This window comes from Lutra lutra, chromosome 2, assembly GCF_902655055.1.
Source record: "Lutra lutra chromosome 2, mLutLut1.2, whole genome shotgun sequence".
Taxonomy (NCBI): Eukaryota; Metazoa; Chordata; class Mammalia; order Carnivora; family Mustelidae; genus Lutra; species Lutra lutra.
In genome coordinates, this window is record NC_062279.1 from 192833318 (window position 1) to 192959018 (window position 125701).

The 125701-nt window shown below is 34.5% G+C and overlaps 1 long non-coding RNA gene across 1 annotated transcript; it reads left to right on the forward strand.

Moving 5' to 3' along the window:
• Positions 1-54811: 54811 nt before the first annotated feature.
• Positions 54812-114578, forward strand: LOC125094374 (uncharacterized). The gene is made up of 3 exons (XR_007125488.1): positions 54812-54921; positions 96619-96717; positions 114252-114578. It is a non-coding gene; the product is annotated as an uncharacterized LOC125094374 (long non-coding RNA).
• Positions 114579-125701: the final 11123 nt, after the last annotated feature.

Below are 125701 nucleotides of genomic sequence, written 5' to 3' on the forward strand. Positions count from 1 at the left end.
CTTGAATGCTAAGTGCAGTTTTATTTATTTTTTTTTTAAAGATTTTATTTATTTATTTGACAGAGAGATCACAAGCAGGCAGAGAGGCAGGCAGAGAGAGAGGAGGAAGCAGGCTCCCTGCTGAGCAGAGAGCCCGATGTGGGGCTCGATCGGACTCTGAGATCATGACCTGAGCCGAAGGCAGCGGCTTAACCCACTGAGCCACCCAGGCGCCCCAGTGCAGTTTTATTTTTATTTGTAGTTTTTTTTTTAATAGAAAATTAATTTTTAAAGTGATCTTAAGATAGAAAGTTTCTAGGTAGGCATCTATCTTCATCATTTAATTTGAGAAGTCTATTGATAAGCAAGTAATTTACTTAGAAAATCTTATGTGTGGAGGTAAATATATATTTGACATTTATGGACAATGTAGATGAATACATTAAAATTAACACCATATACAAATGCTAAGCAATGTTAATGAGCTCTGACTAGAAAGACAATACTAAAATTAAACTGTCAGAAATCTTGTGGTTTATCATACAAAAATTGCATTTATGATTTTTATAGGAATATTTCTCTTCATGTTATACTGTTAGAAGAGCCTAATGATTGGCATTAATTTTTTAATGCTTATATTTGGATCTACTCTATGATTACCTTTAGTTGAAGAGAAAAAGTGGCTTTAAAACAGCAGTATTCATCTATTCATTCATTCATCCAAAAAGTATTTACTGTGTGCCTACGTCATTTCAGTCACAGTTCTATATATTGTAGATACAGCTGGGATCAACATAGAAGGGAAGAAACGGGGAGAACTGAGAAAGACTGATATGCCAGATAAGTGAAGAGATATTTAAAAAGAAACTGATAAATATTCAAGTGGTGTTGAGAGGCTTGCTGAAATGGGCACCAAAGACTGTGGGGACTTAATATAAGGAGGTTATCAGTGACCTGACAGTATCAACGTTGTGGGAACAAGCAGTGGTAAGTGATGACTGGAGAAAGTTCAAGAGAGAATTGAAGAACAGGAAGTAGAAACAATGGGTCTTGAAATTCCTTTGAAGATATCATTTGAGATCAGATTTCAACAGATGTAATTTGGGGTGCAGGGGACACAAACATTCAGTCCATAACAGTGAGATGGGTAAGAAAGGGACAGGTCTGCAGGAGGACGTGAGATCAAGGGAGAGTTGTTTGTTTGGTTTTAAAATGAGAAAGGTCAAGCATGATTTATCTTCAAGCTATGATCCAGATATGAAGGCAAAGCAATGATAAGATAGAAATCTCAAAATTATAGGAGCAATGTCCTTGAGTTTGCTCTTAGGATCCCGGACATACCTGGGGGTGATTGCTGATTGCATCTGGAGGAGAGATAGAGTATATATAGGCACTTATTGGTTCATTGACCGATTTGGTGTTTGGCATGAAGAAGAAGATCTCCAATTTGGGTGTGGTGTGTGTGTGTGTGTGAAATAAAAATAATGGCATCATTCAAGGGTATATGAAGTAATGAATAAGTGATTGATTAAATGCTAAATTAGGGATAGGTGTCAAAAATAATGCAATAATCTCAGAATTATACAATTTAAACACTATAAGGTGAGCTATATATAAAGTGATGATAAATACAAAGCAAGAAAATTATCAACTGAATTCAAATGTAAGGCTTCTATAAACATAATAGAATACTTTCTTATGTAGATTTCAAACCAACTTAAAGTTCAAAAGACTAGTTATTAATCTATGATGGGAAACGATAATCACAATGTTCACAATGCTGATTGACCCTGACACATTGCAAGATTCTCAAGAGCTTTCTGAGTCAATAAGGATAGTTTCTGTACAATTTAACTGTTGTGTATTTTATTACATTTTTTTAAATTTGCTAACTCTAGGACTATCAATTCTCTGCTATTCAAGGATGCAGAAAGTTCCCTCTGGGAGTTATAGTATCAGAAATAAGGCTTGATCATTCCAATAATTTTAGGTTTCTCTCAGGAAAAGGTGAAGCTCAAATAAGGCAAGGATTCGATTCATTCAGTTTGCATTATAATTAGAAATCACATTTGAAAAAACATTATCCTTTGAAAAAAAGAATTTTGTCAATTAAAAATAAAAGAGGTACAAAAAAAGTAAGAAAAAAATACTCTGAGCCTTCACAAGAAGACAATTTTATCAACATACTTTTGTAAAAGGAGGTTGGAATGTATTGGGTAATCTTGCTCCTATGTTAATTTCTGTTTAATTAGCATAATGTTTGGTAGGACTTGTTTGTAATTCTCAATGTGTTCCCCATACCAGTGACCATTGAGTTTATCTTAGCTATCTTAAATTTTCCACTGCTGACAAAGAAAGATCTTCTTGACAATGACCTTGCAGAAGACTCAAACCTTTGAGCATATAGAAGCTGGGTGATTTACAGTAAAATGATCATTAATGAAGAATACAAAAATAGAAAAGCATAACTCAAGATTAGACACATATAATTTTATGAAAGATTGTAATGCTTATGTTATGTAAGGTCTTTTAGAGTATGGTACATTGGAGTGAATACCAAACAGCATTTGAATATTAATTCTGCCACTCACTAACTCTGTGACCTTGAATGAATCATTTAATCTCTCTTAAAATACGTCCCATCATATTAAAAAATAATGATATCTACCTCATAATATGCATATAGATAATAAATGAAATTTTGTCTCTTGTGTAACTGTGTCTGACATGCATTAGTTTCTTTCATTTTTTTTTCCACCAAGGTAGAATTTACATGCAGTGAAACATAAATCTTAATATACAATTCAGTATATTTTCATAAACCACATAAACTACAGCCATTCACCCAAATTAAATATAAACTATTCCCATTACTCCAGAAACACTCACCCACCTACATGTGCAAACATCATTTTATTAATTTGTACACCATAGATTTTTTACATTTTTGCCTCATATATGTCAAGGTTCTGCTATTAGATGAGGTTTATTTAAGATAGTTTTGTTCCTTTGGGAAATTGGACACTTTATTGACATTAATGTCCTTCTTTATCCCTAATAATATTCCTTATTTAAATTCTAGTTTATTTCATATAATATACGCACTCTTTCTTTTGATTAATGTTTGCATGGTATATATCTTTCTATCCTTTACTTTTAACCAACTGGGTCCTTCTATTTAAAGCAAATACCAGGCATGGGCAGTCTTGGATTTCAATAGAAACCTGACGTGCTTATCGAGCATCTAAATCTCCTGATTTCTGTGGTCTCTTACACTGTTAGCAACCTATTGCTTTCGTGCTGGCTCCTGAAAGTCTCCCCATGAATGCACAGTTTCTGGATGTTTTATATATAGGTTCTGGGGTTTCCCCGCTGTTTCCTACTCTGTGTCCTTTTTTCATTTTTTTTTCTTTAAATTCCAGCAGTCTGGCAGCCCCAACTTTGTCTTGTGACACCTCAACCTAATAAGTCTATGGCTTTTTTCCCAAAGTTTTAGCTACTCCTTGACTTTCAGATGTGGACTGCCCTAGGGGGAAGATCTGTATAAACATGGATTTAATCCAATGCAGTTTTTTTTTTTTTTTTTCTTGCAAGAGTCAAATTATCTCCAGGTTCTGTCTGATTTTGGTCACTCTGGAGTGCCTTTTATCCTTTGTCCAGAGGCCACTCTTGTTCTCTGTGCAAAAGCAGTCCAGTAACGGCTATTCCACCAATACCAGTCTTTCTTTTTTTATAATAGTTAGTAGTATCTGTAATTGTCATTAACATTGACTGACACATGCCGAAGTTTTGAAGATTGGATTTATAAACTCATATACAGAAAAACATTTTTTTAAAAAATAAGGTGTTGACTGATATGCATTGAGATATTTTAGATTATATTAAATACCATACATAGTTTAAGATAAATAAACTCTTCCTTGGGTAAAGTTAAGTTTATTAACACAAAGTTCCTCAGGCAAATGCACCATTAGGAGATTTATAACTGGGTTGATTTCTCTTCTAGTATTCATTTGTAAAATACATTTCCAACTATAATTATTTAAATAATGTTATCAGTTACAACATGAAGTAAACTTTTAGAACTCATAAAATGTGAGATAGATATTGTCTCATACATAATCTGAGCAAAATAAAATAGAAACCTTCGAGAAAGGAGAATTTCAAAGTTAGAATTGTGAGGGAATTTTGAAGTGGACTATATTTGTTAGCATGAAAAAGTTTTTTATAGTCATTAGGGAACTAATTCAAATGACTTTTGAATTTGATTTTCTTATTTATTTATTTATTTATTTATTTTTGCCTAAATAACTGAGTCCTAGAATTTTAGACTAAAGTTACTATTATCTTCTGAATATTCCAAGTTTTTCATTTTAGCACTTCCTGATATTTCTTTATTCCTATGCTCAAGGAAATCCTTCCATGTCTACTAGTACTAGGCACATGTAATCTCAGATTGCATTTGCTGGTCATCCATAACACATCTTTATTTTATTTTATTTTATTTTTTTTCACTGTGAGCTGAGCAAATTGATCTAAATTCCCAACCTCACTGGCAGGATCAACTATGTATTTTATATATATATATATTTCCCAACCTCACTGGCAGGATCAACTATGTATTTTATATATATATATATATATATACACATACATACACACACACACACACACACACACATATACATATATATAATTTTATAAAGTAAAGTTGCAAGACTTAGAAACTATACCTTGATGGTTTGCTGTTGAATGACTTGTTCTAATCTTGGATGTCATGTCTATAGCACTGCACTATTATATCAATGGTCACCTCCAGCCAAACTTGGAAATATGAGAACCTCATAGCAAGCAGTGTTTACCCTACATTGCTGTGAAGTCACTCTTTACCCAAAGCTTCTACTATGGCACCCCAAGTTGCAGGAATAAAATACGATTCTTCCATCATTTTCCTCCAATGTTATGTCTACTTTCCCGTTTTGACAGCCAAAAGCCCCACTAAAGATTTAAAAGGCAGAATTTCAAACGATTTAAGAGGAAGTGTGTCCCCCTTTCCTTTTTCTAGGCAGTTTTTATTGTACACTTGGGCTTTGGTATTTTTTCTGTTAAATGCCTGGCACACATTTCTTCGAGCTGTACTCTGCCACATGCTGTCATTTGACTCTTCTATACTAAGAAGAAAAGATTTCCTGACTCTCTCTGGTATAATATTAACCTTTTATTAGTTAAATACTCACATGTCTGAGTATAGCAGCCAAAGTTTATTGCTATTATATTTTCAGATCACACACGTATTTAATTTTTACATCAAATAGTTAAAACTGGAGCAGAAAAAAGAAGATACTGGGATGTTTTCTGAGTTAGTGTTGGACTGGCTGTGATTTCTTGAAAGAAGGCAAAGAATTTGAATATTGGGTACATTGCATTTTTGTTGTTGTTTTTCATATTGAAATTTATTGAGAAAAACTAACATAGAATTAAGTCTGGATTATTATTCAACAAACATACATTTCAGGGCTACTAGATGCCAGAAACTCTAGTAGGTACTGAATAAAAAATAGATGAGAACATATTTTGAGCATCCTTACAAATAAGAATTTCTAATATAATTAGGAGTTGAGTCATAGGATCAGAAAAAAATCCTTTACTATTATTCTGACTAGACACATCCAATCCCTTTGTTCCTGAAGGATCTTTCCCAGAGCATTGAAGATTACAAAGTACAGAACACCCTCCCATCAACTTTTGAGCCTTTCAGCTTGTCAAAGGATATGCTTGTTGGTCTGTAAGAGAGTTTGTTCTTGGATTTTATATCTTGGAATATCATATTTTTAAATTTACCTTACCCATTTTTCTCTAAGTTAGTTTTTCTAATGTCTCATAAAGCTGCTGCTCCCCTCCCCCTCTCCGCCCCCTTCTTCTCTTCTTCCTCTTCCTCCTCTTCTTCTTCTTCTTCTTCTTCTTCTTCTTCTTCTTCTTCTTCTTCTTCTTCTTCTTCTTCTTCTTCTTCTTCTTCTTCTTCTTCTTCTTTACATTTATAACCCAGGGAGTCATAATGTGAGAGATATAGTGAATAGAATATGCCTGAAATTGGGGGAACTTAAGTTATTTCATTGCTCCCTTGAAACTGGCTCTTCAGTAAGCTATTGGGGAACAGCAAATTCCTCAATGAAATCCTGAAACTTTGAATCAGAACAAAAAGAAATAGTTTTTTTTTTTTTTTAAAAGAAAAGTAAAAAGAAAGCAAAAAACACTGTGTTGCAAAATTTCAAACCAAAATAAAACAGAAAACCAAACAGGTTAAAATGTCACTATGACCAAACTAAGTGGACAAAAAATAAGCTTAATCCTCAGAAAACATCAGAACTATTTTTCTTAATATATGTCAAAAACAATTTCTTTTCTTTCAGAACAAATATATTAGCTATGCAACCCATTACTTTAACAATTTGAAAGCAGCTCACGATAGATAAGGAGATGGAAATGGGGGGATAATCTCATCCAGAATGAATCTACAGTGTAACTCTTCTAATTTCACATAATACTTCATGGAAAGACACACCAGAAGAATCATAATCATATCACTGCCCCTTTACTTTGGCCTGTACTTTACATAAACCTCAACAAATTGATTTTTCTACCATCAGAGCAAGGCTTATAACAGATAATTTTATGGTTTAGGTTTTATTAATGTTCTTCTTAAAATAAGAATTAAACAAGAGCTGTCTAGAATTGGGATGTGCACAACAAGGTTTTTAGGAAATAAATGTTGATTTTATCTCTGTATCTTCATCAGTTAAAAAAAAAAAAGAAAGAAAGAAAGAAAGAAAGAAAGAAAAAAGAAAGCATCCACAAGAGACAGAAAGGTTTTGACTTGAGCAATGATACTCAACACTTTTGCATTAAGGACTCTTTCATAATCTTAAAAAACTCTGTGTACCCCAAAAAGCTTTTGTTTACATGAGTTATATCCACCAACATATTGTGTTGGAAATTAAAACCAAATTTTAAACTATGAATAATAGTAAGTTCGTTATGATAGCATAAAATTATACTTTAAATAAAATAACTGCAACTTTCAAAATAAAAACATAATTACTGATAAGATTATTTAAACATATATCTGCAAATCCCTTTGATGTCTAGCATAGAAAAGATACAAGAAAATTTTTTTGGTCTCTGAATTCAACCCTCTGCAATATGTTATTTTGGTTGCAGAACATGAAGAAAATCTGAGTTTATACAGATATGTAGTTGGAAAGGGGAAACATATTTAAATAGCCTTTTTAGATATTTTGGAATTTTCTTCTTTGATTCTACACCAAAAGTCAGCATGTGGTAATTTCTTTAAGGTCAGTTGCTATATGGTACATGAAACAGTATCAATGAACTTTTTGTACATTGTTAAAGCCCACTGTCTATTTTGCATTTTGATTGCCTCATTTCCAAGTGGATTATTTTTAACATCCATCACACGTTGTTACTAGACAAATATTTGTTCACCAAATTATGAAAGTCTTCTAAATGTTGGCACATTTCATTGTATGAATCAAATATCAAAATGTCACCTCCATTAATACTACCTCTCTACTTTTCAGGAAATTCTTTACCTATTGGGAACTTTTAGGCTCATGGGAGTTGGTAGACTCAGATTCAACCTTTTCCCAGATTCAACCTTTTGCTTAAAGTCTTGGCAAACTACCTGTTACTTCTTTCCTTGACATGGCAGGTTCACTTTATCTATTTTCAAGAAAATGTCTGCCAAAACCCAAGTCTGAATAGCTGTAGTTTATGTGTCAGTTATCCTTTCAAAAAACTGTGTTTCATGAAAAACTGTGCTAACTTTGGGCTCAAAAACATAAGCACACATATGTTCATACAGGTTTCCTGTGAGACAACCATTGTACTTTATTATATAATAGCAAGTGTGTATTTCTCATATTTTGCACAGAGTTAAAAAGATGTATACTCAAGGGTTGAGATTTCATAAAATAAATATATTTACTTGTTCATCAAGGATATTCTTAGTTAAAATTTGCATTTTCTTTCACCACTACTGCATGGTATTAAAGGCATAGCTACTCATACAGTTTTGAGTCATTGTTTTGATTTGTGCTAAGATCCCACCAGATTTACCCACTTTTGCTTTTCCACAGCATTGTTATGTCAACACATTGAAATGAAAAGTAATGTCTTAGTATTATTACGTATTGTTATTACTACTTTTGATCTTACCCACTCTCTGAAAAAAATCTCAGAAATTCCTAGGAGTCCTGAACCACACTCTAGGAACCACTGGACTAGAACAGGAAAATAGAAAAATAGATGGTGAATCATCTTTTTATTCTGAAACCCAGTGTTGAAGGCTTTGAGAATAACTGGGACATATAAGGTTAAAAGGCATGTGGTTTGGATGATTTGCTATCTTACCCAATAAAGGACTACGTGCCCTCCCTAATACCCACTGCCAGGCTCACCTCTTCCCCCACATCCACCCCTCCAAAACCATTTCTAAAAAATCCTAGAGGTAGAAATGTCAACAGGAAGTGAACCTGCTTCCTCCAGCCTGAACTCTTTCTGAAATATTTTTTTCATGAATCTTCCTCAGTAAGAATTACTCTGATGCTACATACAGACTCAGTGAACCTGTATCCATAGAAACAAAGAGCTGCTTCTCCCCTTAGGAGCTCTCTCAGAGAACTTGGGAGTTCCCTGAAGTTACTCTTTCTGACAGTTAACTATCTAGAAATTCTAAATGCAAATACCTTAGCCAGGTTCTATATGAAAGGTGTAAAGTGGCATAATAGACAGTGACAGAAATTGAACTCTCTATGTACCTTAGTGTTGTTTTATTATTAGAACAGTGATCACCCTTGCCAGAATGCACAGGAAATCTGGTTTATGCCTTCTTATGGGATAACTATTAAGAGCACTCCTTTTCATTCTCAAAGGTGTCCCAGAGTGTATGATTAACTATGAGTTCACCTTAGCTATATATAAGAGACCCCTGGAATTAGTTCCTACAGAACTAGGTCTTTAGAATCTTCTTTTCCCCATCATATAGGAAGTTAATTTCAGTAGAATTTATGATAGACCAACTGTCATAACCACAAATAATATCAGAGGCATAATTTCTGAATTATATGACACAGAAAAACATTTCTTTTAATTTTGAGTAGTTTTCCCAATAAATTAAACCTGCATAATTTTCAATAGGAAGAACATACAAAACTAATCAGAAAAATTTTAGAGAAGAGAAAGTGATAAAGTGGACATATATATTGAATCATCAGAACACAGCAATATAGGTCAGCTGTTACTATAAAAATACTGTGAAAACAAACTACCCCAATATTCATTGGCTTACAAGAACGTGAGCTTTGTGGCTCATCAGGTTAGGTCAGCTGTAATCTGGGTATCTACTGGGTTTGTTTACTGGTTAAAGATTGGATCAAACAGCTCCACATGTTTCTTATTTGACCTTTTGACCAGTGGTTACCTGAGGCATGTTCTTCTCATGAGTTATGGCAGGAGTCCAAGAACCAAGCCAAATCAAGCAAGTATCCTTTAGTCTTCCACTTGTAACACAGTCACAAAACTTCATTGGCCAAGCAAGTTATGTGGGAAGGTCTTACCTCACTGATGCAAGAATGTCTGTATAATCTACTATGAGATGGTACTACAAAATTACATGGCAAGGTCTGTGGAGATATACTCTTAGTATAGGAAGTTGAAAATCCAGAATTCCCCCCTTCACACCAAAATTAATGAGGAGAATTGAGGAGTATAGTTATTTGACTGTATCATAAGAATTGAGGCTTGCAATCTCTGAAAGGACATGACACGAAGGGCTGAAGAAAAGTATTCCTAACCCTTTCTTATGGACCAAATTGTGTTCCCCAAAAAGATATGTTGAAATCCTAATCCCTAGTACCTGAGAATGTGATCTTATTGGGAAATTGGGTCTTTGTAAATACAATCAAGTTAAGATGAAGTCATCAGTGTAGGCCCTAATCCCATGTAACTGGTGTCCTTACAAGAAGTGGAAATTCCACGTGGAGACAAAGAAAAAAAGGAGAGAATACCATGTGGCATAAAGGCAGAGATTGAAATGCTCTAGGGGAAAGCCAAGGAATATGAAGGATTGTTGCAAATCACCAGAAGCTAGGAAGAGGCAAGTAAGGATTCTTCCCTACAGGCTTCAGAGGGAACTTAATCTTAACAACAGTTTGATTTAGTACTTCAAGTCTCCAGAAATGTGAGACAATAAATTTCTGTTGTGTTAAGCACCCCCCTCCCCCAATTTGCGGTCCTTAATTACAATATTCCTGGGAAACTGATGTACCTTGTAAAAATCAGCTGCCCTGACATAGCCTGATGGGGCTAAATATATTATGCAGGCCTAGAGAGAGTATCTGTATAAGGTTGCTCAGGTAAAATAAAGAAAGAACAAATCTGGACCCCAAAGAACTTGGAGTGAGTCAGAGATAAGCAACAATGGATTAAGATGACTAGCACAGAAAAAGATTACTTGAATGATAGGGCTGTCTTAAACTAAAAAGATCTCCTTGACCCTAAATGCAGCAGGGTAGTATTGGTAACTGAATTAACTAGAATTTGTGACAGAGTAGCAAAAGTGTTAAGTAGAATTCATGTCTGTGATATAGCAATCTTACATCAAATTCCAGTGGAGTCTGATGACAATAATTATAAAAAGTGCTACAGGATACATTAATAAAAACTTTCCAAGGCGTGTCTTCCCCTTCCATCTCTCAGTAGTTGCCAGTTTACCAAAGGGACTATGAATAGCTTACATCTCTTCATGTAGATCTTTTTAGAGTTAGGTTTTATTTTTGTTTTTTGTGTTTGACAGATGTTTTCTTCTTTACAGTTTGTATTTATCTTGATAATGGGTACAAGAGATAACTTTTACATTCATATTATTCCTGTTGATTTGCATGAAGACTCATTGGAAATTTAATATTTAATTTTTAGGTGTAGAGATCATTCTATACATTTATGCTACTTTGTGAATGATGGGTCTGTGGTCTGTGATACTATCACTTACCAAATTTCTCTCAAAGAATATGATTTAAAACATGATTTCCCCAGGAGACATCTTTTAGAAATGATATCCTAATGTAAGAAAGAAACACTAAGAAAAATGTATGCATAAGGATAACAGTATTTTCATGCTGCCACTTTGGTTCAGTGTTGGAAGACTCATAGAGATTTCCAATCAAGATGCAAAGGTGTTTCATGTTTAATGTTCACATTTAAATTAATAAAATACTAAAGAAGAATAAATTTTTCATTTTTCTGTTATTCCTATTATCAGCACAGGTTAATAGTAACATAACTAGAATATTAAAGTTCAAAGGAAAGAAGAGTAGCAGACATATGGTGTTTAGAAAAGGCACATTATTATTTTTTTTTCTAAAAACCAGATGTCAGTTAGGAACAGCTCAAAGATAGTTCTTTTCTGTGGAGACTTTTTTTCTCTTAAATTAAACCCACTTAGCTTCTAACTTAGGGGGAAAAATGACCTGAGATTGACAGAAAACTTTCATTGCATTATCTCATTTGGTCCTTGCAAAAACCTTGAAGAAAGAGAAAGATAATATTTCTAATTTTGAAGAATAAATTAAGGTATGAAAAGTCTGGGATACTTTGTAGGGTAGGCAGCTAGCGATAGGACTGGTATTAGAATTCATGTTTTATTCACTTACTTTTTATCCATTTATTCAATGGAGATATTCAATATGGACTATCATGTTCCTACACCTTTGTAAGACTTCTACTTTAGATTAAGATTGATATTTTCTTTAAGAGAGTGGATTGAAATACATAGAATTGTTAGAATTGGAGGCTATTGCTTTTTTCTTCTTTTTAAAGATTTTATGAACATATAATGTATTATTTGCTTCAGGTGTACAGGTCTGTGAATCATCCGTCTTACACAACTTACAGCACTCACTATAGCACATACCCTCCCCAATGTCCATAACCCAGCCACCCTATCCTTCCCTCTACCCCCAGCAACGCTCAGTTTTTTCATGAGATTTAGAGTCTCTTATGGTTTGTCTCTCCCCACCCCAGTCCCATCTTGTTTCATTTTTCCCTCCCTTCCCCAATGGCCCCCTGCCTCTCAAATTCCTCATATCAGAGAGATGATATGATAATTGTCTTTGATTGACTTATTTTGTTCAGAATAATACCCTCTAGTTCTATCCATGTCATTGCCAATAGCAAGATTTCTGGTTTTTGATGGCTGCATAATATTCCATTGCATAAATATACCACATCTTCTTTATCCATTCATCTGTTGATGGACATCTAGGCTCTTTCCATAGTTTGGCTATTGTGGACATTGCTGCTATAAACATTGGGGTGTGTGTGCCCCTTTAGATCACTACATTTGTATCTTTGGAGTAAATACTCAGTAGTGAGATTGCTGGGTCATAGGGTAGCTCATTTTCAACTTTTTGAGGAACCTCCATACTGTTTTTGAGAGTGGCTGCATCAGCTTGCGTTCCCACCAACAGTGTAGGAGGTTTCCACTTTCTCCACATCCTCACCAACACCAGTCATTTCCTGACTTGTTAATTCTTACTGGTGTGAGGTGGTATCTCATTGTGGTTTTGATTTGTATTTTCCTGATCCTGAGTGATGTTGAGCACTTTTTCATGTGTCTGTTGGCCATCTGGATGTCTTCTTTGCAGAAATGTCTGTTCATGTCTTCTGCCCATTTCTTGACTGGATTATTTGTTCTTTGGGTGTTGAGTTTGATAAGTTCTTTATAGATTTTGGATACTAGCCCTTTATCTGATATGTCGTTTGCAAATATCTTCTCCCATTGTGTCAGTTGTCTTTTGGTTTTGTTGACTGATTCCTTTGCTGTGCAAAAGCTTTTTTGATCTTGATGAAGTCACAATAGTTCTTTTTTGCCCTCGCTTCCCTTGCTTTTGGCAAAATTTCTAGGAAGAAATTGCTGTGGCTGAGGTTAAAGAGGTTGCTCCCTTTGTTCTCCTCAAGGATTTTGATGGATTCCTTTCTCACATTGAGGTCTTCCAGCCATGTTGAGTCTATTTTTGTGTGTGGTGTAAGAAAATGGTCCAGTTTCCTTCTTTTGCATGTGGCTGTTCAATTTCCCCAACACCATTTGTTGAAGAGACTTTTTTCCATTGGACATTCTTTCCTGCTTTGTCAAAGATTAGTTGACGATAAAGTTGAGGGTCTATTTCTGTCCTCTCTATTCTGTTCCATTGATCTATGTGTCTGTTTTTGTGTCAGTACCATACTGTCTTGATGATTACAGGTCTGTAATAGAGGTTGAAGTCTGGAATTGTGATGACACCAACTTCGCTTTTTCTTTTTCAATTTTTCTCTGGCTATTTGGGGTCTTTCTGGTTCCATACAAATTTTAGGATTATTTGTTCCATTTCTTTGAAAAAAGGTTATGGTATTTTGATAGGGATTGTATTAAGTGTGTAGATTGTTCTAGGTAACATAGACATTTTCACAATATTTGTTCTTTCAATCCAGGAGCATGGAAAGTTTTTCCATTTCTTTGCATCTTCCTCAATTTCTTTCATGAGTTATTCTATTATTTTCTGAGTACAGATTCTTTGCCTCTTTGGTTAGATTTATTCTTAGGTATCCTATAGTTTTTGGTGTAATTTTAAATGGAATTGACTCCTTAATTTCTCTTTCTTCTGTCTTGTTGTGGGTGTATAGAAATGCAACTGATTTCTGTGCATTGATTTTATATCCTCACACTTTACTGAACTCCTGTATGAGTTCTAGCAGTTCTGGAGTGGAATCTTTTGGGTTTTCCACATAAAGTATCATATCATCTGCAAAGAGGGAGAGTTTGACTTCTTTGCCAACTTGGATGCCTTTTATATCTTTTTGCTGTCTGATTGATGAAGCTAGGACTTCTAGCACTATGTTTAATAGCAGTGATGATGGTAGATAGCCCTGCCATGTTCCTGACCTTCAGGGAAACGATCTCAGTTTTCCTCCATTGAGAATGATATTTGCTATGGGTTTTTCATAGATGGCTTTGATGGTATTAAGGTACGTACTTTCCATTCCTACACTGTGAAGAGTTTTGATCAAGAAAGGATACTGTACTTTGTCAAATGATTTTTCAGCATCTATTGAGTGTCATATGGTTCTTGTTCTTTCTCTTATTAGTGTTTTGTATCACATTGATTGATTTGTGGATGTTGGACCAAACTTGCGGCCCAGGAATAAAGCCCACTTGGTCATGGGAAAAGTCATTTTAAAGTACTGTTGGATCCCACTGGCCAGTATTTTGGTGAGAATTTTTTGCATCCATGTTCATTAAGGATACTGGTCTATAATTCTCTTGTTTTGATGGGGGTCTTTGACTGGTTTTTGGATTAAGATAATGCTGGCCTCATAAAATGAGTTTGGAAGTTTTCTGTTTTTTCCATTTTTTGGAACAGTTTCAAGAGAATAGGTATTAATTCTTCTTTAAATGTTTGGTAGAATTCCCCTGGGAAGCTGTCTGGGCCTGGGCTTTTGTTTTTTGGGAGATTTTTGATGACTGCTTCAATCTCCTAACTGATTATGGGTCTGTTCAGGTTTTCTATTTCTTCCTGGTTCAGTTGTGGTAGTTTATATGTCTCTAGGAATGCATCCATTTCTTCCAGATTGTCAAATTTGCTGGTGTATAGTTGCTCAAAATATGTTCTTATAATTCTTTGTATTTCTTTGGTGTTGGTTGTGATCTCTCCTCTTTCATTCATGATTTTATTAATTGGGGTCCTTTCTCTTTTCTATTTGATAAGTCTGGCCAGGGGTTTTCAATATTATCAATTCTTTCACAAAACCAGCTCCTAGTTTTGTTTATTTGTTTTACTGTTCTTTTGGTTTTTATTTCATTGATTTCTCTCTGATCTTCATGATTTCTCTTCTCTGCTGGGTTTAGGCTTTCTGTGCTGTTCTTTCTCCAGCTCCTTTAGGTGTAGGGTTAGGTTGTGTACTTGAGATCTTTCTTGTTTCTTGAAAAAGGCTTGTATTGCTATATACTTGCCTCTCAGGACCACCTTTGCTGCATCCCAAAGATTTTGAACAGTTGTGTTTTCATTTTCATTTGTTTCCATGAATTTTTTCAATTCATCTTTAATTTCCTGGTTGACCCATTCATTCTTTAGTACGATGCTCTTTAGCCTCCCTGTATTTGAGTTCTTTCCAACTTTCCTCTTCTATCGGATTCTAGTTTCAAAGTCTGAAAATGGGCAGGGAAGGATCCCAATCTTTTGGTACCAGTTGAGACCTGATTTGTGACCCAGAATGTGATCTATTCTGGAGAATGTTCCATGTACACTAGAGAGGAATGTGTATTCTGATGCTTTGGGATGGAATGTTCTAAATATATCTGTGAAGTCCATCTGGTCCAGTGTGTCATTTAAAGCCTTTATTTCCTTGTTGATCTTTTGCTTGGATGATCTGTCCATTTCAGTGAGGGGGTTGTTAAAGTCCCCTACTATTATGGTATTATTGTCGATGTGTTTCTTTGATTTTGTTGTTAATTGGTTTATGTAGTTGGCTGCTCCCATGTTAGGGGCAGAGATATTTAAAATTATTAGATATTCTTGTTGGCCAGACCCTTTAAGTATGATATAATGTCCTTTCTCATCTCTTATTATAGTCTTTGGCTTAAAATCTAATTTATCTGATATAGGGATTGCCATTCCAGATTTCTTTTGATGTCCATTTTCATGGTAAATGGTTTTCCACCACCTCACTTTAAATCTGGAGGTATCTTTGGGTTTAAAATGAGTTTCTTATAGACAGCATATCTATGCAGTCTTTTTTTTTTTTTAATCCATTCTGATACCCTTTGTCTTTTGATTGGGACATTTAGCCCATTTAAATTCAGGGTAACTATTGAAAGATATGATTTTGGTGCCATTGTATTGCCTATAAGGTAACTGTTAGTGTATATTGTTTCTGTTCCTTTGTGGTCTGTTACTTTTAGTCTCTCTCTTTGCTTAGAGGACCCCTTTCAATATTTCCTGTAGGGCTGGTTTGTTGTTTGCAAATTCTTTTAAATTTTGTTTGTCCTGGAAGCTTTTTATCTCTCCATTTTCAATGACAGCCTAGCTGGATATAGTATTCCTCACTGCATATTTTTCTCACTTAGTGCTTTGAATGTATCTTGTCAGTCCTTGCTGGCCTGCCAGGTCTCTGTGGATGGGTATGCTGCCAGTGTAATATTTCTACCATTGTATACTATATACCTCTTTCCCAAGCTGCTTTCAGGATTTTTTCTTTGTCGCTGAGACTTGTAAGTTTTATTATTAGATGATGGGGTGTAGACCTACTTTTATTGATTTTGAGGGTGGTTCACTGTGTGAAAGCTATTGTTCTTCATTAAAAATAATCTCCAGGTAGAGCACATTGAGAGTGAGAGAGCAGAAACCAGTGTAGAATCTCAGAACCCATGTAGAATAGAATGTCTCCTGTCAGTTCCTTTATGTTTGGGTTACCAAAACTACTAGGTTAAGAAAAAAACAAAAATTCAATGCCTTGTTTCATTTTCTAATCTCTTTCTGTTTTTCTCTCTCTGTTTCTGTGGATACTTGTGTTTCAGTAGTTTAAAAAGAAGAAGAAAAAAAAACACCCTGTAAGAATACTCTTATATCTCTCTTACCCTCTCTGTTTCTTCATCCATATTGTGAATTTTGTCTTTTTTTGATCTGTCTTCTTATTCCCTTATAATTTTTTGTCTATGTTTAATCTAATGTTTAAGTTATTTTACTTTTCAGTTTTTATGATTTAATTTCTAATTCCCTGTTCAAATTGTTAATAACATCTTTTAATTCTATGAATATATTCACATATTTTAGAATACTGTCTAATAAATTCATTATCTGAGTCATCTGTGGGACTGTTTTTATTGTCTGTTTTATCATTTTATGTGTTTGAAAGTTTGATTAATTAAAAACCAGTAATTATATATAAAAATTGGAGAAATATTTGAGGCCAAGAATAATTACATTCTTCTACTAAAGATATATGCTCACATCTGAGAAGTAAGTAGCCGGGGAAATATAATCACTATTTTCTAATTTCAATGACTGGGATCATTTGAAGCTTGTCTCTTATGTCTAGATTAGTCTCTAGAAGGAACTATATCCATTTTTTCTCACTCTTTTGTGTCTATACCTATTGAGGATGTGTATGTGGTGGGTAATTAGAAGCCCCTGCAGATCATTAAATCCCACATCAAATTTACTGCCAGCCTTTTTACCCCATCCAAATAGCTACTCTAACTCTTGAAGCTATCCTTTCTATAATCCAAATAAGCCCCTAGGGGGTAGGTAGTGAAAAATGCTAGGTTGTCCTCTGCACTTTGTTATTCTTCTGAATCTTGACCCTATAATTTTTCACTTAAAAAAATACTCCTTAAAACTTTCAAGAAAATAAATTTTCTTTTGTTCATATTTTCCAATTGTCTCATTAAGAGTGTTGTACAACTTACCTATTCTGCCTTACTGAAGTAAAATCTTATTGTTTTAAATCTGACTTTATCAATGACTCACAATGTTTTATGAGTGCAATTCATACCAAATACCAGTATTACACTGGTAAATATTCATCCGAAATACTTACTATTTTGGGCACTAATGCATTATAGCTTTTGGTTACAGAAACAATACAATTTAAAAAGGATTTTATTTATTTATTTGACAGAGAGTGAGGGAGAGAGTACAAGCAAGGGGAGCATCAGGCAGAGGGAGAGGGAGAGGCAGGCTTCCCCAATGAACAGAAAGCCTGATGTAGGATTTGATCTCAGGGCCCTGGGATCATGACTTCAGCCAAAGGCAGATGTTTAACCAACTGGGCTACCCAGCACTCTAAAAACAATGGAATTTGATGACAGATTGGGTGTATTTGTGGGACTTTGGTAAAGGTGATAAAAATGTATTATGGGACAGTGGACAATTAACATGTACCTTTGGTTGACTACATTGTTTCCTATATCAAGAATAGCCTTGGGGCGCCTGGGGGCTCAGTGTGTTGGGCCTCTGCCTTCAGCTCAGGTCATGATCTCAGGATCCTGGGATCGAGCCCCGCATTGGGCTCTCTGCTAAGCATGGAGCCTGCTTCCCCCTCTCTCGTCTACTTGTGGTCTCTGTCTGTCAAATAAATAAATAAAATCTTAAAAAAAAAAAGAATAGCCTTCACCTTTTGTGTCTTATGAACTTCAAGTTTTATCTCACCTAATACTTACTTAAATGAGTCCTCAAACATATTGTGCAGAAATTGTCACTTCATTATTTATTCCACAATACTTTGTTTTAAACTCTTCTTTTATTTTGAAGCATTTATCTCACTCTCTTATAATTAGATAACAAATTATCTTAAGACAAGGAAATATATCTTATTTATCTTTATGTTCAAATCATTGCTTACCAAAGCTCTGTTCTTAAGTTTGCTAAATGAAAAAAAGGAGTGATGAATGGATATATGTATAAGAAGACAGAGATGGTGTGCTGATTGCTTTAATCTCCTAATCAGACTTCTAAAATAAAAATAATATATACATTTTGCTCTGAATGTCTATGGGTTTTTTTGTTTGTTTAACAAAAATTGCTGTCATCTTCTTTTGGTTACACATATAAATAATAAACGTTTTGTTCAATAGTTTTTTGAGAGAGGCTTTGTTCTCAATTATGTGTCACATTAGAAGTGTTTTTTTTTTTTCAGCATCTCACAGAGTAACCAGAGATTTGTAATTCTTGCTCTTGTTTTGATAAGAAATCCTAGTAATAAAAAAAAGTCTCACACAAGAAAAATGGTAAATCAAACAATAATATATACACACGCTAATATATATTTTTGTGTAGTTGATAAATCACATTTTGACATCAGACAGATATGGGTTCATATTTTAGCTTTGCAAATTTGTTTTTAAAATTCTTACATTTGAGTGTATTTGGCATAAAATGTTATATTAATTTCAGACATGCATTATAGGATATTACTTTCTATGCTCACTACAAGTATAGCTACCGTCTGTCACCATAGAATGCTACTACAATACTCTCAAGTTTATTTCTTATGCTGTGTCTTTTAGTTCCATGACCTATTCATTCCATAACTGGAAGCCTGTATCTCTTAGTCCCCTTCACCCCTTTTACTCATTCCCCTAACTCTTTTCCCTCTGGCAACCCCCAGCTTGTTCTCTGTATTTGTAGGTCTGATTCTGCTTTCTGCATGTTTGTTTGTTTTGTCTTTAGATTCTTTTTATAAGTGAAATCATATAGTATTTGTCTCTCTTAGTTTGACTTGTTTCACTTAGTGGAATACCCTCTAGGTCTGTCCAAGTCATCAAAGATGGCAAGATCTCATCTTTTTTTATGGCTATGTAACATTACATTATATATACACATACAACACATTTTCCTTATCGATCCACCTGTCAGTAGTCATTTAGCATTATTGCATATAGTACTGCAATAAACGTAGAAATGTTTGTACCTTTTTTTTTTTCCCATTGGGTGTATATTTAGTGGAACTATTGGATCATGTGGTATTTATATTTTTATTTTTATTTTTTTTTAAATTTAATTTTTTTTTATTTTTTCAGCATAACAGTATTCATTATTTTTGCACCACACCCAGTGCTCCATGCAATCCGTGCCCTCTACAATACCCACCACCTGGTGCCCCCAACCTCCCACCCCCCACCCCTTCAAAATTCTCAGATCGTTTTTCAGAGTCCATAGTCTCTCATGCTTCACCTCCCCTTCCAATTTCCCTCAACTCCCTTCTCCTCTCCATCTCCCCTTGTCCTCCATGTTATTTGTTATGCTCCACAAATAAGTGAAACCATATGATAATTGACTCTCTCTGCTTGACTTATTTCACTCAGCATAATCTCTTCCAGTCCCGTCCATGTTGCTACAAAACTTGGGTATTCATCCTTTCTTTTTTCTTTTTCTTTTTTTTTTTTTTTACAGCTTTATAAACATATATTTTTATCCCCAGGGGTACAGGTCTGCGAATCGCCAGGTTTACACACTTCACAGCACTCACCATAGCACATACCCTCCCCAATATACATAACCCCACCCCCCTCTCCCAACCCCCTCCCCCCATCAACCCTCAGTTTGTTTTGTGAGATTAAGAGTCACTTATGGTTTGTCTCCCTCCCAATCCCATCTTGTTTCATTTACTCTATTTTTTAGGGAATACTTCATACTGTTTTTTACAGTGGCTATACAAATTTACATTCCCATCAAAACGTTGTGAATTCCTTTGATGAAGTTGTTAAACTGTGTGTATCTACTTTTTCTTAGCTGCAAAAAATGCATTAATAATAGTTCCTATCACATATGGGTGCTGTAAGGAATAAAGTCAATACATGGGTAACATTCTTAGTAGAGGTCCTGACATGATGTACATGTCAGTAGTTAAAAGTTTAGCTTGCTTAATTTCCAAGTCTATTTCTTCTTAATAAACTCCCAGCTTGGGATGCCTGGGTGGCTCAGTGGGTTAAAGTCTCTGCCTTCAGCTCAGGTCATGATCCCAGGGTCCTGGAATCAAGCCCCACATCGGGATCTCTGCTCAGTCGGGGGGTCTTCTTCCCCCACTTTCTCTGCCTGCCTCTCTGCCTACTTGGGATCTCTGTCTGTCAAATAAATAAATAAAATCTTTAAAAAAAAAAAAAAACCCTCCCAGCCTGTGTTTGAAAATTCAGTGAAATATGTGAAAGGCTGACTGCTGTCTTGTCTTTATTATACTCTCAATTTACACTGATAATTAGCCAAGATCATGACATTCTTCAGTCTACTACAGCAAAATACTATGGTTAGAAAGTGTTTGTGTATCAAATTATATCAGCTCCTTATTTAAGCAAGATTATCAAAAGTTCTTCCAAGTTTGCAGTTTGAAAGCTATTATGGGATCAGAATAAATGCAAAAGTCTTATAAAATATCAGATTTCAACTCAAGTGTTATAAAATGAAGTATTACTTTATTCTTCCTTTCATGTATTTTTTACAATTTTTTACAGATTTTTATTTGTTTTGTGATAAGCACTATTCACACAAATATAAAGCAGCACCCTTGCATTCAATGGACCCCATTTTCTTTTAATGTATATTATAAACATATTGATAAACTTTTAGAAAAAAAAGTGTATCCATATGCTATTACTAGCATGAGCATGAAATTATCTCATTCTGTATTAAAAATATGTTTTTGAGTATCCTAAATCTGTGGTTTTTGAAATATCACTTGATCTTTTTAACTAGTACCAGAAAGTGCAGTTTGATGGCAACTACTGAAAAAAAGAAAACTTATTTAATTTGGAAGATGGCATCCAATCTTAAAAGGAGAACAATAGAAGCCACCCCTTTGGTCAATTTACTAAATTAACTGTTGACACATTTTATGGCTGACTCACCCTAGCAATAACATTCAAAGGCACTACTAGTCAAAATCATACATTTGATAGAAAAAGTCAGAGTAGACAACGGACAACATCTACTCTAAAAATATTACTGGTTAAATCTTATCTTCCATGCTTTGTGGTGCAGAAATCCAGAAATTCAATTATGTATTGGACATTTAAATAGGCCTAAATATTTTCCTATCTTTAGGGGGAAAAAAGCAAAAAAAAAAAAACCAAAACAAACAAAAAAAAAACCTTACCTTGTCAGTGGGTAACCTTTTAGAGATAGATTGGTCCCTATTTTGGGAAAGAATGTAAGTTATATTTTTCAGTTGTATAGCAAATTTTGCCTTGACCTGGTATGCAAATTATATTGATCTTTTTCAATTGGTTGTACATAATATATACATTCTCAAAGCTTCCCAAATAGTATAATGTGAATCGTCATTCATCTTCTCTCAAAACCTAACATTGTAATTGATGCTCATGAATAGATATGTGTAACCAAGAAATAGGGTTGCAAGACAGAGTTTATTAAAAATAAGATAAAAGATAAAAACTTTACAAGCACAAATGTGTAATTCAAACAAATGAAGCTATCTATGTATGGAAAGAAAGAGGAAAGCCATAGAGACATATTTAATATGTCTTAATATAGACATATTTAAATATTTTAAATTAAAACTTTTAATGGCAAAAAAATGATTTATAAGAAACAGAATGCAAAGTTATAACTAATAAAATCACTGTGTAAATATAATGGGAATTTATTCTAATAATGAGAAATAAATTGACCTAAGAGGAAAATAGATAATTGATAAAGATATAATTCACAATAAGTGAAATACATTTTACCAGTAAAATATATAACATTTTGTTCAATCTCCCAAAATGTCAAGGAAATGAAAATTAAATTAATAATGTAATATAGTTTTAACCAATAAAGCTAGGGGATAAAAGAGTAATATCCATGGCTGATGATGCTGTGTGTAGGGTTAAGTATGTTAGTTAGTGACAGTCCTATTCCCTGGCTTTGGTCCTTTAGCTCTGTCATGAAAGAATTCAGTCAATACTTGAAGCAAGCAAGCATAGAATAGTGGTCCTAGAGAAAGTATACTCTCCAAGTGGGAAAGTAGGCAGGCCCAGAGGCTATAAATGAGGGCTTGGGTTGGAAGTAAGGTGTCAGTGTTGTCTTGTTTTTTATACTTGCATGGTTTATGGGTCATAGCTAGGTGGTCTCTGACTGTGGTTGCATCCAACCATTTAAGACTACTCCTACCATCAAGACAGTGAGTTTTGTCTCTATACGGTCCTTCTTGGAAATGTCATGGCAACCATCCCTCCCATCCCACTTCAAAGGGGAGTCAAAACCTCAGAGTAAATGTATTATAATAAAGCTACCCGTTACTGCAGGGCCAGGTTTTTAGGGAAGGTCCAAGAGTGTTCTCTGGGATTTTCCATGGCTGTTTGCTTTGGGGAGGTGGTTGGAGATTTCCATCTTTTTCAACAGTTGGGCAGTCTCATTGCCTGCTCATATTTAGCTAACTGCCTACTCTATCAAGTACTTCCATACACCTCCACTGGGAGAGTAAATTGCTATAACCTTTCTGGAAAACAATTTTCCAGGATTAAGATTCTAGATCTGATGACAAGATTTTGTCATTCCTCCCATATCCCCAATGGTAAAGGTAGGCAGATTAAAAGTCTTTATATAGTTATTTATTTGTGCCATAGACTCTGGAATTTTTAGCAGCTTTATCCAATTTCAATGGTCTATGCTATAAATATTTCTTTAAAATATTTTATTTATTTATTTAACAGAAAGGGAATATAGTGAGAGAAGGAACACAAGCAGGGAGAGTGGGAGATGGAGAAGTGGGCTTCCTGCTCAGCAGGAAGCCCAATGCAGGGCTTGATCACAGGACCCTGAGATCATGACCTGAGCTGAAAGCAGACACTTAATGACTGAGCCACCCAGGTGCCTCTAAAAAATATATATATTTTTTTTAATTTTAAATATATATCCATTTTTACCCAGAAATTTTTCCTGGTGGATGCAATTTCTAAAAATACTCATTAATTTTAAGGATGCATGATATATATCTATGTTTATAAATTCATATTCTAACACACATATATACAAAAATACTTTTTGCAAATTGTTAATGGAAGCAAAAATAAGAAAATGTGTATGTTATATGATGTCTGTCAATTGAGAATTTACATATGTGTGTGTATATATGTGTGTATATTTAGAAATAATACAACACTTGTAGGAACGTCATGGATCAATTAAAAATATTGAATTTCTCTGTATTTAATTTATATACAGATTATGCTAACATCCACATTAAATTATGTATGTATACACATACATGTTAGTACATAAAAATTAGTCTATTATCTATGTATGTTATTGGCTATCTCTCTTTTTATCAGGTGGATATACTTTTTTTTTTTTAAAGACTTTATTTATTTATTTGACAGAGAGAGATCACAAGTAGGCAGAGAGGCAGGCAGAGAGAGAGGAGGAAGCAGGCTCCTCGCTGTGCAGAGAGCCCGGTTCGGGGCTCAATCCCAGGACCCTGAGATCATGACCTGAGCCGAAGGTAGAGGCTTAACCCACTGAGCCACCCAGGCGCCCCAAAGGTGGAGATACCTTTAAATATACCTTTTATGTCTTGCATATCATTTTTAAGTATTACATGCATTTGTAACTTTAAATTATATATTTATATAACTTATAGGAAAAATATGTAGTATAACTTGGAAGAATTAGATTTTTATTAGGTACACACACATGTGAGATTGACAGTGACTTTTGGGAATGGACTGAAGTTGTTTCAGGAAAAATATTATTAATCTTCACTGTATGTCTATAAACAGTACTTTAAACAATAAAAATGTATTGTTGTATAGTTTTAAAGAAGTAAAGAAAAAAAAGGGAAATGAAAATTATATCTTTAAATTTTTTTTTTTAAAGATTTTATTTATTTATTTGTCAGAGAGAGGGAGATCACAAGTAGGCAGAGAGGCAGGCAGAGACAGAGGGAAAAGCAGGTTCCCTGCCGAGCAAGGAACCCAATATGGGACTTGATCCCAGCATGCTGGGACCATGACCTGAGCCGAAGGCAGCCGCTTAACCAACTGAGCCACCCAGGTGTCCCTATCTTTAAATTTTTAATAGGTGTTTCAGTAGGTGAGCTCCACCATAGATTTATCTCAGGTCCTACATTAAGGTCCGCAGAGTTCAAAGGCTTCCATAGTCGTTACATAGATTTTCAATTATATCTAGAGACATAAGAGATACTGAACATGAACAAATTTATTTGCACGCTTTGACCAGGACACATTTCTTCAACTTAGAAATAGTCAAGCATGAGCTTAACTAGAGGCTCAAGGCTGCTGCAGCTTAAGGAGAGAGGATGATGCCAGATCAGAAAAGTTCAGCCAAAAACTTCAGTTAACCTCTTTATTCCATGTTAACAAAACACACTTAAGTCAGGGATTCAAGGCAGCAACTATAAACTGCAGATCAGTTAATAATAATAATAATAATACCAACATTTATTTAGTGCTTATCATGCACTGAGGACTGCATTAAGAACTTTTCAATAATTAAACCATTTAAACTTTAGATGACCTTACAATGGAAGTACTAAATCTAATCTATTTTTGAATGTGAATATATTGAGGGAAAGAATTTAGATGACTGCTCCAGGTCCCACAGCAAGTACGTGTGGCTGAAATTCAGTCAGTGTGAATACTGGCTTTATTTCCTATGCACAGCAACTATGTTTCAGTGTTCTATTCAGTATATTTAGATGGAGATTTTATTTTATTCATAAGTTTCCATACTGTGAAATATTGGTTTGAATTTTTCTTTCAGATTATTTTTTTCTAAAATGTACTTCAGAAATTACAATTAAAGTATGCATTGATATTTAAAACCATCAAAACATTAAAGAAATCTTTTGGTTTGCTTTTCTATCATTTTAAATGTAGTAATACAGTTATAGTAAGTAAATTTACCAATAGACAATGGAAATATTAATAATGTGAATAATGCTTCATAAGATAAAATTATTACAAATAATTCTGTATATCTTAATATTTTCTTTCCAGTGTATCTAAAGTGTCTGTATGGACTTTTATTTTCAACTGTTTAGTGTCTTCTGAACTATGATTACTTGGTTTTCATTGCAACCATTATATAATGGCTTTATTTTAATTACATAATTAAAAAATAATAGGCAGAAGTAAAACCTTTTGGTACTGTTTCTGTGCTCTTATCCAACTACTCGTCTGGAAAAAAAAGGAATATCTAATGCTTAAATATATATAATTGGATGAAAAAATTAACTCTCATTAAATTCATACTAATTATCTACTTCATATTTATTTTTCTTTTCCTTGCAGAAAGAATACTATTATTATATTTGTTGCTTTTTCTTGTTTTAGTACATTTCTGCACTATGTATTTTTACTGATCCCCATCTTCCAATAAAATATGCGTTCCATATTAACCTCAGCATAAACAAATTGTAGCTCTTTAAAGAACTTGTAACTGAATACATTATCCTCCCCAACAGATTTTTGGTACCCTGTTAACAGACAAGAGCAACCTTTCCCTTTTTATATAGAAAAGATAGAACATCTTCCCAGCTAATTCAATTGCATATGGGTGGATTGACTAAAATTAAGTCATTCTGGTTTATTTTTATGTAAAGTTAGTTGATACAAAGTAGAATCTGGTAATTGAAGCATAATTTTGGATTAAGTTCTGGTTCTTCATATCTAAATGGGTTTCATATATCATACTCTTTTTAAAACATAGAAAAATATAAAAATGGCCACTTTATGTGATACAAGACCAAAGGTTGAGAGGTCAACATTAAATGATCATAACTAGATTATAGCCAATCCTTCAAAATGTAAAATTATAGCCTCAGGTTTATGAACAGTTTTCAAATAGTCTTTCTTATAAGTTTTGCATATGTATAACTGTTAGCCTTTGCACAATCTTCCTTCATATTCAAATGGGAAAAACATCTTCACAGCTGTATTTTTAAATACCTTAAATGCAGATTATAGGCAATCTAATTTAATCTTGAAATATTTTTGGTTAGACTTTGAGACTGAAATTTTATATCACTTTTTTTAAAAGAAACTATGATAAAAAGATATGTTGCTTAAGTAAGTTAGAGCTGAGTAATATTATTATTAAATTCACTTCATATGCTAAATAATTTTTTAAGAAAGAAAGATATAGGTCTAAGATGTTTTTGCTGCAATTAGTATGATAAAAACCCTTGTGTCCTTGGAGTATAAATCTATTATAAAAGACCTTACCTTTCAATGATATTTTTTGCCTTTTAAAATTATAGTCTTAAATTTAATATAATAACATATTTAACAATGAAATAAAAATAGATAAGAACTTTTGGACATTTTCCTTGTCCACAATGATATTATTTCATCTAGCTATCATTTTACATAAATACTCATACTAATGTTTTTCAAGAAAAAATTTTGAAATAACAGTTTGAAAGAAGAATTATTGATAAAGATCTCTTGATCATTCTGTAGTTATTTCTTCAGAGTAGTCTCTGTTGATTAAAGGATACATCATATTTAATTTTGTAGTGTTTATAAAGGAAACCATTGACTCTAAATAAACTATTCTGCCATTCTAAAAACAAAATAATGTCATAGAAAAAAACAAGGATAAAATGGAAATATTATTTTACTTGTTACTTACGCTCAAAAAGTAAGTTTTTAGTCATTAATTTAATTGACTTGTTTTAGGTAAATTAAAAATAAATTTACTTGTATTCTTTTACTTGTAATAATTTATTTTCCAAATTGTTTAGAAATTGGGTAGATCTATGTCTTATGCTATGGGGATATCAGAATGGGACTTTAGTAGAGTTTTTATTATATGTTTTTCCGTTTTTAAGTACTAAATTATGTGACCCAATTTGTTTTTAGAGAGAGAAACCAAAGCAAGAACTGGAAGTTGGGGGGAAATGAGAAGACCCTGATAGAAGGTCAGCAGAAAGCCTGAAATGAAGCAGTACAGTTGTAAACATAAGGAGGAATCAATTTAATACCATTTTTGAGCTCTACAACTTTTTTTTCTTATAAGTGAGATCAGGAAAGAAGAAGAAAATGAGTGAGTCCAGAATTCTAATATGAAGACTATACAGATAGTGATATTAATAACCAAGTTTCAAAATATAATCAGGACCAAGTGTAAGAATTATTAGGTTTATTTTATTTTTTTTTAAAGATTTTATTTATTTATTTGACAGAGAGAGATCACAAGTAGATGGAGAGGCAGGCAGAGAGAGAGAGAGGGAAGCAGGATCTCTGCTGAGCAGAGAACCCGATGTGGGACTCGATCCCAGGACCCTGAGATCATGACCTGAGCCAAAGGCAGCAGCTTAACCCACTGAGCCACCCAGGCGCCCGAATTATTAGGTTTATAAAGTACTGATGGAAATATATATTAACTGTATTTTTTTTTTAAGATTTTATTTATTTATTTGACAGAGAGAGATCACAAGTAGACAGAGAGGCAGGCAGAGAGAGAGAGAGGGAAGCAGGCTCCCTGCCGAGCAGAGAGCCCGATGCGGGACTCGATCCCAGGACCCTGAGATCATGACCTGAGCCGAAGGCAGCGGCTTAACCCACTGAGCCACCCAGGCGCCCCTATTAACTGTATTTTAACAATAGGATGGAGTCATTAAAAGTTTCTTTCTTTCTTTCTTTCTTTTTGGCATTCTTACTTTTATTTTTTTAATTTAATTTAATTTTATTTTATTTTTTCAGTGTTCCAAGATTGTTTATGCACCATGCAATGTGTGACCTCCTTAATATCTGCCACCAGGCTCACCCATCCCCCCGTCCTCCTCCCCTCCAAAACCCTCGGTTTGTTTTTTGGAGTCCACAGTCTCTTGTGGTTCATCTCCCCCCACCCCCCAGTTTCCCCCAATTCAATTTTCCTTTCCTTCTCCTAATGTCCTCCATGTTATTTCTTCTGCTCCACAAGTAAGTGAAACCATATGATAATTGACTTTCTCTGTTTGACTTATTTCACTCAACATAATCTCCTCCAGTCCTGTCTATGTTGACACAAAAGTTGGGTATTCATCCTTTCTGATGGAGGCATAATACTCCATTGTATATATGGATTGTATCTTCATCCATTCATCCATTGAAGGGCATCTTGGCTCTTTCCACAGTTTGGTGACTGTGGCCTTTGCTGCTATGAACATTGGGGTACAGATGGCACTTCTGTTCACTACATCTGTATCTTTGGGGTAAATACCCAGTAGTGCAATTGCAGGGTCATAGGGTAGCCCTATTTTTTTAATTTTTTGAGGCATCTCCACGTTGTTTAATAATATTGTTTTCCTACTGCTTTCTGTTTTTTGTTTTGTCTTATTTTGTTTGTTTGTTCATGCAGGCTAAGTTTATAAGTACTTCCATTTCTGTTTGAGAACTTTCCTCTTCTCTATCAGATATATATCATAGGCAGTAACTGGAGGTTGTCATTTGATCCAGCCTAGATCAAAACAATACTCCCATAATGAACTCTGAAGTTTGAATGTCAAACAGGCAGGCAAAATGTTAAGGGTTTTTAGCATTCTGTATTATGGGTTATTCTTTCTGGCACTTGCGCTACATTGGTTCCTGAGGATCTACTTCATTGTCAGTTGCTAAAGGTGTGAATTACCAAAATTATTCCAAAAATTGTGTTCAACATGTAAAAACCTGCTTCTTTTTTTTTTAATTAATTTTTTATTTTTTCAGCATAACAGTATTCATTATTTTTGCACCACACCCAGTGCTCCATGCAATCCGTGCCCTCTACAATACCCACCACCTGGTGCCCCCAACCTCCCACCCCCCACCCCTTCAAAATTCTCAGATCTTTTTTCAGAGTCCATAGTTTTTCATGCTTCACCTCCCCTTCCAATTTCCCTCAACTCCCTTCTCCTCTCCATCTCCCCTTGACCTCCATGCTATTTGTTATGCTCCACAAATAAGTGAAACCATATGATAATTGACTCTTTCTGCTTGACTTATTTCACTCAGCATAATCTCTTCCAGTCCCGTCCATGTTGCTACAAAACTTGGGTATTCATCCTTTCTTTTTTCCTTTTCTTTTTTTTTTTTTTTACAGCTTTATAAACATATATTTTTATCCCCAGGGGTACAGGTCTGTGAATCGCCAGGTTTACACACTTCACAGCACTCACCATAGCACATACCCTCCCCAATATCCATAACCCCACCCCCCTCTCCCAACCCCCTCCCCCCATCAACCCTCAGTTTGTTTTGTGAGATTAAGAGTCACTTATGTAAAAACCTGCTTCTTTTATTGCATCCCAGATAACTCTAATTGATACAGTTTGTTTTCAAGCATCGTACTCAAGATCAGGTACTTACATGAATGTCAGGTGTAACTCACCAAAGGAATTCTAGCACTGGACTGTGGAGCTCTGAGGGATGTGGCAATGTGGCACTATAGGTCCATTTAGAGAAATATAGGAGAATTTAAATATTGCTTTAAAACTGTTGGATATTTTCAACATTATTTTAAGCTATGAAATATTGTTAACACTTGAAAGAGTACAAATAATTATATTATGGTAATAGTTTGACTGTCTGTAGAACCATTATATAATCATTCAAATTTAAACTGTGGGGAGATAATCTTCTATGGGTTTCTCATTTGTGCACATCTTATAGGAGTGGTATTGACAGGCTTTGTGTTGGCCTGTCTTTCAAAGCATGTTTTTATAACAAAAATTCTTGAAAGACTTCATTCTTTATCTCCATTTACTGTTTGTATTCTTAGCATTTCCATTTGATTCTTTCATATAGTTTCCATTTTTTTTCTTCAAATTATCTCTCTAGTGTTACATATTGTTCACATAATAAACATAGTTACTTCAAGTTTTCTCTGAAATAATTCCAGCATCTGTGGCATATATGGATCTGGTACTGGTAATAGATTTGTCTCTTAAGGTTTTTTTTTTTTTTTCTTGCCCTTTCACAGTTCTCATACATTTTTGTTGAAAACTAGATAGACATCATTTGTGAGACAATAAGAAGTGAAGTACATCTACGTTCTCCCTGGAAATGTTTTTCTTCTGTTTTGCCTCTAGTACAAGATGTGAGACAAACTAATTTGAAGTTGGGTTATATTTGAGGTTTCTTGTTTCTGTAGTTATCCCAAATGCAATCCTGGCTTTAAATTCCTTTAATGAGACCTTGTGTTAAGTGTGAGAAATGGTTTGCCAGGAGATTTTGTTTTCTAATGACAGATTGCTCTCCTTTCAGCTTTAAATTTTCTCATTGTGCTATGTCTCAGAGAAAATATGTGTCTCACAAATTATTTTTTCCTCAACACTTGCTAAAAGAGGGAGAACTTGTGAGGCATTCTCTGTTGTTCTAATGAAGCCTCTTTGTGAGATAGTCTGTATGTTAGAGTCTTGGGTGTGTGGCTTAGTGATTTTTATTCTCTCCGGGCAGAGTTCTGAACCTAGTATAAAACTCTTCCTCTCCAACAGAGGAAGGAGTTTTTTTTCTCTCCTCTTCCACAGATGCAATTGTATTTCGCTCATACACCATCATCAACAGTGTTTATCACCCCTCCTTCCACATATTAAGGCTTCTATTTTATGGAGGAGTTAGGGGAGAAGTGTCCAAATGAGTTTCTTACTGTTTTTGCCAGTGCACTTTGATATTATAAACATCAGAACATTTCCTTGCATGCCCTTTGTTCACATTTTTACCTAATGATTATTGAAAAAGTAGAAAATTGACAATTTGATAATGTTTATGATGAAAAGAGTAGACATAATTGTATCCAAAAGGACAGCAGAGTGATATTGTTCCCTTTCAGGAGATAAATTCAATATCCCTTGTCTTTATTTCTCATTATTGTTTTTCATCCACAGGCACTCCTTCAGGGTCTGTTAAATCTTTGGTTTTACTCTTTACACATCACATTTGTTATTTAGTTCTTTAATTTTTTTTCTCCTTATTCTGTCCTCTCCTCTGTCATCATTTAATATGTCATCTTTCTCTTCTCATAATTCTAAGACAATTATGAATATTATGGTATTTTGAGTGAAAATAAGAATTGCTTCATCCACATTTTGTTAATAAATCAGCGAATTCTAACAGGATTCTTTCAAATCTGATTCATTTTTTCACCCATTAATACTGATGGCTTATTTATGTTACTATCATAGCTATTGAAGATATTGATATTAAAATGAGAAAGATTCTTGTCATTTCATCTGTCTTTGAGTGAGATAGAGTCTTTGAGTGAGACAATGGAACCTAAAAATATTTTAAAAGTGTAATACATATGTAACGTGAAAAATGCTTCCATTCTATAGACAATAGTTAGTGTACCTGAGTGACCTGTAAATCTCCCATAAATAATGCTGCAGCTTGTCAGATGTCTGAAGTACACAGACTGCTGACCTATGAATTATTATCAAATAGCTAACAGTTCTATCACATGTTTTCTCCTCTGCCCAATAGAAAAACTCATATCTACCTTAAAAACTTCACAAGATATTATGAGGACAACATGAAATTATATATCCATAATAATAGAAAACAAAAAATCCTACAAAATAGTCAGCAACTATTTTATAGTCTTTGAATTCAGTTTATAAAATATTTGGTATAGTGTCATTTGCACTTTTTGATGTTGATGATGAAAAATACACCGTAGGGTAGCCAGTTGGAAGGGGGAACATCGCTATTTTAGAGCTATTCAGATGCAATGGGGTCTGTTCAATATCTTGTTTTCCACTACTGAAGCTGAGCCAAATGCCAAGATCTTTCTGGAAGTCAATGGGAGTTCTGAACACAAGCCAGAGCAAGATGAGAAAAATGAAACAAAATAAAAAACTGGCCTGAACTCAACTGTTTACAAAAATGAAAATAAAACTTTCTGATATGTTTCCCTAATGGAAGATAATTATATATTATATTTTAGATGGTTTTCAAAGTACCATACTCATTCATTAGTCAGTGTACTTTATACCCTTTGAATAAGATTGAAGTATTGAAGGACTTATCTTTTGAGTTCAATTAACTTTCATATGGGTAATCCAGGTACCATTGAGTGAGTTACCTTACGGCCTTTCATGGAACTTAAAGGTGAAGGTAGAGGAGCATTAATAAAAGAAGCACATGATCCACATTTAAATTTCCTTTTACAATGGTAAAATATTTTCCCTGATAGATATTAAGGAAAAAATTATCTCTTTCCATCGAGCATTCCCTTCCCCATCCTCATTTTAGCTTGTGAAACCTTGAAATCTTCATATAAATTTTTGAAAAAGGACCTAAATTCTATAGAACCAAACCTTAATTTCAACAATCTTAGTGTTTAACATTATTATAAAATAGAAATAATATAGGGAAGAAGATAATTTCAGTTTTCACCTTATTAATATCATAGAACTATTTGAGAACTATTTCACACTTATTATATACCTACTTTTCAGGAAGGCATCATATACAAAACTGAGACCTTGATTGACTTATTCTAGTTATTCTTTAGTATGAGAGTCATTCTATCACTATTCATGAGCTGCAGGACTAAAGATACTGTGAGGCTATCTTGTCTTTGGATCCTCCCAGGAGCATGCAAATGTTGGCTACAACCCCTGGCTAACATTCAGGCAAGACACAGAGAGCTGAAGAAGCATGGCACACTCTGGGGCAAAAAGTCTAGATTAAAAAAACCCGATCACATGGAAAATTAAATAAAAGAGACTGGAAATTTTAATATAATAGAAGAGGAAAAGAATAATATTGAGAAAACTTTTAAGAACTACATAGGATAGAAAATATTTCTCTTTATTTTATAATTGATGAGAGATATAGATAATATATTTGAGAAATCCAAAGCTAAGGTTGTGAAAACTTCAGTTTTAACTGTATCTTAATTTCTAAAGCAATTGTTATTAATGTGATAGAAAGTTTGCATTTTATATTTACTATTAATGAATAAGTGAGGTATAAGTGAAAAGAAAGATAATTCTCAAGTCTTATCTTGGTATTTTTCTTATGAAACTAACATATACTCACTATTAAAAAAATGGATAAAATTTAAAAAGTAGCATTCACCCTAGTTGCCTTACCTAGAGAAACCTATAATTAACATTTTAGTATGTTTATCTTTTGCTAGTTCTAAGCATTTTTTACATAGTTGCATATGCATTGTATGTGTCCATTTCTATCCTGTTTTTTACACTTAATAGATTTTGCTCTTAGATCTTAAGATTCTTTGATATACTTTTGTTGATACCAAGTGCCTACAAAACAAAAGCTTTATATTTTCTAGGGTACTTCTAATTTGAAAAAAATTATTTAGATTTTGATTTCATTTTGTATTAACAACCCCTTAAAATAAAGAAGGCAGGAATTATATCTTACTTTTCAGAACTGAGACCTAGGGAATCCGACTACTACAATGGTTGGAACCTGCCTCCTGAATCTTTGTGGTGTGCTTTTTCCTCAGCATTATGAGACATTTCACTAGTACTTTAACTATTAAAGATTTCTGGATGGGATCCAGATGGAACATACCTCATCTCAAAAAATATATATAATGCCAGAGTTTCAAGTATGGATTCATACATTTGAATAGAAATAGTATAATGAGAAGGGAATGGATTTTGGCTTCACATACAATTATTTGTTTCCAGAGTCTATAAATCCTGAGTGTATTTCGGTCTGTTTTAAAAACACTGATCAAATACTAATAAAATGTTTTGAACAGCAGCAGCCAAAAAATTATTGACAGTTTTTTAGTGTTGACGTCTTTCCAAGCAATTTACTCTCCTTGGCAGAACTCAGGAGGCAGTTCTATTCTTTGGTGACTAGCTAATGTTTTAAACTAACATCTCAACCTTTTTCTTAACCCAAATGAAAATGAAAACAACTGCAATTTTGAAAAGGGGACAAAGTGTGGAAGAGTTAATTACACTTTGGACAGAAAGCTCATAAAATGGTTGTTTCAAAGAAAATAAGCAGGGGTGCCTGGGTGGCACAGTTGGTTAAGAGTCTGCTTTCAGCACAGGTCATGATCTCCGGATCCAGCCCGTATCAGGCGTCCAGCTCAGTGGGGAGCCTGCTTCTCTCTCTCCCTGTGGCTACTGCTCTGCCTACTTGCGCTCTTGTGCTCTCTCTCTGTGTGTCAAATAAAAGTAAAAAAAAAAAAAAAAAAAAGGGAAAGAAAAGAAGCAGGTTATCCACATTTAGCACACACAGATATAGCTGATAGGAACTTCAAGCGCTGAAAAAAAACCTGAGACTTATGCAAAATGTTTTTGTATTATTTTAAAGTGATTAGTTGATAACATAATTGCAATGTGCTAAAATTATTGATAATCCTTTTTTTAAGGAAATCTTAGTGATTTGGTTGTTAAGATAATTCAGTTAAATTTATTACTGCTTTGTTTGACATATGATATGATATCAATGATAGCCTGTCCTGCTTATTCTAGACCATAGAGATACAAGAGTTTTAGCACAGAGTTGCATTAAGAAACAAGAATTTCTTATTTCAAAGGGAACAACCAGTGTCAGGATTATGGGGGAAACATACAATTTTCAGTTTACTAAGTTACATAGGGTTACGTTTATGTTCTTTTCAGAGAGATATTATAATATCTAATATACGTCTAATTCCCAATGAATACTGAGTGAATGAATGCATGTTTTGATGAGTCAATTCTGTATTACAAGAATTTCTGGGATTCTGAATTGGTAGTGCTTGCTGTTGCTTACTGTCTTCATCAGGCATTTTTGTTTGATGTTTAGGGAAGAAACTAATGTTGGAGAGTAACCTATATGTATCAGGAGAAATTCTTTTGGTAAGGAAATAGGAGAGGAAGTTAGAGTCAGAAAGGGGAAATGATAAATGTGTTGTCAGTAAAAGAATAACTACTGTGAAAGCATGTAGACAAATGGCTAGACTAATCCACTTACTATGTTTATATTGTTCTGTTTCTCAAAATTAGTGTGGTTTACTGAAATTTATCTATGCACTAAGCCCTTGACACAACTCAGGGAGTGATTTTTTTTTCTTAATTTGTCTAAAAACTATGCTATCATTTTTTACAGTAGGGATCTCTATGTCTAAATAAAATTTATAGGTGTTGAATGCCAAAGATTTCTTTCAAGATATTGTTAAAATATGGATACAGTGTGTAGTGTTGAGAGAGAGAGAGAGAAAAAAAAAATATTGTTCTTTCCTTGAATTTGAGTTGACTCTGGTTCTTGTTGGTGGTGACACTGACTGTTCCAAACATGCAAACCAACAACACTGAGTGTAAAAGATCAAGTGAGAATCAACCTTCCTGTCCATGATGTATTTTAATATAATAGTCCTTGAAAAAATTTTTGGTGTATGAATGCCATATTAGCTTTTTAAAAAATTGCCAGCTTTATTAGCTTTTCCAGTAATAATGTTTCCTAGAATGGCTCTATGTGAAGCAGTTTATAGAATTTTATCAAGCCAAAGGGGCTTATCACCTACAAGACTGGAAAGAGCAGATTATAATATATGATTCCAATTGAAGCATGCCACCTAGTAGATGGTTCTATTTCTTAGAATACAGGTATCCTTCATACTACTCAAAATTTTTGTATTTGTTGTATAACATAAATATTTTTCTAACATCTTAAGTAATTCTTAGCCATAATTTTGAGATAACCCAACAATAAATTGTCCCATTTTATTCTGTAAAGCTCTAGAAGTTAATTTAATTATTGTATATTTCAAAACAAAATGTAATATTGGTAGATAAGAAGAGGAATGAAAAGCTGAGTAACAGAAAACAAGGTAGTGTTGCTCTAAGAATCATTGCTTTTATTTCGTATTCTGGACATTTTTGAAATTTGGAACTAATCAAAGGGAGATGCAGCATTTTCAAGAAAAATGGTATTCTTGTGTTCAAATTCTAGCTCCACCACTAACTACATAAAATTTTGGGTAAGTTACTTTACTCTGTGTGTTGGTGATACAGAATAAAGTAACTTACTTAAGTAAACAGTAATTGCCCAATTTATACTATTTTTCTCTTTGTTTTCTGTGAATATTAAATGAGGTAATTTATATGAAGAAATAACTAAAATGTTTGACCTGGAGTAAGAAATGAATAAATACATTATAGCAACCATTATTGTTGAGGGTGGAAGGGAAGGGTATTCATTAGAAAACTTCCTAAAGTAGATTTCTTCTTGGAGAATATTTGATGTAGAACAAGGCTGTCCTATTGGAAGACCAAGGCTCTTATGGTTATATTTCTGCAAGACCATGCCATACTGTGCAAGGTAGAAGCAATAACCAATGTCAAAAATACATCATCAATTTTTTTCTCTCTTGATGCAAGAAATTTGAATCAAGCCCCACATCATTGTACTTCATAGGAATATATGTGTATGGCAGTCTTGTTAGTGGCTACAAAGTTTAATGAGAAGCCTAATGTAGTTCTAAAAGACACATTGTTGGTTTTGTTGTTGTTGTTGTTGTTGTTGAGCCACCTGGATGGCTCAGTTGGTTAAGCCTCTGCCTTTGGCCCAGGTTGTGATCTCAGGATCCTGAGATGGAGCCCCATGGCAGGCTCTCTGCTCAGCAGGGAGCCTGCTTCCCTCCCCCTCCCCCCATTCCGCCTCTCTGCCTCCTTGTGATCTCTCTCTCTCTCTGTCAAATAAACAAATAAAATCTTAAAAAAAAAAAATAAAAGACACATTGTTTTGACTCATACTTGAATTTGGGAGAGTACTGAAGCTGAAGGAATAAATGATATTTTAGCCTTTGCATCACTGTCCTTTACTGAGAGAGAAAACATAAACTACAGCTGTTATTTCACTGTAATTCAGTAGACTGAGTAAACAAAATGGCTCTGGAATTGTTCTAGATATTGGGACAATACCTATCCTGAAGAAAATTGGAATCAAGTGAGGGAGTCTGAGAGCTAAACACATTACTAACACATATTATAAAATATCAATTCAGTTTGTCTTTAGATAATCTAAGAAGAATGGTCATTATTTTTTTAAGTCTTAGTACTTCATTGGAAAACATTTGATATGCCTTAGTCAAAGGGTGTTCATTTCTCTAGTTATCAAAATGAATGACTGGCCAAATGTAAATTTGATGAACAGTAACTCTCTTCCATGTATAAAACACTATGTTAAGCAAAATTCTTTCCTCTGAACACCTTAGAGTCTGTTGAGGAAGGAGACAAAAATGTAACACTTGCATTTGTTACACAGCAGAATATTTTAAGTGCTATAATACAGATTAATGTGCTATAGCAGTAGGTGGAAGGTGATTTCTTTTTTTGATAGTAGATTAGATTATGCTTCTTTGGATGTAGGATTTTTAACTGTGCCTCGAAGGAAAAGTAGGAGTTCAACTCCTCATAAGAGATCAGGTAGGAGAAAGGGAGACTTGTAAACAGGGAACAGCAGGAATAAATGGCCAGAGATATAAGAACACAGAGTTAAAAATTTCAGAATATAATATCAATTTGCCCCCACTAGGATGGCTAAGATAAAAAGGGATAAACAATACTAAGTGGTGGGGAGAAGGCGGAGATGTTGTAACTCTTCTATATTGTCAGTGGGATGGCAAAATGGTCATGCCACTTGCAAAAACAGTTTGAGGATTCCCCAAAATGTTAAGCATGTATTTACCATAGCCCTGCAATTCTATTCCTAGGTATATAGACTCCACAATAGAAAAATAAATGTGCACATAAAAACTTGTACATTAGTTTATGGCACCATTATTCATAATAGCTTAAACTGGAAAGAATCAAGATGTTTATCAACAGGTGAATGGATGGATAATTATTTGGCTATAAAAAGGGGATCTAGTATTGACACTTGCTAAGACATGGATAAACCTTGAAAACATTGTGCTAAATGAAAGAAGCAGAAACAGAAGACCAGATCTTGCATTATCCTATTTATATAAAAATGCAAATATATTTATTATAATATTAATATTAAGTACTATTAATTATATTATAATGATTAGTATAGTATAATATTGTAGTATATATCATATAAAAAGGCAAATCCAGAGAGACAGAGATTAGATTAATAGTTGCTAAGGACAGTTGGGGGTTAGTGAGTGGTGAATGGAATGACTGCCAATGAGTATGGGACTTTTTTTACAGGATGATGGAATGTTCTAAAATTTGGTCATTGTAATGGTTACTCAAATTTGTCAATATACTAAAAATTGCTACACTGGTACACTCTAAAGTGTTAATTTGTGGTATGTGAATTCTGTTTCAATATAGCTGTATAAAAAATAAAATATAAACCAGTATTAGAGTAAGAATACAGTGTGTATAGTATGTATGTCTAGTATGTATAATCTGTGGTGAGATAGAAAAATACATTAAGACCAATTTGTGGAGATTTTATCCAGAAAGCTCTGATTTACTGTTACATCCCATAGAGAAGAATTAAAGATTTTGAAAATATGGTGCTAACACTAATAACTAACATTTTTTTTTGAGTACCTAAAAGTTGCCTGGCTGTAATGAACTAACACTTAATCCCTTTTACTGTCTTATAGGTTAGGCTATATTATTATTATTCTCAATTCATAAAGGGGGGAAATTAAGCATTAGGTGGTTTAAAACACATTGGTAATATGAGGAAACAACAAAATCTAAACTCGCAATCTAAATACTTATACTACAGTGACTTTTGACATTACCAGAATTGCATTTTATAAAGAACACTCTGGAATGCTGGGGTGAATTTAAGGAAGAAGAGACCAGAGGCCAAACAGCTATTACAAGAGTCCAAATGAAAAGATATCAGCAGATCTGTGGCAATAATAGTAGAAAAATTCTATCCAAATAGTTGAAATTGGGTCCAGTCATTTGGTGAAGGGGAGACATTTATCCCAGAAAGAAATACTGTTCTTAGAAGCAGATATGGCTTGAGATGTAAAAAGATATCCAGAGCAACCAAATGATTTAACTTAGTTTGTCTCACAAACAGCAAAAGAAATTATAAAGCCAAGACTTCTAAAGAATGGCAAACTTAGAAAAAACTGAGTACAGGTGGCTAACTATTAAAGAAAATATGTTTTGCTATTAAATATTCATAGATAAAGGAATGATCCTATTTTGTATGCTAAACCATAGTGCTCCGAGTAATTACAGATCCACCTATTTTTGTCCTACACTATCCTCTGTGGGTTGTTTTAAATGCTTTTCTTAGTAGGGTGGAAAGCTCATAAGCTTTAAACTATGGCTTTGTAATGACACAAATGTTTTTTTAGTCTTTAAAATGCTTTGGGGAACTCTTAAAATTGTATCACTGCCTGTTTGAAAAACCAACCTGATGTTAATTGTGAATGTGCTATTTCACACAGCAGCCTCATATAAGACTGCCCTAAATAAACACCTCCCAATACTAATCAAGTTGGATTATGGAGATATTATAACTTTTTTTTCTAAAGCATTGAGATATAAAATACTCGAAAGCTTCCAATATTGTAGGAATGTGTCCTCGTTTTCAGGCTGAAATGGTATCAATATCAAAGAACCTTCTGAGTAAGGTCATTGAAATGCCATTTTTCTTACTGAATTACTGGATTAGTTTCTGATGTAAGGGAGATTTTAGAGAGGAGAATAAAGACATCATCTCACTATTAACAGCTTATGGCTTTGACCTTTTTGTTTCTTGATATAATATCCTCTATTCTTAATACACAAGTCCAAAATCCCTCTTAATTTTATTAACAAAGCATTCTTTTAGTGAGATATTACAATAAATTACAATAACTACAATTACAATTACAATATACAAATAAGGTATTTGAAAGTAAAAGAAAAAGAGTAATTTAAATGTTTTAACAGGATGATTACTTGTCCCAATTGAAGTGCAGTAACACTATTTTACCCCATTATATCCCAGGTGGCTGCCTAGTCTGGGGTGTGTCTGGTTGACTTTTAATTTCCTTTTTTTCCTCGTAGAAATATTAAAAATATATTTGACTAGAGTGTTACAAATTCACTGGTAATTTTTATTTAAACAAAGTTAGTAAGATAAGTCAGAAATGAGGAACCAATTTCAAAGTAGCAAACAGAAAAAGTGTATTTCATATTTAAAACCATAGTTTAAATATTGTAGCAATCTGTAATTCTCAATATTTTCCTGTTTATTGGGTGGAAAACTTTAGAAAATTCTATCAATTTATTAAATTGTGTGGGCAAATTTCATGAAGTTTAAATATATATTTTTTAAAGAATTTATTTATTTGAGAGAGAAAGATTATGAGTTGGGGGAGGGGCAGAGAGATTAGCAGAGTCCCTGCCAATTGGAGATTTCCAATGCAGGGCTCAATCCCAGGACCTTAGGGTCATGACCTAAAGTCAGATCCTTAACCAACTGAGACGTGCAGGCACTCCTCATGAAGTTTATATTTTCTGTAGCTATGTTCAATATCTCTTTTAGAAAAAATTACCCTTTAAATGTTTTGTTTTAGTCACTTCAATAATTAAGTACTCTACATTTGAAGTGTCTTTAGTGTCCCATCAGCCATTTTGTAAGCTTCCAGCCAGCCACTTAACCTCTTTAAGGTTCATTTTCTTTATCTGAAGTACAACTGAAAACTTACAAGTGTATAGTAAAGATTAGAGACAATGTACATGTATGATATAGCCTAATCCTTATCACGTAATAATTAGTACAATAAATATGTATGTGAAATACTATTATAAAAATATATATTATTGTTATTATAGCTTAAGGGAAAATAAAATTATATTATGTCTTGAAGGGTGCCTTAGTGGCTCAGTCAGTTAAATGTCCAGCACTTGCTTTCAGCTCAAGTCATGATCTCGGAGTCATGAAACTGAGCCCTGCATCCAGCTCTACTCTGAATATGGAATCTAAGATTCTCTCTTTCCCTCTCCCTCTGCCCCTCATTGGTCTAAAAAAAATAATAAATAAATTATATGTTTTGAAAAGACTAGACAGGTGTTGGAGAATAAGCGGCTTTGATCAGCTATCATAGCAAGCTTTGTTTTTCTACCCAAAGATGGCAAAAAACAACATAATGGTTAGTATAATAAAGAAAAACTTATTTCTTGCATAAAAGATGAATCAATTGACTTTGGGTTTTAAGTTTTAGCTTACTTTTTTGTGATTTATTGCTTACTTTTTGGTTGTTACTGTTGTTGTTTTCCTGAGTAAGATAAATTACTTAGCTGCCTGCCCGAATGTATACAGTGACTTCAAGCACATATTTTTAAGATAATAGACAAAAATGAGTCCTTTGTATATTAGGCATTGAAAAGAGAAAAGAAGATAAAAAGTTAGCTATGAGAAGGGCCTCCCATTAGCACAACATAGAAGGCAGTAGAAGCTCAATAATATGGAAGATGATTGAGTTTATTAGTAGTCCTGTGATTAACAAGGTTATTTTATGATAAAATGTTGTTATCTCTGCTGTATTTCACAGTCTTCCTTTAGCATGGAGCATTCAAATAAAATCAGAGGGAAAAATCCTGAGGCTCACGGCAATGTGTATTATTTTATTAGGGATGCCTCCATGTAACCCAATTAAATATGGCACATCTGAGAGGTCTGACTGATAAATCCAGAATATGTAGAGTTTCTGAAGCAGAAGAACCTCCAGGGGACATAACAAAAAGTAATAGCAGTTATTTCCCACTTTACATGAGCATAACATCCATCACAAGGAGAGAAAACAGCCGCCAAGGCCTTTTTAATGAACTGTCTCCAGGAAAAATGTCTGATACATAGTTACATAGTAAAAAAGCTACAACAAAACATTCTGGATTTCTTCTGTACTCCCATCACAAGATAATGTCACAAGTATGTGGTTTTGAGAATAATCCTTAGTTGATACATTGTCTCTTAAACATAAAAACTGAATTTGGAAATATTAAGAAAGAACATCTGTAAGCAATGAGATATTTTTACAATCACATTTTAAAGTTATTCCATAGTAGCTCTCATAGCATGAAATACTACATTTTTTAAGAAAGCAAAATCAAGGGGCGCCTGGGTGGCTCAGTGGGTTAAGCCGCTGCCTTTGGCTCAGGTCATGATCTCAGGGTCCTGGGATCGAGCCCCGCATCGGGCTCTCTGCTCAGCAGGGAGCCTGCTTCCTCCTCTCTCTCTGCCTGCCTCTCTGCCTGCTTGTGATCTCTCTCTGTCAAATAAATAAATAAAATATTAAAAAAAAAAAAGAAAGAAAGCAAAATCAAGTAATAGAAAAATGAGAGCATATAACAAAGATACAAATGCACAGAGAAACAAAAGAAAAAATATATAAAATTATATTTAGTAGGATTATCAATTTTCATGGGTTTCGATATACTTTTATGTATAATGATATTAACAGATATTGACAGATCAATAGTGCATTCATTGCATCATGGAGCTATAAAGTATAGCACTAATTTCCCTGCATCTGTTTTCTTTTCAAAGTATTCCAAATCACATGCTTTGTCCTTTGCAAGTGTTCTCTCATTAGGTTGGATTTCATGCTTCCCAAGGGTTTTGATAAATCTGCTTGCTGTATGTGCGAAAATATTCATATTGTAGTGTTTACACTTTGTGGTATTTACTTAAATAAAGAGTAACCTCAGTTTTGCATTTCTTTTTTTTTTTTTAAAGATTTTATTTATTTATTTGACAGACAGAGATCACAAGTAGACAGAGAGGCAGGCAGAGAGAGAGAGGGAAGCAGGCTCCCTGCTGAGCAGATAGCCCGATGTGGGACTTGATCCCAGGACCCTGAGATCATGACCTGAGCCGAAGGCAGCGGCTTAACCCAGTGAGCCACCCAGGCGCCCTCAGTTTTGCATTTCAACTGTATCTTTCTTTCACTTAAATATCTTTAAAAGGACGTGAAATGGGGAGCCTGGGTGGCTCAGTGGGTTAAAGCCTTTGCCTTCGGCTCAGGTCATGATCCCAGGGTCCTGAGATCGAGCCCCATATCGGGCTCTCTGCTCAGCAGGGAACCTGCTTTCCTCTCTCTCTGCCTGCCTCTCTGCCTACTTGTGATCTCTGTCTGTCAAATAAATAAATAAAGCTTTAAAAAAAAAAAAGCAATTGCACCACGAATAGCTTAAAAATAAATAAATAAATAAACAAATAAAAGGACGTGAAACTTTTTTTTTCTAAACAATTGGCTAAATCAGGTGTAAATCTACTTGTAGTGAGTCTACATTAAATTGTCTCCATGCAATACGTATCTTTAACATTCTACTTCTAGGAAATTGAAAAATTTCGAATATAAAGAAGATGGTTGATCAATAAATAGGGAATTTTAAAAGATAAATTATGTTGAGTGGTTCATCTTAGACTACATATTAATACGTTAAACATTTGGTTTATGTTAGTTTTGTTAAAAATAAAATATATTCAGAATTTGTTATCTAGATATACAAAGCATAACATATCATGAGAGATTAATGGGACATGTCAGTTTTCAATTAAAATCTATTTAAGCTCATTACTTGCTATAATATATTTACATAGTGTTATTACAGAATTATAATTATTACAATATTAACCTAATATTAGCTATTGTAGTCAACTTTCAAGAAAATAAAATATTAAAGTTTTAATTATATTCCTTTTAGAGTTTTTGCTCTTATCCAATTATCTTCCATTCACTTTCTGTGTGTGTGCATATGCGTGCATCCATCTGTGTGTGTGACTATGTGTGTATGGATTGGGGAGTTGTCCTGAGTTCACAAATTCAAATATTTCTTTCTTTCTTTATAATTTTCCTGATGCTTGTATCCTTATATTATTTCTTTCTTGCCATGACTTAGGTTTATTTCAATCTCCTATCTCATCTCATTAGTACCTCCTTATCTCTCTCCCTTTTTTAAAAAATTTTGCTTATTTATTTTATTTCATTTTTTTTTGTTATGTTCAGTTAGCCACTGCATAGTACACCATTAGTTTTTGTTTTTTTTTTTTTTTAAGATTTTATTTATTTATTTGACAGACAGAGATCACAAGTAGGCAGAGAAGCAGGCAGAGAGAGAGAGGAGGAAGTAGGCTCCCAGCTGAGCAAAGAGCCCGATGCGGGGCTCTATGCGGGGCTCGATCCGAGGACCTTGAGATCATGACCTGAGCCAAAGGCAGAGGCTTTAACCCACTGAGCCACCCAGGCGCCCCCACCATTAGTTTTTGATGTAGTATTCAATGATTCATTAGTTAAGCATAACACCCAGTGCTCATCACAACACAAACCCTCCTTAATACCCCTTCCTCCCTGTCCTCTGAAACCTGGGGTCCATAGTCTCTCATGGTTCATCTCCCTTTCTGATTTCTCCCCTTTCAGATTTCCCTTCCTTCCCCTGTGGTCCTCTGTGCTATTGCTCATGTTCTACATATGAGTGAAACAATATGATAATTGTCTTTCTCTGCTTGACTTACTTCATTTAGCATAATCCCTTCTAGTTCCACCCTTGTTGGTGCAAATAGTGGGTACTCATCCTTTCTGATGGCTGAATAATAATCCATTGTATATATGAACCATATCTTCTTTATCCATTCATCTGTTGAAGGGCATCTAGGCTCCTTCCACAGTTTGGTTATTGTGGACATTGCTGCTATGAACACTGGGGTGCACATGCCCCTTCTTTTCACTACATCTGTATCTTTAAGGTAAATCCCTATTAATGCAATTGCTGGTCATAGGGTAAGTCTATTGTTAACATCTTGAGGAACCTCCTTACCGTTTTCCAGAGTGGCTATATCAGCTTGCATTTCTACCAGGAATGTAAGATTGTTTCCCTTTCCCCACGTCCTCACCAATACTTGTTGTTTCCTGTCTATATATGTAACAGAATAAAGACTCCAGAAATGGACCCTTAACTCTATGGTCAACTAATCTTTGACAAATCAGGAAAAAGTATCCAGTAGAAAAAAACAAAACAAAACAAACAAAACAGTCTCTTCAATAAGTGGTGCTGGGAAAATTGGACAGCTACATGTAGAAGAATGAAATGGACCATTCCCTTACACCATACACAAAGGTAAAGTCAAAATGGATGAAAGACTTCAATGTGAGACAGGAATCCATCAAAATCCTAGAACACCGGCAGTAACCTCTTTGACATCAGCCCCCGTAACTTCTTTCAAGATACATCTCCAAAGGCAAGGGAAACAAAAGCAAAAATAAACTTTTGGAACCTCATCAAGATAAAAAACTTCTCCTTCTCTCTCTGCCTGCCTCTCTGTCTACTTGTTATCTCTGTCTGTCAAAATAAATAAATAAATAAATAAAATCTTTAAAAAAATAAAATAAAAAATAAAGGGGCACCTGGGTGGCTCAGTGGGTTAAAGCCTCTGCCTTCAGCTTAGGTCATGATCCCAGGGTCCTGGGAGCCTACTTCGGGCTCTCTGCTCAGCAGGGAGCCCGCTTCCTCCTCTCTCTCTCTCTCTCTGCCTGCCTCTCTGTCTACTGGTGATCTCTGTCTGTCAGATAAATAAATAAAATCTTTAAAAAAATAAAATAAGATAAAAAAGCTTCTGCACAGCTAAGGAAACAGTCAACAAAACTAAGAGGCAGCTCACAGAATGAGAGAAGATATTTGCAAATGACATTACAGATAAAGGGCTGATATCCAAGATCTATAAAGAGCTTCTCAAACTCAACATTCAAAAATAAATAATAACCCATTCAAAACAAAACAAACCAAACAAACACACAACAAAAAAACCCAATAAATAAGCAGAAGACATGAACAGACACTTCTCCAAGGAAGACATACAAATGGCTAACAGACACATGAGAAAATGTTCATCATCATTAGCCATCAGGGAAATACAAATCAAAACCACAATGAGATACCACCTTACACCAGTTAGAATCTTCTTAGCTCTTAGTATCCTGTTCAAAGCCTCTCCTGTCACTTTTTTTTTTTTTTTTGTGCCCTCTCCCTTCACTCTTAATATATTTCAGCCACATTCTTCAAGTTGTACCCTTGCTTTTATTACTCCTGACACCTTTCTTTCCACTCAGAGTCTGGATATGGTTTCTGTCTACTCCTGTTGCTGTTGGCCTCCATTTGCTGGTGCTCAGCAGCACTGTCTTGCAAATATTTTATATTCAGTCTCTTAGAAATGGATTCTCCAGGCCGGAACTAGTAATCCATGTATCTGAGACACATTTAAAAACAGAACGTGGTGGGAAGGAATCTACCAAGTCGACTTGAGAAATAACACAAATTCTGCCGCAGTAGCTTCTAACTCTGCATTGTCCAGTAGGATAACCGAAGGTTCCATATGGTTATTGAGCCCTTGAAATAAAAATTAGATGAAATGAAGAACTCTAAATACATTTTATTGGATATGACTATGTCCAATAAAAAATAGTATCTGAACTGAGATGTGCTAAAACTAGAAAATACACACTGGATTTTGAAGACTTAGTATGAGAAACAGAATGGGAATTTTATTAAGTATATGTTTAAATAGTAATATTTTTAGATATTTTGTATAAAATATTATTATTATTATTATTATTATTTCATTTTGCCTTTTGAAATGTGGTGGCTGGGAAATTTAAAATTACTTATCGTATCAGGTGTGCTGTCCTGGCTAAATATAGTTTAGTCCTTATCTGTAAATAAAAGGAATTAATAGAGGATTATTTATTACTAATAGTTTTCATAAACTATTTGGAACAATGAAAATGTTTAATAGGAATCATGGAATATTTTTAGTGTCATATACTTTGTATACTTCTATAGTTATTCTAAGTTTCAGAAGTCATTTTGCTCATATAGAACCCTTCTCTAATATAGAAAAATCTTCTGAGGGAAGGCATGCCCTTTGTTATGTGGCAATATTAGGTTAAATTGAAACAGAAGATCTAAACGATAAATAACAGAGGGATAATTACATTTGTGTAAGTTGAATTTTACAAAGCACTTTCTTTTGTACTGTGCCACATAATTTTTATAGTGACACTAAATATAAGTTAAACATGACAAAAGGACAAGATATTTGTGTGCTGTGTGTGAATATGTGTTTAAGCCAGGTAACTGCTAATGTTTTTATTATTACATACTTTTTTTTTTTTAAAGGGAAAAGGTTATGTTGGGAGGTCACTCACATTCCTGTATATTTGTGAGCCAAGGCACTGTCCGCTTTATGCCCAGACCATATTTTCAAGATGTTTGAGTAGCAAAAAACCTTGAAAGATAAAAGTAATATCTTCCTCTTGATCAGAGAATATGTTCATTTACTATGCAGAATAATAAAGATAATATCTCCCTCTGGGGAAAAGGTCAGGCATGTTTCCTTGCAGTTCATTACAGCCTAATGTATCAGGGTTCCCAAAGTCTGAGGTGCCATAGTAGTGACACAAATTCATTTTGTGTGCACCATTTACCTTGGCTGTTTTATGTCACCTCATGGGTCTTGAAGGGTAAGAGAAACTGATGCAAATATGAAGCCAGTGGTGTCCGCTGTGCTGTGAGTAATAAAATACTTTCTCCAGGTGTATCATGTCTTCTGTCACTATTCACGAGGTTGTGGAAGGCTCGTCATTAGCTTGCAAGTAGGGTAAGATCTCAGACCCTCTGAAACTTTGGAGAAATTAATATGTTTAAGAATAAAGTTGGGGGGCGCCTGGGTGGCTCAGTGGGTTAAGCCTCTGCCTTCGGCTCGGGTCATGGTCTCAGGGTCCTGGGATCGAGCCCCACATCGGGCTCTCTGCTCAGCAGGGTGCCTGCTTCCCTTCCTCTCTCTCTCTGCCTGCCTCTCTGCCTACTTGTGATATCTGTCAAATAACTAAATAAAATCTTAAAAAAAAAAAAGAATAAAAGTTGGTTAGGAATAGTTTTTAGGCTCAGAAAAAAATAATAGAATGACAGGAAAATCAATTGGCAAATGAATTATTGGGGAAAGGGAACAAAATGAGGAGGGGATATCCATATGATTTATAATCATATAAAGATACATATATAAAAATAGACAGTTTTATACTACTTGAATGCCACTTGATTTTTATACTTTGTATGAAGAAATAATTTGGCTTAGAGGGAAAATAAAATCTCCTTACCTCCTCAAATAGCAAGAAACTTATTGTTCCAACTCCAAGGATGTCCTTGATAATTCATTTAAAATATACTATACAAATAGAAAAAAAAAAAGCTATTATTTTTAAGGTTCACCTGTGTAAAAATGAAGAGAAAATGTGATGTTGGTTACTATCTATCTATATATATAGATATATATACACACAATATATATACATGCACACATATACACACACATGCATGTAAGTCTACATACCATATATGTATAGGTGTGTGTGTGTTGTGTGTGTGTGTGTGTGTGTATACATACATACATACATATATAATCTTGCTTTTAAAATGATTCAATGTTCTAGTGTCTGGCTCAATTTTATTTTTTATTAAGGGGAAATATCAGTTTTGTTTTCTGTAGAAAACATAGTTGTGGGGTGCCTGGGTGGCTCAGTGGGTTAAAGCCTCTGCCTTCAGCTCAGGTCATGATCCCAGGGTCCTGGGATGGAGCCCCGTATCGGGCTCTCTGCTCAGTGGGGAGCCTGCTTCCTCCTCTCTCTCTCTCTCTGCCTGCCTCTCCACCTACTTGTGATCTCTCTCTCTCTGTCAAATAAATAAAATCTAAAAAAAAAAAAAAAAAAAAGAAAACATAGTTGTTAGGATTAAAAGAAGTTTTTTTTCCTACAAATTTAATTTCTTACTGTCATTTTGTATGAAGCATTAAGCAAAATGCTTATGATTTGGTCTTCTGAAGGGAATGAAAATAACTTAAGAAACTGCAAATGTCTTAGTTTTATGTTGATAATTTTTTTAAGGAATTACATTTATATATCTTTTAGTAAAATTTTATATATATTTTAATATATTTTGTTTCATTCTCATATATATAAAATCTGTCCTATGTAACATATTTTTCTTGATTAAATGAAAGTTTATGAGTTTCAACTATATTAGTGAAACATAAGTATACCATCTTCATAAAAATAAAATAAATGACAAGAAATGAGATAATTTATTGGGTTATAAGCAGAACCAGGCCTAGATATTTCATATAGAGAATCATAACTAAAACTTAGTAAAATTATGGAGAGAAATATTTATGTTAGCACATGGCTCCAGAGTTTTAGATGTAATTGTGAAAATATACAAAATATATGAAATTGAACATGCTCTGTGACTAATTTTTTTTCATTGTTCCAAATATTGAATTTATGGGAAACTGGTGGTGGGAATTTAGAGTATATCCTTACTTTGAATTGAGCCCCTGTACCTTTATTATTAGTAAATACATACGTTCCTTTTTCTTTGAATGACCAATATTTGGAGTCTTTGACCAACTGCAAATGTGATGCTGTATTTCTAAATGATTATTATTTACTATTATTACTATTATTATTTACTATTATTACTTTATTTATTATTAAAATAAAATTTTATTTTATATATTTTACTGATCCCTATTTTTCTAAAATGTCTTGTATATGAATAATATGAATAAATACATCATTCTAGATATGAGCAGCTAATATGTGAGTCAAATTCTAAGGCAACAGATCTAAGTTATATTTTGGAAATCGGATGTTTGATTAGAAAGAACAAGATAACCTTACCCAACACAGAATAGGGAGAAAATTTATCCAAGGCAACAAGAAAATTGAATGTAGCCATGAAAATAACTACTAACATACCATGAAGTCAGTTTCAGTTAAAAATTATGATTCTCTTTTCCATGAGCTGTTAAAAAATACTATCTTGCTGTTAATGCTTTTTAATGTGAAACTTAGACATATATGTCTATCAGGCAGCAGATTAAGACTTAGGAAATAAGTACTATCTTGGTCAACTTAGGCTTCCATAACAAAATACCGTACACCAAGGAGCTTAAATAACAGAAATTTATTTTCTCATGATTCTGAAGGCTAGAAGTCTCAGATCAAGATGACTGCTGATTGTTTTCCTGGTGAGTGCTCTCTCCTTGGTTTGTAGATGGCTGCCTTTTCACTGTGTTGTCACATGAGTGCACAGATATAGAAAGAATGATCTCTTTCCCTTCCTCTTCTTATGAGGTCATCAACCTTATTGGACTGGCCCCACCCTAATGGCCTCACTTAACTTTAATCACCTCCTAAAGACCCTTTCTGCAAATGCAGTCACACTGGGGAGTAGGGCTTCATCCTATGAATTATGGGTACGAGGCACAATTCAGTCCATAGGAAATATGATGATATCATACTCAATGATATGAATCATTAGCAATAATTCCTTTCATTTCATTCAGCAAATACAGCCAGAGTAACTTTTCCAATTGCTAAGTTTCTGGAAGGCATCAGCATTTCATACCATAGTACCTACTTCACATTAATTTGAACTGAGCAGCTCTTAAAAGAGCTTATCTATTTTTTATAGAGATTTAAGTGTTAATAGATCTGACCCTATTCTTCAAGCAGAAAACTTTCTGCTGGAGTGGTGGGACCACAGGTTCTTTCTGAATTGTTTTACCAGTGGATTAAAAGTCTTTATCCTAGCCAATGTACTAAACCGGAAGTTTTCCATAAAGCCATCCATTCATCAATGTGTGTACTACAATACCTGTGTAATCTCTTCCTTCTTCCTGTCTTCCATTCTTTTAGATAGAGACACAGATAATGCTGCCAGTAGTCCTTGCTGGCCACCTCAGAGACATGCCCATGTTTTCTATGAAAATACTCAAATAAGCATTAATACTCAATGATTTTATTATTTTATTTTATTTTAATTTCTTTTCAGTGTCCCAGCATTCATTGTTTATGCACCACACCAGTGCTCCATGTAATACGTGCCCTCCATAACACCCACCACCAGGCTCACCCAACCTCCCACCCTTCTCCCCTCCAAAACCCTGTTTGTTTAGGGTCAGAGAGACCAACTTGTGTTGCAGATTGTGTATAGTGTTCCCAGCATTGCAGAAAAGATTGAAAGCAGGGGAACAATGCTAACGTTTATTTAGTTCTTCGATGTTTCCCTGTTTTGAAAAACAATGTGAAATTTTTGATTAAATATAATAAAATTAGCATTCTATTTAGAAAAAATTTCTCTGGTTAAAAAAAAAGAAAATGTACTTTTTCCTACATGCACAGAAGCAGGACCTTATATGAAAATGGAAGCCTATGAAGAATTTACTGAAAATCTTGTATAGGACTTTGGACAACCACAATGAGAGGAAATGACTTAGATGTGGTTTATGGAATAAGTCAGTTCTACCTGGATTTTGAGTGGCTGGCGCCTGGAATGCATTCATTTCATACAACCAGGCACCTAGTATTGTCTACCAGTTGTATAATGAAAGTATATAATACTTCGAAATATTTTTGTCAAAATGCATTAAAAACAGACAAACTGTGCTTGTAATGTTCTTTCAGTTAGCATTACAGGTATAAAAACTTATCCTAGGTTAAAACACAGGCAGCTTCTTTTGCCTAGAATGCTGTCACCTGCTATCACAAGTCAGTAATGTGACAGAACAGTCAATTTATCCATTTGTATTCAGACCTTATAAACATTCTCTTGTATTTTTAAAAACCACTTTCCCATCATGCAGTTAATTAACACACACTGTATAATACTGGTCTTCAATACTGTTTTATCTCCTCACCTAAACATGAATGAGGTATATAACACATTTATGAGAGTGATTCATTATTGTTGATTCTAAAGATTGGGAACTTAATCCCAGAGGCAGGAAGAGAAGTGTTGAAGGTATATACCTGGATTTCTGAGACTTGGGGAAAAGATTATGTTTTCTTGAAAAATCCTCCATTTCTAAAATTTGCAGTTCTTCAGGTTGACTAAGCATTAATCATTAATTACCAGACTGAAAATATGCCTGGCATGTTCAGGCAGAAGAGCCTGTTACTCTTGAGCTTGGGTTTGTGAGCTGGAGCCCCACATTGGGTGCAGGGATTCACTTGAAAAAAATAAAGTGGAGGAGGAGGAGGGGAGGAGGGGGAGGAGGATGTTTACAGGTACTAGTAAACATCTCTTTCACAGTCTTTATTCTTGTAATCCTTCTCTTTCAGTTGTGATACATTTTATAAAATATTGTCAGATTATTCATTTTAAACAAATTAATAATAATATGATCACAAAACCCATGGAATAAAACAAAATTCTGTTTATTCTTAATCAAAACGATCATTTTTTTTTTTTTTTTAGTTTTTACTCTAATATTAATTTTCCCTATTACTATTCACTACAACCAAAGTGAATGACTCTATTTGGTCACCCTTCCACTATTTGTATTATCTCTCCTTCTTGAGTCTCTATAAACTAAGATGCTTCAAATTTTCTTGTAGTATAAGCACTAGTGACAAATTCTTTTAGCTTTTCATTTTCTGAACATGACTTGACTTTGCTTTCATTTTCTGAAGAGTATTTTCATATTCCAGATTTTTTTCCCCTCTGAACTCTTTAAATATGTTCCATTGACTTTGACTAGCTTTGTTTTATATAAGTAGAAAGTTCTTGTTTTTATTTTTTCCTTCTCTGATGAAATGTGTCTTTATCTCTGCTTCAAATATGTTCTTTTTATCCTTAGTTTTCAAAATTTTGAACATGAGATGTTTTGGTATAGCTTTCTTTGGGTTTACACAAAGATTTTCAAATTTTTTGAGATTCTTAGTACTGTGGGTTTATGTTTTTTGATAAATCTGGAAGATGTTTGACAATTATTTTTTCAAATATTTTTTCTTCATCCCCCATCTCCTAGGACTTAAATTACATACTCTCTAGATTGCTTGATATGGTTCCAGAGATCACTCTGGCTTTGTTCAAATTTTTGGCCTCTTTTGTTCATATTTATCTTTGACTGCATTGTCTATCATGCTAAGTCCATCATCTGAATTATTTTGTTTTACATTTCCTTTACATTTTTGAATACTTAAAATAGATGATTGATATATTTGTTGTATAATTTCATGATTTCTGTTACTTCTGAGTCTATTTTTAATTTTTATTCTGTTAGACTTATTTTCCTGGTTTTTTGCATGTCTAATAATTTTTTGATTGGGAACCAAATGGTATGAATTTTATGAATGTAGAATTATTCAGTAGTTCATGACTATTTCTAAATTATGAGTTCCTGAGTTCTCTATTCAAAGTCTTAAAAAATTTAACATGATCTTCCTATTCATTCCTGTCTCAACCCAACTTTTTTCTCTTTTAAAGATTTTATTTATTTATTTGACAGATGGAGATTAAATGTAGGCAGAGAGGCAGGCAGAGAGAGAGGGGGAAGCAGGGTCCCTGCTGAGCAGAGAGCCCAATGTGGGGCATGATCCCAGGACCCTGGGATCATGACCTGAGCCAAAGGCAGAGGCTTAACCCACTGAGCCACCCAGGCACCCCTCAACCCAACTTTAGTGCACAGAGTGAACACAATCATTTTTACACAAGGAATGAATATTTGAACTATAATCTTTTTATTCTTCCAAAACAATGTCAAAGGTCACACATAAGATTCCAGTTCTATTGATACAAATGTTTCAAGGTTTATAATGAAAAAATAATACATTAATTTGCTTTTCGAGGATTATAGTAGTAGATAATAACATTTATAGGAAACAATAAAAATCAGAGAATTTTCTATAAAGAAATGTGAAACACTCCTTCAAAATTAATGAAAACTTACTTTTTCAAAAATCTTTTATTTACTTGGAGTAAAATTTAGTACTCAGTGTATAATTCTATGAAATTTAAAAAACACGTACTGACAATTACAAACACAATCAAGGTACAGAACAGTTCTGTCACCTCCCAAACAATCTGTTTACACACATACAGAAACACACACACACACACACACACACACTCACTCCACAAGTTCAAGGTCCCAAATGGATCAGTCTCACAGAGCTAAAATCAGGATGCTGGCAGGGTTGTTTCCCTTCTGGAAGCACTAAGAGAAAATCTTTTATCTTGCCTTCTTTACAGTTTTTAGACCAGTTGCATTTCCTTGGCTCTTGGCTCCATTCTGTTATCTTTAAAACTAGCAAGATTCTACTGAGACTTTTTCACATTACTATTTCTGATTCTGTCTCCTCTTCTCTTCAGTCCTATAAGGGACCTCATGATTACACGGAGCCTACATTTATAATTCAGAATAATCTTTCTATTTTAATATCCTCAATTCAATTACATCACAAAATGCCTTTTATGATGTAACATACATATTCCTAGGTTCCAAGGGGGTAGGATGTGGATATATTTGGGGGATATCATTCTGCCTATCATGGCATAGTTTACATGCACTGGCTTTGTGGAAGTATAATACATTTTGTGTCTTCTTTGATGTTTTCCTGGCCTATGATTCTGAAGAATGGTAATGTCTGTAAGTATGCTGATTGGAAGGTACAAACTGAATGCTTATCTTGAAAGTCTATAATTTTTTTTTTATAATTTTTTAGTGGAGGTCAAGATTTAAGGAAAATTATTTGATGCAAAGTTTATTTCAATACATGTAATAATGAACTCAGCTATGATGAAATGCTAATATATTTATGAAGCTTATAATTGTGTTTCAAAGCCATTTCAAAGAAGCACTGTAGCATAGTAGAAATGATCTGGCACCAGAGTTCAAAGCTATTAGTTACTTGTAATAGTAAAAAGGTTAAAATTACTGATGCTGAATTCCACCTTAAAATATATTCTTATTTAATATCAAGATGTTTTCCTCTCATTTCCATTTTGTCTAATTCTGTGAAAAATCCACAGAGCCAGGGACCTAGTTCATGTTATTTTAAACATTGCCAACTTTTATTTCCTGCAATGATATCCTTAGAGTTCCTTTTGTATGGTTGGGTTCAGAAAAAAAATAAGTCTCTGTGATCCTTGAACAATTTGTATCCAGATTAAAAAAAACAAGGGAAACCAAAATTTGTGCTTGGTTCACATGACCACTGAGAAAATTATGTGAATTTAGTTAGTTATCTGCCTACTTAATTTTACATCTTTTTACAGAAATTACATTGTGGCAGAGTAGGAATTGTATTGTAATTCCAACTTTTAGCCCATTCAAATTATTGTTTTAACTATGTGCACCTACTTGTAGCACTGCTGAATATAGTATGAGTTGGTAAAACTGAGGTCACACTATCACATACCAGTCTTTGAAGAAAAATGCCAGTTTATTTCAGGTTAACATCCAAGAAACAATAGGATACATATACTCACCATTTGATATTTTCTTTTATTTAAATATAAGCATTCATATGTACAGCACATATTTTATTGGACCTCGTAAATTAGCTGAGTGAGACAGAAAAGAAAAAGAATAAAAAACATCTTATGCTGGCAAGTCACTCCAAGGGTTAGCTATTTTTGTCTAAAGGAGAAGTACTTGACTTGGATTGGTTTTTGAAATTTCTTTTAACAATTCTTTAAGTATGAACTTGACTTAAAATACATAATGATATATATGAACATCAGTTCCGAGCAGCTGACTTTGCTTAGCATGTCTTTGAGATGTTTTGAGATAAATTCAACTTAAGTCTGCATTGCCTGACAGATCTCTTTGAAAACTTTTCTGAAAGAGCTTTATGCCTACCACAGAAAGACTGTTTTTAAATTATTATGACTTATTTTTCAGAATCTTGTTTGAGATCAAAATCTTCAGTAACCTGGAGCTTAAATTTAAAATATTCTCCTTGAAGTATTTGGATCATAAAGCCTAAAATGCGTATTGTTTTCAGCTCTATTTCATATTTGTAAGTTTATTCTTTTAACTCGTAGAAAACCTATAACACTTTAAAAGTAATATTTGATTTCAAAAAATGGGATTTTTAAGAAAAGATTGCATTAGTTATATCTAATTATATAGTTACAGTTATTGGTAATCTGTCTAAGCATAGGGATGTGAATGGTCTCTATTTCCACAAAATATATTATGATAGGTACAGAGGATGTTTCATGTTCATTGTAATTTAATTTATGATTTTAATTACTTAATTCAATTACTTTGGTTGAAATGTGACAGAGTCTGATAACTCTTATTTGCACAAATTTAACTAAATTTTACCACCATGTTGTTTTAAAAGTTTACCTATAGAAATAATAAATGCATTCTGAACCACTTTATTATCCCACAAATAGGGAGACATTTAATCACTTTATAATAAGGTGTAAACTTCTTATCTCCTGTATGAAGCTCCTTGCCACCTGAGTCTAACATCAATAACTTTTTCTCTTCCAAAAGAAAATTAACCAAGGTTTAGGTTATTTTCCAAATAGTTGTTTGGTAATTAACAGCACACAAACTTGACAATAAAGTTTGAAATACAGATAATAAATAAACTACACTAGATTGTATTATTCATGGTAGTTATGTTCTGTAATGTCCCCCCAAAACACTGAATTAGCAAACACTGAATAATTGCTTCTAGGGAAAATTTTCCATATCTATCTATCATCTATCTATCTATCTATCTATCTATCATCTATCTATCATCTATCGATCTATCTATCATAATCTTAAAACAACTCACCTTGGTAGATTTATTTTATGAAAAAGAAAACAAAGATTCAGAAGTAAGTGACTTTTCTGAGGTCCCTCACTAACAGGTGTCAGAGTCGTGATTCTTGAGTTGAACCCTATACAACCAACCCCAGAGCAGGAGTTTCTTGCACTACACTACCCTGCCCCTACCCTCTCCATCGTTTGGTGATATCCGTGTGAGAAAGAAACAAGAAGGCAGTGTTGCTTCCCCTGACCTCAAGTGGGAACCTGGCAGCTAGGCAACTCAAACCCCAACGCCTGCCCTTCTCTCTCTGTATGTCAGTGAATTGCCCTAAAGCACTGCAAATATTGATTTAGGGGTTACAAATAAACTTTAGCTATTTTGGCAAATTGATGTAAACAGGATTTGAGAATAATGAAGGTTAGTTTATTCTTTTTTTTTTTTTTTTTTTTAGTATTCCTTCTTAGGTTATAAATAAAAATACTTGTGTATAGGGAAAATTAAAGCAAGAAACAGTAAAGGGAAATAATAAAATTAATTTCCTTAGAATAGCATTGCACAGGCAAAAAATCAAATTATTCACAATAACTGCAGTAATCATTTTGGAATGGCCCACAGGATTTCTTTCTTTCTTTCTTTCTTTCTTTCTTTCTTTCTTTCTTTCTTTCCTTCTTTCTTTTTTTTTTAGATTTTATTTATTTATTTGAGAGAGTGCACTTGTGTGTGCATGCATGCATGTGAGCACGGGGGTGTGGTGCAGAGGGAGAGGAAGAACCAGACTTCCCATTGATCAGGGAACCAGGTGCAGGCTCCATCCCAGGACCCTGGGATCATAACCTGAGCCAAAGGAAGATGCTTAACCAACTGAGTCATCCAGGCACTCCTGGCCCACAGGATTTCTCTGAGAATAATTTAAATAAATTCAGGACTTCATTAATTTCTACCTCCATTATTGAAATTTTGGAGTAATAAGTATAAAATATCAAATACCGCATGGTTTCACTTGAGATGTCCTTTTTGTTCACTGTTTCATTTAATATTTGTGGCAAAACATCGAAGCTAGCATATCTGTCGTTCAGTTAGGGAAACGGTTTCATACAGGTTAAATAACTTTTCTAAGATAACAAAACTAGAATGTGTCTGAGTGAGAATCCTGAAAGAAATTATCTGCAACTCTAAGGTTCATGGTCTCTCCAGTATATCACACAGCTCCCTAGAGAAAATACTTTATGGGACAGATCATTCTTAATGAGATTTGTGTGTTTAACCAAATACATAATTTGCTTGGGTGAACGTTCTGTGAAAGCATGACCAATGCTCTCTGGCCCAATAGAGGTTCTGGCTCACACTAACAAGCTGTAAATATTTGTTGGTGTTATACGTGAAAATAAATGGATTAATGATATCCTAGTTATGAAGATTAGTTTCCAAAGCTTTTTTTTTTTTAAGATTTTATTTATTTATTTGACAGATTGAGAGTAACAGATCACAAGCAGGCAGGCAGAGAAAGAGGGGGAAGCAGGCTCCCTGCCAAGCAGAGAGGCCAACAGAGGCTTGATCCCAGCACTCTGAGATCATGACCTGAGCTGAAGGCAGAGGCTTAACCTTCTGAGCCACCCAGGTGCCCCCAAAAGCTTTTTGATAATTATATTATTCCGCTTTTTTTTTTTTTTTTTTTTTTTTGGCTAGGTACACTCTGACCAAATTGAAAACCTAAATTTTATAATTAGTGATCACTTGTGTTACTTTCAGGTTTTTAGGATATTTCTGTATGCAACACAGGGTTCTCTTTTGAACCATTTCCTGCCATTACTATGCTCATTGATGACTCTTTATTCTACCTTCTAAGTCTACATTGTTTGCAAACCTCAGGCTGAACACTGTGCCCATTCTTAAACAGCCATCTGCATGTGCCAAGGAAAAATCGCAAAGAACAGAAAAAACCCTGTCAAGCTCTTATTCTTTGCCAATTTCTTCTTTCAATTTTACTGTGTCCTATGAGTGCTAATATAAAGTGGCTATTCTGATAGCTTCACTTCTTCTCAATGGTTTGTATTTTAAAGAAGCAGGAAGAACAGAGGCAAAGAAAAAAGAAAACAGCTAGAGCTGTCATTGCAAAACACTGGATTGATATATATTATTATGTGATGTATGAGGGCAAGAAAGTATTCCACAAAACATAATATCTAAACATATATCTTCATACTCAGGCTTAAATTTTGTTATGAATACTTAGATATACATAGAAATATAATAGGGAATTATTACAATTGCTTTAATTTGGAGAAATTGGCACCAGAAAACTCTAAAAGAAGGAAAATCTGCTAAACAGCTTATGTGAATGTACTTTACTAAAACACTACACAAGCAAAATGATTATGTTTAAAGCAAAACCAATGTTTTATGTATATGGTATTATCCTTATAATTAATAACTTTTTCTTGTAATTCATATAAACACATGGCTACTAAGACATTCTTAGAAACATGTAGATTGTTTTTGGTTACGTTTTAAAGAAAAGCACGTTTTGAGGGAGGTAATTCTGCTAGAAGTGTCTTTTCATTTAGGATTTCAGGTTTTAGATATTAAAGATAAATTTTCTTAGAACACACACTTCAATAATTGGGAAAAATCCTTGTTGCTCATAGGTGCAGTGTCTTTAAATATGTCCCTTGGAGATGTAAGTTCTTCAGGAGTACCTCAGGTCAAGCCGAAGGTGATAAAGGAGAGACCAGGAAGACACTCTTTTTCTGGTTTACATTTGGAAGTTTAAAACAAGAGTTTATGCTCTTAAAGAAATCTGTTCAAGCAAAAGATTTGAGATCATTTATCTAGTCCAGCTTCCTCCGCACTAGATCAAATACCTGTAGAATGCTTATGTACATATTCTGGTAGATTACAAATAAATTATGTTGGACACTATAAAACATTTGGGGGAAATATTATTACCTGTATTTTGTGGAGCATATGACATTCTGCAGAGATTCTAAACAGGATTCTCTACTAATTTGCTTAATACGACCAAAAATCCATACACCACTGAATCTATTAATCTTAGCTTTTTTTTTTTTAAGATTTTATTTATTTATTTGAAAGAGAGAGAGAGAAGGAACACAAGCAGGGGGAGTGGGAAAGGGAAAAGCAGGCTTCCCGCTGAGCAAGAAGCCCGATGTGGGCCTTGATTCTAGGACCCTGGGATCATGACCTGAGCTGAAGGCTTAATGACTGAGCCATCCAGGCACCCTTAGCTTTTTTTTTTTTTTTTTTTTTTTTTTTTTTTTAATCTTGTGCCTGTACAGTGCCTGGTATATAAGAGGATCTCAATCCATGTTTGTTAAAATAACAAGTACTTACAGAAAGCATTTCTGCACAGTAGCTGTCCTAATCCATATGAAATCTCTGGTCAAAGAATTCTTGTTTCTTTACATGTTTTTGTTTTTCATTTATGTTTTCCACAAAGGAGAAGAAAGTTCAGCTTCTTTTCTCAAGGGAAAAATGTCACAGTAAATACTTATGGACCATCTTTATACTCATACACTCCATCCTCCCATTTACGATGTTGTGTGACTTATCTGATTTCTGAGTTTCATAACTAGTGGTTCCCATTTTCGAAGTTATAGTTATGATGATGATCAGTGCGTTCGGACTGTATTGTCCTTTCACCTTTGAAGCATTCTCTCTGCTGTTTCTTATCCTCTGGCCAAAACCTCCAGGTTGGGTGGAAAGGTGAGTGTGCTATGATGGAAGAGTGTTATGTCATTCTTTGGCCTCTCTACCTGAGTTAAGTCAGGATTGTGTGGGTCTGGTGGTTTCAGTTCCAAGTAGGATAGAAAACTCTACCATATCTTCTAATCTAGCTCTACAAGTGAGAATTGACAACTGCATATGAAGTCCCATTTGCATGCTTATGTCACCTATCATTTGATTAGAACTTGCAAGGGAGAAAGAATGATTAATCAACGTGTTTAGACTACAAACAATATTTAATACTATCTCATACTTGGGTAAGCTTCCAACTCTTGATTTCAGCTCAGGTCATGATCTCAGAGCTGTGAGATTGAGCCCCACATCCAGCTGCGTGCTGGGCAAGGAGCCTGCTTAAGATTCTGTCTTTCCTTCTTCCTGCCCTCCCCATACTCACTCATGATACTCTCTCACTCTAAAAAATAAATAAATAAATAAAATTAAAATAAAACATAAAAAAATAATAAATACTATCTCATACTTATTTAGTAGATGTCAGATTCCTCTAAGTACTTTACATGAATTAATACATTTAGTCCCCATAGAGGCCATTGGAAGTATATAGGATTGAGATGAGAAAAGAGGCATGGAACAGTTAGGTAACTTTTCTAAGGTCACAGGGTTAGTACGTGGCAGAACAAAGAATCATATCCAGGTATTCCAGATTCAAAATACTTTAAACATCATGTTATACTGCTTCTCTAACATTATTTGGTCTTATGGGATTAACTAGAAGTATCTTGAATTAGAAGTCTGAAGACCCTGTCTCTCGTTTCTTTGAATCTACTATCAACTTGAAGTTTTATTGTCTATTTGTTTTTTATCTATTGTAATACTTATACTTTTCTACAGGTTGAAAAAAAAGTACTCATTCGATGGGAAAGAAATGATGAATTTGGCTTGGGATATATTTAATATAATGACATCATGGAAGAATTCAAATGAACTACAACTCTTACATTGGAGACATGGGCTAGAATTCTGTTTTTGAAATAGATCTTTTGGAGTCATCTTTCTAAACATGCAAACAGATATAAATTCCTCCATTTATTAAAAAATGATAATTTGCAAGACTTTTTCTTTCACATCTGTTTTCACATTTACCAATGATTCTGATTTCTATTTAATGGAATTTAGAGAACAAGATCAAAAAGGTTAAATCTGAGGTGTAAGTCCACAAGTTTGTGCAAACTCACTTTAATTAGGGTCAAAGAAAGAAGATGTTCCAAAAGCTTGGGTGATATTATATTTTAATTTAATATAATTTGATATATTTTATTACTTGTAAACTGAAAAATGCTGTGACATAAAAATGGAATGGGAGCTATATATGGTAGAACATTTTATAACCATATAAAAATATAATAAGAAATATAGAAACATGAGGAATGTTACTTCTTCTTTAGCCATTCACTTGCATAAACATACTTTCTTTGAATCACGAATTTAGCTTTCAAATTAGGTTTTCTCTTATATAGGGAAAAAAATAGATGTAAGTGCTTTCTGCATAACAAAGCTGTCAGATTCCAGTGAACTCTTTATTTCAACAATATCATATTAGTCGAAAGAGCTAAGACTGATTGTAGTTTATGTGATAGGCTCTATGGTTATTATTTTCCATGCATCCTTGAACTCATCTTTAGACAGATTTCATAAAGTAGTTTCCAGGCTGGTCTGGAGGAGGCAGAATTGCTGAGAATTTGAAGAGCCAAACTACATGGTCCTGCTCCATCAGTAAATTTTAGGTGATCTTTGGCAATTGATGTCACCTTTCTGGTCCCCATTCTCTGAGGGGGAATGAATAATTGAGCTTATAAGGTTGATTGTTTTGAGTATTTGAACAATGACTGGGAAAAACAATCCTTCAGTGACTATAAGCTGCAAACGTCACTTTAAATATGAAGGAATCGAGGTTTAGGAGAGATGAAGGTCCAAAGGTAGCTACTGAAAGTAACCCCTATTTGAGACATTCCTTAAAATAAATGTCCTTTCCATCCTTCTAGACCTTGACACTTAAAGCTCCTTTGGATGTTTACATTTTCATCCTCTCTAATAAGGACTGGTGCCCCTGTTCTTTCTATCGGTTCATTTTCCATCTGTAGTAAGACTATTCGCCTCTCCTCCAGGCTTTGAAACTCCTTGCCTTCACCCCACAGACCATGGATAACCAAGACAACAATCACAGAATTAATTGTGTGATTCTTCTGGTCAAGGTAATGTACTAAATCCTTTATATGTTTTAATTTCATTGACTCTTAAAAATAGCACTATAGGTTGAATATTATTATTATTATATCCATTTTGAAGATACGGAATTGGAGAAACAAAGTCTTAGTATCTTGCCATAGATCACACAGCTTGTAAATTCCACCTGGGATTTGAACTCAGATCTTCTGAATCCTGAGACAAATATGTTAGCCTCTGTGTGAAAGAACCGTTCTGGAACTACATTGATAGGGAAGATCTTTGAGAACTTGCGAGTCTATAGTACTTGGTTTTTGACCGCTTGTTTGGTTCATACCACTTATGTAACATGGTCATTAGTGTTGAAATGGAAAGCTTGCCATTAGGAAGGAGCATCAGCGTTCCTTAGAAGTGCTGAAAAGCACAGCACAAACAGATATGCTAAATCTGCACAACACTAAAGTAATAACTCAGCTAATGGGAAACATGAAGCCATAAGCTAATATAATAATGGGTTTTGGGGAAAGTTAGAAAAATGCCTTCTGAGGGATTTTTGTGAATTTTGGTTAGGTCTGAAGGCTTGATACAATATTCAGCAGAATATTCCTTCTTTGCTATTTAGTGTGCAGCAGTTTGCAAATTATTAGTTTTCTTTGCTGATGCTTCTAATTTAGCTGCATTTCTTAGCTTGTTATGTTAAAGCACCTTCCTAGAGAATAACTCTTTGTGAAAGCACTAACTTAATTAAAATAACTGGGTTCTACTCCTGGCTTTGATATATTCCAGGGTTTGACCTTGGACCAAATACACATTCTTTGGACCATTAGTATATTCGCTCCTAAAATAATGGAATTGTAAGTAATTATCAAGGCACCTGGAGTTTTTAATCTATATCTGGCTACTTTAGAATTCTTTAAAAGAGACCTTTTTTAATAGGTATGTGTAGAAGACATCTTTTTTTTCTCTTCAGTACTCCTCATGTTTCTTTGGATAATATGTTGATTTCTCCTGGATGGGTCCCCTCTCCCTCTACCCTACAGTAAGCTCATTTACTTTCAATAGAGCTAGGATAATGCTATACCTCAAATTGGGCCACAATGACTCATTGTTTTTTACTTTTGTAAAAAGTATGTGATAGTGATGGTAATGGAAAGGCTATAGCAATGGCCAGAGGAGCAAACACTTCTGGCCATGGGGAGTTGGACTTGGGACTCATCATGTAATTGACTTGGTATTTTCTTGCAATTTAGTCATTATAAAGCCCAGTATTTTTCTGTTCATTCCAGAAGTAGGAAAATTTGAATGTGCTGTGTTTCTAATAGAGCCACTTGACAAACGCTGGAGGTGAGAAAACTGAAGTTAAGCTAATAATAATACAAAAAAGAGGTATCATTTATTGAGCATTTACATGTGGTAGTCCATGTTCTCAACACATTTCATTTATCATCTTACTCTATTTTAAAAGTAATAAAGTAAGATGGCTCTCCTAGTTCCACCAAGTGGACATAATTACCCTTCTTATTAACCTTGGCTTTTTTGGGCCAGAAGAAGAAATGGACTATACCGAGTAATGGATTTACCATAAAGGCACATGATTTAATGAGGAAACGGAGAGTCATATTGTGTCTTAAAAAGGAATATTAAATATGATACATGAAAAAGAAATAAAGATCGAAAAAGTAGGTTGCATTCAGTATGTGAAAGTCTAAATTAAGGAGCTTAGACTTCATTTTGTAAGAAGAAAGAAACCAACATAACTTTTTAAGCAGTATCCTAACATTACAGGATTTGGGGAGGAAGTGAACTCATTTTAAGAAGTGTGCAGAAATGGACTGGATAGGCTGGGTCCTATTTATCTTCGGAATAATGGAGTCAGTAGCTTGTTCTATCTTACTGTTTGCTTTATAAGTTAGGTAAAAGAAAAAAATAAATTCGTGTAGTGTTGGGTCCCCCAAAATATGGGTACCCCAATAATGGGTCCGTGATTAAAGGAGCGAAACTGATTAAAAGTGAAAGTCAAGCAAAGCTTTATTTCATGCCAAGCATCAAGAATCAAACCGACTGTCAAAGAGACTGGCCGGGGCCACCCCTTACAGAGAGGACGACCCCTCCCTGCTTTCCAGACTAACTTTTATAGAGCAAAGGCCATGTGGTTGGACCTGGCCACACACAGGTGGCTAATTGACTTACAATCCACCCCACAGTAGCCATGGAAACTAGCCCATCACCTTGGTAGCTAGGAGACAGTATGCACCCCCACTGATTGAATATTTCCACCTGGCCTGACCCACCTTTGTATTTGGACTTTGTTACCTGGGACTGGTTTCCAGGACTTGTTTTTAAGTAAGTTCCTCTGGGGGCAGGGTGGGGGAGAGTCAGTTTAACTTTTACAACAAAATGGCAGTTCAACTGGGGTGGGGCCGCTCTGGCTGAATAGGCCCTTACAATAGTACTATGAAATATGTATTATTAGTATTTAAATGAAGGATTTAGAAAGTCTTGACACTTCCATCAATCTTGTGGTTGTCAGTAGTAATAAGATAAACTTTGCTCAAGATTGAAAAATGTATAATAAAGGTAAAGCTTTACTATCTTCAGTTAACCATAGTGGGGGAAACTAAACAAGAGTTTAAAAAAAAAAAAAAAAGATGCAAAGAGTGCCTGAATGGCTCAGTTTAAGTGTCTGCCTTCAGCTCAGGTTGTGATTCCAGGACACCGGGATCAAGCCCTTGTCAGGCTCCCTGCTCAGCTGGGCACCTGCTTCTCCCTCTCCTTCTGCCTGTACCTCCCCTCCCCACTCATGCTCTTTCTCTGGCTCTCACCTTCTCTCAAATAAAATAATAAAATCTTTTTTAAAAAAGATGCAAGAGTTTATAGTTGATAGTTTTTATATTCTGTTAATAAAGGAAAACAAAGCAATGGAATTGGGGTTACCAATCTAGTTAGGAGAAGAGCTAAAAGAGACATGCTCATTGGTAAGATAAATAACTATGACAGGGATCAATTTATTGCCTCTCAGCTGTGCTATTTCTCCTTTGGCAGCTGCACTAATGTTAAGCTTTAGCCATAGAGCGCTTTGCCAGAAGAGATGTTGGAGGAGGTAGGGGCTTTTTCTTCCTGGTTCTGACGTGTTCCTCAGCTTGTAGCTCCTGGCTCTGCAGTTCAAGGCAGCCACCAGCACTCAACAACAAGCAGTTTTCTCTGCCATCCTTTTGGTTTGGTTCACAGCAGATTCTGAGGAGTAGCACCTCTCTGTGAGTGGCTTTGCCAGGCACCCAGAGGACAGGTTCCTAGCAAGTTCCAGAGGGAGGATTTTCAAGTTCATAGTACCCAGCACCAGCAGAATGTCTCTGTCATTTGCCGGGTCATGTCCATACCTTCTCCAAGAAGGTCAGGATCCTGGCCCAGGACTGTGGGTGAGGGCAAGTCCTTTCTCTCAACCATTCAAGTAGTGACTGTCTTAATCAGTCCAGGCTGCTCTGATGGACTATCATAGACTGGGTGGCTTAGTCAAGAGAAACTTTATTTCTCACAATGCTGGAAGTTGGAAGTTTAAAATCAGAGCCAGCATGGCCAAGTTATGGCAAGAGCCTTCTTGGCCGACTGATGACTTCTTGTACCCTCACATGGCAAAGAGGAGAGAGGAGAAGCAAGCTTTTTCATGATTCTTGTAGGGAACAAATTCCACTCATAAAGTTTTACCCTCATGACCTCATCTAACTACCTCCCAAACTCTCCACCTCCTAATACCATCACATTGTGTGTGGGGTTTTCAACATATGAATTTTGGAGGGAGGGGGAACATTTAGTCCATTACAATGGTTATTATATATTATCTTTGCAATTATGTTATTCATTATATCTGTGACTCCTGTGTTACACAAAATTCTCTTTAGGTAGTGGGATGCCTGGTTGGTTTAGTGGGTTAATAACGTGTCTCTGCCTTCAGGTTTCTGGGATTGAGGCCCACATTGGGCTCCTGCGAAGTGGGGAGTCTGCTTCTCCTTCTCCCTCTGCTGCTAAGCTTGCTTGCTCTCTCTCTCTCTCTCTCTCTGTAAAATAAGTAAATGAAATTTAAAAAAAAGAAAAAAAGAAAAAAGAACTCTCTTTAGGGCCTACTAGCCAATCCCTTGTTACTCCAATCTCTTGCTATAATTAATAATTCTTTATGTTAATTTTTTCTGTTCAAATTATTGTATTTTTATTTCCTTACTGAACTCTAATAAAGTAAATAAGTGGAAGAAGACATTTGTTTGATTTAGAGAGATAACTAACATATAGCTCTTTACAGTTTCTGTTTTATTTTTCCTGATTTTTTTAAAAGATAAAGCTGAGATTTAAAATATGTTATTTTTCACTTTGTTCAACTTATTTTAATTTGTATTGCAGATTTTAAATCTATATTATAGAGTAACTAGCAAACTGATATAACTAAATTACATGGAATAAAAAAAGTAAGAACTAAGCAATCGTACTCAAGCCTTACAGATTTGATCGTATTAAGTAAGCAACTAGCACTGCTCCAAATGTTTCTGATGGACTTTAAAACGAATTGTTAAAGAGCAGTTACTCTACTGTGGTTTCAGAGTACACTCAGTACTAATTCAAGATATCTGAATAGAGCTCCATATATTCCATTCAAAAAGTGACCCGTTGGATTTCTCATTACCCTTTTTTTATACCATAACGAAGAGGAAAATTGTCCAGAGCAAGCCCGGGCCAGCAGACCCCAGTAGATAGAAAGAGCAAGAGATAGCCAGAAGCCCCAATAGGGAGCAAAAGATAACCAGCTGCTTCTGCTTTTGTAAACCGGTTTCTTCTACAAGCCCACTGCTCTGCCCTAACAGCCTAAAGCAACACCCCACCAGGTCCCCCAGTTTAAAACCACCTACCAGCAACCAGCATAGCCCTTAGAGCCTGACCCGCAGCACCCCCCCCCCATAAAAGCCCTGTAACCCCACATTCTGGGGCCCAGAACCTCTAACATGAGCTCATCTGGGTCCATCAGAGTAAAATAAATCTGAGTTCTCCTACTTCTCTGAGTGTCACTTGGTCTCTCGCAGGTCTGATTATTTTTACATAGCAATAGCACTTTTTTCATTTACAGTTTTGTTTTATTTTAAGTGTTTCTTTTTGTTCTGGTATGATAAATGGAGAAGGAGTAAAACCTAGTAGAAGTTTTCTTTAATTAGAAAAGGAACCACGGTGGGGAGGAGTCAAGATGGCGGAAAAGTAGCAGGATGAGACGACTTCGGGTAGCGGGAGATCAGCTAGATAGCTTATCTAAAGATTGCAAACACCTACAAATCCAATGGGAGATTGAAGAGAAACAGAATGTTTCTAGAACAGCAATTGTAGAAACAGAAAATCAACCACTTTCTGAAAGGTAGGACTGGTGGAGAAGTGAATCCAAAGCGATGGGAGGATAGACCGCGGGGGAAGGGGCCGGCTCCCGGCAAGCGGCGGAGCAACAGAGCACAAAATCAGGACTTTTAAAAGTCTGTTCCACTGAGGACATCGCTCCAGAGGCTTAACCGGGGTGAAGCCCACGCGGGGTCAACACGGCCTCAGTTCCCGCAGGGTCACAGAAGGATCGGGGGTGTCTGAGTGTCGCAGAGCTTACCGGTATTAGAACGGGAAAGCCGGCTACAGAGACAGAGCCGAGGAGTGAGCTCTAAACTTGGGGTTACCGTGAACCGGTCCCAGGCTCGGTCAGCTCGAAGCACGGCCAGAGGCCAGGGTGACGGGAGTAATTGGGCGCTGTTCTCTGAGGGCGCAATGAGGAGTGGGGGCCCGGGCTCTTGGCTCCTCCGGGCCGGAGACCAGTGGGCCGCCATCTTCATTCCCGTCTTCCAGAACTCTATGGAAAGCGCTCAGGGAACAAAAGCTCCCGAAAGCAAACCCGAGCAGATTACTCAACCTGGCCACTGGTAAGGGCAGTGCAACTCCGCCTGGGGCAAAGACGCTTGAGAATCACTACAACAGGCCCCTCCCCCAGAAGATCAACAAGAACCCCAGACAGGACCAAGTTCACCTACCCAAGGAGTGCAGTTTCAATACCAAGGAGAGCAGCGGAATTCCAGAGGAGGAGAAAGCAAAGCACAGAACTCATGGCTTTCTCCCCATGATTCTTTAGCCGTGCAGTTAATTTAATTTTTTTTTCTTTTTCAATTTTTTTTCTCTTCTTCTGCTAAATTTTTTAAAATTTTACCCTTTTCTTTTTTAACGTTTTTTAACTAGTTTATCTAATATATATATATATATTTTTTTTTTTCCTTTTTATATTTTTTCTTTATTGGTTTTCTTTTTTTAATTGTTTCTTTTTTTTTCTTTCTGAACCTTTTTATCCCCTTTCTCCCCCCTCACGATTTCGGATCTCTTCTGATTTGGTTAAAGCATATTTTCCCGGGGTTGTTGCCACCCTTTTAGTATTTTACTTGCTCCTTCATATACTCTTATCTTGACAAAACGACAAGGCAAAAATTCACCACAAAAAAAAGGACAAGAGGCAGTACCAAAGGCTAGGGACCTAATCAATACAGACATTGGTAATATGTCAGATCTAGAGTTCAGAATGACGATTCTCAAGGTTCTAGATGGGCTCGAAAAAGGCATGGAAGATATTAGAGAAACCCTATCAGGAGATATAAAAGCCATTTCTGGAGAAATAAAAGAACTAAAATCTAACCAAGTTGAAATCATAAAAACTATTAATGAGGTACAATAAAAAATGGAGGCTCTCACTGCTAGGATAAATGAGGCAGAAGAAAGAATTAGTGATATAGAAGACCAAATGACAGAGAATAAAGAAGCTGAGCAAAAGAGGGACAAATAGCTACTGGACCACGAGGGGAGAATTCGAGAGATAAGTGACACCATAAGACGAAACAACATTAGAATAATTGGGATTCCAGAAGAAGAGGAAACAGAGAGGGGAGCAGAAGGTATGTTGGAGAGAATTATTGGAGAGAATTTCCCCAATATGGCAAAGGGAACAAGCATCAAAATCCAGGACGTTCAGAGAACCACCCCCTCAAAATCAATAAGAATAGGTCCACACCCCGTCACCTAATAGTAAAATTTACAAGTCTTAGTGACAAAGAGAAAATCCTGAAAGCAGCCCGGGAAAAGAAGTCTGTAACATACAATAGTAAAAATATTAGATTGGCAGCAGACTTATCCACAGAGACCTGGCAGGCCAGAAAGGGCTGGCACTTCAGAGCACTAAACGAGAAAAGCATGCAGCCAAGAATACTATATCCAGCTAGGCTATCATTGAAAATAGAAGGAGAGATTAAAAGCTTCCAGGACAAACAAAAAACGGAAAGAATTTGCAAACACCAAACCAGCTCTACAGGAAATATTGAAAGGGGTCCTCTATGCAAAGAGAGACCCTCAAAGTAGTAGATCAGAAAGGAACAGAAACAATATACAATAACACTCACCTTACAGGCAATACAATGGCACTAAATTCATATCTTTCAATAGTTACCCTGAATGTTAATGGGCTAAATGCCCCAATCAAAAGACACAGGGTATCAGAATGGATAAAAAAACAAAACCCATCTATACGTTGCCTACAAGAAACTCATTTTAAACCCGAAGACACCTCCAGATTTAAAGTGAGGGAGTGGAAAAGAATTTACCATGCAAATGGACATCAGAAGAAAGCAGGAGTGGCAATCCTTATATCAGATCAATTAGATTTTAAGCCAAAGACTATAATAAGAGACAAGGAAGGACACTATATCATACTCAAAGGATCTGTCCAACAAGAAGATCTAACAATTTTAAATATCTATGCCCCTAACGTGGGAGCAGCCAACTATCTAAACCAATTAATAACAAAATCAAAGAAACACATCAACAATATTACAATAATAGTAGGGGACTTTAACACTCCCCTCACTGAAATGGACAGATCATCCAAGCAAAAGATCAACAAGGAAATAAAGGCCTTAAATGACACACTGGACCAGATGGACATCACAGATATATTCAGAACATTTCATCCCAAAGCAACAGAATACACATTCTTCTCTAGTACACATGGGACATTCTCCAGAATAGATCACATCCTCAGTCCTAAATCAGGTCTCAACTGGTATCAAAAGATTGGGATCGTTCCCTGCATATTTTCAGACCACAATGCTCTGAAGCTAGAACTCAATCACAAGAGGAAATTTGGAAAGAACCCAAATACATGGAGACTAAACAGCATCCTTCTAAAGAATGAATGAGTCAACCAGGAAATTAAAGAAGAGTTGAAAAAATTCATGGAAACAAATGATAATGAAAACACAACGGTTCAAAATCTGTGGGACACAACAATGGCAGTGCTGAGAGGAAAATATATAGCGGTACAAGCCTTTCTCAAGAAACAAGAAAGGTCTCAGGTACACAACCTAACCCTACACCTCAAGGAGCTGGAGAAAGAACAAGAAAGAAAGCCTAAACCCAGCAGGAGAAGAGAAATCATAAAGATCAGAGCAGAAATCAATGAAATAGAAACGAAAAAAACAATAGAACAAATCAACGAAACTAAGAGCTGTTTCTTTGAAAGAATTAATAAGATTGATAAACCCCTGGCCAGACTCATCAAAGAGAAAAGAGAAAGGACCCAAATAAATAAAATCATGAATTAAAGAGGAGAGATCACAACGAACACCAAAGAAATACAGACAATTATAAGAACATACTACGAGCAACTCTACGCCAACAAATTTGACAATCTGGAAGAAATGGATGCATTCCTAGAGACATATAAACTACCACAACTGAACCAGGAAGAAATGGAAAGCCTGAACAGACCCATAACCAGTAAGGAGATTGAAACAGTCATCAAAAATCTCCAAACAAACAAAAGCCCAGGACCAGACGGCTTCCCGGGGGAATTCTACCAAACATTTAAAGAAGAACTAATTCCTATTCTCCTGAAACTGTTCCAAAAAATAGAAATGGAAGGAAAACTTCCAAACTCATTTTATGAGGCCAGCATCACCTTGATCCCAAAACCAGACAAGGATCCCATCAAAAAAGAGAACTACAGACCAATATCCTTGATGAACACAGATGCAAAAATTCTCACCAAAATACTAGCCAATAGGATTCAACAGTATATTAAAAGGATTATTCACCACGACCAAGTGGGATTTATTCCAGGGCTGCAAGGTGGGTTCAACATCCGCAAATCAATCAATGTGATACAACACATTAATAAAAGAAAGAACAAGAACCATATGATACTCTCCATAGATGCTGAAAAAGCATTTGACAAAGTACAGCATCCCTTCCTGATCAAAACTCTTCAAAGTGTAGGGATAGAGGGCATATACCTCAATATTATCAAAGCCATCTATGAAAAACCCACCGCAAATATCATTCTCAATGGAGAAAAACTGAAAGCTTTTCCGCTAAGGTCAGGAACATGGCCGGGATGTCCGTTATCTCCACTGCTATTCAACATAGTACTAGAAGTCCTAGCCTCAGCAATCAGACAACAAAAGGAGATTAAAGGCATCCAAATCGGCAAAGAAGAAATCAAACTATCACTCTTCACAGATGATAAGATACTATATGTGGAAAACCCAAAAGACTCCACTCCAAAACTGCTAGAACTTGTACAGGAATTCAGTACAGTGTCAGGATATAAAATCAATGCACAGAAATCAGTTGCATTTCTCTACACCAACAACAAGACAGAAGAAAGAGTAATTAAGGAGTCAATCCCATTTACAATTGCACCCAAAACTATAAGATACCTAGGAATAAACCTAACCAAAGAGACTAAGAATCTATACACAGAAAACTATAAAGTACTCATGAAAGAAATTGAGGAAGACTCAAAGAAATGGAAAAATGTTCCATGCTCCTGGATTGGAAGAATAAATATAGTGAAAATGTCTATGCTACCTAAAGCAATCTACACATTTAATGCAATTCCTATCAAAGTACCATCCATTTTTTTCAAAGAAATGGAACAAATAATCCTAAAATTTATATGGAACCATAAAAGACCTCAAATAGCCAAAGGAATATTGAAAAAGAAAGCCAAAGTTGGTGGCATCACAATTCCGGACCTCAAGCTCTATTACAAAGCTGTCATCATCAAGACAGCATGGTACTGGCACAAAAACAGACACATAGATCAATGGAACAGAATAGAGAGCCCAGGGGCGCCTGGGTGGCTCAGTGAGTTAAGGCCTCTGCCTTCGGCTCAGGTCATGATCTCGGGGTTCCGGGATCGAGCCCCGCTTCAGGTTCTCTGCTCAGCGGGGAGCCTGCTTCCTTCTCTCTCTGCCTGCCTCTCTGCCTACTTGTCATCTCTGTCTGTCGAATAAATAAATAAAAATCTTAAAAAAAAAAAAAAGAATAGAGAGCCCAGAAATAGACCCTCAACTCTATGGTCAACTAATCTTTGACAAAGCAGGAAATAATGTCCAATGGAAAAAAGACAGCCTCTTCAATAAATGGTGTTGGGAAAATTGGACAGCCACATGTAGAAAAATGAAATTGGATCATTCCTTACACCACACATGAAAATAGACTCAAAATGGATGAAGGACCTCAATGTGAGAAAGGAATCCATCAAAATCCTTGAGGAGAACACAGGCAGCAACCTCTTCGACCTCAGCCGCAGCAACATCTTCCTAGGAACATCGCCAAAGGCAAGGGAAGAAAGGGCAAAAATGAACTATTGGGATTTTATCAAGATCAAAAGCTTTTGCACAGCAAAGGAAACAGTTAACAAAACCAAAAGACAACTGACAGAACGTGAGAAGATATTTGCAAATGACATATCAGATAAAGGGTTAGTGTCCAAAATCTTTAAGGAACTAAGCAAACTCAACCCCCAAAGAACAAATAATCCAATGAAGAAATGGGCAGAAGACATGAACAGACATTTCTGCAAAGAAGTCATCCAGATGGCCAATAGACACATGAAAAAGGGCTCCATATCACTCGGCATCAGGGAAATACAAATCAAAACCACAATGAGATATCACCTCACACCAGTCAGAATGGCTAAAATTAACAAGTCAGGAAATGACAGATGCTGGCGAGGATGCGGAGAAAGGGGAACCCTCCTACACTGTTGGTGGGAATGCAAGCTGGTGCAACCACTCTGGAAAACAGCATGGAGGTTCCTCAAAATGTTGAAAATAGAACTACCCTATGACCCAGCAATTGCACTGCTGGGTATTTACCCTAAAGATACAAATGTAGTGATCTGAAGGGGCACATGCACCCGAATGTTTATAGCAGCAATGTCTACAATAGCTAGACTATGGAAAGAACCTAGATGTCCATCAACAGACGAATGGATAAAGAAGAGTGGTACATATACACAATGGAATACTATGCAGCCATCAAAAGAAATGAAATCTTGCCATTTGTGACGACGTGGATGGAACTAGAGGGTATCATGCTTAGCGAAATAAGTCAATCGGAGAAAGATAAGTATCATATGATCTCCCTGATATGAGGGTGAGGAGATGCAACATGGGGGGTTAAGGAGGTAGGAGAAGAGTAAATGAAACAAGATGGGATTGGGAGGGAGACAAACCATAAGTGACTCTTAATCTCACAAAACAAACTGAGGGTTGATGGGGGGAGTGGGGTTGGGAGAGGGTGGCAGGGTTATGGACATTGGGGAGGGTATGTGCTATGGTGAGTGCTATGAAGTGTGTAAACCTGGCGATTCACAGACCTGTACCCCTGGGGATAAAAATATATGTTTATAAAAAATAAAAAAAAAAAAAAGAAAAGGTACTACAAATTGGACCATTCTAAAAACTTTTGGGATGAGGGAAGGAGAATGATGCACAATGATTCTAAAGTGGACAGTGTCATGATTGACTCTGTCATAGGTGAACAACTTAATTTTTTTTTAAGATTTTATTTATTTATTAAGAGAGAGAGAGAGAGCACAAGCCAGGGAGAGAGGCAGCGGGAAAGGGAGAAGCACACTCCCTGCTGAGCAGGGATCCTGATACGGGGTTGATCCCAGGACTCTGGGATCATGACCTGAGCTGAGGCAGATGCTCAACCAACTGAGCCACCCAGGTGCCCTAAAAAATTTTCTTTACAAATACGGAAATCTTATGAAAATTAAATATTCAATAGCAGCAATAATTTGAAATAACTTATGTTTAAATATGAGAAGTCAGGGATAGTATAGAAAATTAAAAAATTTGATTTGATTACTTTGGGTTCTTTCTAATACTAAGTACTTTGTCTATAATGCCTTTTGTTCTTATTTATAATATTATTTTTAATTTATTAGCAAGAGTTTGGAAATGCTATGCAGTTGCATGTGAAGTTATTCATAAGTATACATTATAGTAATTCTAATATGTAATGTAAAAATAGAAAGCCATTACGTATTTTTAGAATTCTAAGTATAGAATATTTAAACATACTAACTTATAAAATATGAATGGTATATTTACATTCTAGAATGATTTTTCTGTTTAAAATGTGACTTTAAAAGTCATTATAATACTTTTCTGGTGAAATCAAAATAGTTTAATATATGTGTACATGTTAATACAGAAGTGCTGAAAATTGCAGTGGAATAAATGAGTTTGAATTCATTGTCATCTGCCAACCAAATTCTTCACACCTAACCTAATATAAAGAGAACACAAAATGTAATATTCTTTAACTCTCCATATTTCAGCTTTAGCTTTAGCTGAAATATGGGGGGAGAAATATCTAATATTAGCTTTTCTATTTACTGTGTATTTGGTTGCTGTTTTTTAAAATAAGAATTGTACCTGATTTTTTTTTTTTGCTTCAATTGAAATACTATGAAATGTTTTCATAAGCTCCCATTTAAAAGTATTTTCTTATCGAGTAATTGCAATATAATGGCCTGCAATTGCATTAAGCATTTGGAATGAATAGGAAAGAACTGAGTGAAAGCAAAATGAATCCATTAAGTCTCTGTGGAATAGAGACAGTTCAACGGAGAGAAGCCCTAACTGAAAACATGTATTTATGTACCTATACAACACTTTATTCCTAAATTCTTTAGGTAAGGCCAAAACTTTATACAACCTAAAAGGTTATCTCCAGATTTCATTGGAAGATAAATGTTTGAGTCACAGTAGTCCCCTAGAGGCAGGTTACAGTATCCCAGTCCGGTGTGACTCTGCTGGTATAATAGTCTGGAAGGAGAGGAGAAAAAAGTCGTGGAGATACTTGTGAACCCAGAAATCGACCTTGTCATTGAAGATCAATCTGTATAACCCTTGATCAGATATAATCTAGTTATAGTAGGCCATTCACCTAGGGGAGAGGGAATGAAAGTGACTGGGGGAAATTTTACTTATGTCTTAGGGGAAAAACAAGAAAGAAATATTTTTGAATTCTATGGTTTTTTTTTTTTAATTAAAATGGTAAAAATAATACTACCTTGTAATGTTGTAATGTTTAAAATATATTAAATACCTTATCTCCGTTTCAGCATAGATGAAGTGTCTTCATTTAATCCTTTATCAACCTTGAAGCACAACATTTTAATTTTTCATTAAACATTTTGGTTAGATTCTGGGCTTCAGTAGATTCTAGTACCACAATTTCTCCTGGAGTTGTCTATATTTTAGTGTTTAGACAACCCTAGATTGTTGACCTAAAACAAATGTGTTTACCACTCCACATGCAAATACTAAGCAACCACTTCAAATATATGTCATTTCCCATTTCCAAATTGTTTGGTAACCTTGGTAATGGTAACCAGTTACTTAAGTATTTAGTGAATGATATATTTGAGTAAATGAATATACTTACCACATCCAAGTTGTTTACCTTGTGAAAAAGTGATATAGAACTTCTTACATCTTATATTTTCTGGAATCAGATAGATATTATAAAACCTAGCAAGGATATACTCATAACTTTTCTTTTTTGATCTCTAACATTAGAAGTATAACATTTGTCACCAGTTTGTATTTTCATTTTTAGTCTTTTGCACAGAAAATACAAGATTGAATATGCCCAAACATTTAGGGTTATTTCATGTTACAACGTACACTTTTGGTTGGTTTTTAAATTTCTTTAGACCTTCTCCAAATCTCTCATTTTTGTTTTCAAATGTTAGTAGACAATTTTTAATTCAAGAAACATTTATTGGTGGGCACAATATGGTGTGTCTTACAGGAATAAAATGTTGAATAAGATATAGTCTTCATCCTTATAAACATTGGATATAAAGATAAATGTATTTTGAACTTTTAATTTTTATTTTTTAAAAGATTTTATTTATATATTTGAGAGAGAGCGAGCACGTGCACAAGCTGGGAGAGGGGCAGAGGGAGAGGGAGAAGTAGACTTCCCACTGAGCTGGGAGCCTGATATCCTGTGGCTAGGACCTTGGGATCATGACCTGAGTGGACAACAGACACTTAAGTGACTGGGCCACCCAGGTAAACCTATTTTGACCTTTTTAATTTTGCAAGACATTATTCAAACATCAAGTATTAAAATAATGCTTCTGTAAATTTGTGAAATTTAATAAAACCTCTCAAGCCCTTTTTAAGTTGTGGGCAGTTAAAAATACAGACTCTTCTTACTCTGACATAGTCATATGGCATTTTCTCTCATCCAGATGGTAATATTAAAGTTATTTTTAGTATAAATTACCATACTTTTATTTTTCATATGCTCCTTGCTTAGTTGGGCTTCAACTCTACCAAAATATTCAATAGAATACACAGGATCAGTGTTTTCCTTAGCTCTTCCAAATTCTTTAGTTATTACATGCATAGTAATAACCACCTTGAAGCGGCTCATTCACTGGAGCCAGCTGCTAGGGTCATGTCCTAAATACAGCTTAAACAGCAGGCTCCAATCTGATGAAATCTGACCGGAAATCGTGGAGCAAACAGAAGCCCAGCAGTTGTTCATATTTAAGATTCAGCAGGCACACAAAGCTGAAAGCACCTCTTCTGCTTTGACATTATCTATAGGTCCAATTCGCAATATGCTGATTCTATCGTAATACAGAAAATTGGTTAATTCCCTCTGGAAATTAGCAATAAAAAAAAAAGTCTCTCCTTGAATTGCTCTTGCTTCTTCTTTTGATTGGCTGATGCTATCTTTCTTTTACCTGAGGATAAAAGGAACATTTTTTTTTAAAGCGTGTCCATTTATAAAACATCTGCACAGTTTCTGTATGTTTTCAAGGCACAGCCTGAGAACTGACCTGTGTTAGTGAAGTAAGGTAGGTATTCTCCAAACCTAACTAGAAGAGTCTCAAAGAATTCATGACTTCATGAAAATTTTTGATTAATTCTTGTAGACATAGCCCTTTTTATGATATGTAGGGTTTGGCATTTGACTTAGAGATATGTTTAAATGCAGGGCACAGACTTTTGAATGCTCTGAATAATTACCTCCTGCTTCTTGGGTGCATTGATATATATCATCCCTCTCTACTGCAATATAGGAGATGTACGCATGCACACACAAGATATAGTATCCTGATTATGTTACATATTAGTTAAAATATGACATAATATAGGCAACCACTGGCATGAGAACTCATTATGGAAAAACAGAGAGAATGATCCAACTATCATGATAGTTCTGAAAGTGACAATTTTGAGATTTGTTGGTTGCTTAGTGTACCTTATGTTGGCTACTTTCTCTGGCTTTTGCAAACGGGCTCAGATGGTATCATTAAATGTGTCACAATACATGTAATTACTGAAACCTTTAAAATTGGGATTAAATCAGTCTTGTGATGTAAGTGCACTGAGGAATCTATTTAAAGGTACAATGAATGAGCTATTTTCCATATAAAATCATTTAGAAATATGATGAATCCTCTTTTTTCTTGTTTTAATGCATATATTTTTCTTATTAATGTATTTTGTTAATGCTATTCCGTTTGTCTTTCATACCAGATATAAAGTTGTTTTCTTTTTTTGTTTTTTTGTGGGTTTTTTTTTTTTTTTTTGTCTTCATCCCTTCCCCAGGGTAAGAATCACTACATCTTAAGCTGCTTTGCTCACAGTGCCCAACACTGCACCACCAGCCAATTTAAATGTGGGTTTAATGACTGCTTTTGATTAAGATAATGATACTTCTCTAGTTACTATTTACAGGCCATTTAGCAACAGTGATCACTTTTCAATTCTCCAGCATACCTTGTGGGTCGTATGCAAATTTCAAAGAGACTAGTGCAAATTTTTAAAAACTATTTTGATCTTAACCTTTATGACTTGACTGCCCTATTCACTGGTTCTGGAGCCATTTTCCAGTCTTGGATGTCACCTGAAGTTTATATTAGATGAGTTTACAAGGTTTTGAACTCAATTTCTTTCTTGCTGAGCAATTCCTTCTTCCTTTAATCTCACTGGTTTTGAATTAGAAACTCATGACCATAGGGTAATGAAAATAGAAGTTTCTATTCAATGGCTTAGGCATGAATTTTATTTATTGTCACCATTTCAAGTAGTCAGGCTTAGTACATTAGTGTCCACTGAGGTTCGCTTTACTTTTTTTTTTTTTTTTTCTATTAAGTAATAGGTTTCTTGTGAACTTGTTTCAGTGCTTTGGTAGTTCTATAACTATCTGCCTCTTCTAAGCAAATTTATGCATAGGACTCTTTTATAAGAATGAGAATGCAAAGTCTAGAATGAGCTATTGCTAGTCCAATAGATCATAATTCAGCTATGATAGAAATAAATCATCAAAGCAATAAAATCCTACAACTACTACTACTATCACCACTGCTATCACAACAGTATTCACTATTATCTGTCAAATATTTACTCTGAGCCTTATATACATCATTCCAGTTAAGGCAACCCTTCTATTTACTTATGAGGTAGATATTTTCTGTCCTAATTTTACAGGTAAGAAAACAGAGGTTTAAATGTTGTGTAATTTGGCAAATTACATCTATTAAATGACAGCCCTGGCATTTAAGTCCAGGTCTGTAGAAATCCAAATGTAATTCTCCTAGCCTCTACATTTTACCCTGTATTTGAACATGGGGCAAAAGTTTGAACAGAAAAAATTTCACAAGTCTGGTAGCTAAGCTTTAAAATGCAGTTTTAGAGAGCCCTAATTATCTAATGTCATTCTTTCTGGCCTGCTATTGCTTGAGGGTGACTAGAGGCAACTGTGAAATGTGGGAAGTAAAAAAATTCTGTCCACACATTTCTTAAACTCAACAGTGAGAACTTATTGTCAGAAACAGTAATGTCTGGCTAGGCAATACGAATTCTTCAAGTAACTGATGAGGATTTGGGATTGTAGAGATAGGAGTTTGAGAGAGAACATGGAAAAACTTCCAGTCTATTAGAATTGAAGCTTTCCTTAAGCAAGGTATGCTTTGCTCTAATAATAATACAAAATTAATATGGATTCATAACTAAGCTTGAAAAATAAAAATTATGTGTGATAGCTTAGCATATGAGTATAATTTTTTAAACATCAGAATCAATTTCATAGCATCATACCTAGATTTTTGTCAATACTTTTCCATAAAAATCCCATACACATATCCTAAATAACATGAGGACCAACTTCTGATGTTACTGAAATGTATTATTCACAAGCAAAGTATGGATAACTTAAAATTTGTAGTTCCTATGCTAAATAGTTAAGGGAATTTCACTCTTCACAGATGATGTCCTAAACTTTCCCCCTAACATGTAAGAAATTATTTTCAGAAAAAAATTATTGTGAGCAAATTTTTAATTTTCATTTCATTCATTAAGTTCTATATCTCCCTAGTGCTGCTCTATTTCTACCCCACGGATATAAGTCTTCCTTTTATTTTATCCACCATCAACATTTTTTGCCATTATCCTGATGTGAATTTTGTCAAGAAGATACAACTCTTAAATGGACTTACCTAAAAGCTAAGATAAAATAAGGTAAGACAGATAAAAATAATACAATATGGATCATTTAAAAAAAACAAATTCCTGAATAAATATGGTCAGTGAGCAAAATTTATAAAATATACAAAAATAAAAATTGTTAGTTTAAAACCCACCCAAAATCCCTTCAAAAAAAGATAAAATTGACATTATCGGACATAATGTGTTGGATTTGGATTCAGATCTGGGCTGTCTGATCCTCTAGTCTAGTCTTCTGACTATTATCTGGCTACCACTATTAATTTTCTGTATGATATGAACTCTTTCAATCACTCTAAGATTCATTTTTTCTAATCCTTGATTGATAATTTCAAATTGGTTTTGCTCACGTGTGCAAATGCTTTGCTCAGAAGAACCAAGCTACCATTTTGTTCCACTTCTGTAATAGAGATTTTTAATGAAATGTCCATACTAAAGATATTACTTGTATAAATGTTTATTGGAAAAAATGTATATTTTCTTGTTTTTGTATTTTGTTTAAGAAGCTTTGTAATAGGTAGACATTTAAATTTTATCATCATGGGGTGCCTGGGTGGCTCAGTGGGTTAAGCCTCTGCCTTTGGCCCAGGTCATGGTCTCAGGGTCCTGGGATCGAGCCCTGCATTGGGGTCTTTGCTAGGCAGGGAGCCTGCTTCCCCCTCTCTCTCTGCCTGCCTCTCTGCCTGCTTGTGATCTCTGTCTGTCAAATAAATAAATAAAATCTTTAAAAAAATAAATTTTATGATCACATGCATAATTTCCTTTACAATGTTTTAATTCCTTTAAAAATGAAATGAAACACCTCATTTCCAATGATTAGATATGTATAGTCATCATATCATAGTTTTCTCTTTATTTTTATTTTTTTCTATTATATCTTTTATTTCATTATTTTATTTGTAATATTGTGTAGTAAATAATTTAAGCTGAGGAGGCAAAATTTACTTTTTGTTAAAATAGAAATTGATTTAATATCTTCTGTGATATCCTGTTCCTCTTAAGTTAGATTTTATTTATTTATTTAAAAAGATTTTATTTATTTATTTGACATACAGAGATCACAAGTAGGCAGAGAGGCAGGCAGAGAGAGAGGAGGAAGCAGACTCCCCACGGAACAGAGAGCCCAATGCTGGGCTCCATTTCAGGACCCTGGGATCATGACCTGAGCCGAAGGCCGAGGCTTTAACCCATTGAGCCACCCAGGCGCCCCAAGTTAGATTTTAATAATATGGGAATATGTTATAGAAAACTTTATAATATTTAAGTCATTTGTTTTATTCTTGGGTTTTTTTTTTTTTTTGGCTTATTACAGCTTATTGATATGTTTTCATATCTCATAATTAAAATGATTTCCTTAGTCTAACTAGTCTAACTTTTAAATTTTCCATAGGCTTTTTTTTTTTTTTTAATACATATATATGGTCCTTTATTAAAGGGAGACACTATCCCTTGACAGTTCAGGTCCTCTAGGAAAAGGCACCAGGATGGAATCAAGCACACACAATATTTATTTGGGGACATGCTTGTGAATGATAGAGAGGGAACAGCAGTGGGTAGAGAGTCTGCAGACTGCAGTGCAGGTCCGGTGCTGGTAAAAGGAGAGAGAATTGTAGGTTACAGCGCCTCTCTGACCAAGTTTTGGTCAGACCACTAGAGAGATTCAGAGCAAAGCTGTCCCACTACAGGAGGCCTCACTGACCTGGAATGGCCTGGGTCTAGTAACCTAGCTCTGCAGGGGCAGTGGCTGGAAGGTGGGAGGTAACTAACTACACTCTTCCTAGCAGTTTCTCTCTTGAAGAAAGACCTGACTGGTGTATTCCAATGTCTAGAGCATCGCTCTTTTGAAATTCCTTCGAGTTTCCGTCATTTCCCACAACAAATGGCTGTATGTGCATCCATGTTTTTCTCTTTCTTTACACTGATACTCAAAAGGATATATATTTTTTTTTACTGTGGAATGGCACTTATTCCACTTGTGTTCTGTAGAAACCCCGTGTATCCCACCATGGATGTGGCTCTTTAAGATATTGCTTTCCCTTTATTTTCCACAGATCTTTCATTTTTCTCCTTCTACCTACTCTTTCTGATAAGTACAAAAATACTCCAAGGATTAACAACGACAGCAAAATAAAAACAAAACATCATGTCCTTTCAAAACCCCACTCTAACCACATATTGTTGTTTTTAACATTCTACTTTTCTTTTACCGGGGACTTATCTCCAAATTTCTTGCAAGAGTTATGTTCATCTTTTCTACTTTTTCTACTTCATGTTATTTTTTTATCCCAGTGTACTGTTTCTGCCCGGGCTAACCCCTGAAAGCTTTTCTTCCAAAATCACCTATGACATTGAATTGCATTTACCAACTTTCCTCTCTTTATGCTTTTTGATTTGTCAAGTCGGTCTTTCTAAATATCTATTGAATATATTCAAGATAAATATATATGTATTTCTCTACTTGTTTATATGTGTGTCAGTGCGCACACACACACACACACACACATCTCCTCAACCCTATTGCTATTTCCAAATTATTTTTGCCTTCTGCGTGGATTATTGCAAAAGCCACTAACAGGATCATCTTGAATTGGTATTAAAGTTGTTGAAAGACATAATTGAGAAATATTTGAATAAGCAAAAATGAGAGGGATAAATACATTATAAAATGTTTTCAGTGAAATTATGGAGTTGAGGATTCCTTCAGAGAAGGAAGAAATTATCTAACATAAGAGAATGATGCAGACTTTGGTATCATGAAGATTATAGAGTTCTGATGTGATGGATTTTATTTTATTCAGAGTCACTGTTTTGGGATTGTTGATAGGTTTCAAATTGCTACTGTGCAACGGATAAGAGTGAGAGTATTCACGGGGGTTCATAACCTAGAGTATGTTTGTTCTCCATTGTTTACATGTGACTTTTCTAAGAAAATTGGCCTCTTGGCACAGATGAGAAGAAATCAAATGGTTGACTTTTTTGAGTTTATTTTTTTAACCTTTTCTCGGCACATTTATGTTTCTAGCCTTCTGATACTGAATACAGGCTTTATCAATGGATTATATCAATAATCCTTTAACTGGTTCTCCTTTTCTGTTCATCTTCTTCTAATGCATAAACAAAATAGACACAGATTGTATAAAGCCTTATAAACCAAACTACGATTCTGCTTTAAATTTTCAAAGGCCTTTGTTTCACTTATTAATGATCAGACTCTTTAACAAGACTCACAAGACCCCACAAAAAACTGGTGTCTGATTACTTTCCAACAACATATTCCGACTTCTCTCTTATATCAACTAAGCAATATATTCCTTCTTTCTCTTCTTTTCCAAAGTCTCCATATATGTAGTTCTTTATTAGCCCTTTCAAATATCATCTACTCAGGAAGGCCATCCCAGACCATTTTGTTCTACCCATTCTTTATGACCTTGTCCTGTTTATTATTTTACAAAACTTATCATAAATAATTATAAGTCATGTTTTTAATTATCTACTTGCTTATTATAATGCAAATTCCAAAAGAACAAGATTTTATATTTCTGAAACCTAAATTTGAAAATGTTGAATAAATTATGACAATATTATCAGGATCTCAAGTGCATCTCTATAAATAAGAAAAGATTATCTACAGACATTTTTTTTTAAAGATTTTATTCATTTATCTGACAGAGAGAGATCACAAGTAGACGGAGAGGCAGGCAGAGAGAGATAGAGAGAGGGAAGCAGGCTCCCCGCTGAGCAGAGAGCCCGATGCGGGACTTGATCCCAGGACCCTGAGATCATGACCTGAGCTGAAGGCAGCGGCTTAACCCACTGAGCCACCCAGGCGCCCCTATCTACAGACATTTTTATCTCACAAACTTTACAGTTAATGTTTTAGTTAGTTGTTATAATGGTTTTGTAAGAAAGGTACTATTATCTATAGTTTCTAAGTTAAGAAAATAACATTTAGAAAAACTGTAATTTCTTTTGTGTCACATAGCTAGGCAGTCACAAAGAAAGATATAATCCCAAATCTAACCACCAATTTAGCACTTTTTGAACCATATTGACTTGGATCTAAGCATCCAGTTATTATGAAATTAACACTGTCTCAATTACTAGATGGCAAAGCAGAAAGGGGTGAGAAGACTTCTGTTTGAGCCATTAATGACCATTAGCTACTTTCCTTTTATCCAAAGAATGGAAAACACTGACATTTAGTTTTTATTGTTTATCCAGTAACTTATAACATCATCGTTAAAATGACAATTCGGTCTAACTTATTTGGTTGGTCATACTCTCTGTAAGAAACTAGTGAGAGCACTTCAACAAATAATTTTGTTTAATATAGATGCTTTTCATTTTGTTTTTTTAATAGTGTTCTAAAACAAGTTTGTTCACAAACACACACAGAGACACACACACATATAAACGCCATCCCTAATACCTTCCTTAAATGTGGTGTTTTGCTTTGTTTTACTTTCTAAAAATAGTAGGGCTTTGTAGTTTTAAATGTACAAAAAATACAAATAATCGTTTTTTTTTACTATAATTTTGCTCCTGTGACATGCACATTATTCTATAACCTTTGTGCTATGTTTATAGTTAGCATTATACACAGTCATTAAGATTGCTTGTTAACTAAAAATTGCAGCTAAATTATAAGTCACTTTAAGGGGGTGCTTTTTATACATGGTAATGAAAGGCTTGTGAAGACAATTCAAGGATAAGCATTCTGTATAAACACTTAGTGTTGGTAAAAACTTCCATCATAATATAATGGTCTGCCGAAGTGTAAATCTACAATTAAAATGACATTATTGGTCAATGAGGACAAATAGTTACAGCTTTAACTCCACTTTATTCTATTTATAAGCATGCAATTTATAGCATTTAAAAATTTTTCTTTGATTTGGATCTGTATCTTTAATTAGGTAAGACAACCAGTTAACCAAAATACCCTAATATATAAAATCTAAATTTCTTGATATCAGAGTAGGCTTTATCCCATAATAAATAGTTTTACCTTGGAAAAACTTGCATTACTTTTCTTTTCTAACACTCATGCACACACAAACCAAAACATCCTAGATAAAATTATGATGTAGATAAAGCATATTGTTAAAAACAAAAAGAATAATACATATATATGTATGTATTTTATGTATTATTTAAGTAATATCATATATGTGTATATATATATGATATTACTTAAATTCCAAGTTTCCAAGAGATAGAATCAAGATGTCCCAATATCAGTGATTTTTCCACCTGTATTCAGACTTGCCTTCAGGGAAGTAAAAATGTAGAAAGAAAAAAAAAAAAAAAAACACATCAATACAAGGAACCAAACCTGTGGGTGGGGAACTCTTGATAAAGAAGCTAGACTGAGGGGCACCTGGGTGGTTCAGTGGTTTAAGCCTCTGCCTTCGGCTCAGATCATGATCCCAGAGTCCTGGGATCCAGCCCTGCATCAGGTTCTCTGCTCAGCAGGGAACCTGCTTCCCCCTCTCTTTCTGCCTGCCTCTCTGCCTACTTGTGATCTCTGTCAAATAAATAAAATCTTTAAAAAAAAAAAAAGTCTAGATCAACTCTCAAATTGGTGCCCACTACAATTTCCTGCTATATGCTGTTACGTATTAGCTAGCAAGTTTTGATTTTCTGAGATAACTTGACTCCCATCTTCCTCTGCTCTACATGCAATTTCAGAGAACAGAAGTGATATTCTAGGAAGTAGTCAGAGTTTTTATTTTATTATATGTGAATTATGCCATAAAAACAAGTATTTCCAACCCCAATATACATTTATTTTGTATGTCCATTTATTATCCTTTTACTTTGTTACTAATATTTTCTAGAACCATAATGTTCTACCTCCTACATGTTTGTGTTTATTTTTAAAGATTCATGTATTTATTTGAGAGTGTGCATGCATGCGTGCTCAGTGGAGAGGGGCAGAGGGAGAGAAAGAGAATCTCAAGCTGACTCTGAGCTGAGGGCAAAGCCAGTCAGTCACAGGGCTGGATCCCCTCATTCTGAGTTCACTGCCCGAGTGAGCCAAAATTGAGAGTTTGTGGCACAACTAACTGTACCACCCAGGCGACCCTACCTCCTACATTTAAATACACAATTTACACATAATTACTTGTGTGTGTGTGTGTGTGTGTGTGTGTAGTATGAGTTATATATCAATAAATATATATTCCATATTATCGTGAAACTTTTCCTACTGTTTTGAAATTCCATTTTTGATAAATTAAATGTTGTGCTCCATTAATTTACATAGGTTGTCCTTGCACCAATGGAACACATTCTTAATTACCAAAGCTTTAAAAAAAAATCTCGATATTCCAATTTTATCCAATATACTGCAAACAACTGCTTTTAAAAACTACTTTGAAGATAAATTTGTGCAAGATTTGATTGGTAGGATCACCTTTTTGCTTGTTTCGGTGTCTTTTGAACATTTTTATTCATTCTTTAGGCAAAATGATGTTTCGGGATCATCTTGTTTTTTCCCTTCCCTAGTTTTGAAATTAGACAATTCTCCAAGGAATTCTAGTCCCTTTTAGTAAAGAATTGTTTTTAAACACCAAGGTCTAGGTGCCAGAGATGTTCATGATGTTGGTCACCACATGAAGACTATACCCTGCGCCCTGCGAGCTCTGAACTCTAATTACTTTCCTTTTTGGACTGAAACTAATGACAGTTTTATTGAGCTTCTTAACCACTCAGCCACCACTTTTTCTCAGTTTCAGGCTTTCAGTTCTTATTTATGAATAAGTCAATAATGGGCTTCTCCAAGTACTATTTAAGAGGAAAGGAGATGTAATAGTTAATGTTATTTGACTTTTACTGCCTTTTGGAAAGAACAATAATACTTCCTCTCTAGGACTGTGCGTGTGCGCGTCCATCGACTACTTACTAGTAGAAGTTTATGGATACTAAGAGATGGGAGGTGGTCAGGCACTGACTTGTAAATCTTTGCTCTGTGTTTTTGATAATGTCAGGAATTCCTTTACCAGAACAAAAACTATCAATGCTTCAGTTAGAGTTAAATGTCTCAAAAAGACCTGAGTTCAAATGTTTGCTTTGCTGATGATCAGCTATATTTCCTTGGCAACTACTTTCTTATGAGAATGGTAATAATATTAACTTCCCAGAACAACATCTACATATTAAATTAAAATACCCTTATTTCCAAGTTGACTTAATTTCATTCAAAGTCATTGATTAGAAAGAGGAAGGGAATAATCCAAGAGTGTGTGTAACTGCAGTTAGATTTAAGTTGTGAAACAAATTGTGCGGGCGGAAAATTTAAAATACTCTGAAAATTAATACTTCTTGCTTGAATATTTTCTCCAAGAGTCAGCTTGGATTATCTGTGGGTTATATGGATACTAATAAACAGAAAGTTTTGAATAAACAGAAAAGTTTTTCAAGTCTGCAAAAAAAATAAGAGTAAGGAGGGGCGCCTGGGTGGCTTAGTGGGTTAAAGCCTCTGCCTTCAGCTCAGGTCATGATCCCAGGGACCTGGGATCAAGCCCCGCATCGGGCTCTCTGCTTGGCAGGGAGCTTGCTTCCTCCTCTCTCTCTGCCTGCCTCTCTGCCTACTTGTGATCTCTGTCAAATAAATAAATAAAATCTTAAAAAAAAAAAAAGAGTAAGGAGGATAAAATGCATATTTTACATATCTAATTCGGACAAATGGGATGAGTTAAATCAGAATACAAGGTAACCAACTCTTCATTTACTTTTAAGCTTATTCTACAAACAGCAATGTCTCAGCATTTTGAACTTTTTGGACTATGACTTATATCTAAGTCTTTGCCTAAGAAAGGTTCTTTAATGCTCTTATGTAGACATAAATTTATTATACTGTGTCCTTTTTAAAATCCACATAAAAAGTGATCTACGATTAAAATAATAAAATAAAATAAAAGAATAATAGAAAATATTGCAAATGTTTAACTATTAAATATTTATTCTCTAATGAATTTCATTGATTTGACTTCTCTCTCTTTTTATGGAGTAACAATTACCATATGACATTATATTAGTTTCAGATATAAAGCATAACAATTCAATATTTGTAAATATTGAAGATGTTCATCACAGTACATCTAATTACCATTCATTACCATAAGTCTAGTTACAGATTTTTTTCTTGTGATGAGAATTTTGAGATTTATTATTATAGCAACTCTTGAATATGCAATACAGTATTATTAACTATAATTGCTGTGTATATTATATCCCCATGATTCATTTATTTTATAACTGGAAGTTATCTTTTGGCTTTCTTCATTCATTTTGCCCATTTGCTCATTTTTCTTTCTTTCCTTTTTTTTTGGGGGGGGGAAGAACATTCCATATTTAAATGAGATAATATGGTATTTGATTTTCTCTGACTTACTTCACTTGGCATAATGCCATGAAGGTCCATCCATGTTGTCACAAATTACGTTTTCATTCTTTTGGTATGGCTGAATAATGTTCTATTGCATATATATATACACATTTTCTTTATCCATTCATCTATTGTTGGATTCTCAGGTCATTTCCATATCTTGGCTATGTAAGTAAGTTTGAAATGAATGGGGGGGGTACATATATATTTTCAAGGTAGTATTTTCATTTTCTTTGGACAAATACCCAGAAATGGAATTGCTGGATCATACGGTAGGTCTATTTTTTTAGTTTTTTAAGGAAACTCCACAGTGTTTTTCACAGGGGCTGTACCAATTTAAATTCCCATCAACAGTGCATGTGCACTCCCTTTTCTCCACATCCTCATCAACACTTGCTATTTGCAGGCCTTTGATAATAGCCATTTTAATAGCAATGAGGTAATAGCTCATTATGGCTTTAATTTTCTTTTCCCCGAAGAGTGATGTTAAGGATTTTTTTCGTGTACCTGTTAGCCATCTGAATGATTGCTTTGGAAAAATGTCTATCCAGATTGTCCATTTTTTTTCAATCAGATTGTTTGTTTGTTTTGCTATTGAATTACATGAGTTTTTAATAATTTATTTTGGGGGTGCCTGGGTGGCTCAGGGAGTTAAGTGTCTGCCTTCCGCTCGGGTCATGATCCAGGAGGCCTAGGATTGAGCCTGGGGTCAGGCTCCCTGGTCAGCGGGGAGTCTACTTCTTTCTTTGTCCTCACACAGCTCATGTTCTCTCTCTTACTCTCATGAATAAATATAATCTTAAAAAGAAATAGATAAAAATTTATTTTGGATATTAACCTCTTATCCAAACTAAGATTGGTAAATATTTTCTCTAATTTAGCAGATTGCTTTTTCACATTTTTGATAGTTTTCTTTGCTGTGCCATAGGTTTTTAGTTTCAAGTAGTCCCACCTCTTGATTTTGCTTTTGTTGCCTTTGCTTTTGTGTCAAATCCAAATAATCATAGCAAGACCGATGTCACAGAACTTACTGTCTATGCTTTCTTCTAGGAGTATTATGGTTTCAGGAGCAATATTTAAACCTTCAATCTAATTTAAGGTAATTTTTGTGTAAGATGTAAGATAGCAGTCCAATTTCATTCTTTCACCTGTGGTCGTCCAGTTTTCCCAATACCATTTATTGAAGAGATTGTCTCCCCCACCACATTGTATATCCTTGGATCCTTTGTTGTAACTTAATTGACCATAACATGCATGGATTTATCTGTGGGCTGTCTGTTCTGTTCCATTGATCTATATGTCTATTTTTATGTCCCTTAATTTCATATGGTTTTGATTACTATACTTTTGTATAGTTTGAAGTCAGGGAGTGTTGACGTTTTTAGATTTGTTCTTCTTTCTCAAGATTGCTTTGGCTCCTCCAGGTCTTTTGTGGTTCCATATAATTTTAGGATTTTTCTATTCCTGTGAAAAATGATGCTGGAGGGGCACCTGGGTGGCTCAGTGGGTTGAAGCCTCTGCCTTCAGCTTGGGTCATGGTCTCGGGGTCCTGGGATCAAGCCCTGCGTCGGGCTTTCTGCTCGGCAGGGACCCTGCTTTCTCCTCCCTCTCTCTCTCTGCCTGCCTCTCTGCCTACTAGTGATCTGTCTGTCAAATAAATAAATAAATGAAAATCTTTAAAAAAAAATGCTGCTGGAATTTTGATAGGAATTTCACTGAATCTGTAGGTTGCTTTGGGTAATATAGACATTTAAACATTATTAATTCTAATCCATGAGCATAGAATATTTTTATTTATGTGTCTTTTTCAGTTTATCTTCTCACTGACATAATTCATAGTATATAGTTATTTCATCTCCTTTGTTAAATTTATTCCTGGTATTTCATTTTTTTATGCAACTGTAAATGAGATTGTTTCCTTAAATTCTCTTTCTCATAGTTTATTATTTTTTTAAAGATTTTATTTATTTATTTGAGAGAGGGAGTGAGCAAGAGAGAGAGAGAGAGAGCACAAGCACGGAGAGGGGCAGAGGGTGAGGGAGAAGCACGCCCCTTGCTGAGCAGGGAGCCCAACCCAGAACTCCATCCCAGGACCCCAGAACCATGACCTGAGCTGAAGGCAGACACTTAACTGACTGAGCCACCCAGGTGCCCCTTTCATAGTTTATTAATAATTAATGTATAGAAACAATAGATTTTTATACATTTATTTTTCATCCTGTAAATTTAGGGAATTTATTTATTAGTTCCAACAGTTTTTTTGTGTAGTCTTTAGGGTTTTCTGTATATAATACTCTGTTATCTGTGAAGAATTACAGTTTAATTTATTCCTTACCAACTTGGATGACTTTAGGTCTTTTACTTGCCTAATCACACTGGCTAGAGCTTCCAATACTATGTTGAATAAAAGTGGCAAGAGTGGGGCATTCTTGTGTTGTACCTGATCTTAGAGGAAAAGCTTTCAGCTTTTCATTATTGAATGATGTTAGCTATGGGCTTATCATATACGACCTTTATGATATTGAGGTACATTGTCTGTATACCCACTTCATTGAGAGTTTTTATCATAAATGAATGTTGAATTTTGTCAAATGCTCTGTCAGTATTTACTGAGACGATCATAGGATTTTTATCCTTCATTTTGTTAATATAATGTATCACATCGTTTGGTTTGTGGAGGTTGAATCATTCTTGCATCCCTGGAATAAATGCCACTTGATCATAGTATATGATTCTTTTAATGTATTGTTGAATTTGGTTTACCAATATTTTGTTAAAGATTTTTGTGTCTATGTTTTTCAGAGATATTGGCCTGTAATTCTCTTTTCTTTTGGTGTTCTTGTCTGGTTTTGTTATCAAGATAGTGCTGGCCTTGTACAATACACTTGGAAATGCTCCCACTTCTCTTATTTCTGGAAGAATTTGACAAAAATTGGTGTTAATTCTTTGAATATTTGGTAGAATTCACCAAACCTAGTCCTAGGTGGGGTGTTTTGATTGCTGATTCAATCTCCTTACCAGTAATCAGTCTTCAGATTTTCTATCTCTTCAGGATTCAGTCTTGAAAGCTTGACTATTTCAAGTTTATCTGTTTCTTTTAGGTTGTCCAATTTGTTGGCATATACATTTTTCATAGTAGTCTCTTAAGATCCTTTGTATTTCTGTGGTATCAGATGGAATATCTCCTCTTTCATTTCTGATTTTAAGTCTTCTCTCTTTTTTTCTTAGTAAGTCTAGCTAAAGATTCATCATTTCATTTATCTTTTCAAAGAACTAGCTCTTGATTTCATTGGTCTTTTCCACTGTCATTTTAGTCTCTATGTCTGCTGTGATCTTTATTATTTTCTCCTTTCTACTAATTTTGGGCTTCATTTTTTTTTCTTTTTCTAGTTTGTTGTGGTGTAAAGATAGGTTGTTTATTTGAGATTTTCAACGTTCATCATTTTACATAAAGAAAAACTGAAGTCTGATAGTTTAAGTTCCAAGGAAGAAAATTAAGTGGAATCTGTAACTGATTACTAGCCACTCTCTTAAAATGCACTTCTTTTTGCATGTTAAATATGTAAAATCCATTAGAATGACAATATCCTTCCCTCTGAAACAGATGAATAAGATGAGATTTCTGTATTTTTATTGTCTTTCATATTTAATGGTTAACTGTCCTTGAGCAACAACAAGGAAGATACAATGGTTATAATTAAAAAAAAAAAAAGATTAGCCATATACATACAAAGAAAAATATGTCAACCTAATCAGAATTTCATGAAAAAATTAAAATAAAATAGTCATATAATGGATTTTAATGAACTCTAGGATTTGCTGTCTTGCCAGTGGCAAGTATTATTACTCATTAAGTATATCTCTTAACTCAATGAGCTATGGCAAGAGATGGCTAAGATCAAATTAAATCCTGTTTTCTATGCCTTATAATTAACCTAATGTGTTGAACTGTCATCAGTAACTAAGTTATTCAAACTTACAAATATTATCCTGTAAAAGAACGACATTAATGAATTCCTCTTAGTCTGCTTCTATTTGGAAATACATAATGATAAGAGACGTTCTTCTGGGCAATAATAGAAACAAAAAAAGGAAAAGGCAATTAATCAAAATGTGAATTTATTGAAAGACAGGACTGGAAGCAGTGTGACACTATTGGTTCCCTAATTACTAATTATTTCCAGTATCTGCCTAATGAGCAAAAAGAGTTCCAACTTCCAAGCAATATGAGTAATCATTAGATTATACAATGTGTATAATGCCATTTCTACATTTGTGAAAATTTCATAAAACAAAAAGGCAACATTTTTTTACAAAAAGCAACAATTTTATGGTCTTTGAGGCCCTCAATAATATATAAGGCTTTAATGTCTCCTTCAAATGTCTTTAAAACCTATTTTAAGTATGTTAATGCTACTTTTTTAAATTTAATTTTTCCTAATGCTGAATCTTTATGCTAGTTCTATGGTTGATGATGTAACTGAAAGTAAGATTGCACTGTGGAAGTGTTAAACACTTTTAGTAGCTCTTTCTCTTTGTGTTTTGTTTCAAATTAAAGTTTTAGTAAGTTTATATTAGTCTGTACTCATTGTTCTGCCTATGTCAGTCTTTTTACTTAATATTTGATCTAAATTTTATTGGTTTTCATAACTCAGTATGTACTGTGAGAGTGAGTATATTATTTCCATTCTGAGTTTAAAATAAAAAATGACAAATGGGCTATATTTACTAGCATTGCTACCACCAAGAATTTGTAAGTCTAAACAAACTAATATTGATTCCTGCAAGCACTTCATTCCTCGGTAACCTTTCCATGCCTGTATGTACAAGAGGTAGAACACGAATGGTATTATTTGTTTGGTGCCCTTAGGAAGGAATTAAATATTTATTAAAAGTGTGTTTTTTACTTTGATAACAAATCCAATAAACAAGTGCTTTGATTAATGGATATTAACATTTCTTATTGTAAGATGTATGGATTACTTATAGCTTGAAGGCAATTCTAAGTGCAGCTTTGTGGAAGAGGAAGTGACGTTTGTTCTAGATCTGAAGATTTTAAGAAAAATGTTTCTGGAACGGGAGTGAAAATGTTTGATTCTTGATTCAGCACTGACATCTTTTGCCTAAGTGACCTTGGATAAGTCACTCATTGGCCTTAAACTCAGTTTCCTTATTTTATAATTGGGATGAAAATAATACTTAAAATAATAACACTTAACAAATTGTGGCATTGTAAAATGCCAGGAAAAACATCACTACACTACATGTAACATGTCATTATTATGTTTCAGATGCAAAATAAACAATTTTGGTTAAATGGTTTGCTCGTGAACTGTTCTGTGACTTCAGTAGTGTGTATTTCCCCCTCTTCTTTGATTTTATGTTTTACTTAAGGACATGTAACCTAATAGCTTTTGTAAACATCTTGAATTGTTTTTAAGTGTTTAGGTGGAACACTATCTCTTAGTATTGTAAGAGTTTGGGGGAAAAGAGGGACTTCTATTTTTATCTTTATCATCATCATCATCTACTCCTCAATTTTGGAATTCTAGGGTGCCTGGGTAGCTCCTTGTGTTAGGCTCAGGTCATGATCTCAGGGTTCTGGGATCAAACCTCACATCAGGCTCTCTGCTCAGTGGGGAGTATGCTTTTCCTCTCCCTCTGTCCTTCTCCCTGCCCAGGTGTCCTCTCTATTTCTCTCAAATAAATAAAATCTTAAAAAAAAAATCTGGACTTCTAAAAGAATGCCAATTCAAATCTTATCTCTACCATTTACTGAAAATTCTACTCCGACCACATTATTTGTCAAATCTTTGCTCCACTGTTTGTTTTATAAAACAAGGGTGATACCAATTTTTTTTTAGGGTAGGTGTAAGAGTGAGAAGGGAAAATTTACCTTATAATTCCCTCCAGATTATCCTGAATTAATATGAGGGTACTTTCTTTACACATACATCAGAAGTTTAAGTCCATATCTTAAATGAGAAGTTGAGAAAAAGTATATTTTCTTTAATAAATCAGCTAAACTAAAAACTTTCTAATTTATTGGCCTTGCTTATTTTAGAGAATATGGAGATGAACTGAAAGAGAATGAGATAAAAGTAGGTTAACAATGTCATTTCATTCTTGGAATGAGATATAGATTATAAGCAGAGATTGCTTTTTCTGCAAAAATTCTTTTTGATATTTAAGAGTTTTTTTGTTAGTATGTTTTAAAATCTGGAGCCTGAGCTCTTGGGTGGCTCAGTGGGTTAAAGCCTCTGCCTTCAGCTCAGGTCGTGATCCCAGGGTCCTGGGATCGAGCCTCACATCAGTCTCTCTGCTCGGCGGGAGCAGAGAGCCTGCTTCCTCCTCTCTCTGCCTGCTTCTCTGCCTACTTGTGATCTCTGTCTGTTGGGTGAATAAATGAAATCTTAAAAAAAAATTTGGAGCCCCAAGTCTCTTGTCAATAATATAGTAGGAGGATTCAATTTCAGAGGAGATTTATGAAACAAGTATCTTCATACATGCTGTTTTCACTGTGGGTTCCTTAGAGAAGCTATTTTCCATCATACAAGGCTTTATTAAGTGATATAATTTGGGTCTCAAAGATGCACACTGTTTAGTGAAAATATCCTAAGAAACTAATTCTGTAATGGATGTATAAAATTGGAGGCAGCTCAATTCTATCTGGGATGCATGGTATCCAGTGGAATTTTTAATAGAATCTATGCATTTACATCTACACATCATTTAGCTAAATCTCAAATGTCAAACACAATTTTATTTCCCATAATTTATTAATACTAATTTTGCTTTAGTAAACAAATTATACATATTTTACTAGCAGAGTTATTCAAGTCAGGGAATAATTCTTAAAGAATATAAAGTTTAAAATTCATATTATATAAAGCATAACTGGTTTTGTCTTAGCTTGAGCTGCCATAGCAAAATACCAGAGACTAGCTTAAATAAGAGAAATTTGCTTTCTCCCTGTTCTGGTGGGTGGGAAATCTAAGATAAAGTTCCTGGCCAATTTAATTCCTGGTGAGAATTCTCTTCCTGACTTTCAGAGAGGGCCTCTTTTTCACTGTGCCCTCACATGGTAGAGGGTGAGTGTGGGTGTCTTTTCCTCTTTTCCTCTTCCTATAGGACATCAGCCCTATCCAATTAGACCAACACCTTTATGTTCTCATTTAACCCTTATCACTTCCTCCCCAAATACAGTGCAATAACACTGGAGCTACATCCTCAACATATGAAATTGAGGCAAAGGGAGCACAAACATTCAGTCCGTAATAGATTTCAAGAGTCCTCTGTGACCCTACACACTGGTAAAATGTATCAGCAGGTCCTATGTATTTTAATTTGAACACTTCGGTTTTTATTTTTATTTCCTTGGTTATTTATTTAGTGCTAAATACTCAGGTTCTATCCTAGAGAAGAGGACAAGAATGGGGAAATAAGCCACATCTCAAGGAACTTGGGATCACATTGTTCTGCAGATAGAAAGGTGGGTGGTTCTTTGAAAATGCAGATGGATGTATCCATCCTACAATGAGCAGAGTGGGTTTCAAACAGCTGAAGAAGAGTCGAAAAAGAGTGGCATGGAGAGGAGATAACATTTTCGGAGATATAGACAGTGATGGTACAATGAGGAAAATATTATGGCTGCAAAAAAATGATAGAAAATGTTGATAAAATAGGGCAGGGCCATTTGATTAGAGTTATCTGCTAAGTTTTTAGAAGCAAATTAGAAACCGTTTATCTTGAAATTTAGAAATAAGTGCACCCAAACAAAAAAGTTGTTATTTTACGTGACTTTTCATTTCATTTCATTTTTTTAGCATCTTAATTTAATTTTATTTTTTTTCAGTGTTCCAAGATTCTAAAAACTACCATTATAATAATTAAAAAATGATGCAGTATAATGTGTCTGATTAATCAGCAAATAGTAAAATTGTTAATTAAATAACCATCACAATTTTCTGGTGTGAAGGATGTAGTAAGATGGAGACTGATGTGGGTCAAAAGACAATTTTATTAATTCTGAGAAAATCTAAAATTTAATGAGCTGCGTTTCTATGTGTAAGACACGATGTTCAATGAATTATACATATTATCTCATTCCAGGCTTCCCATAACTCTGTAGGAGAGATATTGTTATCTCCATTTTTACAGATGAGGAATTTAAGCTTCAGTAAGATTCAAGAATTTAACCAGATTCCCTCAGCTAATAAGTGGGATTCCAGTCATATCTATCTGACTTTCAAGTCCACTCATTTTCCATTACTTTATCCTGCTCCTTCTGAGAAAGGGACTTAGGTTATATTAACTTGCATCATCTAATTGATTGAGGATTTTAGCTCAGTCACCCTCCATGGAGACACTTACGTGGCACCAGTCTGGAACACTAGAAGAGTGTCAGTGGAAAGAGAGTTGGTAAAATGAATAGTCTTCTAAAGAAACGACTAACAGTCACTAATAATCCTTCAGGTCCTTTCTTGCTTTTATACTGTGATTTCTATTTAAGTAAACTCAAAAGAATTTTTTCTCTAACATTATAACTTTTGATCATATTCAGTGTAAGATATTTACTCTAAATCAATATACAATTATCATTGTGAATGTTATCTTTAAAAAAGTTCACTAAAATTCAGTTTCCTTAAATATTAAAATTCACATTGTATATTCTTTGTGAAAATTTAAATTTATTGACAACTTATGAACATTGTTAAACATTCTTGTATGTTTTAGAATATCTGCAAAGTTTTGGGCTCAGTATTTGGGGACTATTGTAGACACATTCTAAGGAGACTACCAATGACTCCCAATGAGCACCAGTGAAACACCTGATTTGCTTTTTAACACATCAAAATTGTCACCCACTAAATCTATCACATCAATTAGAAACCTTGACCCAGGATTTAATCTAATCTGTTATATTGTTTCTTTGCCTTACTGAACATAATTTCCATGAGAGAAGAGATTTGTCTGTTTTGCTCACTTCTATACCTCCTGCTTCTATAACAATGCCCAGAATGTTGTTGGTGCTCAATAAATCTTTGTTGAATGAATTATTGATTTATATATTATTTGCTTGTTTTGTTTTCCATCTAAACTTAGTAGACATCTTAATGGAAGACTCTATGATATCAAGGTAATTATTTGTCTTTTTCTCTTCTATGTTAAATATATCTAGAATATATCTAGAATACTATTAAACTATATTAAAGCTATTAAACTATTATATATAATAAATGATAATTAAATTTCAATGAATAAATGTGTTCAATAATAATAATAATATTTATACATCATTTTACATATTACTATATTATAACATTAAAATTTGCCAATATATTTATGTAAAGGGCTATTCCACATAATCTGACCATACCAAGTTTATTTCTATCTGATTATTTCTCACAGTAACACAATAAGGTAAGAATTAATATTTTGAGAAAACTGTAGACTATTAGAGCTTTAAGAAATAGAAGAGCAGACTTTAGAGTAATTGACCTTAGAAAATGAAGACTTTTAATTGGAGAAAGACATAGTTACTTCTTTTTTCTTTGTAGTCTTGTGTAAAATCTGGACTTAGTTTCCATCATCATAATACTGAAATGATTCTTACATCTTTTCATGAAGCCATATTACATATAGGGTGTGACCTTAACTATATGTACCCCAATTTACTTCTGCTCCTCAGTTAATGATGTACCGTAGTTACCTACTTTCTTGTTTAAGGCTCTGGAATCATCTTCAGTTTGTCTTTCTTCCTTTTACCCCTCCCATCTGTCCTATCATTTAGTGCTGACAGCTCTACCTCCAGGTTCACCATCTCCTCTGTTACCACTTAGGACAAACCACCACGAATTTTCACATGGACACTTGTGATATCTCCCTGGCTAGTTGTCCTCTTCCATAATTCTCATTCACAGTTCAATCAACTGCTAAACTTATATGTTTTAAACATGTAATTAAGACCCTATTACTTTATTTTTAAACATCAACCAATAGATTCCCATTCTCAAGATGAAATCGTAGTCTTTCTGAAGTCTTCTGCTATGACACTATACATGAGCTGTTCATGTTTTAAATCTTCAGTTGCTCCACTTTTATTCTCATAAAATTTGCTGTATACACATTGGCTTTCATTCCATTGTTCTAACACCCCTAGCTCTTCTCCAGCTCTTTGTATTGGTTCTTTCTCTGACTCCAACCCTTTGAGTGATGACTTCCTTCCTTTCATTCTGGTCTCAAATCTGACATTACTCTTTAACAAGGTCTTCATTTATTGTGCTATTTAGTGTTCCCAACAGTTGATCACACCCATCAATCACATGGTATCACTTAATTATACTTATTCTTTTCATGATATTAGCACTGCTTAAAATCTTATTACTTATTTATTTACTTGTTTATTGCCAAATTGTCCTGCTAGATTGTCAGCTCCATGAAAAAGACGTCTTTCTGTCCTGTTCAGCTTGCTATTCTGAACATCTATGAACAGTATCTGGCACATATAACAATGAATATTTGTCAGATAAATGAACATATAAACTTAACCTAGTAAATCCAAAATACCTTCTTTAAAATGCAATATCATAATGTCACTACCTGTTTAAAATCCTACAGTGACTCCCTATTACTGGTGGAACCACTCTTTAGTTTGAGTTTAGTTGAGACACATTTATTCATTGAAATTTAATTATCATTTATTATATATAATAGTTTAATAGCTTTAATATAGTTTAATAGTATTCTAGATATATTCTAGATATATTTAACATAGAAGAGAAAAAGACAAAAGACAAACCACTCTCATAATTTGTCCTGTGCCTTCCATCCATCATAACTCTTGCCTTATTAAACACTAAAGTGTGTAATTTTCTCAATATAAGTCCAACTACATATCTCTGAGTACTTTTGCTTTGAAGATGGCCTGATTTAAACTACTGACTGAAAATTTACCAGGTCCTCAGTCTGTAGGAGTACAAAACCCAAGGAATTTATAAAACGTTCAGGTATGGCTGACTTTTCTAAGTTGTTCCTATGTAAATTTTTTCATTGTCACCCCCAACTTTTTGTGGGGAGGTGGGGATTGTTCTCAAATGTGTCTTCTATTACCCCAATTAACTATTTTAGAAGTTGCTTCTTTTTGTCAGGAATATTTGGTTATTGCAAGTAAATTTGAATAAAACCTGGAACAGACATTGTTCAAACTAAACTAACTCTTGTATTCAAAGGGAAACACCATCTAGAAGCCAAAACTAATCAAAAGTAATCTAGCTCTTATTTTGTTCTTTAAAAAAAAAAAAATGTGTATTCTTAAGTCAAGTGTAGGGTCCAAGCACAGGCCTCCCCAACATGGGCCACTTTGATATGAAGATTATTTTGAGTTAAAAAGCAATTAAAACCCAGTAGAATCAGAAAAAACTCTTTACTTTTTCCTCCTTAACTACCTAAAAAGAATTTAGATAGAGAAGCAAATTCTGGAAGAAAGCTATCACCATAAATATCTACATTATAACATAAAGTAGAAGAACCGAGAAAAACCTATCAGACCAAAGTCCTGTATGTCCCATTGCTTCTGAGTGGACCAGTAACCATTTGTTTATCAAATATTTACTTTTTCATCTTCCTGTGATTTGCATTCCTTCCCTTTGAAGTTCCAGATTCTATCCCCTTCTTAGTTCAGAATGACATATATACCTCATTTTGCATCACCATCTTTAGAATTTCCATGTTTGTGTGGATTCCTTATATGTACAAAATTAAATTTGATTTTCTCCTATTAATTTGTCTCAAGTCAATTTGATTTAGTCCAGTTAGAAGGCCCTTGAAAGGGAATCAGGAATTTTTGCCCCCTGACACAAGTAAATGTGTCTGATTAATACTTATTTTACTATACTTCACAATGGTCACAGTTGCTCTCTCTATAAAATGCTATGTGTATAAAATGCTATGTATATAAAATATTATGTGCTGTACCTTGTTGTATTCTAATATCTTACATATATTAATCACTTAATTCTTGCAATTCCATGACATAATTATTTTTATAATTTTTAAAGTTAAGCAAGCATTTATCTAGTACTTTTTAAATGTCTTTTGGGTTGAAAACAAAATAGAAGCAACAGTTCATGACTTCAAAGATTCTAAAACTTCAGCTGGAAATTTTATATAGCACATGTATATCTACGTTCATCTTCTTACCACTCTAATTTATAGCCAAATATTGGATTTGATGTTATAGACTCAAAGGAATATGTTTGCTTTACATAGTATGCACAGGTGGATATTTCTGTAATTGGGACAGTGCCAGACATCTAGTCTTTTAAGGCAGCAGGTGATAAACCTAATTCAGGCACAGAAGAAACCTGAGGCTGGCAAACAGACTCCTGTTCAGTTTCTGTCATGGACTTCTCAATTTAACTTAATTTCTTAAGACCATGGATACAAATTTCCAACATTTTTTAATGCTTAGGAATTGCTTAGATACAAAATTGGCTTCACTGATGTTAAGACTTAAGCACCCAGGACAATACCATAGGGTAGGTAGGACATTTTCAGGTTTTTAACAACATGGTTAGAAATGTGATATGTGGAGAAGCTAGGTAGAGAGAGCAACAGAACTGGTTTGTACATTATAGATAAAGGCATTTGAAGTATCAATGACATATTAAATCATTTTAAACAAATCTTTGTTGGTGGGGCGCCTGGGTGACTCAGTCTGTTAGACTGCTGCCTTTGGCTCAGGTCATGATCCCAGGGTCCTGGAATCGAAACCCACATCGGGCTCCCTGCTCCTTGCTCCTTGCTCAGTGGGGAGACTGTTTTTCCCTCTCGCTCTGCCTGTCTGCCACTTCCTCCGCTTGTGCTCTCTCTCAGTGCCAAATAAATTAATAAAATCTTTAAAAAAAATTAGAGAAGAGAAAATTTTGATCTAAAAAAAAGAAATATTTGTGGGAAATAGTGAAAGTCTATATGGGTATAGTATCTACATCTTTCATTTTAGTGTACATATAAAAATGCATTGTTTTGAAATACACCAGTGTAAGAAATTGCATATTTAAAGATACAGTTTTAACATTAAATGTTAATACATTCACAATAATTTCTTAATTATCTTTTAAATGGACTTAAATTTCATGTTAGCCAAAGTGATAAATTTTTATTAAAATTCTTCAGCAAAATCAAGTGTTGATATACTCACATTGGAGTGGGTGCCTTATGTTTTCCTCAAATATATGGATATTAGGTCCTTCCGAAATCTGATTATATTTACAAAAAAATCATACAATTCTTCTAATTTTATCTTGACAACCATCAGTATTGATAAGAAGAATAACTACATTAGACTTTAATAATACCTGCATCTGCAGTTATATTACTCACAAACACAATATCAAAAGACAAATATACTCTTGTCTTAAAATTAATTTGCAAATGCTAAACTAATACAAATAATTTAACAGTCTTACTTCCTTTCCTGTGAAATCATAATTATTTGTTAAGTTAAATTGCTAATGCATGAATTAAAATAATTTAGTTTTAGAATGTTCTGTTTAGGAGTTTACACATTCAAGACAGAGTGAATATAAGGGATATTGTTATGAAGAAATTTGAGTGGTCTTTTATTGACTTACAAGTTAAAAGAAAGTCCAGATTCTATAAAAGTCTATGTGGAATGAAGACAGACCAAAGTTTTAACAATGATCTTAAATGCATAGTAGTTCAGGAAATAATGGTTAATATAAAAATATGATGAATACATTGAGTAGTTTATATTGTTGATACCAGAAAGTGATCTGGAGAGGTCCTGTAATATCTAAAGCAATAACAATCATAGCAAATAAGAGCACTAATGTAATATAATTAATTACTGTGATCATTTTGACAGATTCCAAACATTGTGTTCAGTTGAATAAAGATAACCTCATATAATGGTTACTTAGCTATTTTCATTTTCTTAGGACACATGGTTTGCCATCTTCACGGTTTTAAATGTGGAGCTTAAAGTTCTAATTACAGATGAAATGAAATAAAGTTGAAGAAAACTTTGAATTATAAATCAGTAATATATGTATTATGATAGGATTATAGTTCATACTGTTTATGAATATGTTTTTTATTTGAAAAATACTTAAATAATGCCTATATTTCATAGCTTAATCTAAACATCTTACCATAAGATTATTACATTGTTTTATTATGTCTACTGTGGAATTTTATTTATAAGAAATCATATTCAATATTTTAATATACACAATAGGTCTTAAAATAGTGAAAATTAGTATTACTTATTCTTACATAAATATAAATATTAGAAACATGAATATGTTATTAGAAATTATATTTTATTTATAATGCAAGCTTCTGTGATACTATAACAAATATACATTTGGTCTTTGTCTTTTTTTCCTGATTCAGAGCTTCTAAGACCTGATACAGATAGGGATGACAGGAAAATCTTTTGTTATTCATAATCCCTTTTCAAAGTGATACTTGTGTCTATGCTAATAAGGTGATTCTTAGACTTTTAGAGGGCCCCTAGATAGTTCAGGATAGGTGCTGGTGTGTTGAAAGACCAAGTCATGTTTAGAGGGTTGGAACATTTGTTCTCATCCCTGCCCTTAGCGAGCGCAGAGGCACTGGAGATTGAGCTCATCACCAATGGCCAATGATCTAGTCAACCATGCCTATGTAATGAAATCTCCACAAAAACCTCTAAATAATACACATTGGAGAAGTTTTGGGTTGGTGAATTCATTGAGATGCTGGGATGGTGATGTACTTAGAGTGAACATAAAAGCTTCATGCCTGTTCCCTCATGCCTTGTCCTATGCATCTCTTCCATTTGGCTCTTCCTGTGTTTTATCTTTTATAATAAACTAATAATAGTAAGTAAAGCACTTTCTTGAGTTCTGTGAATCATTCTAGCAAATTATCAAGTGGAGTTACAGCCATCAATCAAAAGTACAGGAGACCTGGGAGTCATTATTCAAGGGATCTTCAGTACAAAGGCAGTTTTGTGGGACCGAATCCCTGACCTGTGGGGTCTGCATGAACTCTGGATAGTTAGTGTCAGAGTTCAATTGAATTGTAGGACCTGGACTTGGGGCATAGAGTTAAAGAATTGGTAGATGTGAGGAAAACCCCACAAATCTGGTGGCAAAAATGCTGTGGATAAAAGCAGTTCATAGTGTCCTACACTAAATTCATGTAAATATGGCACCTTTATCAAGAATTAGTTATAAAGAACTGTTCTTGCTCTTCTTCAACGGAAAAAAAAAGGCCTTGGAGTGGAGGGGAGTGAGAAGGATGGGGTGGCTGGGTGATGGACACTGGGGAGGGTATGTGTTGTGGTGGGCTCTGTGCATTGTGTAAGCCTGTTGAATCACAGACCTGTACCCATGAAACAAATAATACATTATATGTTAATAGAAAAAAAAAGAAAAGAAAATGAAGGACAGCCCACATACTGAGAGAAAATATTTGCAAAACACATATCTGATAAAGAACTTGTATCTAGAAAAAAATATCATATTGTTAGAAGATGTACCAGAAGACTAAAATCTAGTCCAAAAAGTCCTCATCTATATTACCAAGAGAAATGTTCAGCTTGCCCAGCCTTACATTCTAAAAAAAGTCAAGCTATACAGACACAGTAATTGCAAAATTACTAAAACCATTATCTCTACTCCTTGCCAACATAAATTGTTTCATACCTAGATCATCATATGACTGTTAGCTTCCAGGTCCAGGATAGCTGTTTTTCAATCTGTTGAGAAAGATAGTATTTTATAAATATTAAAGAAACTCACTGTGAATTATGTGAAAAATGTATATATAATAGAAAAACAGTCATTTTAACATTTTTGAAGGAGAATTTTAATCTTCTTTAGCTTAATTCAGTTGTATTATAATGTGAGAAATAACATCTCATGCAATCAAATATGTTTTTAAAATAAGCTTATGAATGCTATTGATATCATTTGACTATAGTGATAGAAGTTTTATGAAAATAAAATGAAGCATAAACAATAAAACAAAAAAATAAATATTTATTCAAAACCCCAAAAAAGATTTCTTGAGTTTTTAACTAAAGCAGTATTTCAAATCAATGGGACACAGATAAACTCTTTAATAAATGGTCTGGAAAATTGGCTAAATTTGAGAAAAAGAGTTTAATTTCCTTCTATATGCCCTACACAAAATTGAATTTTAGAAGAACTGAAGAGAAAAATATAACAGTCTAAACTATAAAAATAGTCACAAAAATAAATGCAAATAGCTTGAAAATTTTTGAGTGGAAAACGTTTTCTTCAGTAAGATACAAGTTAGAATTCATAAAGAAAGAAACTAATAGAGATAATTAATAATTTTTAGCTTATATTCATAAAAGATTGTATAAGCAATGCTAATAGACAAATGAGAGGCTAGAACAAATATTTGGAGTGGCTATATTAACAAAAAGTAAGAATGCATGATAAAAAATTGTTTATAAGGGTGCCTGGGTAGCTCAGTGGGTTTAACCCCTGCCTTAGGCTCAAGTCATGATCTCAGAGTCCTGGGATAGAGCCCCACATCTGGCTCTCTGCTCTACGGGGAGCCTGCTTTCCCCTCTCTCTCTTTGCCTGCCTCTCTTTCTACTTGTGATCTCTGTCAAATAAATATATAAAGTCTTTAAAAAAATGTTTATAATCCTATGCAAAAAAACAAAATTAACCTAGAATGAAAATGTGTTGATATAAATGTGCAATTCTTAAAAAACTTATAAATTCCAATAAAATATAAAAGAATCCACAATTTCACATATGCTTATCAATGAAAACAGTAGAGACATAGCATCCCACCATTTAAATATGTGAAAAAGTTTTAAAAAAGGTAAAAAAGAATTAAAGAAAGAAAAAATTCATACTGCCTTTTTTTTTTTTTTTTTTTTTTGCCAAGAACAGGGGTTGGGATTCCCATAAGCCGCTCTCCTAGTATACAATCAGAGAGAATGCAAAATTAGATTAAAGGTATGAAAACTCATTCCTTTCACTTCAACAATTTTACTTTTAAAATCCATCTAATAGAAATACACATATGCACAGAGATATGTGTAGAAGGATGTTTATTGCAACATTGTTTTCCATGAAGGAAAAAAAAAAACACCCTAACAATTCAATTAGAAAAATGGTTAAAGAATTTATGACATATCCATGCTCTAGAGTATCTGCTGCTTTAAGTTTGATTAGACTTTCAAGTTGACACAGATGTTCAAGATCTGCTCTTAACTGAAAAAGCAAGTTGTCAAACAATATGCCTTGTGTGATCCTATTAGTATAAAATAGGAAATGGTATATATGTATAAAAATGTACTTTATGCATATTAAAAAAAGATACACCAAATTTACCCCTAGTTATGGAGTGTAAGTGGTAGTATATAGGCAGGGTGCTGGCAAAAGAGGACATTCACATGCTAATGCAATTCTTTACCTGAAAATTTAAAAAATGCACAGTAGTTGCACATCATTGATAAGAGAAATGTGAAAAGCACTTGCCTACAAAAATGCATTTAATTGTTTTGTTAAAAACCTTAGCAAAAAACTCTCATATATTTATCTGTTTTGAATACAAATATATTGGTATCTAATTTCCCAAAAAGGATGGCTCAATTTATTTATTTTTTTTTAAAGATTTTATTTATTTATTAGACAGAGAGATCACAAGCAGGCAGAGAGGCAGGCAGAGAGAGAGGAGGAAGCAGGCTCCCCGCTGAGCAGAGAGCCTGATGCAGGGCTCGATCCCAGGACCCTGAGATCATGACCTGAGCCGAAGGCAGCGGCTTAACCCACTGAGCCACCCAGGCGCCCCTCAATTTATTTCTTAATGACTCTGGGAAGATCTAGGTGAGTGAATTAAATAACATCAATATTGTGTTTGAATTATTATATCACTGACTAAAAAACCAAGTTGTAGAAAATGTGGTGCTAGTTTGGAATTCACTGGCTATGCAAATTTGTGACTTGCTTAATGTTTTCCTCCAACAAATATCCTCAGTCATCAACATTAAGGAAAATGCTTCCTTATCAAATGTTTTTATTTCCTTCCAGTCTGTCATAAGGCTTTCTCATGAAATGTTACCTAGCTGGAGCAACATGGTTGACATTTCTTTGCTAATAGGCCAATTTGCACCAGACATTTGTGTGAGTAGAATATCAGAAGGACCAGCAAAATAATATCTCGTAACACTTGATATCAAAATTGCAAAAATGAACTGAAACTAGAAAAACCTATATTCATGCTAAATATATATATTTTTTTCTGTTAGTATATAGCGCCACCCAGTGTTGTAGAATTCTCTATGGCGCTCTCTACAAAGTAGGCTACAGTGCCAAGATGGAAAGGGACTCAAATGACACTATGTGAGCTCCTTAACTCTTCTCTTTATGGAACTTTGTTGCTTGGAAAAAAAAAAAAATCCAGGAAAACTGTTATAGTTTTATTAATTCACTGTGTATTTCAAAGTACTTAAGATATCCCAAAGAGAAATTCCAGAGGCCATTATAGATTCAGGCATACTTTACACTTCTGCATATCTAAAATGATAACTTTTTTTTTTAATTAAATTGCAGATGAAAATGAGAATGCATTTACAGAAAGAAGCAGGGGAATTTTCAGTTTTCTGTAGTAGCTTTTACCATAGGGCTCTGATGATGTAGAGATATGCTATTTGGCAATTAAGCAACACAACTAAAGCATAAATATTCTTATTAAGGAAGATCTAATTTTTTTTTAAGTGGTAGAAAGGACATTTCTTCAATACTTAACTGCTGAAGTGACAAGGGAAATGTAAAATTCCATCTAAGTCCCCAGAACTTAGGTAGATTTGATGAAAGTAACTAAATCTAAGATGAATTACACTTTATTTCTCATTTTATACATTTTCTTGAATATTCTTCAAGGCTATACTTCTCCTTGTTTTACTGCCTTTAAAAGTTGTGTCTAAAGGCTTCTCCTTTAAGATGGCATTCAGTCACATCAAACTTGGAACTCCTATAACTTAGTTTTTCTCATTAAATTTGCTCTTATTCCATGTTCTGTCTCTGGTGCTAACATTGTTTTATTTTCTTCTGCTTGAAATACTTGAGTCAGCACTTAGCAAACATAACCTGTTGTTGTTGTTCTGGCCAGTGTTGTCCTTGTTATTATGATCATATTTTATTCCTCTTTCTTGTATTTCTTCTTGTATTTCTTTCTTGTATTTCTTCAGATCTTTTCTCCTGGTATCCTGACTCCTTTTTGCTTTGTTTCTTGGTATGCTCTTTTCAGCTCTATGGCCTCATGATGATTTAGACCTTTCTTATCTCATACTGTCATGACAATTTTCCATGACCTAATCTGTCCGTTGCTCACATTTTCTTCTTTCCCTCTAACCTGCATGGAACAAAATAAATGTATTGAAAAATTTTCTCTTCGCCTTTCCAAATAGACTGCATCTTCTTAAATATAAGAATTATGCCTTTCATTATATACTCTCAGTATTTGCATTCTTATTTGACTTATGATATGTTGCCATGAAGTAGCTAAGCAGTAATGCAGAGCAAACTACTGATCTTGAGAGAAACTGAGTTACTTGGAAAGGTTCATGATCTTTCCTTGTTTCCTTTGGAGAGCACTCCTTAGATGAAAACACATGTCAATTTTTTTCCCCCACCAAAGTTAGTCTAGTAAGTCTTTTCCTTATCCTGCATACTCACAGGAATGCATGCTCACCAAAAGAAATACACTTTGAGGAATCTAGCCAGAAGGAAAACGAGAGAAATATCTATAGCAATTGCCAACATTAGGAAAGAAAAGAATAATGAGTACCTGTGATTAACAATGAAAGACTCAATGCAAAACATACGTCGGAGAAACCAGGGATACACAACAGGATCAAATATAGAGAAAATGAAGACAAATCAGAGTTCATAGCACACTCTTCCTTCAACTAATTTAGATCTATCCCCTGTTTCAGGATATGCAGGAAACAGAAATCATTATTAAAGTATATTTAATTCTTATGATTCATTTTATCTATTTATTTAGTGAACTTAACATATTTCAAGAACTATGTTCATTTTTTATTTTATCTTTTTATAAAGATTTTTTTTTAAGATTTTATTTATTTATTTGACAGAGATCACAAGTAGGCAGAGAGGCAGGCAGAGAGAGGAAGGGAAGCAGGCTTCCTGCTGAGCAGAGAGCCAATGTGGGGCTCGATCGATCCCAGGACCCTGGGATCATGACCCGAGCCAAAGGCAGAGGCTTTAACCCACTGATCCACCCAGACACCCCTTTATAAAGATTTTTTATTTATTTGATAGAGAGAGAGTGACAGAGATAGAGAGAAAGCACAAGTGGGGAAGAGAGGGAAAAACAGGGTCCCGCTGAGAGCAGGGAGCCTGACTTGGGGTTTGATTCCAATATCCTGGGATCAGGACCCGAGCTGAAAACAAGACGTTTAAGCAACTGAGCCACCCAGGCCGCCCACCCACCAAGAACTATGTTTAAATTCTTTCTCTTTTAGTGGATATTTTTATTGTCTTTATATATATATTCCTTGATTAAGACCCTTCATAGCATATAGATATCTGGAAAAATATTGCCTGATGTTTAGAGTGAAGGCTTTGATGTCTTGATGAGAATGGGGAACATACACTAATGGGAAAGAAGCAATAATGAGTTCTTAGGAGATTTCTCGTCAAGATAACCCTGTGAATACTTCAAGCTGCCCCTTTTCTTCCAACCATAATGAAACTAAAATTTAAAAATACATATTGTTTTTCCACAATTTTTTACTAATCCCATGAGTATGCTGGTGTAAAGACCTCTAAGTAAGCAAAGGCATCCTATATCAACTCCTATGGGGCAAATTATTGAATGGCAAAACTGCTCTATAGGACAAGATCCAATCACTCCACATGAAAATGAGAGCTGGAATAAGACTCCTTATTTGTGGAAGAAAAGAGACTTAAAAAGTTATAGCCATATCTAGGAGCTATTTTTTTTTTTTTTAATAAAGCTGCTTGAAAGAAGGAAGAAAATGAACAAGTTATCCCTATACCTTGTCTACCCATTAACTCAATAACTAGATCTAGAATGGCCTTGAGTCATTACAGTATGAGAGTTGGTATAATTCCTGATTCCAGAATGGGGTCTGGGAATCCAAATAGGGGCAAATGTAAAACCACTGGATGAAGATGGGAGAAGAGGTAAGTATGGGAGTATGGGGGAGGGGGTAGTTTCCCATGTGAGATTTGTGCAGATATTCCAAGTATGTAAGGAAAGCTAACACACACACACACACACACACACACACACACACACACACACACACAAAATTGATCAGCAAAATCAACAACAGTGAAAAATAGAAACGATTAAATAAAGTGCACACATTAGGGCAATTTCAAAATGACTTTATGTTGAAGATACTAAAAGAGAAAATGGAAAGACATAACACACCTAAAATCATAAAGAAATTATGAAACAAAGACTGACATATACAGGAACTGATGGATATTAAAATAAAATTATAGTTTGTGGGTATTAAAATGCAGCAACTTATATAAAAATAAAACTCCCTACAGCACCATAATCTTCAGACTGAGCACAAAGATATATTGAGCAGGAAGGTATACCAAGTAATTCACCTGGAATGCAGCATAGACTGATAAAGAAATTAAAAGTTAGAGAAATTGAAAGTTACAGAGAATATACTTATGACTCAACCATAACTAATATGAGAGCACAGTGAAAAAAAAGCTTATCTAAAGTGAAAATGCCTAAAAATATTTCTGAATTGAGAATTACCTTAGCCTTCAGATGGAAAGTACACACAGAATTCTAGACAGGATAAATGCAGTTAATCCTAGACCACATAGTAATGCTGTAGAACATAGTAAAGAGAAAATAAATCTTTAAAACCATCAGAGAGAGAAAAGAAAAATTGACTACATAGGAATGATAGTCTGAAAACAAAGTTCTCATCAACAAAAAAATAGATGCCAATGCCTTACTATATTCAAAGAACTGAGAGAAAACATATACAGACATAGATACAGGCACACATGATCATTTTTGGATATGTGAACTGTTAGACTTCATATTTGATTTGGTTTCCCCTAAAAGAAAGCATAAACAAAGAAAACATTTTAAGAAAAATTAATCCTTACATATATAGGGTAGTCCTGACCTATATCCCTATGGCTTTTGGGGCACCATCCCATCAAACACAGGTAGATTCCTTTGACTGGTGAATATGGGGGAAAAAAAAAAAGAATTGTTTATTTTTGCCCATTGACTCTGGATTCTCTCCCCTTCTATGTGCTATAAGTTTTAAAGATTTATTTATTTGAGAAAGAGAGAGAGAGAGAGTAATATATTATTAAGAAAATACAATTCTAAAAATCCAATTATCCAGCTGTTTAAATCTGATCCTATTTATAGTTTAGAAATTTCTAAGACCTTAAATGGTGCAATTAGAACCAGTATTATAACTTATTTTCTGTAATTAAAAAAATTAATGGAGTAATCTATTTAAATTATAGTCACATAGGGAAATCAGTCATTAGGTTCCAGTTATTTATTGCTTTATAACAAAACCACTCCAAACTTAGTGGCTTAAAATAACAATTTATTTTGCTCATAATTTAAGGCATAGGAATTTGAAAGATGAGTAGTTGGATGATTTGTATCAGAATGTGGTATCTGTCAGGGCTAATAAAGCTGAAAGTTCTACTTTCAAGATAGCCTTTTACTTACCTACCAGATTTCTTGGAGCTACTTGGCCTTGATCCCTCTCCTCTTAAGTCATTTCATTCTCCAGGGCCTCTCCAAATCTCAGGTTTCTTACAGCTTTGTTAAAGAAGCCGGTTAGCACATTAAGCTTCCTGCCTGGGTGTCTTCCGTGGGCCTGTCAGTTCATTAAAAACAGTATCTATTTTCCATGTTATTACAGACACTAGTTTCACTCACCTTTCCACAAGTACATAGTACAATCAATCTTGACTAGTCTAAATATGGTTTTCTCACCGTCTTTCCAATCTTCCCTTTCAGGGTTCTTTTCGCTGTCTTATAATGGCAGGATCCTGTTTCTAGTTAGCAAGCTCCGCAAGGGTCAATTAATAACAAACCACACTGGACTATAATTGTGTAAAAATCATTTCATTTTGCCCAAATTTTTATGGCAGAGATTCTGGAATAGTTCATTTAAGTGGCTTATTTTTTATCTATGTGGTGGTGGTTGAGATGGTTAGGGATGGAAGTTTCACTTTCAAGATGGCTTTTTTAATATTATCTTTATTTTTTAAATTTTATTAACATATAATGTATTATTTGCTTCAGGGGCACAGGTCTGTGAATCATCAGTTTTACACAATTCACAGCACTCGCCATAGCACGTACTCTCCCCAATGTCCATCACTCAAGATGGCTTTCTATACTCAAATGATGATACTGATTTCTCCATTTCTCTGTCTCTGCACAACCTCTTCTTGCTCTACGTGATAGCTCACCTTCCCTGAGCCTGAACCTGAAATTTTTCCCAGCATTGTCATGCCAGGGTAACTGCACTTCATAAAACCAAATGGCTTCCTAGTGACAAGCTGTAGATTTCAGGCTAGTTACTGTTGATCTATGGAATTGGTACAGCAACACCTCTATTGTATTCTATTGGTCAGTGCAGTTACCAGTTCTACCAGGTCGAAAGGGGTTGGGAGATAGACCACCTTTTAATGAGAGAGCAACAACATTACATTACAGATAAGCATGTCTGATAGGAGATAATGTGATCTTTCTTGGAAAATACAGTCTGTCACAATTATCATCCTTTAATATAAACTCAAACATGAAAATAAACATTCAGGGAGGCAATTTTATTAATCTATTAGGGCTACTTTTTTTTTTTAAGATTTTATTTATTTATTTGACAGACAGAGATCACAAGTAGGCAAAAAGGCAGGCAGAGAGAGAGGGGGAAGCAAGCTCCCTGCTGAGCAGAGAGCCCGATGCCAGGCTCGATCCCAGGACCTTGAGATCATGACCTGAGCCGAAGGCAGAGGCTTACCCCACTGAGCCACCCAGGCATATTAGGGCTATTTTAACAAAATACTACACATGGGGTGGCTTATAAACAACAGAAATTTGCTTCTCACAGTTTTGGAGCCTGGAAATCCAAGGTTGGGGTGCCTGCATGATTGAATTCTGGTGAGGCAGAAGCAGGCTCCATACTAAGCAGGGATTCAGATGTGGGACTTGATCCCAGGACCCTGAGGTCATGACCTGAACGGGTGGCAGATGTTTAACAAACTGAGCCATCCAGTCACCCCACAAAGCACTATTATTTTCTTTGAATTGTATGATTCAGTTAAATTTAGAAAGAATTAGAGATGAAGCAATATGGAGAGTTTAAAAGCAAAATTGATAATCCATTTCACATCATTATTAAGATAATTCTGTGGATGAGATTTTACATTATTATTGGAATAACAATTCATTAAGTTTACCCAATTTAAAAGGATAGCAACAGCTTTAATAGTTGGAAGATGCTCTTTATGGAATAAATGTTTATCAACATTAAGATGTGACATTAATGGCAGATACAAGATTTTTTGGAGTTAAGTTTTCTACATTTGACCTTTTTCTTTCAATTTTATAATACATGAATATTATTTCAGCACTGTTGTTTGGTTTTACTTTATCATTGATCATAGCCAAAATAGATCATAATATTATGAAGTCACAGCAGCCAATTAATGCTACAGGCTACTTTTTTATGTGCCCTTTAAAACTTTTTCTTAATTTTCAGTGTTTTATCAATGCAGTTATTTAATTATAATTCCACTTACGATTTATTCATTTTATTTATTATATGCCATTATTGAAAAAAATCCACCTTATGAATATTAGAGTAAGCAAACAAGCACCAAAAATCCTCTAAAATCTCAACTGAAATGGTTCTAATAAGATGGATAAAAACAAGATATATTCAATTTAATTTTCTAGGCACTGCTGTGTTCCAGGTAACTCACCAAGGGAACGTGGTGATTTAATTGTCTGGATGGCACAGCAAGGGATCCTCTGAAGTTAGATTGAAGTTGGCTCTGTTGTATCCTGCTTCTGTTTCAGAAAAATACACACTTTCTTTGGATACTCAGCATGATATTCAGTATGCATAGATGTGAGAGTCTAACAAAGAAGAAATGCTGTTATTTTTTATTCACTACTCTCCTGGGGTCCCTTGACACTTGGAGTTAACATACTTCCTTAGAAATATTTAACTGTTAATGGTTCTTTCTAGGTAAAACCAAATCAGACAATGTACACGTCAAGAAAAACATCATTAAAAGCTTGAATTTTTACCAATTTCAATCCTTTCTTTTGTTGTTGTTTAATGGCTAAGCAAAGAATTTATGAGTAATTCAAATGTTTGTTGAAAAGATTTTAGAATTTATCTCCCCAAATCTGTACACTCAATTCTCACATTTCCATACGTACATTATTCACATTATCAAAATTTCTTTAGTAAATCAAATGTTCTCGATAGCAACTTAATGGTTTGCTTTGTTAACACTTTTTCACTCTTTATTTACAAGCACTTTGAAAAGATTCTGAGATCAAGCAGAAAGAGAAACATTTACTTAACCCCATGATCTGCAAAAGATGTGAAGAAATCAGTGTTATATGGGTATGAGCATAAGAGAACATTTTTTGGCCCTCCTATGTGTATTATATACTTTTTTTTTCTTGTCTGTGATCAGATATAACATTTTAATTTTCATTCTCATTACTGAAAAGAAAATATATTTTTATGTTGGCTGCTGCACTAGTTTTTTCTTGTGATATACCAAATTATCACAAATTTAGTGGATTAGAAAATACACTAATTATCATTGGATTATCATGGATCAGGAGTCCAGGCAAAGTTTAGCTATGTTAAAGAGAAACCATAGCTGGATAGTAGTTAAAGCAGTAAAAACAGATTCTACTCAGGACTATTGAATAGGGGAGAAGATAAATCAGTGTAGAACTTTGCTCAATTCCAAATGCAGCATGAAAAAGTGGGGATTTATACCAAGAAGCAGGTGGAGGTGAATGGATGGAAAATTAGTAAGAGGAACATCAAGGGTAAGGAGAAATTCTGGCTAAAACAACTTGACAGGCTTCTTACTGTAGGCAGGCTAGGGTGATCAGATATTAAAAATTGGATCAGAATAAAAAATTTGATCAGATAATTGAAGATGATCAGATATCTAGAGTAAGGAAACTTGCTGGGGTGCCTGGGTTGCTCAGTTGGTTAAGCATCTGACTCTTAATTTTGGCTCAGGTCATGATCTCAAGGTTGTAAGATCAAGCCCCACATCAGGCTAAGTACTGAGCATAAAGCCTGCTTAATATTCTCTCTCTCTCCTTGTCCCTCTGCCCCTGCAAGCCCTGCCACCCCCACAAACTCCCTCTCTTAAAAAAAAGGTGGGGGGCGCCGTGGTGGCTCAGTGGGTTAAGCCTCTGTCTTCGGCTCAGGTCGTGATCCCAGGGTTCTGAGACCAAGCCCCGAATCGGACTCTTTGCTCAGCAAGGAGCCTGCTTCCCTTCCTCTCTCTCTCTGCCTGCCTCTCTGCCTACTTGTGATCTCTGTCAAATAAATAAAATCTTAAAAAAAAAAAATGAGGAATCTTGCCAAACTAACTTAGCAGGATTTTTGCCAAAATTAAGCTGTGCAAAAATGGACATGGAAGTCTAATGGTCAAGGCCTAGTTGAGATGAGGTTTGAGAAGAATCTGACTAAAGTTTGGTCAAGGAGGGCATCTTGTCAGCAGGATCCTCTGCTTATACTCTTATTTTGAGGCTGGAATAAAAATTTCAGCCGGACTGAATTTTCATCAGAGTTTCCGTTAGGAAAAAAATCATTTCCAAGCTCCCTCAGATTACTAGTAGAATTTACTTCCTTGTGGCTATCAAACTCACAGCGGTTCACTTGTTTGAGGCCAGGAAGAAAGGGAGTCTCGACTTCAAGGAAGATACTAGTCCCTCTTTTAAGGGCTTTAGCCTGATTAAGTTAGAACCAATAAGGATAATTCTTTTTTGAGAAACTCATAATCAAGTGATTTGAGACCTTAATTGTATCTGCAAAATTTCTTCATCTTTGCCATATTCTGTTGGTTTACAGCAAGTCATGACAGCTATAATCCCACTCATGAGGAAAGGATTATACAAGGCCATGAATCACTGGAATCGGGAGTTACTGTAGGCTGTGTCCATTATAGCTATTTTAAGAGAAACTGTATCATAAGCAGAAGGAATCCTGACTGTGAATGTTCGTAAGAGCCATTTTCTTCTATGGAAAACCCGTAAGTTTTATTACTATCAAAAATTGTAAGGATAAGGTAAGGAAATAGTCATGATAGGTGGTATCATACATGTTCATCTTTGCTTATAATTGCACACTTAACAAATATGTATAGGTATAACTGATGAATAAAAGGCATTGACTATGCTTTCACCTGATTTTTTTTTTAGTAATAAGAATGTTAATGATAATACTTTCTACATCAAGATATGGATTATAAAATAAAAGCATTGATCACAATGACATTGATAACAATCAAGAGATTTAGTTCCATGACTCACACATTATTATAGAATATGGCAAATGTGCAGCACCCTAGTTTTTCTTTTCTCCCATTACTTCCCACCACCCACATTTACTATACTCCAGTTGATCTCCTCTTTCTTCATCTGTGTCCCTTGTTTGGTGATTTCTATATTTTTATTAACAATACTGTATCCACTTAGAATGCCATATTATTCTTGTCATTTATCCAAACCCTACCTCTTCTTCAAGGCCAACCTTTGAAGCAAGTTACCATAGGGTACTATTTTTGGAGAACTTCCAGCCAATAGAAATGTCTCCCTTTTCCAAAATGTCATTATTCTCTTTTAGAGTATCACCTTAATGCTTACAACTTTAATTTCTTTTTTAAGTTTTATTTTTATTTGTTAGAGAGAGAGGGAGATAAAGGAAAGAGAGAGCACTAACAAGGGAAGCAGCAGGCAGAGGGAGAAGACGGCAGAGAGAGAAGCAGGCTCCCAGCTGAGCAAGAACCTGATATGGAACTTGATCCCAGGACCTTGAGATCATGACCTGAACCAAAGGCAGACACTTAACTAACTGAGCCACCCAGGTGTCCCCAACTTCACTTTTAATAGAGATGTTTGCATTTTCGTGAGAGAATGTAACATGTTTCATAGCATTCCTAAGACATATTAAGCATTCAGTGACTTACAAATTTATAAATATATATATAAAATATATAAATATACATATTATATATATTTCTGTATGTATTTACATATATTTATATACACATTTATATTTATATAAATATATTTATATAATATATAATTATAAATCATATTATTTACAATATATATTATATCATAATATATTATGATACATAAGTTAATATGTCATATATTACATATCCTATGTTATATATGTTATACAATGTACATATATATAATATGATATATTATAATGTATGGTACATTATATACAATTATGATATATACATATCCAATGTATATATACATTCGATATGTATATATACATTGGATATGTATATCATATATATAATATATGATATATAGTATGACATATCATACATTGTATGATATATACATTATTATATACAATTATGTATATATATACAATGTAGGATATATAATATATACTATAATATATATAATTTATATACTTATATATATTTATTTAGTATATAAATACACACATTTTTTCCTTCTATACCACTGAGCCTTTTTTTTCCCATTTTATGGCATCTATCACATTGTCTTACACAACTATAAATAAGAGATAAAAAATGCTTGTTTTGTGATGTACAATATTTTAAATTAGGCCATTTCATTAATATGTAAATGTATTATAAAATAAGTTTTGTAATAGGGTGAACATAGACAAACTATTTTACTAATGGTTCTTCAAAATAATAGAGTAAAGGTATAATGTTACTTTTGATGTCAATCAAAAAAGTCCATAATATTTTCTCCCATTTCTGGCTCACATTAACTGATCATTGTGTTTTTATAGTCTGTAATAACATTCAAATTTAATTATTTTATTTTTTAAGATTTAATTTGGGCTTTTTTGAATTATTTTATTTAACGTACCTTGTCCTATTGTTTTCCTAACAGTATGTGTGCATGAAGAGTGTGGTGGCTCCAATCAAGGAATTGTGTATGTGTCTTCTTATTAGGTTTTGCTCAATATTTGTACTTTAATTTTTGACTTTTATTAAAATGTTCCTTTATACTTTTAATGAGAGGATTGCCTTTTGATATTTTAGGCTGTTATAATCTGGTACTTTCTTCAGCATCATCTCCTGGATATTAGCTTTTGTTCAAAGGCCAAAATTCAGTAGGTAAAAATATATAGATATGGCAATCCTCTGTGTGTGTGTGTGTGTGTGTGTGTGTGTGTGTAAAATCTATCTCGACCTTTCTCACTTTCATATCAGCCGATAGCACTTCCAGGCACAGCTATCCATATAGTCACATTCCAAGTGGCAAAGTTTACTTTTCTTATCTTCTATTAGACCTTTCCCAAGCCATATGATGTTAACCTCAATAGCACTTTAAAACTGCCGCTTTTAGATGATTTCTCTCTGATATATTTTTTGACCATTTGACGTTTATATTACTCTTCCCCAAAGCACAGATTTCAGATTTCTGTCTATAACCTGCCACCTAAGGGAATTTTCTACTGTTGTTTCTGTGCTTGCTGTTCTTACCTATCACTCCAAAGGGAGGAAAGGGACAGATTTTTTTTTCCCTGCCTGTGTACCCAGTGTTTGTTTACTCTCTGATTCAACTCGTTTTTTTTTCTAACACTAATATATATATATATATATATATATACATATATATATATATATATATATTAGTGTTAGAAAAAAAAACGAGTTGAATCAGAGATATATATATATATATATTACCTAAACGTAACTTTGAATAAAAAATTATTTATCCCCTTTTAAATTCACTTTTCCTGGTTCACAATTTATTCCATTCCCCTTAACCTTTAACTGTTATTCATTATGTAATTCTCATATCTCCCAGTACTTTCTCATAATTTAACATACTTTTGCAGATCTCCATACATCATTCCAGTCTTTTTCTTCAGGGTTTGACTATCTTTGCCTCTTATTCTCAGTTTCCTCTTATTCTTGTATTTTCTTTTGCTCATATTAAATCTGGAACAGACAGCCAACTATAGCAAATAGCAAGATGTTGGTTTTCTTCATCAGGCAACATCTGCCAACTTTCCTTATATCTAAAAAATTGCTAGCAATTTTTCTTTGCATATATGGCATTCATTTTATATTCAAAATACAGTCTTTTCTAGGTGAAGACCAGTCTGTTATAATCCTGTTGTAATCTAGCAAACCCTGAGATACCATATTTCTGTGGTACAGTAACACAATCATGCCAGGATAAATATATTTTTTTTCTCACAAGACCAGGGGTTTATTTTTAATAATCCTTTTTTTTAATGCAAGTCTGGATTCAGACGACTAATATTTAAATGCAAGTCTGGATGCAGAATACTAATAATTAAATCCACCCTGTAATAAATAAAATGAGGCATTGAGTATAAAGTAATTTCATGTAAAAACACTTCTTCGAAGAAAATAATCATAGAAGTTGTACAGACTTGAAAGTAAATGCAGGATGATCATCAAATTTACATCCATCATAAGGAAAGTCCTTTGAAGTCATGAGAAAATTATGTAATATAAATATTCATTCAATTAATTTATTTGCTGATTTAATAGAAATCCCCTGCTCTCATGGAGCTAACATTTCTCCACAGATGGTGAAAATAAACAAACAAAAAGACTGAGAACATAAATGTGTAAAAGTGTAGTGAGCTAAATGGTCATAGGAAATATGGAGAAATTTAAAGAAGGGGGGGTGTGAGGTTTCAGCAATGAGAATCAGGCATATAGTACTTTACACTTTTAAATAGGTTGTTCACTGAGAGCAAGAAGCTTCAGCAAAGACCTAGAGCAAGTGTGAAGGAAGGCACGAGGGTATCTTTGGATATCATTTCCTAGACAGAGGAATAGACAAGTGAAAAAGCCCTAAAGTGGGGTTAGATGTTCAAAAAACTGCGAAGAGCCCAGTGTGTGGACAGCAGAATGAGCAAGGGAGAGTAAGTAGGAGATGAGATCCGAGAGATCATGCTGGCCAGGTAAGGTAAGTCCTTGTATGTTGTTAGAAGTACTTTGGGCTTCACTCTAAGTGGCCCTTGAAGTCATTGCAGCTTTCAGTAGGGAAAAGACATCATTTAACTTCATTTGTTTCAAAATTTTTGTTGTAGAAGGCAATATACTATAGAAGACTATTCAAAACACGAACAGTAAGAAATACATGACATGTAATTGCTGTATTGTACTGTGAACACCTATGGAAACAGAAATTTGCCCAATTCCCCAGAGCCTTTGACTGCTTTTTGAATTAAAATCTCCTTGTTGCACTTTGCATAATCATTATCTTGACTTTTATGGTAATCATCTCCTTGCTTTATAGGTATACTAAATAGATGCATGTCTCCAAGCATTATAATGAACTTGTTTTGAAATTTGTGCAAGTGGGAACTAAACACTCTTCATTGTTTTATGCCAATTTCTTTAACTCAACATTTTGAAGAAATTCTCCCATCTCATGTAGAAATACATAGATGTAATTGGTTCATTGGCATTGCTCTATAAATTAGAGCTCATAATTAACTTTTCTAGTTTTGATAGATATTTTTAAGTCTTCCAGTTTGGGGGGCGCCTGGGTGGCTCAGTGGGTTAAGCCGCTGCCTTCGGCTCAGGTCATGATCCCAGGTCCTGGGTTCGAGCCCCGCATCGGGCTTTCTGCTCAGCAGGGAGCCTGCTTCCTCCTCTCTCTCTGCCTGCCTCTCTGCTTACTTGTGATTTCTCTCTGTCAAAAAAATAAATAAAATCTTTAAAAAAAAAAAAAAAAAGTCTTCCAGTTTGGGAATATTATGAACAATGCTGCTATCCAGAATTATGCACATGTATCTTGGATTATACAGCGTGTATTTTCACTAGCAAATACCTAGGGGTGGAACTGAGGGGTCACAGAGGATGTAGATTTATCGTTACAGTTAATGACAAACTGTTTTACAAAGTGATTTTCAATTCATTCTCACATTTATCTGCCATGTCTCTTGCAAAATTTTCTTCCAATGTGCCTTGTCTTCTCAAGGAGAATTTTTATCATATATATAATATTATATATATGTGTATATATATATATAAAATAGTACTTCTAATATCTTGTTTATGGTTTTTACATCTATGTTCATGAGATATATTGGTTTGTAGTTTTCTTTTAATGCCTGTGACTGGTTTGGGTAACACGATGACACTGGCTTCATAGAATAAGTTAGAAAATATTCCCTTTATTTCAGTCCTCAGAAAGAGATGCAGAGATCTGGTATAATTTCTTCCTTAAATGTTTGGTAAAATATTCATCAGAAATCAATCTGAGTCTTTTCTGTTTTAGAAGTTTTAAAATAATTGATTTAATTTATTTAATAGGTATAGGTTTATTCAGTGTGTCCATTTCTTCTTGTGTGAGTTTTGACAAAACTGTGTGTTTCAAAGAATTCTAAGTTAACAAATTTTGGGTATAGAGTTGTTCATACTTTTTAAAAGTTATTATTATTATTATTATTATTATTCTTTAAATATTTGTGATCTGTAGTTATAGACCTGCTGTCATTTATGATTTTAATCATTTGTATCCTATCTCCTTTTTCTTAGTTTGGCTAGAGGCTTTCTGATTTTGTTGATCTTTAAAAAAAAGAATTGAAGGTTTTTTGTTTTATTAATTTTTTTTTCCTATTAGATCCTTCCTTAGAATTTAATTGATTTCTGCTCCAATTTTTTTTTTTTTTCCCCTTCTCTTTTCTTCCACTTGCTTTGGATTTGTTGGGTTTTTCCTAGTTTCCTTTTATGGGAACTTATAGTATTGATTTTGGATCTTATTTATTTATATTTTTTTCTTTTTTAGAGAGGGGGAGGGGCAGAGGGAGAAGGAGAGGGAGAGAGAGAGAATCTTAAGCAGGCTTCACATCCAGTGCTGAGCTGAAATCAAGAGTCCGACACTCAACTGACTGAACCACCCAGGCACCCTGATCTTTCGTTCCTAATAATGAATTTAGTGCCATAAATTTCCCTTTAAGTGCTGTTTTCATTGCATCCTATGAATTTTGATAAGCTGTACTTTCTTTTGTTCAAAATATTTTTGAATTTCTATTGAGATTACTTCCTTGCTGTATTATTTATTTATTTTAAAGTTTTTAATTGATTTTTAAAATTCTACTACAGCTTAACATACAGTGTTATATTTGTTTCAGGTATGGAACAGAGTGGTTCAACACATCTATACACTACTCAGTGCTCATCATGGTAAGTGTAGCTTTTTTTTTTTTTTTAGATGTTTTTATTCATTTATTTGACAGAGAGAGATCACAAGCAGGCAGAGAGGCAGGCAGAGAGAGAGGAGGAAGCAGGCTCCCCGCTGAGCAGAGAGCCCGACTCGGGGCTCGATCCCAGGACCCTGAGATCATGACCTGAGCCGAAGGCAGCGGCTTAACCCACTGAGCCACCCAGGCGCCCCGGTAAGTGTAGCTTTAATCCCTATCACTTATTTCACCCGTCTACCCACCCAGCTCCCCTCTGGTAACTATTCTCTGTTCTCTATGGTTAAGAATATGTTTCTTGCTTTTTCACTCTTTTTCCCTTTCTCTTTGTTCTGTTTTTTTTTGTTGTTGTTGTTTTTTTTGTTTTTTAATTCCACATGTAAGTAAAATCATACGGTATTTGTCTCTCTCTGACTGACTTATTTTACTTATTTCATTATACTCTCTAGCTTCATGCATGTTTTTGCAAATGGCGAGATTTCTTTCCTTTTTATGGCTGAATAATATTCTGTTGTATACATATAACACATTTTCTTTATCCATTCCTCTACCGATGGACACGGACTGTTACCATAATTTATTTATCCTATTTATTTTGTATTGTGTTATGTCATGTTTCCATAATTTAGCTATTGTAATAATACTGTTATGAACACAAGGGTGCAGGTTTGAATTAGTGTTTTTGTATTTTTTTGCATTTTTTGTATTTTTTTTTGGGTAAATATTCAATAACATGATTGCTGAATCCTGGGGTAATTATATTTTTAAATTTTTAAAAAGATTTCATTTATTTATTTGAGAGAGACAGAGAGGGAGTGTGGGTAAGCACAAGGAGGGGAGGGATGGGGGGAGGGACAGAGCAAGAAGCAGATGCTGCACTTGAGCAGAAAGCCCTATGCAGGTCTACATCCCAGGACCCTGGGATCATGACCTGAACCAAAGGCAGATGCTTAACCGACTGGGCCACCCAGGAACCTCTCTATTTTTAACTATTTTTAACTTTTAGAGGAAACTTCATAATTTTTTCTACAGTGGGTGCGCCAGTTTGCATTCACACAAACTGTGCAAACCAGTTCCTTTTCCTCCACATCCTCCCCAGCACTTGTTTCTTGGTTTTAGCCACTCTGACAGGTGTGAGGTGATATCTCATTGTAGTTTTGATTTGCATTTCCCTCAGGATCATTGATCTTAAGCATCTTTTCATGTGTTTGCTGGCCATCTGTATGTCTCTTTTGGAGAAATGTCTGTTCATGTCTTCTGCCCATTTTTTAATTAGAGTTTTTGGTTTTGGGGAATATTGAGTTTTATAAGTTCTTTTTTTTTTAAGATTTTTTTTTTAATTTATTATTTATTTGACAGAGAGAGATCACAAGTAGACAGAGAGGCAGGCAGAGAGAGAGAGGGAAGCAGGCTCCCTGTCGAGCAGAGAGCCTGATGCTGGACTCAATCCCAGGACCCTGAGATCATGACCTGAGCCGAAGGCAGAGGCTTAACCCACTGAGCCACCCAGGCACCCCGAGTTTTATAAGTTCTTTGTGTATCTTGAATATTAACCCTTTATTGGGTATGTCATGGGCAAATATCTTCTCCCATTCTGTAGGTTGCCTTTCAGTTTTGATGATTGTTTCCCTTGGTGTGAAGAAGTTTTTGATTTTGTTGTAGTCCCAATTGTTTGTTTTTGCTTTTATTTCCCTTGCCTCAGGAGATATATCTAGAAAAATGCTGCTGCAACTTATGTCAAAGAGGTTACTGCCTGTGTTTCCTTCTGGGATTTTTATGGTTTCAGATCTCACATTTAGGTCTTTAATCTACTTTGTATTTTTGCATATGGTGCTAAGAAGGTGGTCCCGTGCCATTCTTTTGCATGTAGCTGTCCAGTTTTCCTAACACCATTTGTTGAAGAGTCTTTCTTTTATTCATGGTATATTATTTCCTCCTTTTATCAAAAATTAACTGACCATATAATTGTGGATTTATTTTGGGATTTTCTATTCTGTTCTATTGATCTATGTGTCTGTTTTTGTGCCAGTACCAAACTGTTCTGATTACTTCAGTTTTGTAATGTAACTTGGATTCTAGAATTGTGATACTTTGTTTTGTTTTTCTTTTTCAAGATTGCTTTGGCTATTTGAGGTCTTTTGTGGTTGCATAAAATTTTTAGGATTGTTTGTTCTAGTTCTATGAAAAATGCTGTTGGTATTTTGACAGGGAATGCATTAAGTGCTTAGATTGCTTTGGGTAGTATGGACATTTTAATAATATTTATTCTTCCAACCCATGAACATGAAATTCTTTCAATTTTTTTGTGTCAACTTCAATTTCTTTTATCAATGTTTTATAACTTTCAGAACACATGTCTTTTACCTCTTTGGTTAAGTTTATTCCTAGACATTTTTTTTTTTTTGGTGCAGTTTTAAATGGTATTGCTTTCTTAATTTCCCTTTCTGTTGATTCTTTATTAGTGTATGGAAATACTATAGATTCCTGTACATTGATTTTATATCCTGTGACTTTATTGAATTCATTTATCAGTTCTAGTATTTTTTGGTGGAGCATTTAAGGTTTTTTTTTTAATATAGAATGGATGTATGATTTTTATTTTTAAAAATGATCTAAGATGTGTTTTAGGTTATTACTGATTTTTGTTTGCTATATCTGTCCATTTCTGAGAGAAGGTTGTTGAAGTTACCAACAATGACAGTGAATTCATCTATTTCTCCTTGAAGTTATATCAGTTTTTACCTTATGTAGTTTGACTTTTTTTTAGACACATACACCTCAAATATTCATAAGTCATCTTGGATTATTCACTTCTTTATTATTATGTAATTTTTGTTTATTACTGATAACTTATCTTGTGTTGAAGTCTGCTCTGTCTGAAGAGCTACTCCTACTCTGACTAGTGTTAGTATAGTGTATTTTTTGTCCATCCATTTACTTT